General features: G+C 36.2%; 2 protein-coding genes across 9 annotated transcripts; both read left to right on the forward strand.

The window, feature by feature from the left end:
- Positions 1–3,490: 3,490 nt before the first annotated feature.
- ZCCHC4 (zinc finger CCHC-type containing 4) lies at positions 3,491–63,693 on the forward strand. Of its 6 annotated transcripts, XR_003566817.1 has the most exons (14): positions 3,500–3,641; positions 4,966–5,084; positions 7,368–7,450; positions 12,692–12,967; positions 13,747–13,827; positions 26,922–26,994; positions 32,782–32,932; positions 36,733–36,833; positions 51,566–51,687; positions 51,955–52,030; positions 52,741–52,792; positions 54,915–55,059; positions 60,208–60,291; positions 63,042–63,128. XR_003566817.1 is itself a non-coding variant. In XM_027836332.1 (13 exons), exons 1-13 carry the CDS (start codon positions 3,491–3,493, stop codon positions 63,172–63,174), a joined length of 1,563 nt encoding a protein of 520 aa, XP_027692133.1. In that variant the 3' UTR covers positions 63,175–63,693. The 6 variants fall into 6 exon arrangements, 5 of the variants coding, with proteins under 5 accessions (XP_027692133.1, XP_027692135.1, XP_027692138.1 ...); XM_027836332.1 differs by lacking the exon at positions 60,208–60,291 and having other exon boundaries at positions 3,491–3,641; positions 63,042–63,693; XM_027836334.1 differs by lacking the exon at positions 60,208–60,291 and having other exon boundaries at positions 3,494–3,560; positions 63,042–63,693.
- Positions 63,694–72,735: 9,042 nt separating this feature from the next.
- ANAPC4 (anaphase promoting complex subunit 4) lies at positions 72,736–116,903 on the forward strand. 3 transcript variants are annotated; one of them, XM_027836353.1, is made up of 30 exons: positions 72,736–72,814; positions 72,941–73,061; positions 76,991–77,096; positions 81,855–81,987; positions 83,374–83,448; positions 83,587–83,613; positions 83,702–83,746; positions 84,651–84,735; positions 85,587–85,697; positions 87,409–87,492; positions 88,164–88,250; positions 88,779–88,843; positions 88,990–89,032; positions 89,409–89,485; positions 90,154–90,254; positions 90,332–90,383; positions 92,848–92,903; positions 96,874–96,920; positions 101,474–101,530; positions 101,888–101,944; positions 102,396–102,489; positions 108,614–108,711; positions 110,143–110,204; positions 110,283–110,321; positions 110,421–110,522; positions 111,575–111,649; positions 113,279–113,452; positions 115,190–115,313; positions 115,646–115,760; positions 116,028–116,903. In XM_027836353.1, the coding sequence occupies exons 2-30, from the start codon at positions 72,954–72,956 to the stop codon at positions 116,033–116,035; spliced, it is 2,307 nt and encodes a 768-aa protein (XP_027692154.1). In that variant the 5' UTR covers positions 72,736–72,814; positions 72,941–72,953; the 3' UTR covers positions 116,036–116,903. The 3 variants fall into 3 exon arrangements, with proteins under 3 accessions (XP_027692154.1, XP_027692152.1, XP_027692153.1); XM_027836351.1 differs by lacking the exon at positions 116,028–116,903 and having other exon boundaries at positions 115,646–115,990; XM_027836352.1 differs by lacking the exons at positions 72,736–72,814; positions 116,028–116,903 and having other exon boundaries at positions 72,895–73,061; positions 115,646–115,990.
- Positions 116,904–144,179: the final 27,276 nt, after the last annotated feature.

Here is a 144,179-nt window from a genome sequence, read left to right on the forward strand (position 1 = left end):
GTAACTAAATATTTGTTGACTAGTTCCAAATTGCATTCTATAATTTATCCTCAGCAGGCACATATTTTCAAAGTTTTCAAATCCAATTACTAATATCTATAAAATTTAGGTCTATGCTTTGAACATGGAAGGTGCTTAGTATTAGTAAATTTAAGGAAGAAAAAGAAGGAAGGTAAGAACAAAGTAAAGACTTTTATTTAGTTATCTCATTATTTACAATCTTCAGAGTCCTGTATTTGGAGTCAGAATCTGGGTTCAAATCCTGGTTCTGCCATTTAACTTCCTATGTAAACTCTCTGAGCCTCAGTTTCCTCATCTGTAAAATGAAGATGTTGGACTAGATGATCTTTCTAGCCCCTTCCCTAGTTTTAAATCTATGATCCTGTGATCAGTTATCCAAGGTCTATTGTAGCTTTAAGATTCAGTGGTACCTTACACTAAGATCTAAAAAAAAAAATATTGCTTGAGATTTGAGTGGAGCTAATTGCAATGAGACTTTTAAAAGAGAGACTCATCTTCCTCTATTTGAAAATAACTGGTTTAAAAAATGCTTCTTGTGTGTCCTTGTTTGATAACCTCTTTACCCTGCATGACTCACATTTTATGCTTGTGGTCACCAAACTGAGTTGCTAACAACAGGCCACTTACCTCATCCTGATTTGCTTTTAACCTAGCCAAGGACTTTCTGTTTTCCTGAATCACCCTCCTAACATTTCATTTCCTTCTTCCCCATTGCAATCAATAGCTCTTTTAGAAGAAAATGAGCTCTATCTGGCATCAGCTCCTTTCCATTCACCTCGTAAGCTTTCCTTCTCTTTCCTCCTGATGATTAGCACCCACTCCTTTGGATTTCTACCCAGAAATTGGCAGACCCTACTGGAGATTACAACTTTTTTCTTAGACATTCCATTTATAGGATTTTACATTTTCAAAGTACTTTTCAATTACTATTAATTTTCATTCCTCATATTGAATCTTTGAAGTAGTGAAATATTGTAGACCTCTTGATAAGGAAAAAAAGCAGGAGTACAGTTCTTACATATTGCATTTTAAAGATATTTTTCACATATTTCTTCTCTATTAGATCATGGCTGTCACCCTGTCAGGGACCCTGTCTACTGTGTATTTTGTAGAATGTAGTCTCCTTACCAGCAGAGACTCCTTTTTATTTTCTCTTTATATCCCTGGTACCTATTACAATACCTTCACCGTACACAGAAAGTACTTAATGAAGGCTTAGGGATTTGACCAGATTTCACTGGTTCTGACAACTTACTTTGGTTCTGATTCTTGGGATCTTGTGCTATTTATTTCTCCTCTCCAAGCCTCAGTTTCCTCATGGGCAAATAGTACTTTTACTCTCTGCTTTGCAAGAGTGTTGTGAGGAAAGATTTTTCGTAAACCTTAAAGTGCTATATAAATAAGAATTGTAATCATTGTTTCTGTGGTTATTTCCCTCTGTGCCTCCTGTAGTACTTTAGAGGAATTTTCAGTAAATATTGGGCTAATTAGGAGATTTAATTAGATTGTGTCATAGAATTATAGTGTCAGGAAGTTACTTAAAGAATCTTTAGCCTGATCTTCTCATTGTATAGGTGAAGAAACTGAGGCCCAGATTTTTGGTTATATGACTAGTTAATGGCAAAGCTATTAGTAGAACCCAAGTCTTTTGACTCATTGGCCAGTAGTTTGTGCACTATAGAACATTGCTTTTGAGGCAAGGTTTAAAAATTACTTCACCTATGAAAATTAGTCCCAAGATACCGCTAACTTCACAAGCTTGCTGTATTTTCTCTACCAATGTGTACAAATATATAAGATTCTCATGTACCAGGGAAGAATCAGGATGACCTAAGTTTAAATCTGGCCTCAGCTATTTACTAGCTGTGTAACACCAGCCAAGTTAGTCAACTTCTTTCTGCCTTAGGTTCCACATCTATAAAATGGGGATAATAATAGCACCTATCTCCCAAGGTTGTTGTGAGAATAAAATGACATAATATTTGTAAAGTGTTTTGCAAACCTTAAAGTGTTTATAAATGCTTACTATTATTAATAGGCATAACTAATGAAATCAATTTTAATAAACAAATCACACTTTAACCTGTGCCTCTTGATTCCAATCTCTCCAATCATGCTTCATCTTCCTTGAGAAATCGGCCATGATCTTTATTCATGGCCCTTAGTTAACTAAAATATATCTAGGAAAGTTGAAATTTTAATTTTTTTTTCATGCTGGAAAACTAGATTTTTTTTTAAAAAATGTTTATTGTCATTTGTTTTTGTTAATTCTGAAAAGTTTTCTTCAATAATTTCCAGGACTTTAGTGTCCAGATTATTTAGTTTTTCTAAATTTTCTGGGATGTTAGCAATTTTATTGTTGTTATAGCTTGATCCACCCTCTACACCTGTCCTTTGTATATGTATGTTTTTCATTTCTTTCAATAAAGTATATTTGATAAACTCATTTTTTCAACTTTGTCTATGTTGTCTGCAGTTTTATTTTTCATGATAGCAAGTTTTTTGCTTCTAATTTTTTCAGTTATATTTTCCATGTTAGGCCTTAGAATAGAAGTGGAATCAGATTTGTTCTTTTTGGTCCCCAGAAGGACGAGCAATGAGTGGACATTACAAACGCAGATTTCATAATATCAGGATGAACTTTCTAACAATTAGAGCTATTCAAAGGTGAAACAGAGTATCTTGGGAGGTATTGGGTATTGCTTCACTGGAAATCGCAGGGTCATAGATTTAGAGCCAGAAGGGACCTCAATGGCCATCTGGTCCATATGCCTTATTTTACAGATGAGGGAATTGTGGCCCAGGAAGTAGAAGGAAGTTGCGGGAGGTCACATAGGTAGTAAGTTGCACAAGTGGAATTGGAACCCAAGTCCTCTGACTGCAGACTAGATGGCCAACTTTCAACTCTGAGATACTGTAATTCTTCAGTAGATTATACAAAGTATCAAAACCTCCATTAACTAGTTAGCATTTATAGGCTTTAAGGTTTGCAATGCACTTCACAAACATTATGTCATTTGATCCTCACAACAACACTGGGAGGTAGACGCTATTATTATCTCTATTTTACAGATGAGGCAACCATTGGTGAAGTGACTTTCCCAGGGTCACAGGGCCAGTGCGCTGAATGTGAACTCAGGTCTCCCTGTCTCCAGGTACAGTCCAGTGCTCTCTCCAACTGTCTCTGTCATACACTTTGCTGTAAAAATTAAGGATATTTAGGACACATCCCCAGAAATAGTGAAGTACTATATATTTACCTCCTTTTAAAAGGGGAGCCAGGAGCCTCATTATCTGCCCCTCCATTGCCACCCTAGGGGTAGGAGCGCGAGGACAGGAGCAGCCCTTGCGGCTGTCGTGACTCCTCCAGGGCCCGCGGGGGCGATGTTCAGCGGCCGGCGACGCTCTAGTCTACGCTTAGAGACACGTCGTCGTTGGCAGCTGAGGCTTTCGGGACCGTAGCGGAAAGATGGCTGCCCCCAGGAATGAGGAGGGAGCAACCATGGCGAGGGAGGAAGCGGCGGCCTCTGTGCAGGAGGGTGGGGAGCGGAGGAGGAGGTCAGGGGTGGAGGTGTTGGTTTCCCAAGACACCTCGGGCCCCCCTCCTCACTGTCCCCACGGTGGGTCCAGGAGCCGGTTCGGCTGGGCACGTGTAGCTCGTGGGGCGTGGAGGGGTCTGGGGTGTCGGGTTTGCCTTCATGGCCAGCCCCCCTCTTCTCTCTGTCTCGTCCCTTCGCTCGAGTGTAAGGACCTGAATGCGTAATAAGTGGACTACTTGGACAAGTCAGTTCACATTTATGGACCTCCGTTTCCTCATCAGTAAAATGAGGGGGTTGATTTCTAAGAAGGACCCTTTCCCCTTTCTATAAACCTTGACCTGTGAGCCCGCCTCTTCCCGATGCCTCTTAACTGGAACTGTTCACAGTTGCCCAAGGACAACGTCCCAGGGAAAGCTTCCAGACTCTGCGTTGTTTTTGGCAGGGATATTGGTGATTTAGAGTCCCTCTCAAGCATGGCTAGCATGACTTTGCAAGTAGTAGGCTTTCTGCTCATTCGTGGCAGAGCAAGCTGGATAGGAGAAGGGGGACTCGGTGCCGGTGACGTCCTTGAACTATTTGTCACCAACCCCACAGATTCCTGCTTGTGTTAGGCTACAGGAGAGAGCAGAGTGGGCCAGGGAGCAAGACAATGAGAAATCTTCCCTTTGTAGCTATTGTCTCATCCTGAGAATAGTTCACGGTTTTTTATGGTGTTATACAGCATAGTATACAAATGCTTCTCACAGTGCCAGCACTGATATGCTCAGAAACAGTCCTGGTGTGAGGGACTTGGAAGTCAGAATCAACTGAGGATGGGAGAATTGGGCTCACATCTGGCATTTAATAGCTATGTGAGCCTGGGTGAGTCACCTAAACTTTGAACATCAGATTTCTGGGCTGTAAAATAAGGATTATAATTGCACTATCTGGAAGGATGTTTTGAGGAAAGTGTTTTGTAAACCTTAAAGTGCTTTACAAAAGTGGGTTGTTGTCACCATTTTATAATAAAGAAGCTTCTTTCCACCTCAGTAAGCTTCCCAGAGTGGCATTCATTTCTAAATGAGTTCAATTTTCAAAAGTTGTTATGTTTAAATTATTCATGCCTGAAAGTTGTTCCATAGAAATCATAAATTAATCAAAATGATAGATTTAGCATGATAGGATTTAGTGTCTCCACTTTACAGGTGAGAAAACAGTGATCTGGGAAGGTTAAATATCTTACCCAAGGTCACATAGCAAAACTAGGATTTCAACCCACTGTATTAAATTCCCAATACTCTGCACTACTGCCTTTTTAACCAAAAACCCTAAAACTTTCACTGAAGTGAAAACTAGCAATTTAAATGGAGCTCTCGAAATTTTTCTTATTCATAAACTGATGATGCTGTTAATTTTTCTTCTCTAGGTCCTACTCTTCTGTTTGTAAAGGTAAACCAAGGTAAAGAAGAGGCTCGAAGATTTTATGCTTGCTCAGCTTGCAGAGATAGAAAAGACTGTAATTTCTTTCAGTGGGAAGATGAAAAGGTATGACAGTCTTTGGAGATATGTTTTTTTCATGTTTTCTGTTACGGCAAGATTGTGCCTATAGAGAAGAAGCTGTATAGCAGATAGAGTTCTGGACTTGCAGTCAGTAATACCTGGATTCAAGGCTGGTTTCTGAAACTTAATAGGTATATAATGTGACAGAGAGCCTGTCTGAGCCTTAGGCAGTTTTCTAAGACTCTTAAGTATAGGATCACAAAATCAGTTCCTAGACTGGGATTTCCTACACTGATGAAATCATGGGTCCTTGATGAATTGATATGTGATACAGTTGTACTGAGAATTCCTAAGAATAGCATATGTTTTGAATATGGATGTCATAAAGTGTTATCGTTGCAGGGAACCTTATGGATCATGTTTTTAAAGATGGGGAAACTTGTGACCAATAGGTATTAAGTGATTTGTTCAAAGTAACATAACTACTTAGTAATAGAGCTAAGATTAGAACTCAAGTCTCAGGTTCACAGTTTGGTGACATTTTCACTGTTCTGTGATTGAAATTAAGTATGAAAGATCATAGGATTTACAGCTGGGAAGGACTTTCAAGGTGATGTGATCCAGTTCATTCATTTTACAAATGTAGAATCCGAAGCTTAGAGGCTACAGTGATACTTGTAATACCTACATATTACAAGCTTATTGTGAATTTCAAATAAGATAACCTATGTAAAGTGGTTTGCAAATCTTAAAGCACTACATAAATGGTGGCTATTGTTATTATCGCCTAGGGCCGCACAGGTAATAAATAGAAAAACCAAGATCCAGATCCAGGTCTTATGATTCCACATCAAATACATCCCTTTCCATTATACCATGAACATGGTGACATAGCCTTTTATTGCTAGAGGCTAGAGTTAGTGAATTTTTATTATTGACAAAGATATTAATTACTGGTCAGTGAAATTGTCTTGAAAATCTAGATCTCTTTCCATCTTTTAATGCTTCAGTAAGATTTAAAATCCATAGAAAGATGATATAATATAGATATTTATGTAACTATATAAGATGATATGACACATATAATACATAAAATTATATCACAATACAAAATAACAAAAGCTTTTAATTATTATTTTTCTCTGTTTGGCTATATAAATTATATTTCCTTTCACCAAGATTCTGGCAAGCAGTCCTTCCTTGAAAAGTAAAACAGTTAACATGTACAAAATTAGGATTAAAATGAAGGCCTCCATCAATAGGATTCAGCCTTAAGGAATCAAAAACTCTTTCTCTTAAAAGAACATTTAAAATTGCAACAATATTAGAGTTAAGAAGAATCCACACCTTTTCAACTTGTCATATTTTTGTACACATAGAACTTGCTGGAGGCCTTCCTTTAGGTCTTTTTATGTTGTGTGAGTTCCAGTGTTAATACTGACTCTCCACATTTTACTGCCTTATTCTCCCCATGTGAATTTTAAGAATCATACATTTCCTGAATGTGGTCTTTTACAGTACTTCTTTCACATTTCGTTGTTGGAACTTTGATGCAGTCTATTTTTGCCCACTCATTTTCCCGTTGCCCTTTAGGTAATCCGTAACTTATTTTTTCAAGATTATAGTATTCCAAGCTACATCATTATTGGGACATCACAGTTGTTGAAAAAAGATAAGTTTTTGTGTTGGGGAGCAACTTAGGATCATTAAAAGCACATTTTAAATTTCCCTAGTGCCATCCAGCTGCTCTCTTTCTCCTGTTCAGTTCTAGGCCCAGCTCATTGTCTTTCTGCGGTGCCTGTCACAGATATATGTACTGATGTACTAACTCAGTAGACTGGCTACTATTTCCCCAAAGAGAAATTGAGGGCTGGTCATGACCATAGTCAACAAAAAACTCTACTTTCAGTCATGCTGAAAATGTCTTGTGATTAATTTCCTATGTTACGTTTCTGAATTTTGAATGATAAATTTTAGTTATATGAAGACTGAGATAATGGAAGGAATGTTTGTGGCATGGAAAACAATATAAAAATTCTAACACTTTTAAGGAAGATTTTTCAGCATTACTACTATAGAGCAAGTGAATCCCATTTACTGGTTTTCTCCAGTCAAACAAACATTCTTACATGAATTTTAGTGCTTTCAGAGGTTAAAAAAAAAGGCCTTCGTAAGTTTCTTACATTTCTTTTTGAAATGAATAGGCAATGCATTTTAACTGATTAAACTTTATGTTTCTTCCTGTAAAAAAAAAGTATGCCTACAGTTGTTTTAGAATAGTCGAATATTTGAGAATTTCTGTTTAAGTGATCTGTGCTCTTTTTTCAGTTGTCAGAAGCTAGACTTGCTGCCCGAGAAATTTACAACAGACGTTGCCAACCTCTCCTGTCCCACAAGCAGTACGTAGAAAGGTGCTGATATTGTATTTCTTTTAAATGTTACTTTAACTGTAATCTCTTCCCTTAAAATTAACTACCACTGTGACCAAACCTTTAAACAATACTAAAATATCATTTTTTCCCCCGGAGGCTAGGGAAGTGAAAGGACAGACCATGAGACTGTAAAATATTTTACTTCATGAATAGGAATGAATTAGTGTATTTTATTTGGGGCTAGGCAGGATAGGATTGAGCAGCTGGATGCCCTAATGAGTAGTATTGGGCCTGGAGTTAGAAAGACTCATCTTCCTGAGTTCAAATGTGACCTCAGACACTTCCCAGCTGTATGACCCTGGGCAAGTCCCTTAACCCTGTTGGCGTCAGTTTCTTTATCTATAAAATGAGCTGGAGAAGGAAATGGCAAACCACTCCAGTGTCTTTGCCAAGAAAACCCCAAATGGGGTCAGGAAGAGTCAGACATGACAAACAACAGTGAAGCAAGATAAGATTGAAAAGAGGTTAATGTTTAGTTAATAAAAATCTAGACAGTTTGGTTGTTTTTGTTCAGTGATGAGGGTCTTGGTCTACAGCTCGAGCTCTTAAATTTCTCTTCTCAGAGTGTGGTTGTTTGAGGAAAGAAAGGAATTACAGGAGATTCTTCATGTGAAGTGCTCTCCTGAGATGTGAAAGGTTGGATAGGAGAGGAGGGGAAGCAGGAGACCCCCAGAAGGGGAGGGTTTTGGCTGTTCACCCTTTGGCGGCGTTCTTCCTTCAGACTGGTTTTCAGCTTCTTTGGGATTGGTGGTGTCCGCAGCCTTTTACTTAAAATGCTTCTGTTGTCGGCTTTTTAACTAAACACTTGGGGTCCCACAATCTGGAGCCAGGATGGACCTCAGAGTGTCTCGTTCACCTCCCCTGTGACATCTGTGTTGAAACAGAAACATTTAGTGACTTGGTCCGGGTCACCCAGATAGTAAGGGAGAGAGTCAAGATTCCAGATCCTGGCTCTTCTGGCTACTTCTTGCTTGTCGCCCATTATGTGCTAGATGGAGTTTTGGTCCTCAGCTACGAGGTTGATGCCTGCAAAATCTTACAAACCAGTAGAGGAGACATTACACATACAAGGATAGTATAGTTGAGGGTAATATGTGATAAGCTCCACATGAATAATCAGTTAGCAAGCATTTATTAAATATCTAGTCCGTGCCAGACGCTGTACTAAGCACGTACAAAAAGGAGGGGGTGGGAATCAGAGAAGATTTTAAGGATGAAGTGTTATTTCATCTGACTCCAAAGGATTTAAGTTTTTTGACAATATAATTTCATTAATTTGGTTTCCATTAATTTGAAATTTGCTAATTTAGATATCTTATCACCAGAAGCTTGGCTGTCAGGTGATTGTTTTGATCAAAACAGTTCATGAAATTCTTTGCTGAGGTATGGAGGAGTTGTGATCTTCATAGGTTGGGGAGGTTCCCATGTCAGTGAAAGAAATCATGACTCTTTTTTAAGTATTGAAGGATTCAGATGTAGAATACATGATTTACTTTGAGTCAGGAGTTTGAAATAGTTTCTTCTAAAAAATTTCTGTCAAAAATTTTGGCTTTTTCTAAGACTTAAGAAATCAAGGATTCCTTTAGTGTGCCTTTGGCTTGCTTCCTTCCAGTAATTCATTTTTGTCTATATGTTATGCAACTTTAATGCTTATGATAACATCAATTATCACAATGGGGCTGTGATTTTGAATTGTAATTCTTTTTTTAAACTTATCTGTGCCTATTTGTGTATTTGTTTGCTTGAAAAGAATAAAAACCAAATTTCTTTTAAAAGATTCTATGAAGGAGAATGTTCTCTAAATCAAACTGGTCTTTCTACTCCTTCTTAGTTAAAGAGGTTTTGTTGTGCTTTGATTAAGTAATTTAGTTTTAAAATTATGGCAAAAAAAGAATGATGGTAGCTAAAAAGTTAAAACCAGGTGTTACCTAATTTGTGTTAGGGAAATGACAGTATTGCCCACCTCTCTGAGTTCCACCAAACAGAGTGATGATCATTCTTCTTACCTTTTGAACTCTTGGGATGAGTTCTTAGGTATAGTAAGTTAAACTGAGGTATTTATTTTTGTGGTTAAGCAACAGCTTTTCCTTTTAGTTTTCAGATTGCTTCTTGAAGGTATGCCATTACGCACTTAGCAAAGATGTTGACACACTCTCACTGTGACCTGTAGAGTCCTAGTAAGAACTTACTAATTTATATGCATCCAGACAGCTTTGTTTAGTTGATATTTCATTTGGTTGTTTTTTTTTTTTTATTGTTCATTTAAACTCGGATTTTCAAAGTCTGCTATTAGGGAAATACCATAAACATAATTTGTCTACTCCAGGAAAGGCAAATGGAACATCAAATGGAGATCAATAAAAATGACATTTCAAAATGCTAGCCTGCAATTTGTGAATCATGCTGAGCTGAGCAGCCGAATGAATGTTTCTTTTTTCCTTCCTAGGTATGTGTAGTAAATATGAATAAGGAAGGAAAATGGAATAATCAACACTTCTTCAAATCTTCACATTTTTCTAACCAAATTTTTAAAAACCTGTATCTGATTATCTTAATTTAGTGATTTATTTAAATGATTACATTATCTTGAGAGAAAGAAAGCATACACAAGAAATATCAATTAACAATCCCCCCCCAATAATAAAACTAGTGCCAATAGGAATAAATGAAGTTTATGCCAATAGGGATAAGTATTTTCTAAAAAAGCAAAATAAGACTCATATGCTATAAACTTGGAATAATATCAAAATAAAAACATTTTAAGGTAGCTAGTGATTTGAATACAGTTCCAGATTTTTTTTCAGCAGTCTCATGGTTTAGCAATGTGCTCTTTAAAGAAATGGTCATTGTATGTCCCTTACAGACTTTTAGTGTAAACATTGAAACTGAAGCTGTGTAAAGACTTGATCAGTTTTTTGCTTGGATAGAGACTTAGACAAAGCTTTTGGCCTTTTTATTGTAGGAAAATACCAGTGAGGAAAGTTCTTCTGCCTGTGCAGATCAGCAACTGTTTTGCAACATATGGTCTTAGTTATTTGGAACACTGCTGAGTGATTTGTCCAGGGTCCCACAGCCATATATATCAGAGGTGGGCTTGAACCTAGGTCTTCCTGACGCTGGCTAACTCTCAATGTAATATGCCAACACCCTCTCTAGAGGAAACAGATGGCTATTATTTAAGTAAAGGCAAGGACTCATTCTATAAACTATTACTAAAGATCACACAACTGAATTGAATTTGAATGATATACTCATATTCCTTGAAAATTAGATTAATTTTTGGTTATTCAGAATTTCTCTATAGATCTGTACATTTGTTCAAGCTTTGTAGGAAAGTCTAGCTCCTCATTCTACAGGTGAGGAGATTGAGGTTCAGAGAGGTCAAGTCCATGTATTTTGCCTAGAGTAGCACAGCTAAGTAAACATGTGAGGCAGGATTCAAACCTAGGTCTTCCTGACTCTAGCACTCTGCTATACCATGTTACCTCAGATAGCTAGCTCTTTCTGTCTGACCTGAGGAGGTCCTAGAATTCTCAGGTATCATGTAGACTGGTCTCATCTGTTGAACCTAAGGAAGGTCGTGGGAGAGCAATGTGGATTTTGTTTTGGTGGCTAGAAAATGGAACTCTTGAGTAGACTGTTCATCTTAAGACCTCTGATCAGTTCTAAGATTCCATTAGAAACCCCTTGAGGTGCTGTTTGAACAGAAGTGTAAAATTGTAATCTGCTATTGGTTCATTGAGTTCTCACTTCTCCCTTGCCTTTAATTACTTAGTGGCCCTTTTCCCTACTGCTGCTTTGATTCTGAATTACTGAAGTTTCTTCTGATATATAGATAAGGTCATCCAAAGGGCATTTCTAGAAACAGAAACATTTGTGTTATTGTCATGTCAAGCAGTGTGTTGTATTAGAAAAAGGTTATCAGATTTGCAGTCAATAAAAGTGGTTTTGAATCCAATTTCTTCTTTATCTGTTTGTAATATTGTTGTAAGGTGCTTTACCCATTGGGTCTCAGTTGCCTCAGAGTATTGAACTAGGCAATCTCCAAGCTTCAGCTCTGAATTTATAATTTTAAGTTTTTTTGACATCAGTGCTCCAAAGTACCTGTCAATGCCAAAGGTGGTTTGACATGAGACTTGGTGCTTAGATGAAATTTGAATTGATTATACTGACTTTATGTTTAGTTCATTGTGTACCTGGTGAAGTCTCAGTAGTTAGTTCCACTGAAATCATAAGAATTTACCCAAACTCTAGGGATCCATTGGAGGACCATTTGGATTTAGATTTAGATTTAGATATTTCTGACCATCTGCCCTAACCCTAGTGGATTTGCTCTCTCCCTCTCTTCTATTCCCATTGGTTAGTGAACCCTGAATTCAGGCACAAGTGCCTGGCCCATGGTGAGTGCCTCGTAATTGCATCTTCTTTCTTTCACTTCAAAACTGATGTCCATTGACAAGCATGAAAGCAATCTAAATTTTTTAAACACTTGACAGTGACTAGTTGTTTTTCCCTCGGCCAACTTCTACATGAGAACGGTAAATTATAAGGAATGTCAGTTTTGAAAGTGGATGTAAAAATGATTGGAAACATCTCATTTGGTCCATATGACAATTTCCTTAAAGAAAAAAAAAAGCATCATGTCAGCTCTTTCCAGGGGTAGACTTTGAACATGATCTGGATTATGAGCCATTTCTATCTTTTGGGACAAAGGGTTGGGGGACATAATCACCTTTTAATTGGGCTTCATCAATATTGCTGAGAATAGAATTCCTTTATAGCAAACATCTGTTCTTTAGAAGGTTATTATTCTTGCTAAGTATGCCTTAAGAGCATGAAGAATGACCTTAACTTTTCATTTTGTAGTGACTAACACACTGAGTAAGACTGTTTTAACATTTAAAGTCAGAAATACAGATTTGTTTAAGCATTATATTTGTAGTAGTGACCTGAGTTGGAGTTATATATTAAGTTCACATTTGAAATAGATATTAATCTTCACTCAGTGGCTAAATTGGAGCATCTTCATTCTTATGAAATTGCTGATTCTTTTCTACTTTGTAGTTACTTGACTAGGTATAAATTATAGCCAATATATTTTTCAAATAATTATTTGGGGTTTTAAGAAGTACTTTTTGAATATTAAAATATTAATAATCCAGTGTCTTCCATAGAAACTGACTTAAAATTTGTTCTGTCTTGTTGAATTGTGTATTGAAGGTATTGGAAGTTTATTGAGCTACCCTTATCTCAAAGGAAGTTTTGCCGAAGATGTCAACAGTTACTGTTACCAGATGATTGGGGAAAGCATTGTGATCACCAGGTACTTTGTGATATCTCCATTGCTCAGTTAAAGAGACCCAGTCAGCTCCTGTATCCATTGGAGAATAAGAAGACAAATGCTCAGTATTTGTTCACAGACAGAAGTTGCCAGTTCTTACTGGACCTAATTTCCACTCTTGGATTTAGGAAAGTGCTGTGTGTTGGAACACCAAGGTATGTTAATTTTTTAATAATTCCATCATCACTAGAAACAAATCTTTATGAAGTACATGACTTGCCACAGGGTATATGAGATATATAGCACAGTTCTTTTTTTTTTTTTTTTTTGGTGAGGCAGTTGATGTTAAGTGACTTGCCCAGGGTCACACAGCTAGGAAGTATTGGGTGTCTGAGGCCGTATTTGAACTCAGGTCCTCCTGATTCCAAGGCCATTGCTCTCACCACTGCGCCACCTATCTGCCCCTATAGCATAGCTCTTGATATGAAGTAGGTGGTAGCAATCTCTGTTGTTCCTTTTGGAGAAACATCTCTAGGCCAACAGGGTGGTAGATGCCAAACAGTTAATCATTTTGGAGATTTCATATATTCTGGTATGTTCTCTAACATAGCTATACTTGCCAAATGCAGATCAGGACATTGAGAGAAAGGAAAAGTATACTTAATGTTCATTTTTTATTTGTTTTTTTTTTTTTCCTCCCTCTCCTTGGAAAGGCTTATGTGTTCTTTCTTATTTATGAGATTTTTTTTGTCTCTGCTTGGCTTTTGCAGTTTCAGAGTTCTGTGTTTCAGATAAGGAAAGGCCACTATCTTTTAAACATTAACGAAACTGATAAGTTGATTTTGAAAAACCTGCCCAAATTCCATTGCTTATTTCATTGAAAGTTTTGTGGAACCGAGCTTTCAAACATTGGAAAAAATTGATCATTTCAGCTTTTTTTGCTGTCTGTGGTGTTGGTAATTTCTTACTAAATTGCTTTCATTAATTGCTTTAGGCTGCATGAGCTGATCAGATTGAAAGCATCAGGCGACAAGGAGTCTGACGTTAAAAGCCTTCTGCTGGATATTGATTTTAGGTAGGTTTACAAGACATAATATTTATTCTTTTTTTCCAGACATGTCCTAGTTTTTGCAATTTTCTTTATTTAGTTTTTTTATTATCTCTGTTTTCCCCTCTAGCTGGGTCTCAAAGGCAGTAGTTGTTTATAAGATAACTTTTTGTTTGTTGGACACAAAAACTCAATGCCTGTTCTGTTATATTTTGTATCTTGGGAGACAAAGTCTATTCCTGTGCTTTGCCTAATCTGCTTCCTACAAAACATAGTTTTGTCTTGTTTTTAAAGTTTGTTATATTTTGACTTCCTGTTGAGTGAAACTTCTCATTCATTTCATTCTGAAATGAGTGCTTGAGCTCCTTCTTACTTAGCGAAGAATTTGTAGAATTTTGCTTCATCACCAGATCTTCAAGTTATATCAAAACATAAATTTTTTGGTCCATTTCATCTGGAGAAGAGTTTATTTCTCTCCATTGGCTGCTTATTGGAGTGAAGGTGAAGACCAACTAGAGAATAATTGATTTACTATAATTTTGTTTGCTGGCTGTTGCAAACCTTTTTGTTTCTCCTTGAGTCTTCCGTGGCACTCCCTCCCCTCCCTCTCTGAGATGAGGACTTTTCTATGTACTTCACTGTAAATATTGAGCCCATTCTCTAAGTGTTCTCTTTTCTTCCCTTTTCATGTCATCATGCACACACCATCCTCCTCTATCTCCTCCTTCAGTAGAGGTGGCCCTCCTTCTTGCCCAAAGCCAATGCACACTTGATCCCATCTCCTTCTGTCTTCTGCCGCAGATTGCTCCCCCCATTCTCTCTATTTTTCAATCTCTTACTCTCTACTGACTCCTTCCCTGATGTTTATAGACCTGGCTACATGCCTCCGTCTTTAAAAAATTCTTGCTTGACCTGACCATCCCCACTAGCTATCATTCTATCTTTTCTCCTATTCTTGGCTAGACTCTTTTTTTTGAGAGGCAATTGGGGTTCAGTGACTTGCCCAAGGTCACACAGCTAGTGTCAAGTCTCTGAGGCCAGATTTGAACTCAGGTCCTCTTGACTCCAGGGCCAGTGCTCTATCCACTGTGCCACCTAGCTGCCGCTTGGCTAGGCTCTTGAGAAAGCTCTCTACGTGCAGTGCTCTTGTCTCACTTCTAAACCTGTGCAGTTTGCTTTCTGACCCACAACTGCTCTCTCTCCATAGTTATCACTCCTACATACTATCTCCACACTAAGTTTTCATGACGTCATTCTCTCCTGGTACTCCTTCTACCTATCTGACCATGCCTTCCCAGTCTCCTTTGCTAGATCTTCATCCAGGTCATGCCCACTAAATGCGTATATCCCCCAGAGTTTTATATTGGACTCTTCTCTTCTCCCTCTATCCTATTTCACTTAGTGATCTCAGCTCCCAAGGGTTCAATTATCATCTCTATGCAGCTGATTCTCAGATTAATGTATTCACTTCAGTCTCTCTTCTGAGTTACAGTCACCCATTTCCAGCTGCCTATTGAGCATCTTAAATTGGATGTTCTGTAGGCATTTCAAACTCAACAAGTTCAAAACCCACTGCATTGTCTTTCCCTTAAGTTCTTTCCTCTTCTCAACTTCTCTTGTACTGTTGAGGGCACCACCATCTTCTGAGGCTCAAAACCTCAGTGTCATTCTCAGCGTCTCACTTACACTCATCCCACGTATCCAATCTGTTGTCAAATCTTGTTTCTACCTTCCTGTTGTCTCTTGTATATCTCTCCCCTCACACAGTCACCACCTTGGTATGGGCCCTCATCACCTCTTATCTGTTTGAAAAGCTATTTCAACAGCTTGACCTTCCTGCTTCAAGTTCCTTTCCACCTCAATTTATTTTCTACTCAGCCCATGAAGTAATTTTCCTCAACTGTAGGTCTGACCCTGTTGCTTCTCTTTTCAGGGAACTCCAGGGCCTCCCTATTACCTCCAGGATAAAATGTGAAGTCATTTGTTTGGCATTTGAAGTCCTTAGCAACCTGATCCCTTGCTGACTGCAGTTTTCTTGTACTTCTCTCCGTGTGCGTGCTCTGTAATCCAGCCTTCTAAGTCTCCCTGCTAGTCCTCACACATGATGCTCCATCTCCCAACTTGGTGCCTTTGTACTGGCTACCCTTCATACCTGGAATATTCTCCTTCCTGTTCCCTGCCTCTTAGGGTCCCTGCTCCCTTCAAGGCTCGCCTGAAATCCCGCCTTTACAGGAGGACTTTCTCAGTCACCCCATACTGCTAGTGCCTTTGCTCTAGAATCACTTTCCATCTATGCTTGTATCTATCTTGTATGTAAATAGTTATTTACATACTATTCTCCCCCTCCCCCGTTATAACGTAAGCTTCTTAAGGGCAGGGGCTGTTTTTGCCTTTCTTTGTATGCTCAGCACTTAGCACAGTGCCTAGCATATTGTAAACGTTTAATAAATGTTCTTTCTCCCTTCCTCTCTATCCCTCTTCCTCTTCTTCTCCATCTCTCTCTCCCCCTCCCTCCTTCTCTCTCTTTCTTTTTCTCTATCTCTGTCTCTCCTTCCCAGTCCCTTCCTTCCTCTTTCCTTCTGTCCCTCCTTTTCTTCCTCACTGTCTTTCTGAGGGACTGGGCTTCAGGAGAGAGACAAGGGTTGGATATATAGACCTTGAAATCTTTTGCATAGAGATTATATTTGAACATACAGAATCTAGGAAGTTCTGACATGACGAACAAAAAATACAGTCCTTACCTCCAAGTACCTTACATCCTCATAGAAGAAGACACATAAAGGGATGCTGAAAAGTATGGGATACTCCATACTTGGAGGATAGCTGCATGTGGGAAAGGAAATTGAGAAGCCTGGAGAAGGAGGAGTAGAGCCAGGCATCAACTGAGCATGACCTGGGCTCCTCTTAAATGTGGAAGGCTCTCTGGGCCAAGGGTTCAGCAGTCAGAAGAGAGGACCTCAGGGAAATGAAGTGTGGGAGGCTCGATGAGGGAAGAGAAGGTTTGGAATAGCTTCCAATGGGGAATCAATTAGGGAGGATCGCCTTGCTGCAGTGTCTATCCCTGGAACGCACTCTTTTATCTGCTTATGCCTCAGAGAATCCCTGACTTTCTTCAAATTCAATTGAAGTGTCACTTCCGGTAAGCCTGTGCTGACCCTCCTAGTTGCTAGTGCCTTTGATCTCAAAATTCCTTGTATCTACTTCACATGTCTTGCATTTGTTTATGTGTGTGCATGACGTTTCCCCTCATTAAAATGGGTGCTCCTTCATGGCAAGGAATCATTTTATCTTTGTATATCCAGCCCCTGGCCCAGTGCCTTAATAAGTACTTTATTGTAAAGCTGTTAGTGGTCACTTCATAAATGCTCGTACAGGGAGGAGAAGGAGGCTGAGATGATGGAAATGATTTGCACCAGGTAGCACAGGCAGTCGGTGACAAAGCTGAGATCTGATCCTAGGTCTGTGGACTTCAGATCCAACATTCTTTGCCCTCTCTGGCATTGCCTCCCTGTCATGGAAAGAGCATGACATTCAGTCTGATTCTTGCCATGAGACCTTGCTCTGGGCCTTAGTTTCCTTATCTGTAAAAATCATCTCTTAGGCCCTTTCAGGTTCTAAGTCTGTGATCTTTTAGCTTTAATAACAGAGGCATGGTCAGAACTCAAGTGCCTCATTTCAACAATTTGGCTTCTGGGCTTCTGTAGTGTTGTAATGTTACAGATATTGCTAAGCAGAAGCATAGAAAATGTCGTTCAGCAAATGTCTGATCAGAAAAGGAAATGGGCTTATCTTGGAAAGAGAGTGAGGGATAACAGACCCATTTTGAGTGCTCCCCTGGTGCCCACATACTATGTAAACACTCAGAGAAAGATTTCCATCATATTGAGTGGATCCTTCCTACAAAAAATGTGAAGAGGAACACCCAGGATGTGGTTGAGTGCCTAGGTCGCAAGCCTCACTGTTGGAGGGAGCAACCTACATCAGCGAGATCTTTGATCACTTGGGTATCATTGAGTGATAGTGTACTGTGTTGTTTTTGTATCTGAATTTAAGTTGTACAGTGATTGTGATTTTACTTTAATGTTCTCAGCAACTATAGTAGCTTTCAATTTGGTCTATGCTGTGGTGTAGGTTGCAGAGTTCCAAAAGAAACCAGAGGGAATCCTAATGGCTTATGAGCATAAATAGTATCAAGCAACTTGTTCAAATTCTAAGGGCCTTTAATTTTGCCATGAGTCTGATTTCATTTTTTATTCAGAAGGGTGGCATTGACTTTTATATAATGTTGTGGATAGTGGATATTTCCTCTTTAATTCCCTGTTTTGTGATTTTTTTCTCTTTGAGAATGTAATCTAAACTTGGTTTTAACTCAGAAAGTGTTATTTATTAATTAAGAAATATTCCTTAAGATATTTCTCTAATGGGGGGCAGCTCGGTGGCACAGTGGATAGAACACTTGCCCTGGATTCAGGAGGACCTGAGTTCAAATCTGGCCTTAGACACATAACACTTACTAGCTGTGTGACCCTGGGCAAGTCACTTAACCCCATTGCCTAACCAAAAAAAAAAAAGAATGTTTGTAGAATGGTACCTCGTCCCAGGACCATTTCTATCAAAATTCTAGCCAAAAAAAAAAAAGAAAAGAAAAAAAAATATATTTCTCTAATGAATGTTTCTTTTAAAAGGAGATGGGGGGAGAGAGATGGTCAGATTGTTATAAATATATATTCATGTGTTAGGAACAAACAGATTCAGGTTTCATAAACTTTTCTATCTTCCCTAATTTTTCAGCCAATGAATGCTTTAATTCTGGAGAGATGTCATTTAAAATTTATGGCAGCCCCAATTAGTAGGAGCATATTTGTAGCCACAAATGAAATCAAACTATGGAGCAGTTTAACACTCTGTGATTTAGGTATATAGTCATGTATGACTTTGCACCAGATCCCACAGTGCCTGGGGATTGCATGAAGGATGAGGTCATTCCTAACATAGCTCTTCCACCAAAGCAGAGCTTAGCTCCAGTTCATCACTATGGCACAGAGGTGATGCTGGATCCTTGAAGGCCGTAAACTCTGGTAGGTTCTATCAAGATTGAAATTGTTTGAGTATGCCTGTCGTCCAAGGGTCAACTTGTCTAAATGCAAAAGAGGCTGATCACCAGGTTGGCAGCAAGGGCATGAATTTTTTGACCGCAGCCACTCTCAAAGACCATTTATGAGGGTTTGTGATTAGCATTGATGGAGGGAATGCCTAAAGCAACAAAATCACAGATCCTTGGAGTATTGATATACCTTGTGTGGTGTATCAATATACCACACAATTCTTTTGCTACTGCAAGTAGTTTGGTTTTGTGCTTTGTAGAAAGTAAACCCAAAGGCTGTTTAGACTGATTACAATTTCATTTTGGTCATATGGATATGGCATAAGGATTCTTTTTTGGGAAAAGAAGAGTTAATATTTGCTACAGGATAGATTCCTGCAAGCTTTAATTATAAATTTAGCTGAGAAGATATGAAACTGTATTTGGCAACCTATCATCTGAATATAGTTATTTTTGAAAAATGAATCTCTTAGGTTGATCTCATGAACTAATTTCATTCAGTTCTTGATTACATTTCCTGTGTATAGTACATGTTTCACATTTGGTAACTGACTCTTATTTAAAGAGAATGAATGGCCAAATTAAATGAATGTCCTTTTGAGTGGCTTTCTTGTGCATTCATCTCTGATTGGTTTTGTTTGCTTTATTCAGTGTAAAGTATAATTCTTTGTGGCCAATTTCATTTTAGGAGGGCATTGTTGAATGATTTTTCATAATTTAAAATATGAATAATTATGCCCACTTGTTTGTAACTTGATGAAAGCTTGGAACTGAAATCTTGGCTTCTTCTCTTCCACTGCTGCCTATAATATTTTGTCCAGGTGCCCTGTGGTACTATTTTTATTTGGTTCTTAATTTAAAAAAAAGATCAAATGGATGTTACTAAAAGAGGGTATTAATCTTTTTATGAGAGTGGGAAAAAAAAGATGAGGTGAGGTAATAGGAAAAGTTGCCTTTTTCTAGACTTTGAAAACAGAAGAAAACTATCAACTATAGGATAACCTTCTTTCCTGCTGCTTGTTTTATTTGCATATTACCTATTGGAAATAAATAGGTTAAAATTTAGTTAAATCATTATACTAACATCTTTGTTTATGAGATGCTCATTAACAGGGGCATTATATTTATTTCTTCATGTCCACTTAAACCATATTTTAAATATTTTCCTATTCTTTAGGCCCTTTGTTCATTTCATCAGTGTACAAACTTATTGTAGTCAGTAGATGTGTTAACATTGTATTCAGAAATATTGAGGGATATTATACAGAGAATGGTGACCAGCTCTTTTGGATCTCCATTGACTACAGAATGAGAGGAAGTGGATTTTAGCCACAGGAGGAAGAATATTGGTTAAACATAATGAAGAACTCTATAAGGATAATGGCATTAAATTAGCATGACTAGGAAGGACTAAGGTTGTCTAGTGTGAGACCCATTCACCAGTAGCAAAGCGGGATCAAAAGTTCTCATGGCATGATATCAACAATTTCTGGTTTTAAATCAAGTAAATGAGTCCTTCCTTTGATCTTTTCAAACTTTCCACCTGAGTCTTCCATTCAACAAGATGATTAGACGTTGAATATGATGATCTGATTACTGTAGAATTAGTATAGGATATGGATCATTCAGGTACAGCTTTTGAAGAAGGCTGCAAGATAGATCCAATGGCTTCCAGAAAGTTGTTTATAGAGATGTGTGTGTGTGTATATATATATATATACATATATATACACACACACACACACACACATATACATATATATATGTGATTCACTAATAATATGATTTGAGTAATTTATTAATACTGATTATTGTCAAAAATATGTTTTACTTGAGAATGGCAGCATGATGTAGTAGATAGAGGATTAGCATTGGAATTGGAAAAACCTAGATTTAAGTCTTGCTTCTGACATGTCCTCACTTTGTGAACATGGGAAGGTCACGTAACCCCTTAGTGCCCCAGGCAACTATAAGATTATAGTATATATTATAGAAAGTAGAATGACTCTCCATACTGAAATTCCTCGTTCTGGAATTCCATTCCTGAAACTCCTTTTTTCACAGATCTGAGGGAAAAAAAGTTGAACTTAAGAAACTATTTAGAATTTTAAAAAATTTCTTCAGTACTTCAATAATGCTGTGATTTTATCCTTTTGGGTACTCTTCCCAGTGGTGCATTTCACAATCCATCCATACTTTTTCATCTTGTGTACTTCTTTCCATATCCTTTCATAAATTTTTTATACAGGTTTTCCTCAGGCCACTGAAGGTCTTCCTTTTAACTATTAAAGGTCTTTTAATATTTCATTCCATTCGACATTAACAGTGTCAGACTTGAGTTGTCCATCAGTCTCATTACACGACTAACTCATCTCCTTTTCCAGTCATGTGTAAAATCATCCTCACAAATATCATATAATAATGAAAACAGATATATGGATCATTCATTGCTAATGTCCTCTTGTTCATTTTTTATAATAATATTATCCCAATCATTTGATGTATTCCTTTCTTTTGAGATACCTTGAAAAAATTGTTCCCTTGATGCTTTCAAAATCGTTATCTCTTGCATTAATCATTCTGACCTTTGTTTAGACAAGTTGCCCTTCCTTGCTTCATTTCTTTAATCGCCATTTCTACTTCTTCATATGGTATATATACACATATATGTGAACACACATGTATAAATGTATATGTTTACACACACATATATGACTTATGAATGACTGAGGCATTAGAGACCAAATAAGATGGTTTATATGCCATTGAGGATGAAATTGCTACAGAAATCCTGGAAGATCTGTTTTGTTTTGCATTGTTTGTTGTATTTTCAGTTTAATCTACCAATACTCTACATTCTGATTTAATTGGGTACTATGTCAACTTTCTGTAACCTTATTTTTCCCTTCATTGCTTTTAACTGTTCTGTGAGGCAATATTGCTAGTAACTCTCCACTTTCTAACAGTTTACAAATAAGTCTATATTCTAAGCTAGTATTTCCCTTGGCTGCAATGGTGTCCCTCTTTAGCAAGATGACTTAAACGTTTGTTGGCTTAGTTCCTGGGCCCCTTGTGGTAATAGTGACTATTTTACATTGGTTAAATGTCTATAATAAATGATAATCAATTGACGTAGTTTTCTTCAGCTATTTACTATTTTTCAGTCAATAGCTTATTTGAATAGGTCTGATTGAAGCTTTTATAATTGTATGTGGTGTCTTCATATCATCTTGGTCCTGGTATTGATTTTGTCCTCATCACTAGGTAGTCTGTGATCTGACTGCACACATAGAGCTGATTCAGAAATGAGTCCTTACTTTGTAACCAGTTGTTTCCTGTCTGTTGAATTATTTAGTTTCCATTTTTTAAAAGTGTTTGATGCTTTTTTCATGAGGCATCTTAATTCCTCTTCTTTAGGGAAGTGTTCATGATATGCAACTGTGAGGCTCCCAAGTACAAGCCTTTGGCCTTTATTTCTTAATTCTGAACAATTTTTTTTTTTTTTGCTGTCTTCCCTGTGCCCACCTTCATTCACATCATTGCGACCAAGTATCACAGTCTTTGGTGGCTTGGTTTGGAAGTTCTTGTCAAGTTCTTTATAGAATTTCTTCATCCTTTGCAGTAGATGATGGCACATAAGCTGCAATTATTTTCACAGAAGTCTTTTGGATTATGCCCATTATATATATATATACTGCATGGTGAGATGTCTCATGCAATGATGTGTTTTGATGCATGATGAGTCAGTTCTTCTGTTTGCCCCTTCAAGGAGACTCTGTCAGCTATATATTTCATCTAGATGTAGCTTCTTTATGTCTTCTGGCTTTATTCACAGAGAGAATGTCAGTGTTGAAGTGGTTCAGTTCCTCTAGCAGTATGTCACCTCTTTGGTTGTTGAACAAAGGTATCACATTTCAAGTACCAGGAGTTCAATGAATATTTATAAACAATGTAGAAACTATATGATTCTTTGGACTCCCTCCCCATCCCTGTGTCACTTTTCTACCACCCATTGCTGGAAGTGGAAGTTAGGAGGGGAGAGGGGGAGCTCTTAGATAGGCTTGAGGGACATTCATCACATAATGGCTAACCCACTAGTGATGAGTTTCTCTATTCTTAATTTGGATAGTCTTGGAAATCAGACACAGGCTGCCTTTTGGACTATACTTGAAGCATTTCCAGCTTGTTAGAACTTGCTTGAGTTTGTGTTTTAATGGCATAAATTTTGAGAACCTGAGGTCATCTTCACACCACTGTGAGGCCTTGTAGTGGGACTTTTGAGAGCTTAACAAAATTATCATTAAAATTGTAAAGTTCAAGTTAAGTAGTTGCTACAGGAATTAATTTGATAACCAAAAATCAACGTCAGCAAGTATTTGTTGAGCCTTTACTATGTGCCAAGCATTGTGTTATATGTTGGGAATAGCTGGGAATAAAGGTTTAAAAATGAAACAATATCTGCTCCTTAGAGCAGATATTCTATCTGGGAGACAACATATATAAGTATAGACCGAATAAATATAAAAATAAATACAGGGTAGTTAGTGAGGACACTAGCAAGTTGAGGAATCAGGAAATAGATTGTATAGAAGATGATGCCAGAGGATTCCATAAAGAATTCCTTATGAGGTTTCTCAAGGTGAAAATGAGGAAGGAAGGCATTCCAGGCATTCAGGATCACCAGTGCAAAGGCTTGGAAATAGGAGATTGAGTATTGGATGCAAGGAACAGATAGAAGGGCAGTTTGACTAGGTTGTATAGTCAAGTCAAGAAGCATTTATTATGCTTCTTGCTGATTATGTGCCAGGAATAGTGCTGTATGAGAAACAAAAGGAAGGGGATTGACTTATGAATCTGGAAAGGTAGGTTGGGGCCAAGTTGTAAAGAGCTTTAAATGTCAGAAGAGTCTAGAATCAAATAGGGAGTCACTGGGGTTAATTGAGTGAGGGGAGTGACATGTTTAGCTTTACTCTTAAGAAAAAAATCTCTTTAAGATAGAGAGCATTATAGAATGTAAAATGGATAATTTGGATTACATTAAATTAAAAAGATTTTGCACAGACAAAACCAATGTAGCCAAGATTAGGAGGAAAGCAGGAAGCTGGGTGGGGAAATTACAAGTTTCTCAATAAAGGCCTCATTTCCCACACATATAGGGAAACAAAGCCAAATTTCTAAGACTATAAGTTATTTCCCAATTGATAAGTAATTAAATGATATGAACAGGCAGTTTTCAGATGAAGAAATCAAAGCTATCTATAGCCATATGAAAAAATGCTCCATATCACTTTTGATTAGAGAAATGCAAATTGAAACAACTCTGAGATACCACCTCACACCCTATCAGATTGGTTAATATGACAGAAAAGGAAAATGATAAATATTGAAGGGGATGTGGGAAAATTGGGACACTAATGCACTGTTGGTGGAGTTGTGAACTGATCCAACCATTCTGGAGAGCAATTTGGAGCTATGCCCAAAGGGCTATAAAACTGTGCATACCCTTTGACCCAACAATACCACTACTAGATCTGTATCCCAAAGAGATTTTTAAAAAGGCGAGGTAGGGGTGGGAAGGACCTACCTGTACAAAATATAGCAGCTTTTTGTGGTGGCAAAGAATTGGAAATTGAGGGGATGCCCATCAATTAAAGAATGGCTGAACAAGTTGTAGTGTATGATTGTGATGGAATACTATTGTGCTATAAGAAATGATGATTTCACAAAAAAACCTGGAAAGATTTACATGAACTGATACCAAGTGAAGTGAGCAGAACCAGGAGAAGAGTTTATACAGTGACAGCAGTATTATACAGTGATCATTTGTGAATGAATTAACTATTCTTAGCAATACAAAAATCCAAGACAGTTCTGAAGGACTTAATGATAAAAAATGCTACCCACATCCAGAGAAAGAACTGATGGACTCTGAATGCAGATTTAGGAATACTATTTTTTACTTTTTTTCTTTTCTTTTTTTTTTCTTTTGGTCTGTGTTTTCTTTCACAACATGGCTAATAAGGGAATGTGTTTTGCATGACTACACATATATAACCTATATCAAATTGCTTGCCATTTCAGAGAAGGAGAGAGGGAGAGAATTTGGAACTCAAAATTTTTTTAAATGAATGTTAAAAATTGTTTTTACATGTAATTGGGGAAAAAATAAAATATTTAAAATAATGTGTGGAAAAAAAAGAAAAATCTCTTTAACAGCCATGTCAGTGATAGATTAGAAAGGTGAAAAACTTGAAATAATAGGTTTTTTCAAAATTTGCGAAACATTCAATGGAAGTAAATACCTTAAGTATTCCATCAGTAATGGAATTGTTTTCCAGGGAAAACAGTCAACACATTCAGCTTAAGGTTACTGAATAAAGTAAATGAGTTATCCTTCAAAACTTTAATACATCTGATTAAATTGTTTCGGTATGGTTAATCCCTCCATTAATGCATATTGCAACTTTTTTATTTTTGTTCATGTTTCTCCATATATAGCTAACCGAGTTTCCACCCAACATGGTCTAAGTCTGTTTACATTTCATAGGTCCCACTGGAACACCCAGCTGTCCATCAGAAGATGAACATCCCCTGTTTTTACAAGATGTCATCAGTTGCTTTTGCCTTCTGTCCAGTCCACTTTTTTTTATAATCCATTTCCTAGATTATATTTCATATGCCACTTCTTCAGTGTAGGTTATGCCTTGAAACATGTTGCTTATGTTCACCATCCATTTTTCTGTTATTGTTTGAGTCTTTTGCAAATTGATTCTTTGAAGATTGCAGCTTTCCACGATCTACAGCCACAACAGCATCACTGTCACTTGTGGGAGAATATTTATGTTAAAAAAAGAAACAAGTCTTTGTGCTCAGAAGCATCTTTGGATCGTTACTTTGCTCAGCTTCCCAAATTCAATCTAGCCCATTCTCCAGCTCCTTTTTAATTCTGCCCTTGTGCAGTACCCAGATATATTTTTTATTAATGGACTAATTTAGTGAACTAGCCATCTAACTATTTATTGTATCTGGGTGATAATCATATTTTATCCTTTTTAATTTTTCCTATATGGCTTGTTAGGCAGATTTCTTTTAAGGAGGCCCAGTAATGTGCTACACTCAGCACAGTATCTTCTGTAAATTGTAACCTCGCTATTCTGTTGGAAATCCCTCTTCTGTTGTGACCTTGTCCAAGATATCCTACTTGACACCTTTGGTGAGGGTATATCTCACTGTTTTATTCCTTATTTAACAATAATCAAAGGAATGTTAACCAGTTGTCCTTTTCTAAAAAAGTCTACTAATTATGCTTTCAAATAAATTAGAGGATTAACTGTTAGAAAGTAAAATAATCTAGTTAGAAAATACATTACTCTTTCTAGGTACTGATTGCATTGAATATAGTATGTACCAACTTTTTAATGTATTGATAGCTGTTAAATATAAGGCTGAGCTGATTAATATTGGAAAATAAAAATGTTGGTGTTGAATATTTATTTTTTCATTGTTAATCACAAATGAATATGAGTAACTGATGCTAATCAAATGTAGTGGTGCAGTGTTTTCTAAAGTTGCTAAATATGTATGATGTAAAAAAAAAATTCTATTTTTATTCATTATCATACCTTGACTTTAATTTGTATATAGGACCCAGATAATTTTTTATATTCCATCTACTTACTAGGCAGAAGGAATATTTTCATGCTCAGTTATTCTTTATCTTTGCCACTGCTTATACTTGGGTAAATTTTTTTGTCTATATGTATATAACAATGTACAGAAGGATATAATGACACAACATTTTCCATCTCTAGTTATTGTGAAAGTTAGTTTGATATTTGGAAAACACTTCGATTTCCTTAGATGAAAGAATGGTTGAGAATAATCAAATCCAGTCAAAGACCAAATGTATTTTGATACTGAAAATACCTATCACAGATCCGTTAAATTAATTGTTTGAAAACATTTGCTCTAAAATATTTGTCATTATTCAAATAACCTGACAAAAATTATTCTGTAGGTATTCACAATTTTATACAGAAGAGAGCTTCTGCCATTACAACATGTTTAATCATCATTTCTTTGATGGAAAGGTAAGAACCATGATTATTTTTTACTTGTAAATCCAACGTGGTGTTTGATAATTTGATAAAGTAAAACTTTTTAAAACCCAAATCCTGAGAGAATAGGATTTTTGGTTAACATTATTGGCTAACTAATTATGCCTAGAGTTGTAGGAAAACAAAATAAAACAAAAATTTTTCCTAAAAAAGTATGCTTTTGGCACTGCAAAATGAGATTCACACCCTTTTCGGAATAATAAAATTAAGGGTTTTTTTCCGCCCCCTCTCAGTTGAAAATGGGAATAAAAAAAAAGAGAGACAAACTTTGAATGAATGTGTTCGCCACCCCATGGTGAAATTTTAAAGCCACTTCATGTAACCACTTATACCAACATTTACCTTTTTAAAAAACTACAGGTCTGTGGGTTTTTTCCTCCAAAAGTAGTAGTGTGAGCAACAGATAAGCTAGATCTTTGCCTTACAGAGGTTGCATTTTCACAAAGATACACAGCTATATAATTGTATTTCCCCCTGATTACTAAATTGTATTGAATTGCAGTTTGAATAGTTATAAATCGAATAACTGAATTGTATTGAAAAGTAAGTTGAGTGCATTGGTGCCTCTATTGGTATTTTTTGGAAATCTCTTAATAACAGAATTTGGCAAAGCTATTTGAGGGGAACAGATGATACAAAGTAGTGAATTATAAAAAATAATATATATATATATTTGCTTTTGAAACTCTGTTGTAGAAAAACACTCAGTTACATGTGTAAATCAAAACATGGTATGTGTGCACATTCCTAAAGCCTCAGAGTCAGACTCTGTTTATGCATGACCTCTAATGCTTGTTGATAGGGGTCAGATAGGCATAAGCTATAGATAACCACAAATTTAATCTCCTTATGGATAACTGGAAAAGGTGACTGTAATTCTTAACCATTACCATCCAGAAAGTAGTCATCTATTGGCATAGTTAATCTTGATGGTCAAAAATACTTTTTGATTAAATTGTGCTGTTGGCTTATTGCGTGTAAATCCCTTAATTTCTCTGGGCTCCAGCAGTCTCCTCTATACAATGAACGTGTTAAATTATGAGATATCTTTTCCCGAGGTTCCACCCATCTCAGGCTCAATGTTGTCCTGTTCTACAGTCAGACTTTTTGTGGCTGTCCTATATTAACTTCCCTAAAATCTTGATTTTCTGTATTTTCAATTAACATCACCTCTCAGGAGAAACCAGTTCATTGCCTTTATTACTTTACCATATAATGTAGAACCTGTTTTATTCTATAACCTGTTTTAAGCTTTGAGGGGTAGCTCAGGTAGCCTTGAGTTTTAGTATTCCTATATTTGGTGAACAAACTGAATAAATCTTTGATGATTTAATGACTTTCTAGGGCAAGTGAACTATAAAGCCTTTTATTTCTGAAAGTTCTGTCATATCTTAAAATTCATTATTTTACCTTGGATCTCCTTTTAGAAAATATTTGTCTACCCTTTATTTTAGCCATGATGCCAGAAAAAAAAAATCTGCCTTGCTTACTTATTAATAAATAAGTCTGGGGGGCAGCTAGGTGGCGAAGTGGATTCAGAAGGACCTGAGTTCAAATATGGCCTCAGACACATAACATTTATTGGCCGTGTGACCCAGGGCAAGTCACTTAACCCCCATTGTGTGACAAATAAATAAACAAATAAGTCTGAGGTAGAGCAGTATCAGTAGTAGAAGAAGGGGCTCGGTAAGGTCCTTCAGGCACGTGATAGTATAGGGAGGGCGGGCAGGAGGGAGGCGGACAGACAGGAATGCACTTCAGACTGAATTAGACTTGCTCACATAGAACTAGAAGGGACCACAGTCCAACCCCCTCATTTTATAGATGAAGAAACTGAGGCCCAGGGAAATTAAGTGGCTTACTCAAAGTCACAAAAATATTAAGTGTCAGAGGCAGGATTTGAACCCAGGTCCTCTGACTCTAGAACTCATACTCTTTCCACCGTACTACAGTTCTTCCTCTCCATACTGGATGTACTTGTTTTCTACAGATGCTCAACAGCTGTATTCTAATTGAGCCTATCTGTTAAAAAATAATTATTTTTTCTTTCACAACATGACTAATATGGAAATATGTTTTGCATGACAGCATATGTATACCCTTTATCAAATTGCTTGCCTTTTCAATGGTGGCAGGGGGGGAGGTAGTGAATTTGGAATTCAAAATTGTAAGAAATGAAGGTAAAAAATTGTTTTTACATTTAATTGGGAAAAAATAAAATATTAAAATTTTTTAAAAAGAACTTTAAAAATTATTTTCTTGATTAAATGTCATTTACTTTTAACCATTTCTTTGGAAGCCATTGCGTTCTGACACTCCAGTAGTGGATCTTCCTTCTCTAATGACTTCCAACACACTATGTTATGTAGCTAGAACATTTATTAAATACTTACTTTGTGCTTGGCACTGTACTAAGTGCAAATAATATAAAGACAAGCAAGACAGCCCCTGCTCTCAAGGTGCTTAATGGGGGAAGACAACATGTAAAGGGGAGCAGTAAGAGTGATTGGGGCTGAGTCCCCTATTGGAGTCCAGAATCTTAAGGGCAAGGTTCTGGAGGGATGGGAGGGATGAGGATGGTGACTGGAGACTAGGTGACGCTAGGCTAAGAGGAGTAGCAGCCAGATTTCCTATTCCTTCCTGCTACTTCCAGACTATGTCTTTGACATCATCTTTAACTTGATGTTCACATGTTTCTAAATCCCAACACTATTATCTGCTGCCATTGATTTTTTGTGCTTCTACTTGAGCATTGCTGAAAACTACTCAAGAATGTCTCATAAGTATACTGACTGTATACTGACTGCAAATTTGTGATTTCTCATCTTTGCTGAGCACTCTCTGCTATTCAGTAATCCTTTTGTTTTTCCCTGATTGACTTTCTCTCACACTCCTTTCAGCAGCTATTCCAAATCTTCCCCTCTCTCCTCAAGCCACGTACATTATTACCATCCTCTTTCCTCTTAGCAGAGGACCTCATTTCCTAATTTCCTAAGAGAAAATCAAAGTCATCTGCCGTGGCTCTCTTTTCTCTTATACCACTGCTGAAAACCCCTTTACACCATTCCTCACACTTCACTTCTTTATTCCAGTCTCTGAGCAAGAGGTTATCCTTTACCTTGACAGGATTATACTTGTGTCATTAACCCCATCCCTTTCCATCCCTTCTGGGCCCTTTCCATTTGAACATTTGATCCCTCTCTCTTATTTAATTTATCTTAACTACTGATTTTTTTCCTTGTTGAGTACAAATATGTCCAAATCTTCTAAAATACCACCCTCTCATTTCATCATCCAGATCTTCCCTTTCATAACCCAACTCCTAGAAAAAGTTATCTGTATTTGCTGCCTCTACTCCTTCAGTTCCTACTTACTTCTCAACCTTTTGTGAACTGTTTCCTGACCCTCTCACTTTACTGAAACCACTTTCTCCAAGGTGAGACGAGCTGCCAAATCCAATGGCCTTTTCTCAGTCCTCATCCTACTTGACTTCTATATAGTTTTTAACACCAGCAGTCACCCTTTCTCCAGGGTATTTTCTCTTTCTTGTCTTTTGTGTGTCTTTCTCACTTGATTTTCCTCAGTCTCATTTGATGGATTACTATTCAGCTCCTCTTCCCAAGGCATAGATGTCACTCAAGGCTCTGTCCTGGACCTCTTCTCCTATACTTTCTTCTCCTAGGTTCAGGGTTCAGGGTTCAGGATGACTCCCAGATTTATATGTATACATCTGGTTGCTCTTCTAAATCCCAGTTCTACATCTCAGCTTCCTGCAGGATGTCACCTGGGTGACCCAGTTTCACATCAACACATCTAAAGCAGATTTCAGTATTTTTCTTGTGAACTTACTTCACTTCCAAATTTTCCTATATCTGTTGAAGGAGCTACCATATTTCCACTAACTCAGTTTTGCAACCATTGAGCTGCCCTTAACCCGTCACTCTTCTTACCCTGCCTTACGAGTTATCTGCCAGTTCTTATCAGTTTTGGCATTACATCATCTCTTGCATCTAGGCCATTCCCCTACTTATGGAGCCATTACAGAAGTTTAGGTCCTTATCAACTCCCACGTAAACTATTGTGATAGCCTCCTAATTTGTCTTCCTGATTCTAGTCTTTCCTCTCTCCAGTCTGTCTTCCATAAAGTTGGTAAATGAATATTCCTAAAGCACAAATCTGACAATGTCACTCACCTTCTCACAATATCTTCATTGTTTCTCTATTTCATCTGAACAAATTTTTCAGTATGGCATTTCAGTCTCTTCACTCTCTGACTTCTACCTACCTTTCTGGATTTGCTTCATATTATCTTCCTTCATGCCCTATATATTTGAACCAGATCGGCCAACTGGCTGTTCCTCAAGCTCAACATTCTCTCTTCTCTTCCTATGCCTTTGCACAGTCTATCTTTTGCTCTTGAATGTACTCTGTCGTCACCACAGACTCTTAGAATCCATAGATTCCTTGAAGAATGAGCTCAGGTGCTACTTTCTACTCGAGGGCTCTTTCCTGACCTCTCATTAACAACTGGTCAGTGCTCTTTTATCTCCTCCAGTTCTCATATTTATATATTTTTGTGCACATCCTTTCTCCTGAGTAGAACATGGACCCTTTCATTTTTTTCTTTATATCATCAGTGCTTATTATAGTGCTTTACACAAAGCAGGTACTTAAAAATGTTTATCAAATTGAATGTGGAATTTGAAAGGATTTCAGCATCATTATTTGTCCCTACTCCTTCATATAAGAAGACAAGCAGAAGAAATGAGTTAGCTGAACTGAATGGTAATTAACCCTTTTGATGAATGAATGAATAAACCAACCATTTTGTTCTATAGGAGTTCCATTTGGAAGCCTATAAAAACTCTTCTAGGGGGAAAAGAATATAGGTATTGAAATTTTTAAAAGTCTATCAAGTATTTCTTCTAAATTGAATCAAATGTAGAACAGGGAATATTTTATTATAAAGAAAATATACAAATATATTAAATTCTACAATCTGTTATTTTGTCTTAAAGTATAGCTTTACCTTCACAGAAAGCTTCTTAAAATGTGCTGTAAAGTCAGTAGCCTAGAAATGTTATAGCTTTATTTGTTTCCCAAAACAACTAATATATATATACATACACACATCATAGAGATTATGCCAGTAAGAGGGCTTCTAGGCAACATGTTGAGAAAATGATGTAACTATGTTTCTGGGACAATTTAATGGATAGAGAAATTTTGTAGATTATGTATTTTGCATATATGTTATGATGATTATGATGTATATGACATTGAAGTGTTCTAAATATAATAAAAGAAAGAACTAAAAAAGGAATAGGTATGATCTTGTGTTTGGCAAAATAGAGATGCTAGTTATAGGTGTTAAACTGAAATTATGGTGGTAGATGAGCTAGTATGAAAATGATAATACTTTTGGGATTCTATATGGGAAATAAATTTAATTTTTGAATGTTATTACTTAAAATATTTTGTACTCTGGCAGTTATGATAGTAGAGTATTCAACTATTGGAATTTAAAAATTCAAAACAAAACACCTGTTTGCCAAAAGAAGTCAAAGATAGTACCATATGGAGACTAAATAAGAAAATTTTTTTGCCCTCAAGGATAGTAGTGAAGCATACTGAGATGGCAATGTGGGTGTTTACTTTGATGACAAGGTAACTGAATTATTCTAGGCACATTCTTGTCCAAGTAAGATTAAGTACTCATTTGCGGTATGGATTTTTAAAATGAACCTGTGTCTTTTGTAGGCTGCTCTTGAAATTTGTAGAAAATTCTTAAAAGAAGATAAAGGTGTAGGACTCATTCTGGTGACAGATCCTCCTTTTGGGGGCTTGGTAGAATCACTGGCTGTTACCTTCAGGAAGTTTATGGATATGTGGAGAGAGGAACAAAGTCCAGGTATGTAATATGTACCAATTGCTGAGTAAATATGTAACTACTTCTGCTGTCATAAAGATAAATTTAGCCCAGTGAAATTACTTTAACAAACTAGGAATAATTTCTGAAGTTCTTACCTTACTTCTTACTTTCTGATGATGGTGTTGATTTGTCATGTGAATGTTTTGTATTTGTTTGTACTTTGATAATTCAGTGGCTCTGTGACCTCATCAGTATGTGTCAATACTCTCTCCAGTGGCAACTCAGTCATGCTTTTTGATTCTGTATGACTCATGGCCACGTCTCCTACACATTTGCTATAGGAGCTTTTCCCAACATGCTGAACCCTTCTTCTAGCACTCTCTCAACATTGTGTGCATACCAGTAAAGTATGTAGACTGACTACCAGTTACTCATTTTCACTACATACATTTCTTTTCCAATTATTCATTTCTAGGTGTCATCCTTTATGCTACTTTTCTTGCACAAATCTTCATTTATAATGTCTTATAGCTGAATAGCTAGTTGATTCATGCTGACCACATCCATCTTCATTGCTCTGTGAGAGGATCATCAACCTTAGCTCTTTGGAAATTGTGATAGTCCATGACTTAAAATCATGCAGGATCATCAGAAGAATTTTTTTTTTAAACAGGCCGTTATTTCAGGGGGAAATTTAGCTTCATTAATGGTACTACACAATTTCTCCAGTTCCTCTTAACCCACTCTTTTCTCCCTTTTCTTAGAACTGCCTAAAGCACTGAATGTTTCAATGTCTTGCCCAGTGTCACAAATCCAGTATGTGTCAGAGGCAAGACTTGAACCCAGATCTTTCTGGCTTTGAAGTTAACTCTATTCACTCTGCTACCCTGCCTGGATGAGATCCATAATCACTCAAAAAAAGTGTTATCCTAATCTTATTTAAAAACAGCTTGTGGGGGGCAGCTAGCTGGCACAGTGGATAGAGCACTGGCCCTGAAGTCAGGAGGACCTGAGTTCAAATCCAGCCTCAGATCAAACACTTGATATTTACTAACTGTGTGACCCTGGGCAAGTCACTTAACCCCAGTTGCCTAAAAACAAACAAACAAAAAAACAGCTTGTGGAATATTTTTGAGTGGAGGGGAGTTACCTTAGGAGCCTTAACATGGCTATCAAATGATTAGAGACCTGTAGATAGCCAGGCAAAGAAATAATTTACTGGTTGGATATTGTACGTGTATATCTATTCTCAATGGATTCCCAGAGGCTACTTAAACTGTGCCTTTGTTCATCATATCCCTTCCTAACTCCTCTAGGACCTTGATGTGGCAGGCATATACTTTCACAAATGTTCCTTCTCTGTTTATCAGATGCCTTTGACTCCATTCATTCTGTCTTTAGTTCCTTGTAATTTGACTTTTATCAGCAACACTGAACTTAAACTGTTCTTTCAAAAGTCATCGGAGACCTCTTGATCACCAGATCTGAAGGCCTTTTTTCCATTCCTCATCCTTCTTAGCCTCTCTACAGCAGTTGATCCTTTTGACAACTTCCTACTGGATACCCTTTGCTTTAGAGAAACCTTTCCTGAGTTTTTTCCTACTTCTCTCAAGTGCTTTCACAGGATTCTAATCCTCTCTCCTCAAGATTTTCTTTCTCTGCATCTTCTCCTTTGACAACTGTTTTCCCCCCAAACTTCATCTGTTATCTCAGTGCAAATGACTTACAATTCTATATCTCTAGTCCTGACTTCCTTCCCACATTCCAGACCCACAGTTTCAATTGACTCTAGGATATATTATCTATCCATTTATCTTCTACCTATCTATCCTGAATCTTCAATTAACATTTCAAATTCTACATGACTTGAATTTAGCTCATTATAATTCTCCCCATCCTTACTTCTTTTAACTTTACTATTTTTATCAGTGGTACCACCGATTCACTTTGGCTCCCAAGTTGAAAATATTGATGTTTTGTCTCTCCTGTCTTCCTTACCTGTGAAGTAAAATCCACACGACTTGACTACTTATCAGAGAATGAACAGGGAAGGATAACTTTGAGGTTGCAAATCTTTGAATGAAAGGATGGTCGTGCCACTGACAGAATTAAAGTTATTTGGAAAAGAGGTGGCATTCCTCTATGTAGCTGCAGCTTCGTTTATGTCCTTTGGTTTTATTTATAGTAAGAACATCAGTATTTATGTGGTTCATTTGTGTCAGTAGTATATTAACTAGTCAATGAACAAAGATGTCACTTTTACAGCATGAATTGTTAATTTTTGTTTGTAGATTGTGCTTTTTCATTCTTAGTTTCCTCTGCCCCCTTTTCCACCATTCTAACACTATCGCTGTGGAGACAGAGGTAGGTGCATAGGACTGAGATTCTTTTTTTATTTTTATCTATTTAATGGGTCATGGATAAAGAATCCGTCACTAAGCTGCCAACTTCACTATGATGAGCATCTCTTCAGTTAAGCTGGCCTCAGGCAGGAGATATATCATCTTTTGCTGATTATACTTAAAACTTTTCTGACTTGATAGAACCTTCCAGAATTTGTTTGAAAGTCATATTCTTCAAGAACTCAGGATGGCATCCATACCATGATGAGGGATTGAAGTAAGGTTTTCATGAAGGGTATTGATTTAAAAGTGTGTATATGAGAACCAATTAGAGTGTATTTGTGAAATACTTTGAAATCCTACGTGAAATGTTTTTTGAATCTTGTTGGTTGAAAGTCTGGTTTTTGTTTTAAAATTAGCATAAGTAAAGTGTTACTTTTAAAATGTAGACATGTGTTGTTAAATAATTGTATGCATTGTTCAAGAAAAATATCCATAATAATGTATATAAGTTAATTTAAACGTCTCTTTGATATTGGTTGTTGTTCATCTGATATAGTCTTATCAAAAGATGGCACATACTTGAAAGAAAAACATTTTTATTGGAAAAAAGTTTACCTTTCATTGCCTTCACATGAATCTCTTGCATTAATAACTAACAAATACATAAATTTATATCTGTTTTCATGATGGAGCAGCAATCTCCAAAACAAATTAAAATCACTTCTTTCAAATATTTATTTCCTGAAAATTAAATGTAAATTTTTGAATTGTGAAGAATATGCATTACAGTGATATCAAACCTATATATATTTGTAAAAATTGATCAAATCATCTTTTTGAACAGTGATTTAAATTTTCTTCTCTGATCATATTTTCCATATACTGTACTTTTCATAATGTGACTAAGCATCTCAAGTGATTTTCCTTTTAAAATATTTGTTGTATTTTCATAAAAAGCAACTCTGTTACACCAAGATCCTATTCATGCATTCTTTGCAACTGTATTTGGGTATAGGCCAAAACTCCCAGGTCAGTAAATGACAATGTAGTCTGTTTATGTGGGACTGTTTTGATCTTATTAAGAATCTATGTGACGGGGCAGCTAGGTGGTGCAGTGGATAGAGTGCCAGCCCTGAATTCAGGAAGACCTGAGTTCAAATCCGGCTTCAGACACTTAACACTAACTAGCTGTGTGACTCTGGGCAAGTCACTTAACCCCACTGCCTAACCCAAAAAAAAAGAGTCTGTGTGACTGCTGGTTGATGGATCCACTTCATCCCTCAAGTGTCTTCTCCAAGGTGACATGTTGGATCCTGTGTATCAAAACCATAGAACATCTGGCTGTTTTCATATCTTCTGTGCAGGACTTAGCACAGTGAACAGAACTTAGCACTGTGCCTGTCATATAGTAGATGATTAATAAATGTTTTTGTTTAATTGATTTGACTGACTGTTTTGCTCTTTAAAGTCCAGTTTTTTTCTTGTTGCTCTTAGATAATAATAGCAAGGAGCTACCATTATTTTGGATTTTCCCCTATTTTTTTGAATCTCGAATTCTTCAGTTTTTTCCAAGCTTCAGCATGCTGGATTACCAGGTACAGTAAAACCTATATTTCCTAATACAGTCAGAGAATTGGTATTCTGATAAAATAAATATTTGATTAATTGCAACCTACTATATATGTTATATACAGTTGCTGGTATGTTAAAATACTATACTTTGCTATAGTATACTGTTATTTGTTATGTTATCTTGTTTGTTATATAAATATAATGTGTTATGTACACATACACAATACCAAACTTACCGTGAACAAAATCTAATCTTTCTATAATGATCTAGAAATTACCTCAGGATTGTGTAATGCCACGTCATGTTCATGATGGAGTTCAATTATTATTGTATTGTACATGTGCAATGTTAATGGCAATTTCTGGTTGATAGGCTAGTCACCAAATAAATCTTTTATTTTGTCATTCCTGGCAGGTATTAAAGGATATGGGGGGGTATGTACAAGAACTATGACTTGTGTTAGAGAGATGACTCAGTGATATGAATGGTGGGGTGTTCATTCCTGTTCTAGAAAAGAATCAGTACCATAGTTTGCATTGCCCTACAGTGGACAATGGGAAAGAGATCCAGTGGGCTTACCTCTTGGGCTGTTGTGAACTCTCCAGACTAGCCTTGTTTCCTGCATCTCTGAATGAGGATGGCACATTCTGCTTAATTAACCTGCAAAGATTCCTACCTTGGGCTTCAGGGCATCTTGGCCTAATATTTCTAGGAGTCATGTGGTCTCAGTGGCAGATATTTCTTTTACTTAGAACTTCTTAACATCACATTTATTGTAAGATGCATCCAGAATCTTATTTTCTAGTTCTTCCTCTTTCAAAACTCATTTTCCTTTTTAGGCTGTTCTCTGAGTTCCTGTGTCTTTTTTGAGGTCTACCTACCACTTTTATCTCCTTCATAGAGCAGAGAGAGTCTTGACTATCCTACCCTCACTGAATGCTTAAGCTAGATTTGTGGTTACCTGGATCACATACTTGCCCAAATTCTATTTGATGCCTCATCATTCAGTTATTCCCAGTGATGGGGTGAACTCTCCTCACTTTCTTTTTAATTACATTCTTAAAGTGTGATATTTTAAATGTAACTGTGAAACACAATTCAAACAAAACTAAAAGGAAGTAGTCCGCCTATCCCACAATAATATTAACACAGCAAAACTGATTTTGTTCCTTTTTTCTAGTATATTATTAATTTAAAAAATTTTTACTCTTAAACCTCATTGTGACATACAGGAGACCTTGAGTTCGCAAGGACTATGCTATCAATCTATAAGCTCAGAGAGCTTCTACAAAGCTGGCAAGGCTTTGCATACAAGTTGATGCCAATTGTGTCTGTTGTCTGAGGATTGGTTTCTCTTTGCTAATAGCCCCAGAATACTACAAAGTCTCCTCAATGAAGTCCAGAAGTATCCTAAAGAAGAAGAAAGGGAGAGGAAGGAAGGGGGAGAGTTAGCAAGGAAGGAAAGAATAAACATTTATGAAGTACTTACTATACTCCAGGAACCATGCTAAGTGCTGGAGATGCAAATATAGCAAGATTTAGCCATCCACAACAGAAAAATGAAATATGTATAAAAAGTTCATATTGTCCATTTTGGGCCGTTAGCTAGCTAGACAGACAACCAAGTAAACTAGTCCAATGAGTGTGTGTTTGTGTTTGTGTGTGCATGTGCACACACATGCATGTTTGTATATGTGTTTGTGTGTATATATAAGCTATTATACACATACATCTTAGACGTCATCTGTAGTTGGGCAGTGAATTCGGCTCCTAATTGAATATGAGGAGCATGGTGAGACAGATTGCATTTGGGAAATTGTGCAAGTTTTTCCATGATCAACAAGCTGCTCATTTCTGCAAAAGCCCATCTTTTTTTAACATTATTATTTTCCCATTGATGCCATATGGCTGCAAATCATAAAATACCACATTCTCAGAAGAATCAAAATTGCAGATGACCCCAAAATAAACAAACCCTCTGACCCAGCAATTTCATTGATGAATATCTACCCTGAAAGTATTATCAAAGGGGGGAGAATGAGTTTTCTGTTTAAAGATTTATATAACAATATTCTATTTAATTGTACCAAAAAAAAAAAAAAAGCCAACTGGAGGCAACCTTAATGTCCAACAGGAGAAAAAAATTTAAATTGCAGCATATTAAAGCAGTGTTTTGCACGTAGCAAGTACTTAATAAATGTTTTGTGCATTTAATTATTCATATTAATATAATGGAATATTGTAATGCTAAATTTCAGCTATTAAAATTATTCTTATTCTTAGAATGAAAGGACAGAGTATCTTGATGGGAACATTAAAGAGAATCACTGATTATATTTTATACTTTGAAATTAACTAATTTAAAAGTAAATAGTTATCATGGAAATTTAGATAATTATGTCAATGTATGTTATTAAATTTTTAATAAAACATTTAGTTTAAAAAATTGTATGTGAATCAAAGGGCAGTTGTGGATTACTGAAAGCACTGTACAATTTTCCAAATGTAATCCAGCTTCCTCTCTTTCCTCTTCACTTCTTATGGTGAAAGGGCTATAAATTTAGGGGGCATATAAATTGCAATCATGTAAATAGTGAGTTTAATTTGATGTAAGTAATAGAATCATAAACAGAATTATAAACATTACATGTTGCTATAAATTGGAAATGGTTGATAGAAATAGAAAGTCTCTAAAAAACAACTTATTTCTGTGAACTTTGGGAAGTTTTATATTTTAATTTAATTGTTTTCATTTTGAATTGAGCAAACACCAAAAAAAGTAGACATCTCCTTTTATGTAGTAGAACTGAAAAAGAGTAATGTAAATGAAATGTCAGGTCTCTGTTTTTCATAACTTACCTTAAAAAAAGTATACAACCTGTAGCATTTTTCTGCTTTTCTCTAATTCTTTTTACTCTCTGTGTATTTTTAGAAGATGTACCTCAATGACCTTCTTTTCTTGGTGTTATTTTTCTTTCATTTTTTTTTTTGTTAGCCAATTACTATTCCCTTTTGTCTTCCTTCCACCACCTCCATCACCGACCCTGGTTGAGAAAAGGACAGGTAAAACTCTTGTAAAAAATACTTACAGTCAAGAAAAACAAGATCTCACATTGGCTATGTCTGAAAATGTTTTATTCTGCATCTTGAGATCATCATCTGTCTTCCTCTTAAGAGGTGTGTAGCATGCTCCATCATCAATCTTTTGGAATCATGGTCTATCATTGTATTAACCAAAGTTCTTAAGACTTTCAAGTTGTTTGTCTTTACAATGTTGTTGTTATTGTGTAAATTACTTTGCTTGTTATACTTACTTCACAGTCTCTCAGTTTATACAAGTCTTTCTCTGAAGGTTTTCCCTTTCATTTCTTTTGACCCAATAATATTCCACTATGCCCAAAGGACTATAAAACTGTGCATACCCTTTGATCCAGCTGTATCCCAAAGAGATCATTAAAAAGGGAAAAGGACTCACATGTACAAAAATATTTATAGCAGCTCTTTTTGTGGTGGCAAAGAATTGGAAATTGAAGGGATGCCCATTAATTGAGAAATGGCTGTACAAGTTGTGGTATATGAATGTAATGGAATGCTATTGTTCTGTAAGAAATGATGAGTAGGTGGACTTTAGAAAAATCTGGAAAGACTTACTTGAACTGATGCTGAGTGAAGTAAGTTGAAACAGAACATTGTACACGGTAACAGCAACATTGTGCAATGACCAACTTTGATAAACTTAGCTGTTTTTAGCAATGCAATAATCTAAGACAATTCGAAAGACTTATGATGGAAAATGCTGTCTACATTCAGAGAAAGAACTATGGAGTCTAAATGCAGTTTTCTCTCTTTTTTTTTTCTTTCTCATGGTTTTTCCCTTTTGTTCTGATTCTTCTTTCACAATATGACTGATGTGGAAATATGTTTAATGTGATTGTATATGTATAGCCTATATGAGATTGTATGCAGCCTGGGGAGGGAGGAGTGAAAGGAGGGAGAAAATTTAGAATTCAAAATCTTATAAAAGTCAAAGATGAAAACAAAATTAATTTAAAAAAAACAACAATAATAATTCATTACAGCCATATGCCATAATTTTTTTATTCCTTTCCCAATAGGCATTACCTTTGTTTCCAGTTCTTTGCTGCCATAAAAAGAGTGCATGCAAATATTTTTGTATATGTGGATCTTTTTACTCTTTCTTTGGGTTAAGGGCTTGCAATAGAATCACAGAGTAGCTTAGTAACTTTTTGGGCATAATTCCAAATTGTTTTTCTAGAAGATTGGACAAATTTATCTATTTTATTAGTTTTGCCCTATCCTCCTTAAAAAAAAATCTACTATTTTCATTTATCAAATGATTGGATTTTTTTTTTTTTTTGCTTTCCATTTTGTTAATCTCTTCTTTGATGTTCAGAATTTCTTCTTCAAGGTTTTGTTGGGGGTTTTTGATTAGTTGCTTTTCTCAGTTTTTTAGTTGTATACCCAGTTCACTGATTTGTTCTTTTATTGATGAAAATGGAGATATAAATTTTCCCATTTGGACTGCTTTAATTGCATCCCATAAATTTTGGTGTGTTGTTTACTTGTCATTTTCTTTGATGATTTTTTTTTGACTGACCAATTCTTTGGTATTATGTAATTTAGTCTCCAATTAATTTTTAATTCTTTCTCTAAAGGCCCTTTATTGAATGTTTTTATTACCTTTTGGTCTGTAAAGGATTTGTTTAGGATTTCTTTGGGATACTTTATGTCTCAGTATATGATTAATTTTTATAAAGGTGCAATGAATGGCTGAGAAATATGTAGAGTACTTTTTCTGTCCATTTGGTAATAGCAAGAGATCTATAATCTCTAATTGTTCTAAAAGTGCTATTCAAGTATTCTGGTCTTTAGTTTCTTTTTTGTTTATCTTTGTGTTAGATTGTCTAGGTGTGACAGGGGTATACTGAAGTCACCTTACTTGTATGGACTTACTGTCTCTTTCTTCCTAATTTGATTAACCTTTCTTTAAGTATTTAGATGCTATGCTCTTTTATTTATTTATTTTTTTTGGTGAGGCTATTGGGCTGGTGCTCTATCCATTATGCCACCTAGCTGCCCCTCTTTTATTTGTTTTCAATGGTACTTTTAAACATAATGTAGTTTTCCTGCATATCTCTTTTAATCATGTCTGTTTTTTACTATATTCTTGTCTGAAATCATGATTACTTCTAGTGCTTCTAAAAAAATTTATCTGAAGTATAATGAATTCTGCTCCAGCTCCTCATTTTAACTATATTGTTAATCTCTATGTTTCAAATATATTTCCTGTGAATGGCATATTGTAGGACATTGCTTTTGCATCGGTTTTGTTATCTTACATTTTTGGGGGTAACTTCATCCTATTCATATTCATAGTTGACTATTTCCTTCCAATCCTGTGGTCTTAAACTTTTTTGTCTTTGTAACCCATCATCTCTTTACAAAGAAGAAAGTGGTGAAGGAGGAATTTGCCTGATATTTGTGATCTATAAATGATGCTATCTGTTAATAAAAGATGCTATCTTATTTTTCCCATATCCCCATCACAGATTTTTACTCTTTTTTTCTTTCCTTTTAAGCTGCCTTTATGTCCCCACACCCCACCTGTACTCCTCCAATATTGGAATTTCTTTTGACTATGACTAAATTCCCTACCTAGTACTTCCTTTTAATACCCTCTTTCCCTGTGGCCACTTCTCACTTATTTTCTTCTTGAATTTAATGCATTTTTGCACACATTGTGTGTGTGAGAGAGATAGCGACAGAGAGACAGAGACAGAGAGTAGAGATGGTGACAGAGAAAAACAAAGAGGTGGAGGGAGTGGGAATGTATATGCTCAACTTTTTCTTTGTCCAGTTCAGATCAAAGTAAAAGATGTCTATTACCCCCACCCTTTCTCTAGGTTTATCTTTTCTTCATACCATGCACTCCTAATATAGAAAAAATCCCTTTTCTTCTTTTATTCCTCCCAAGTATAGCTTGTCAGGGTCTTTTTTCTAAGACAAAAACAAAGAAAGATGCATCAAACCAGAACAGAACAAAACCTCCCCCAGACCCTCTGCCTGTCTTATTTAGCTTTGTCTATGACTTTTTAAAAAAAAATTATTTATTTTTAATTTTTTTGAGTTCCAAATTTTCTTCTTCATATCTCCCCTCCCCCCAACGCAAGACAGTTTGTAATTTGATACAAGCCCTACATATACATTCATATTAAACCTATTTTCACATTAGTCATGTTGTAGAGAAGAATTAGAACTAATGGAAGAAACCATGAGAAAGAAGAAACAAACAAAAAAAGAAAAAAGAGAGAGCACAAATAATATACTTTGATCTGCATTCAGGCTCCATAGTTCTTTTTCTGGATGTGGACAGCATTTTCCATCATGAGTCTTTTGGAGCTGTCTTAGATCTTTGCATTGCTGAGAAGAGATAAGTCTCAAAGTTAGTCATCGCACAATGTGGGTGTTACTGTGTACAATGTTCTCCTAGTTCTGCCCACTTCACTCAGCATTAGTTCATATACGTCTTTGCAGGTTTTTCTGAAGTCCACCTGCTTATCATTTCTTATAGCACAATAGTATTCCATTACATTCATATACTGCAACTTGTTCAGCCATTCCCCAACTAATGGGCATCCCCTCAATTTCCAATTCATGTCTATGACTTTTGAAGACATTAGAGTTCTGAGATGATACTTCTTTTCCTCTGTTAGCAAGTAAACAATCTATCCTCCCATCATCCCTTTCAGTTAGTTATATATGTGTACCTTTCTGTGTTTGTGTTGGTTCTTGCATTTCCATTTCAAAGTGCCTACTTAGTTTTGAACCTTTGAACCTTGAAGCTTGGAAATCTATTTCATTAAAGGTTCATTTTTCCACTATAGGTTTATCCCATCTTGCCTGATAGGTTATTCTTGGTTGTCTTTTTCTTTTGTTTTTTAGAATATTTTTTTCCAAGTTCTCCTCTACATTATAGTAGCAGTTCTGTGATCCTGACTATGGCTCCTTGGTATTCAAACTCTTTTTTTGGGGGGGGGTGGGGAGAAGGGGTACTGCTTGCAGTATTTGTTTCTTTGACATGGAAGCTCTGAATTTTGGCTACGGGGTTCCAGGGAGTTTTCATTTTGAAATTTCTATTATAAGGTAATTGGAGGATACATTGTATTTTCACATTGCCTTCTGGTTCTTTCCTTTTTTTTTTTTTAAAGTTATTTTATTTTTTTTTTATTAACACTCATTTATTTTCTCTCCCTACCACCTTTCTTCCAATTTAAATGTAAAAAAAGAAAGAAAAACAGACTCTTATAACAAATATACAGTCTTGTAACAAATTTTCATTGTCTATGTCCAAAAACATAATGGCTCGTTCTAAATCTTGAATCTATCATGACTGTCAGGTGATGAGTAACAGATCATCATCATTCCTCTGGAAACATGATTGGTTATTGCATTGATCAGAGATCTAAAACCCTTAGAGCTGTTTGTCATTACAAAGTTGTTTTTATTGTATAAATTGTTCCCCTGGTTCTGCTCCCTTCATTCTTCATCACTTTAAACAAGTCTTTCCATCTTTCTCTGAGCCTATCTCTTTCTTCATTTCTTATTGCACAGTAATACTCTTATTTTATACATATACCCTGATTTGTTTAGCCATTCCCTAGTTGATTTGCCATAAGGTTTTAAGAGACCTGCAGTTTTCATGTATGTTTTTAGAAATATAGTACCTAAATTTGTTTTTTTTGTTTTGGCTATAATTTTTCAGATAGTTCAGTGATTCTTAGGTTATCTTTTCTTGGTCAGTTGTCTTATATTTTCTTCTGTTTTGATATTTCTTATTGTCTCACTGAATCATTTTCTATTTGGCTCATTCTCATGTTTAGAGAGTTCAATTGCTGGTTAAGATTAGGACAAACTCTGCACCCCTTCTCCTATATGGTATGGATAGGCTCCATTTGATTCTGAAACTGGGTTAAGATGAGGCTAGAATTTTTCAGGAATTGTCTTATCTTGTCACTTTCTCCTGTGGTTCAGGCCCAGGATGTCTGGGTTGGGTTGGGTTGGGATAGGGCTACTTGGATGCTAGCTTAGGAAAGGCCTGCCTGGATGTTAGGTCAGACTGGGGCTCTTTGGCCCTGTCTCTTGCTCACAAGGCTGCTTTTGACCTTTGCCTTCCACCTGCCTTGGCTCATGTCTGCTTAGGGCTTCTGCAGGATTCTGACCATCTTTTTATAGTCCTGTAATAGATAGAAGAGTTTATAACTGATTCTCTTTGGTTTTCTTTATCATTGTTAATTCTAGTGCATTTTTTTTTTAAGCAATTGGGGTTAAGTGACTTGTTCAAGGTCACACAACTAGTAAGTATCAAGTGTTTGGTCTGAGGCCAGATTTAAACTCAGGTCCTTCTGACTTCAGGCACGGTGCTCTATCCACTGCGCCACCTAGCTGCCCCTCTAGTGCATTTTTAGGCCTTTACTGGAATGTTTGTGGAAGTCTTAACATCATTCCATAATCCATAATCCTCTATCACAATACTTTGGGAAGACTCTAAGTCTTAGGTATTATAGAAAGAGATAGGGTTAAACTTTGATTTCAGTAAATCTAATTCAGAGTATTATTTCAATAAAAACATCTGAATAAAGGTAGAATTAAAAATTAAAAGTCAGAGATTTTAATGTTTTCATTCTCGAATAGAACTTCATCACCTTAATTGGTTCCACTGGGTAAAACTTTCTTTTTGTAAAAGCCTCTCATCATCACTGTAAGTGAAATATCAAGGAAAATGGAGGAAAAATGGCTTATCAGCATCACCAGTAGTGATATTCAATTTGTAAAATGGTGTCTGCTTTCCTGCCCTTCCATAGGAGGCTCATTTTTGTAGCTCAGGCTATGAAATATGGATGTATGTTAGAAGTACATTAATTTTCCCTAGCAGCATGCATTTTACATCCCATATGTTTATGGTTAATTAGTACAACAACACTACATTTAAAAATAATAATAATTGCAATTAGGTTATGCAAAACTCTGCAATCAACCACTTTCCAGACACATACATGCTTTGACTCCTTGGGTAACCATAAAGAAATTTTCCTCTTTTTTTCCCCTTTCTTCCATCTGCTTTCTTTTGTATTGCATGGAACTTGTCATATACTAGGAACTATTACCATTTTAAAATTTCATTTTCCAATGCTTCATAAGCTTTCAAAAACTTTATTAGGAAAACTATTTCTTTTTTTCTTTTTGATATGTGTATGTGTTCAAAACAATTTTGGGGTTTGAGATTAGTCAAGAGCTGTAGATCTCCTATAAACTTAAATACTTTTAAAAGGAAAATTATTTGGATTTTAAACTTTTTGGTTAAGTATGTGTATATTTTCAAGTAAAGTTCTTTAATTAAGTAAAATGTTTTTTGAGAGATAGTTATGTTTTTATGTTAGTCTCTAAGAGGTAAAATTAGTTGACCTTATTTAAAATATATGTTAATCTTTTGATGTTTGCTCTAAAAAAAAAAAAGAGGGGAAAATCTGCTCTCCTTATGTGATCAGATAGGGAACAGTTGTGATGCTTTTTACGTCTGTATTAAGCTGGCCTTGGTAGAATCACCCCTTCCCCCCTAACATTTTAATAAAGAGATGAAACATTTTGTAAGATCTTAGGATTTAGTGCTGATAGAGATCATAGGGATGATTTAATCCCAGTCTTTCATTTCAGGGATGGGGAAATTGAAGTTTAGAGAAGATAAATGACATTTTCTATAGTCCCGCACCTGTGACTCCAAATCCATTGTTCCCATTCCATCACGTTGCTTCAAAGTGATTTTAACCAATACCGTGGATATTACAGGTTTATCACTTTTCATTCAGTCATGGAAAATGTGGAAGGAGCAAGCTTGGAATCTTGTGTCAAACTGAAATAGATACATATAGCAAGTCCCTAAATTACAAATGGGTTGTTTTCCAAAATTTCATTTGTAGATCAGTTCTTAACTTAGAAGTACTTTTTCTTTACCCACAAGCCCAGCGTTGCATGTGTTTGTGAGTATGGGTATATGTGTATACATATGTGTATGTGTATATACACACATACATTTTTATGTATACTTATACATATTAATATAAATACATACCATGTCTACATGACATGTGTACATATATACATCTGTGTATGTGTCTATGTGTACAATATATACATATAAATACACATCTGCATGTACATACACACATTCCAAGACATGAAAGCAAAAATTGAATGTACCTAAAATTTGGCATTGATAGTATTATAGAACCTGACCACTGTTTAGAACAGTGTTTCTGTGGGAAAATGTATTCTCAGTTGAGACATGAGATACCAGCAAGACATCTCCCCCAGGAACATGGGCTAACTAGTTCCAGCCCTTTGGCAGTAGTTTCTGTGCTTTTAGATAGGAGCAGTGTGGTGGGAGTCAAGATTTGGGGGTATGTAGTGGGACATGTTTTAGAAAAGTAAGGATAGGGAAGGACTGTAGGTAATGGTGGGACAGGGAGTAGTAGTTATGAGGTGTGGCATAGAAAGGCAGGATATAGCCAGTATTGGATAGGGTTTTCCCTTCTCTCCTTCCCACTTGTAGACATTGATCCTGCCACAGTCCTTCTGGCAGTGTTTGAGGTGGAATGAGAAACAGAGGTGAAGTGTAGTTCTTTTCTCTTTTTCCCTAACTTTGGTCCTAGCATCTCAGATCCTCTTTCTAACTAAGTAGCGCTGGGGCAAGGTTAAAAGTGAAGTCACTTCAAATGAGCTTTGCCTTTCTATTATTTTTTCCTGGATTGTGAAATAGCTCCCTTATTTGTCTACTTCATGGTCCTTGGTTTTATATTTTTATGTTACTTCCCTGTGTATCTTTGATATCAAATCAGAGATATTTGGCACGAAGATGTTTCACCCAGTTAATAGTTTCTTTCTTTACCTAGCTGTGTTGATTTTTATTTGTGCAAAAGCCTTTCATTTATATGCAAGTTAAATTGTTAATTTTTATTGTTTGTATTTTCCTTGATCTTTTGTTAAGTTAAAAAAATTCTCCCCATAGTCATAGTAGTAAAAAGTAGCTGATCTTGTTCTTTTCTGTTTTCTTATGGCGGGAACTTATATATTTATACTCTATATCCCTTTTGATTTAGTCACATATAGTTGAAGTGCCTGGTCTGAACCTAATTTCTCCCAAATCGCTTTTCAATTTTCCCAGCAGTTTTTGTTAAGTAGAAAGTTATTCCCCAAATAGTTTATATTCTTGAGTTTGCTAAACATTGAGTTATTGAGTTCATTTGTTTCTGATTCTTGATTTTCTGATCTCTTGTATTGATCTACTTTTAATTTTTTAGACATTACCAGTTTTGATCATTATTGCTTTATAGTATAATTTGATTTTTGAAAGTGCTATTATCCCTTTATTCCCACTCCCCCACCCCCGTTATTTCCCTTGAGATTCTAGATCTTTGATTCTTCTGAAATAATTTTACTATTACTTATCCTAGCTGTATAAAGTACCCCTTTGGTAGTTTAGGATAGTACTCAATCTATAATTGAATTTAGGTTATATCATCATCACTACCCCCACCACCACCACCACCATCTTCAACATCATCATAACTAGCATTTGTATAGTGCTTTAAGTTTTACAAAATGCTTTACAAGGATCCAAATTATTAGCCTCATTACATATGAGGAAACTGAGGCAAACAGAGATTAAGTGACTTACTGGTTCACAACTAGTAGATGTCTAGTGCTAGATTTGAACACAGTTCTTCTTTACTCCAGGTCCAGCATTCTGTCTACTGTTCTACCTACTTGTATATATGATAATGATTTTTACATATTGAGATAGCCCAAGCATAAGTAATAGTAGTCCTTCAATTATTTGAGTTATTTCTTTAAAGAATGTTTTGTAATTGTTTCTACCTGAGTCTTGAGTATGCATTGGTTAATTGACTCCTAGATATTTTATACATTTTATACTTATTTTGAATGAAATTTCCCTTTCTAGTATTTCCTCTAAGATTTTGTTATTGCTGTACAGAAATGCTGTTGATTTTTGTGGATAGACTTTTGTATTCTGCTACTTTTTTGAAGGTATTAATGGTCTTTTTTAATTTCTTTGCTGATGCTTTGGTGTTTTCTGAATAAACTAACATGTCTGCAGATAGGGAGAATTTTATCTCCTTTTTGCCAAAGTGTTTGCTTTTATTTTATCTTGTTTTTATTGACATCGCTACAGTTCTGGAACCAGATCAAATAATAGTGGGGATAGAAGAGGCATCTCTATTTTTCCTCTTTATTTATTGAGAAAGAATTGTGACATATAAAAAGTTTAAGAAACATAGTTTCTGGGTAATTGCTCATTTTATCAATCATCCTAACATAAAATTAATAAAAGGGGTCAGTGACACTCTTGAATGCCAAAGACCCCTCATGGAACCCACTCAGTGCTTATATGCCCTTGGAAGAGTGGGTCTTCCTGAGAGTGGTAATCAACTCTGATTGGTTAACAATTAATGTGAAGAATAAATAATATTATAATGAGAGGTGGACCTATTCTAATGAGGAGCTGGGGGATATGAGTCTGATCACTAAGTCTTAGTCAAAGAGACTTATCTATGCCCATATTATCCCGCCTAGGGTAATCTAGACAAAAGGGAGAATCCACTTTTTCCCCTGACCTGAGTAAAACACAATGGACCAGAATTCATCAGTTCACCTAAACTAAAATTTCTTTATCTTTTGAACAGATCTGAGTTTTCCCTCTATCAGCCTTGCACTTCAAAGGTTGCCTGAATAACTTTAGGGGCTAACTTCTGAATAAGGAAGTAGAAAAGGGGAAAAACTTTAGTCCTAATTCAATAATTGGTTATTAATATAAGAGAGAAATAATAATTTCTCTCAATCTAGTTGCTTTACTTTTGCAAATAATACTAGCTTTGAGTTTTAGATAGATACTTTTTTTTTAAATAGCTCCTCTCTGCTTAATGCTTTTTAAAATTTTGCCATTAAAGAGTGTTGTACTTATGTTAAAGGCCTTTCTTGCATTTATTGACATAATCGTGTGGTTTTGGATATTTTGTTTTTAATATGATTACTTAGGGTAGTTGTTTTCTTAATGTTGACCCAAGAGGTGGTGTACTATAGTTGATAGAGAACTGGCTTCAAAGTTAGGATGATCTGGGTTCAAGTCTTGCCTCTGACGCATACTGTATTGACTGTATGTGACCCTGCGCAAGACACTTAATTTTGGGGGGGGGCAATTGGGGTTAAGTGACTTGCCCAGGGTCACACAGCTAGTAAGTATCAAGTGTTTGGTCTGAGGCTGGATTTGAACTCAGGTCCTCCTGACTTCAGGGCTGGTGCTCTATCCACTGCGCCACCTAGCTGCCCCAAGTCATTTAACTTTTAATGCAGCCAAGCAACCAGGCTGCAGAGATAGTGCTAATTGGTAGAGGAAGTTCCTTATGGGGAACTGCCTACCTTGATGAAATCATAGACTGACTTTAAAAAAAAGTCAGAACCATCCTTGAATCCCTGGTATAAATTAATCAACAGCATTAATTAAACGTTAACTATGTGCCAGGTACTGGGCTGAGCCTTGGGGAAACTGAAAAAAGACAAAAACAAATTTGTCTCTGCCCTCAAGGAGCTCACGTTCTGAAGGGGGAATCAACGTGCAGATAACTATATACATACAAGATTTATATGATGTACTTGGAAGGTAATTTCATAGGGAAAGCACTAGCAATGGGAGGGACAAGAAATCCAGCTTTTGTTCATAGTGAAATACACACCCATTCACACTCACACTCCTACACACATCTCACTATAGTCTTGAGGTCCATGAACTTGGATGGGAAAAAATTACATTTTTATTTTCACTAACATGGAACTGAAATTTACCATTTCTTTTAGTATTTAAAAAATATTATTCTGAAAAGAGATCCTTAGGCTTTACCAGATTGCTATCGGGGTCCATGATACACAAAAAAGGTTGAGAGCCCTTGCTGTAGTCTTTTTGCCAGGATTTTATGTGATCATTTTTACATTCATTAAAGTTATTGATCAGTAGTTTTCTTTCTTTGCTGTATCTTTTCCTGGTTTAGGTGTTAGAACCATATTTGTCTCATGAAAGGAATTTTGTAGGATGTTTTCTCTCTTGATCTATGAGATTAATTTGTATAGCGTCAAGTATTAATTCCTCTTTAAATATTTGATAAAATTCATCTGTTAACTTTCTCTGGACCAGGGTTTTTTTGGTTTTTGGGTTTTTTCTTCAATTGCAATGAAAAGATGGGATTTTCTGGGATTGGGACTCAGTTTTAAATTCTTATAAAATCTCAGCAAGCAGAAAAAAATTTCAAAACTTAAAATGTAAAAGGAGCAGCATTGGATTTGCATTCAGATGAACTCCCAGGTTCAAATCACAACTCTTCTGTTCATTATCTGTTGCTTTTGACAAGTCCCTTAACTTTTTTTATGTATAAAAAATAAATTTCACCATCTTCTAATGACAGTTCACTGCATTGTAGGCCTCCTTGTCACCAGATTAAAAATTAAACTGTTGCTTTTTTCATACTTATTTAACATCATGGCTTTTCTTAATTTGCTTTAATTTATAACTTATTATTAAATAGTTTTTACACTCATTTGTTGACTTTAATAACAATGTATGTTCTTTTATTTAAATAAATTCTTGTGCTTGCATTTTCAACTTTCTAGGTAGATTATGATAATCACGCACTTTATAAACATGGAAAAACAGGTCGAAAACAGTCTCCTGTGCGTATTTTCACCAATATTCCTCCCAACAAAATAATTCTTCCAGCAGAAGAAGGATACAGGTAAGGGTTCTAAGGAAACTCAAGTTTCCTTGAGCCATTACAATAAAATTACACATTCAAGATCAGTAAATATTTTTGGCAGCCTGCTCATTTATAATGGATTTGTCCTTTTAAACTTAAATTCCTTGTGCAATTTCATTTTTTAAATGAATTTGTAGATTACTCATTTGGTATGAGTAGTGTTTCATGTAATGCTATTCATGCACCCTATAAATACTCAATAAATATTTGTAACTGACTATCCAAATTAATTCTGTCTCTTTCTAGGTTTTGTGCTATTTGTCAGCGTTATGTTTCTTCAGAGAACCAACACTGTGAGATCTGCAATTCATGTACATCTAAGGTAAGATGTTTCATGTTGCTTAAATGTTTATTTGATATATGTGAGTATGTATAAATATATGTATATATATGCATAGACACTCGTGTGTGTATGTATGTATATGTATTTAAACGTGTGTGAAACATGTAAGATTTGATGTTTATTTATCTGAGAAGCTATTTTTTGTCATGTATCGTTTGAGGAAGGCAGTAGAATTTTACAGCACACCTAATAGCAATGACAGTACTGCAGAACTCAGTGTAGTACCATATTCAGAATGACTGATAGCTGATGATAATAATGACCATGCCTGTGTTCCAGTGAAATATTGTTTTCTTTAGGAAGTTAGCCTGATCCTTAAATTGGATCTTTAAAATAACAAGAAAAACTAGATTGTGTCATAAAAGCACAATAAGCACCTATCACCCTCTCCAAAATGAATAGTAACTTATTGGTAGACCCCACCCTTAGGAACTTACACTATTTAGTTAATATTCAGCCTTTAGGTTATATGTAACCAGCATAACATATACTTTATAAGGATATATATTCTTTTAATTGGTTCTGGATTCATCTGCAAACTTTTTTGGGGGAAAAATAAACTATAGAATGTTTAAATTTGTATACATAATATCCTCTCATTTGTGAGATTTATTTTGATATCCATTTGTAGAATTTGACATGCTGAACACCAACTAATAACATCCTTTTGAAAAAATTATTTTTGGTAGGATGGCAGGAGGTGGAAGCATTGCCTTCTTTGCAAAAAATGCGTCAAACCCTGTAAGTACTGGAGAATATTTTTTCTTTGAAAGATTATAATTATATTTAATTTGCTATTCTCTTAGTAGTAATAAAAATATTCACTTGAAAAAAATTAAAATTAAATAAATCAGCTTCTTTTGGTTGTCTCTAGAGTATGAAATTTTCTAATACTTTGTTTCTGTGGTAGAGACCGAGTATAATGAGCATTTTAGACTGAGTCCAAGATAAATCCCTTTTTTGAAGTACTTATTGAATTTTGAAAAATTAGGTTCCAATGTTTATCCAGTAAAGAATCTGATCCAAATATATTCATGTCTGTTTCGGTATATTGAAGCCGAATTTCAATGAAGCCCTTCTATTTGTGGGAGTTTGTAATTGAGAGCCACAAAAGACCTATTTTGTTGCCTCATTGCAGTCATTGGGTAGGTGATTCTGGTTTCTGAAAAAACTATGCCTTTGTTTTTTGTTTTTTGTTTTGTTTTTTTAAAGTGAGGCAATAGGAGATAAGTGACTTGCCCAGAGTCACACAGATAGGAAGTATTATGTGTTTGATGTGGGATTTGAACTCGGGTCCTCTTGACTCCACGCCAGTGCTCTATCCACTGCGCTGCCTAGTTGCTCCAAAAACTGTGCCTTTGGACCACAACATTTGGGAGGGTCTACTTAGCTGGAAATCTTTTTGGGGCAGGCGTAGCAATAGATTGCTATATGAAGACCAGTTTAACTGAGTACCAATGGGCTTATCATTAGGAGGTTTGACAGCAAAGTTGTATATTTTTTAGTGATATTGACCCATAATGAAATTCTTAAATTTAAAACAAAATAGCCATTTATAAATTTAGTTATATATAAGAACTTAATGGACTTGATGCATTTAAAATTTTAGTATGTTGCTTCATCTTGACAGTACATTGATTTTGTTTTATGGTGGGTTTGTGGAGGGAAGGGGAACCTTTGATTTCATCAGAGGAGATAACCTCTAGAATGAAAAATCTCCACTGTAGCTGATTGGCAACTTGTTTGAAACTTATGGTCTTAGAGATTTTGCTTGACAAACTGAGAGATTAAGTTACTTGCCCATAATTACATAGCTAGTATAAATTAGAAGCAGGACTTGAACCCAGGTTTTCCTGAATTAAAGATTGGCTCTGTGTCCACTATGCCATTTCTTATTATATTTCTTAATAGAAAAATAAGTAATTTAGGAGTTTGAAGACCTCTGTGTTGTTTGCCGTTATGGTGGAGAAAACCAAAGATATGGTTTCCTTTTTTTAGTTTTTTTTTAAATTTATTACTATTTTCTTTTTTTGTCATGAATTTAACAACTGTAAACATTTCAATATACAAAGAGCTGGAAAGAATATTGTATAGGAAACTGAACATCTATTCTGTACAGATTTTTTTAATAGAAGGAGATTATAATTATTATATGTCATACATAAATAATAATATATAACATATGTTATAAATAATATTCAAATGTATGATATAATAATTATAATTGACCTCTATCTATAATTTAACAAGGTAGTAAAAAGTTGTTCTCTATGTTTATGTCCCCTTCTCTTCCTTTTTTCTTCTGTGCATTAAAATATGCTTTCATGGTGCTATATTTTACACATCTGTAACTACCCACTAACCTCTTCCCATCAGATAGTAGTCATGTATGTATATGTGGTGTGTGTACATATATGTGTATCTATAGTGTGCGTGCATCTGCATATATACGTCTACCCATATGCACACACACACATACATACATACATATGTGTTTCATCTCCTGCATTTTACAAAGTCAACACAACTGATTATTTTCAATAGGACATTTGTTTTTATTTTCAATGGTAGTGATGTATTTGTTTTAGTTAACAGTCTTTTAATGTCCCTTATGACTAATGGTACTTTGGACGGAATATTGCTGGCTTGGTTAGAGCTACATACAGTATATGGTCACATAATATGATAAATCCAGTTTATCCACGTGGGATTCTAATTTATCACCTTAGCACTAATACTTTAAGTTAAGTGAATAAATGACCTGGTCATCACGTTACTTAAAGTAAGATATCTTAATGTCTGTTAAAATTCCACTGTGTATTAAATTAGAATTGTATTCTAAAATCTAATTTTTGTTTTGCAGCTTGGATTCACTGCAGCATTTGCAATTATTGTGCACTTCCAAATCATTCATGTGCAGGTGCTAAAGATGGTTGCTTTATATGTGGTGAAGCAGATCACAAACGTACTTTGTGTCCTCATTTCTCTACACCTAAAAGAGCTAACAAGTTAGTTGAATTATTTGAATTATTTTGTTTACTAGGGAAAAAAACCATGATATCCATACTTTTCTCAAGTAATTTTGTAAAATAGCCAAAAAATTATTCAGTGGTCAAGAAACTTAAACATGTTAAATCAACTGTTTCTATAATTATTTATGAGAAGATGCTAAATAGTTTTTCATATAATTTTATTATAATCGTTTACATAATAGGAAGATGGAAAATGTGGTTATGCCTTTGGCAAGCTTAAGAAAAAATTTTGCAGTATATATACTGATTTTTAAGTAAGTTTATTTTTATTCTTTCTATAGTTTTCCTTTTATTCCCCCCACATACCTCCCACCCCCATAAAATGCATCTCCTCTCTTCTCCCTAACCTTCATTTGCAAACAAGTTTTAACAGTGAGATATTATAGTAATGACAATAAGCTATTTAGAAAAAACCTTATTATTTCAGCTAAGTAGATGCTAAATCGACATCTTAGTTTCTGGAAACATGGAATGTTTTTAGACCTGAAGAAGACCTTAGAGGTCGTGTTATTCTCCCCTATTCAAGGTTTTTTTAAGATATAACAACAGAATTCAACTTGTTTGATTATTAATATCGAACAGAAAGATGTTTCTGTCTAAATATCTATGTTTCTGTTGAGGACAACACCATTCTCCCACATCCCAGCTGTGTAACCTCAATTTTATCCTCAGCTCCTCATTATCCTCCACCCCATATTTGCCAAATCTCAGTGGTTCTACCTCCATAACATCACTTGTACATGTCTGCTTACCTGTACTTACATATCCATCACCTTAATTTAAGACCTCCTTACCCCTCATCTGGACTTTCAGTGGCCTCCTAATTGGTCCCCCTACCTGAAGTCTATTCCCACTTCAATCTGTACTCCATCTAGCTGTCAGAATGATTTTCCTATGGATTTCTCATTACACATTACTCCCCTTCTCATAGTCTACAATTCGGCCAAACTGGCCTTATTTCTGTTTTTTTTACATGTTGCATTCATCCCATTTTTGTTCCTTTGCACTGGCCATTCCCCATACCTGGAATGCAATCTCTCATCATCTCTAGTTCATAAAATCCCTCACTTCCTTCAGTGTTCTACTGAAGTAGCACCTTCTACAGGAAACCTTTCTTGATCCTTAAACTTCCAGTGCCTGCCCTCCCTACCCACCTTGTAGTTATATTGTCCTTGTTTCGTTTTTATAGTCTCCCCTGATAGAATATAAGCTTCTTGAGAGCAGGGACTGTTTTATTTTTTGTTTTTGTATCTCCAGTGCTTAGATAGTACTTACCGTTTGGTAGATGTTTAATCAGTGCTTATTGATTTATTGATGTATCCTCACTAACCCTGAGTCCGAGTCAAAGAGGAATTCCCTGTACTTGGTAAAGTCCTCCAGATACTCCTGGTTTTAGTTGACACTGTATTGATTGTGTCAAATTCCTTTACATTGCAGATCCTCTTCCTAAATGAAATCCATAATCTAAAAGTGTTTGGCAAGATTTATCTCTATTGAAGTAGCTATATCTATATACATAGATATGTTTCTCTAGAGAGAGAGAGATATCCATCTATCTATTTATCTATCTCTTTCAAAGACACTGCCAATGTATCCTGAGTCAGGCCCAGAATTAAACAGGAGGAGAAAAGTATACTAGATTGCCATTGGGAAATTGCTACATTCTTTTAATGATCCCCTAATCTTCTCCCTGAAATAAAGGCCCATCTTTTTAACATTCGTATTTTTCTGATTTTGTTTCACGGCTGTGGGTCATTCAAGTTGAGCATCATCCAGAGGGCAGTGGAGAGGGACTTGGTAGGCATGAGCAGGCTGAACAACGCATTGTAAGCAAGGGTCATGGAGAAGAAGCAGTGTAAAGGATTTCATCACAAAAATGTGATGAAGCCAAAAAAGATGAGCAGGCTGCACCATAAGAGGGAAGAATCGGTGGACAGCCTGCATCAGGGTATCAGGAGAATTCAAGAAAAATCCCCCAGCATGTTGCTAGGTGGGAAGGGCCCTCCTGTGGGCAGATGATGGGAGGACGTGGAAGAGAGAGGTGTGGGATAGACGTGTGCACATCGGTTGCAATCTGTGTCATTCAAAGAATACTTACATAAGTGACATCATAGTTTCATTGAGGTACTGCAGTGTCTTTATGCTAACTAGTTCACAGGATTGTTACAAGGAAACTGCTTTGTATCCCTAAGAGCCTTCTATATACGTGACCTATTGTTATTTTTCTTCAGTTTTCTTCACATCCTCCATTACTAGTTCTCACTTCTCACTCATTTTAATCTTCCTTTCTGTTAAATCAACACAGAATCATAACTAAAGCTCGAAGGGATCCTTAGAGATCATCCAATCAAACTCCATCAATTTACAGATTAGTAAGTAAACTGAGACCCAGGAAGAATAAGTGACTTGCTCTTGTTGTACAGGTTACAGTAACTTCAAGATAACTGAACAGAATCACATTAGAGTAGTTTTCTTTGGACCTCATTAGGAATAAGATACACATTCTGTTGTTTGGATAATTTAAACAAAGTCCTGCTATGGCAGACTGTCTGGACTTTGCCTTTTGAGTTTTTTCCAACTCTGTGATTCTTTAAACAACAGGATGCCTGAAAATGTACTATATATATTAACAACAAATTTTCATTCTTTGTTGTTTCTCGTAAATCATTCTGTTTTCTCTGAATTTCCTCCCAGGTGGCCTGTTTGATGATAGTACATAGCACTTTAATTGAGGGACATCATTTAGTAACTCAGATTACTCAATTTTATTCATTGTTGGAGATTTCATCATCTCAGTATGATATAAAGAATTAGTCCTGTGGGAAGTGTTATGCTTGAATAAGTCTAAAATAGTACTTTATTTTTTTTCTCCCTAAAGATTCCTGCTTATGTTATTGTTCCTAATTAACCCTAAGTATTGCTTTCAGAGTATTTTAATTATAGTGAAATTACAATGCCTTGTTCATAGTAGGAGTTTAATATGTTTCTTGACTTGAATTTTATTGATTTCTAGGCTAAAATAGGAAGTGATTGTTTTTGAAATTTTTTTTAGAAGATTCTCTAATTCTAGCAAGAATTTTCATGCCCTTTTACTGTGAATATAAACTTATACTATTTTAAAAGCAAACATGTTTTTACAACTACTAATTTCTTTTGTGAAGAACTGGAATGAGACTGACTCCCCCTTGTGGTTGTCTATCCAATTTTTAAAATTTATCCAAAAAATCATAAAATTTGAGAGAGAAATATTGCATATGCATCGATTCATAGGATATGTGAAAAAGATTGGTTATATAAGTTTATTCATTTTCTTATTTTTCCATAATGTTTATGGGCTTTATTTCTGGAAAATCTTGGTTAATCACTGGTAAATTTATTGTTTGACGGCCATTTACTAGGTGTATTTTTAAAACAAAATTGAGTTGCTGTTTTTTTTCAGGGTATCACTGAGTTTGCTATACCATTTTTTTTCTTTTCTTTTGCTTGCTAAATCTTTACTTTTTAATTAGGAAATTTTCCCATATCTATTTTGTTTTAAAAAAAATTAAGCAAAACAGTGGTTACATAACTGGCACATAAAAACTTAAAGATTTTTTTTTCTCCTGAACTGTACTATGAAATGTAAATTTAGGGAAGTATAAAATAGAGTTGCTAAAACTCTGGGCTCATCAGAATTACAGATGACACTTAAGATGGGAGTGCTAGCTGTCACTCTAGATAAGTCAAGCTCTAAAAAAATTTTGACATACAAGCATTAGAGTGAATCTAATAAGATGAAATTCAAGAAGGGTAAATAGGAAGTCTCATACATGGGCACACACACAAAAATCAAATTAACAAGTACAAGATGGGTTAGATATGGTTAGACAGCAGTTTATCTGAAAAAAAAATTTCAATGCATGGTCAATTCAATATGAGTCACCAATATGACGTGGCAGCCAAAGTAGCTAATTGAATCTTAAGCTGCATTTTGGGGGGTGTAGCTTCTAGGGGTAAGGAGTGATAGGCTCCTTAAACTCTGTCCTTGTCTAATTTGTCTGGAGTATTGTATTCACTTCTGGGCATTACAGTTTAAGAAAGATATTCGTAAACTGGGGAGCATCTAGAAGAAGGCAACCAGGATGATGAAGGGCATTGAATCTGTGCCGTATGAGAATTGGTTGAAAGAACTGGAGTTTTTTTAGCCTGGAGAGAAGATGTAGGGGATCATGAAAGCTGTGTACAAGTGTTTGAAAGGCTGTCATGAGGAAGGATCAGATTTGTTCTCTTTAGCCCTAGAGGACCAACCAGGAGGAATGAGTGTAAATTGCAAAGAGGCAAAGTTAGGCTTCACGTGGAGACAGTCAGAGCTGTCCAGAAGTTAAGTGGCTTTCTTCCATGAGACATGGTGGGTCCCCCTTCTTGTAGGTCTTCAAGCAGAGACTAGATGGCTTCTTCAAATGAATGCTATGGGGGAAGATTCCTTGTGTGGGGTAGGGATTGGACAGGATGGCCACTGAAGTCCCTTCTCTCCCCCAAATTCTGTGATTCTGTGAAATGTAAACCCCCAAATATCCTTGAGACTTAGCAAATATTGGAACTGGAGCATAATCACAAACAAAATTGTTACCCACAGTCACTTGGACATAACATTGACCTGTAAAAGTTTAAGAAAAGCTAGTGTAGCCATGCAGAAGTTATACCCAGCATCATCTATTTATGGCAGCACACAGCAGCAACACGAAAACCAGCTGTGTTGTGCAATTTGACAGTGAATTTGACCCATTCTTCTTTTGAATAGATACATTCCCCATCTCAAACCCCCAACCATTAAACCCTCTCACATTGCCCACTAGCTTCAGGAACATTTATTAGAACAGCAATGTTTTTTAATAAATGTTCCTAGACCAAATACTTATAATTTCTCAACTAAAGGGAGTGAAAAGCTCTCAAAATATAAACACGTGTTGGAAGAAATTAAAACCACTTGGGAATAGGATGAAGTGTAAAACTCTGCTGTCATTTTGTCTGCAAGTGGAAATATCTTGAAGATATTTTCAGTGATCGTGAAGAAGATAAGCTTATATCCCAGTACATTTATCTGATTACAAAACATAATCATTTATCCACCTTTTTGAACATTAGACACAAAAGAACAGAAGATAGTAACCTGTCATAGGACTGCCTTTATTGGAACTCCTCAGATAAAGAATGAGAACGGCAACAATGGTAATAATAAAATATCTACTGACATATTGCTTTAAAATTCACAAAGCTTTTTGTTGTTGTTGTTGTTCAGTTACATCTGACTCTTCATGACGCCATTTTGGGTTTCCTTAGCAAAGATACTGAAGTGGTTTGCCATTTTCTTCTTCAGCTCATTTTACAGATGAGGAAACTGAGGCAAATAGGGTGAAGTGACTTGCTCAGAGTCACATAGCTACTAAGTGTCTGAGACTGGTTCTGAATTCAGGTCTTCTTGATTCCAAGCCTGGCACTCTATCCATTGCACCACCTAGCTGCCAGAAGCTTAATAGCATCTTATTTGAGCTTTACAACAAGCTTGTTATATAGGTACTCTGTAGTTATTATTCTTATTTTACACATGAAGAAACTGATACTCAGAGTTTAAGTGACTTGTTCATGATTACATAGCTAGTAAGTTTTGCAAGACAGAATTTGAATCAAAGTCTTTTTGACTCCAAGGCCAGCACTGTGTGTACCATGCAATGTAGCCAGGCCGTTGACACTTTACTTCTCCACATACTTTATTGTCCATGGCAATGACCACCCTAAAGGGGAAGAGCATGTTTTTAATATTGGAGTGCCAAATTCTCACCATTATTCCACTGCCATGCTTTTTGTCTGCCTCTAGTTAGTTCCAGGAGGTAGAGAATTAGCAAGTGAATGGGAGGAGGGCTGGCTGGGGTATAGAAATGTACTTGCTAGGCATTTTTGTTCTGTTTGGCTAGGTATTTTGAAGACATTTATCATATTTGGCTAGACTAGAAAATATTTAGGGCAGTTAGGTGGTGCTATGGATAGAATGCCAGGCCTGGAGTAAGTTCAAATCCAGCCTCAGACATATACTAGCTGTGTAACCCTAGACAAGTCACTTCACCCAGTTTGCCTCAGTTTTCTTATCAGTAAAATAGTTGGAAAAGAAAATGGCAAACCACTCCAGTATCTTTGCCAAGAAAACCCCAAATGGGGCCAGGTAGGTGGCACAGTGGGTAGAACATCGGCCCCAGAGTCAGGAGGACCTGAGGGACCCGAATTCACATCCGGCCTCACTAGCTGTGTAACTCTGGGCAAGTCACTTAACCCCATTGCCTAGCAAAAAAAAAAAAGAAAGAAAGAAAACCCCAAATGGGGGTCACAAAGAGTCAGACATGACTGAAATGAAGAAAATATTTTAGGATAAAAGTTTCTGAGCTTAAAAAGCTTTTGAATACAGTTACTTGTTTTTAAAAAGTTAGTAGAACATGGCAGCATAGCAATAAAAAGCCTCACTGCTTTCCTGGAGATCTGTAACACAGGCCAGCTGAGCAGAAAACATTAGCCTGCAGAATGTTTGGAGTTTTATTCCCCCTCAAGCAGTTTATAGCAGTGGTTTTCATTAGTATTTTCTTGAGGGTCATATTCAGATTTTGAGGATAGATAGAAGGTTCATTATCTATTTAGAATGAAATTTACAAAATTTTGCATTTGCTTAAAAAGATACTTATTTCTTTAGTAGTTTTAAAGTAAAAGATGGTATTGCCTTTCTATACTTTTTTTTCATTTTGTTCTCTTTTTTTCTCACTTACCTTCTATCACTGACCTAGACCCTTTCAATCAAAAGTGCGTAACTTCTAAAGAAGGATGGGAAAACCGCAGTGAGAAGATAAAGGAATCAGATACAAGCTGAGTTGGAGTAGCTGACAAGCTTGTGAAGTCTTTAAATACACTTGAGCCCTTGATGTAGGTGTTACCACCTTTGACACATCAAGAAAAAGCTTTGTCTTTGGTATCTTGGGACTTGCTGTGTTTTGTGAAAAGTGAATCCAATTCTTTTTATTATAGAATAACTATGGGAAGTGGACACTGCTGTCAGACTGTGCTCGTGACAAATTCATAAGCATATAAGTTTCTTCAAAAATATGATAAGCTACGAAATTATTTTGTTTGTGTGAAGTCTTTCTTAGCCACTAATTGGCTCATATCAATCAATCAAACATTTATTTAGTGCCTACTGTATGCCAGATACTATATAAAAAGAAGCAAAAGACAGTCCCTGTCCTCAAAGGGCTAACAATCTAATGTCAGTTTGGAGAACACTAGATCGAAAAGTTCAATGTTCTTTACTTTGGTTTCATACTCTTGTAGGGCAAGTTTCAAGTTAATCCTTCTTTAGGTCATTGGTATTCATTATTCATTGCTTTAAACTAACTGCAAGCTTCCAGGAGACAGTGACCATGTATTTTATGTATTCTGTGTAGCATTTGTCAGAGTTGTTGGATTTAATAAGGAATGGAAAATTAACTAGAGAGCTTATAAAATGGGCCCTTCAATTGTCATCCCCATCTGTTATGCTTTTGCATTTTTTTTTCACTCTGCTAACTTCCCAAGTCTTAGTCCTTTTTCTAGAAAATGTAATTCAAGGATTTGAAGATTGAAGTGCTGAGCTGAGCAGTATGGATGTTAAAAAATAGTTTTTCATTGGCCTGTCTGTTTAACTCTGTGCTGTTTGTCCTGCATAGACTGATCTGAATCACTAGTAACCATCTTTCAAAGAAATTTGTTTTCCTAAACAACGTTTTGCTTGCTCAGGCCTCTAACTCCTTGTTATTACTGTTAGATTTTTATGGGCATATATTATACAGTAAATTCTTTCAACTCTTATACTTGCTTATTTGGTTAGCTGGTTAATTGGATGGCAGTGTATTTGTAATTCACTGTGCTTTTTCTATAACATAATTTAACACCTTGTTTTGCAGGGCTGTCAGGAAACAGAAGCAAAAAAAAAGTAAGATGAAAATGGAGACCACTAAAGGACAATCTGTGAATCATGCAACTGTTACAAGGAAAAAGAAAAAGAAGAAAAGAGGACATCAATATCCTTGCTCCTAAATGTCCAGTGACCTGAGAATAAGATTTACAGCTTAACCTTTGGAACCATTTTCTGAAAGTGCTATACTGGACTTAAATTCTGTACTTTCAGAGATGTGCACCTTGAAAAACTTAATATTGTCAGGCAATGTGCTCTCTCTAATATAGGTGTTCTTAACCTTTTTCTGTGTCAGGGTCCCCTTTGGGGGGATTTTCAGAATGATGTCTGAATGCATAAAATAATCCATAAGGTATTAAAGAACCTGATTATATTTAAATATAGTTATCAATTTTTTTTTAATTTTTAAGTTCAGAGACCCCTGGTTATCTAGTAGATAAGGACCTGTTAGGAACCCAGATTCTTTCTTTGGTTGGGTTGTTCTTTTGGTCACTTTATTTCCAAAAATCTCAGTACTTAAAGTCCCTTTACTCTGTAAATGGGCATGATTAGCATTCCTATACAGAAGAATCTAGATAAGGATGAATGTGAAAGCCTGTAATGTTTTGTCTACAGTGACCATTAAAAGTGTAATAATGAGATTTTGAAATAGTGATGTCTATTTTTTTCCACAAATTTTGACCCAAAGCATTAAATAACAGCAACAATAGTAATGCATTTACAACTCCCTTAAAAAGTACAATGAGCATATATCATTGTTTTCAGATGGTATCTGATGACTCAGTATTTTGAAAGAATGCTCTTAAAATGTAAAGATTGAATAGTTACCTTATTAATATATCATTTTTAAGCAAAACTGTTTAGATGTTTGCTGATATTAGTATTGAAACATTTCTTTTTCCTTTTCAAACTTATACATAATGGTCCTACCAGCTGTCTTTCTCTATCCAAAAATAGTTTTCCTTACATTTTATTTCCTCTATATTTTATATTCTTGTGGAAATTCTGTGAGCTTACTTTGATGGCTATGCTTTTTTTTTTTTTTTGCAAGAACAGCTCCTTACCATGCCTTCACACACAGTGGAATTCTTATCCATGTCTCTCTAAAGTCTCTATAGAGGATCTTATCTATTGCACTGGACATCTTACTATAGTTCACTTAAAATTTTTTTAACTGTGAGTGCAAGCTACCCATCAACATGTTATTTCTCAGTTTCATTCATGACTAGCCCACTTCCTTTGCAGATTATTCACATCCATGGTATAATATCTCTTAACATAGTCAAATCTGTGCTTGAGGAAAATCATGGAGGATGGACTTGAGTTGGGAGAGGGGCAATTAGGAGGCCATTGCAACAGTACAGGGAAGAGATGATAATGTCCTTGAACTAAGGTATTGACTGTGTTAGTAGACATAGGGGTTAGATAATGCCAGAAATGCTGCTGAGGTAAAAGCAGCAAAATTTAGCAACTGATTGGATATGTGGGCTGAGGGAGACTTTATTAGGCTCCCTAGACAGAATGTGAACTCCTTGAAGCAGTTATTTTCATTTCTGTCTTTGTATCCCCAATCCCTTTTACAGTGCCTGATGTATAATGCAAATGTGTAATAAATGCTTGTTGAGAATAAATGAATGAATGAATTAAAAAACATTTATTAAGTGCTTACTAAGTGCCAAGCACTGTGACAAATCCTGGACATTGATAAAGAAAAAAATGAGAGCTTCTTAAGAAGTTCACACTAATTTGGGGAGGCAACACATAAAAAGACTTCAGCTGCAGGGTGGATGGAAAGACCTAGAACTCAGAAGATTTAGTGGAATGGGAAGAAGGCTAGTGTCACTGGATCAAAGAGTAGTTGTGGGGGAGGGGAGAGTAAGGTGTAAGAAGATTGGAAAGGTGGGGGGTTGGGGGAAGGTTTTGAAGGGCATTAAATGGCAAACAGAGGATTTCATATTTGATGCTGAAGTCTTCACTGGTGTGTCCTTAGGGTACATCAACATGTCAGATGGCAGTGGCCAGTAGCCAGAGGAGTAGAATGGCAAGGCTGGTGGCAAAGCCCAGAGTACTTTAGGATACAGTGTCAAGGCAGGTTAATACAAGTATTTGAAAGGATTTCACTTGAAACAGGGACTTGGCTTGTTCTGCTTGGCCATTAAAGAAGGAATTAGAGGCAATCAGTAGAAGTTACAGAGAGGCAGATTTAAGCTAAGAAAAAGGAAAAGAAAAGCATCCCAACAACTATAGCTGTCGAAAAGTTAAATGGACTACCTTGGATGGTACTGCCTCCCTCCCGAAGGAGTGCTGGTAAATGCTTCACAACTAACTGGCTCTCAAATAAAAAATGTATTCACAACACACTTTTAGTTTCATCTGTATTATTAACATTTTCTCCACTTTCTTAAATCTAAACCAACAAACCAGTAAATCAAGCCCTGATTTGTAGCATTTGCTGATTTCTGGGATGTTAATGCTCACTCTGAACACCTGCTTCCTCTTCCTTGGAGGTCTTCAGGCAAGAGATGGGATTACCCCTTTGCAGGCATGTTGGAGAGGGGCTTCTTTTCCAGGTATGTTTTTGGCTAGATAGCCAGGGAGGTTCCTTATAACTTGAAATTCTATGATTCTGTGAAAATTACACGAATTAAAATGTTGAAATGCTAACAACTTTAAATTTGAATGGTGAAGTTAATTCTCCTAGCAAGTACTTTAGAGAATGTAAAACAATGGTTCTCAAACTTTTTGCTCATGGTTCAGTATTCTTTGTAGTAAGGAACCACAGCACATTGAGCAGTTAAGTTGGTAACATTATGGGAGAATAAGGAGACTGGAGCATCTGCAGTTTTCCTTCAATAATAGCAGCTGTTTTTGTTGAGGTCTTTGGGAGTTCAAGGTCTGATGTGTTTTGAGATTAGTGTAATAGGCAAGTTTTGTTTGTTGTGTGAAAACTATTCTTATCATATGATGTATGCTGGATAAGTAAAATTTGTATTAAAATTATTTATGCTTTGCTTTTTAAATGACAAAATCAGCAACTTCACAGCACACCTAACATAACTCATGCACGGCACACCCTTTGAAAATCACTCATACAAAGGAAAACCAACTTCATTTTTTAAATGAGAGGTTTTTAATTGGTAAATCAGGACAGTTTAGGTTAAATCATGTAAGGTTCATTCACAAAAGCCACTGCAGAGACCAGAAGATAACTTATTCTTACTGTTTGAAGCCCTACAATTTAGGATTTGTGATCTGATACAGATTGTAGGAGATAACGGTAATGTAAACCAAGCAGATCAGATCTCAACATTTTGAAAGGTAAATTCAGTCCATTCATCTAGTCAGTAACAGTGATTCTTAAAACACCTTACTTTGTTGATGCTGATTGCTTAGTAATTTACAAAAAGCTTTTACTTTTCCATTGAGAAGGGAGTTGGAGGAAGAATAAGGATTAGAATAGAGTAGTGAAAAAGAAGTCAGGGCCATTGAAGCGTCTTTTAAGTAAAATGCGCAAGAGAGCAAAAGGAAGAACAGAAAGAATCACAAATAGGACAGTTGTGAAAGTTAGAGGTTAAATTTTTTATGTCATATATAATATGTATATTTTAAAAAAACAAGTTGTACATAATAGAGACCTGCAATTTCATTTACTAAGTCAGTCCATAAACACTACCTACTATGTGCCAGGCACCATGCTAAGCATTGGGGACACAAAAAGATGCAAGACAGCCTCTGCCCTTAGGGTACTCACAGTTTAATGGGGGAGACAACAAACAAGCCACGTGCAGGAAAAATAGGAAATAATTTTAAAAGAGAAGGCACTAGAATGCAGAGGTGTTAGGAAAAGTTTCCTGTGGCAAATGGGATTTTATTTGGCACTTCAAGGAAGTCAATGAAGCTATTAGGTGGAGATGAGGAGGGAAAGCATTCCAGGCATGAGGGGATAGTCAGAGAAAATGCCCAGGGTGCCAGATGTTTGTGGAACCAAAAGGCCAGTGGCACTGTATCAAAGAGTAGATGGTGGGGAGAAAGGTATAAGAAAATTGGAAAGGGGTGGGGGGGGGCAGTTTTGAAGGGCTTCAAATGCCAGAGGATTTTATATTTGATCCTGAAGGGAGCCCCTGGAGTTTATTGGGTAGAGGGTGGCATGATCAGACTTGCACTTTAGGAAAATCACTTTTTGGCAGCTGAATGCAGGGTGGACTGGCCTGAGGAGGCACTTGAGGCAGGAAGATCCAACAATGATATTTTAATAGTCCAGACGTGAGGTGATGAGGCCCTGCACTGGAGTGGTAGTAGCTTCAGAGAAGAGAAAGAGGCACATATCAGAGATGTTGCAGAGGGGAAATTGATAACCTTGGCAATTGGATTTAGAGAGTGGGAGATAGTGAGGAGTCTAGCTGGTGAGCCTGTGGAATTGGGAGGATGAAATTGCCCTTGACAGTGATAGAAAGGTTAGGAAGGTGGCAGGGTGTAGGGTTTAAGGGTAAAGATAACAAGTTCAGTTTTAGACGTGCTGGGTTTAAGATGTCTACTGGACATTCAGTTTGACATGTCTGAAGGGCAGTTGAAGATGTAAACTTGGAGATCAGCAGACAGGAGGTCAGCATATTAGGTGGATTTGAGAATCATCAACATAAAGATGATAATTAAATCTGTGGGAGATGATCAGGCCACCAAGAGAAGAGAGCTAAGGACAGAGCCTTTTGGGACACAGGGTCAGTGGGGGTGTGGTGACCTAGATGAGGACCTATATATATAAAAATGCCTGTTTTATTTGGTATAATTTAGTTCAATTAAGAGAGAATAAAATCTTTAGAAATAAATTTTAGCTATTGATTTTGTTTGTGCAAAACCTTTTCAATTTTGTGTAACCAAAATTGTTTATTTTCTTTCATGTTATCCTCACTGTCTCTTTTTTGGTCAAGAGTTCTGCCTTTATCCAAGGTTGTGAAAGGATCAGAAATTTTGACTCATCCAAGAAAATATATAATAATTGGCTGATCTGGAACTGAAAGCAGGGTCTTCTGACTACTATTCTAGTGCTCTTTCCATTATACACTTCCCACAATGGGAAACAGTCTGTATTTGTTGAGAAGCCAAATCACTGAATGGCCAAAAAAACCGAAACAAAACCCCAAAGGAAATGATTGAAATTTATGTGAATGTTCTTGCTCTCTTTTGTCCATCAACATTGGTAGTACTGTACAGGAAGGACTTTATAGAGCCTCCATAAATCTGGCAAAAAAAAAAAAAAAAAACTATAGGTAACAAGCCTGCTAATAATAATAGCTAGCATTTACATAGCACCTACTATATGCAAGCATTGTGCTATGTACTTTACAAATATTTTTTCATGTTATCTTCACAACTAGGTGTTATTATCCCAGTTTTACAGTTGAGGCAAATGGAGGTTAAATGACTTGCCTAAGATCCCACAGCTAGCAAGTGTCTGAAGCTGGATTTGAGCTCAGTTCTTCCTAACTCTAGCCCCAGCACTCTATCAGTTGTACCACCTACCTGCCCCTTATATGCATTGTTGTACATAGTAGTCCAATTTCCACTTTGGATAAATGTCCTACCCTTTTTGTTGGCCCTGCTAGTATTATTGACATTCATTAGCATAGTCATAGGCTTAGATTTCGCTCTAGAAGAGAGTTTAGAGGACATCTAGTCATAAATCATACACCTAGAGCTGGAATGGTAACTCAGAGGGCATCTTATATGTAGTCCCTTCATCTTACATAAAAGCAAAGTTGCCCAAGCTCCCCCAGAATGTAGAGTGGTAGCTCCGGGGTGTTCAGATCTAGATCTTCTGGCACCCAATCTGGAGCTAGTCTACTGCATAAGGGAAACCACGTGGCTTCCCTCAAACATGGTCAGTTTAATCTGGACACTGCTTGAATACCAATGGAACATACAGGCACTCTGGGTACATGACCCGCCCTGATAGCATTTTTTACACCACTTCTCCCAAGTAATTCCCATTTGCAGCCTTCTCACATCCAGCATGTGTTTCTCCATTGCTCTTTGGGTGACTTCTGTCTTTAATTCTTCAGATGCTGCATCATTTGCAGCCTTATAACGTAACTAGAAAAATTGTGGTGTTAAACAATTGGGTCCTGATTTCAGGGAAAAGCTTCTACTTTGCCAATTTTGTTCTGTCTGGAGGCTTTCTTGTACTGCCCTTTGGGATCCTGAATGTCTTTCAGACTACATTAAGGGTCAGTGGAGGGAAGAGAATAAGCATTTATATAGATAATACCTACTACATGCCAGGCACAGTGCTAAGTGCTTTTACAAATATTTATTTGATCCTCACAACCTTAGTGGTAGGACAGATACATCATGCTTGTGTGATGCTGAGCAAATCGCTCATCCTCTTAGTGCCCCAAGCAACTTTCTGTGACTAAAATGTCTTAAAGAGTTAGCTGCAGCTCTACATTGGTAGATAGAATTTCCTGACGGGAGTTCCTTACGCTAATGAAATCACAATTCTAGACCAAAGATAGATTGTTGCTCAGTTGTGTTAGACTCTTTGTGACCCCATTTGGGGTTTTCTTGGCAAAGATGCTGGAGGGGTTTGCCATTTCCTTCTCCAGTTCATTTTACAGATGAGGAAACTAAGACAAACAAGGTTAAGTGACTTGCCCAGGGTCACACAGCTAGAAGTATCTGAGGCAAGATTTGAACTCAAGAAGATGAGTCTTCCTGACTCCAGGCCCAGCACTCTATCCATTGCACTCTAGTCTAGATAGATAGACCCACAGATAAAATAAAGCTATCAAGGTTTTTACAAATGTCATTGTGAGGGCCTCTCTTTTATATCCAGGGAGCCTGACTCCATTCTATTGTTACGAGAGAAATGTCTCCTCTGAGTTCATGGGGTAAGTTACTGGTGCTGAAATAAATTTACCATAACGCAGAAATTATAAAGGTAAAAACCATGTTTTATTACTTTTAAGCACAGGTTCAGGACTTTAAAAAAATAACCCTGAACAAAAATTAGGACACTAACGAGGCTTTTTATAGACAAAGTTACATTAGAGAGATAGAGAAGTAATTCTTTTACATATAGCAATTTCATACATCCTCTTAACACACACGTATATATACATACATATATATGCATATATATATATATATATATATACACACACACACATATATTCATAATCCCAAGCTTCATGCAGGATCATAAAACTTAAACTTAGTTAAGCAGAATTATATTCTCATACATGGCTTAAGGAAACAAATCTAGTTAAACAGACTCTATAGGTAAACTAAGGTTACACATTAAACTACATTTAGAGGGTTGAGTGAGCTGATTGGGAAGGGAGATTTACATGCCTATGGTCAAGTGAATTCTCCCTCAAATCAGGTAAGTCAAATTACTTGGCAGAAGGCTTGACTCTCTTTTTGGCTTCTTCTCTGAGGAATCTTTCAAGCTTCAGGTAAAATTTCACATTTTATGGGATAGGTTTCAGCCTGCTCAATAACCTAACTAGGAGAAACAGTCCTGACCCTCCTCCCCCCCAAAAAAATTAATAAAAGGAAATAAAAAATTTTTAAATTCTCATAAAACTATGCACAGATGCCTCCCATCTCAGTACTCAACCAGTTTAACCCTTTGACTACCAAAACAAATACTAAGAATAAAACTGAAATTAAAGAGGTAACTTTTATTCACAGTTCTTGTTGCTGATATGAACTATTTTTCCCCAGTGCAACAACTCCAGCATTGTCATGTAAATAGTCCTAGAAGCCTCACAGCTCCTCTTGATTGTTCAATTTGGGGAAAGCTGATTGATTCTGAGGTAACTACAAAACTTTCTGCTTCCCTCCTGCAAGAAACCTCACTCATCCCGGCAAGTCTTCCCTAATGTGCTTTGTATTGTTTATCACCTCAAAATAGTAAAGTAAGTTTCGGCCCCAACTCCCTGCTTCCCCTTTTGGAAGTAATTCAAGTCTCTCTTGGGGGTGAGGGGCAGAAGAGGAGAGAGATGTCTATCTGTCTTGCCTCCCTTCAAAACACAGGGCACCCTCATGGCACATATGCTCTCACTACACTTGTTTCTATATTGCCTTAGTGAAATTTATTGTTCATGTGCCTAATCCAATTAAGCCTTTTGGTAAAGTCCACATTTCTTCAATAGAAAGAACATTTTCTTGACTCAGGGGTTCTTAAACTGGGGTCATTGATAGACCTCCCCCACCAAGAATCCATAGATAGATTTCAAGGAGTCCCTGAAATTGCATGGGGGAAAATTACACCTTTTTTTCCCCCCGATATATTTGGTCTCCTTTATATTTTATGTATTTTATGTATTTAAAAACCTTATTCTATGAGGGGTCCACAGATTTTACCAAACTACCAAAGGCTTTCATGACACAAAAAAAGGTTAAGAACTCCTGCACTAGAATAACTTCATATGCCTAATCCCCCTACTCTCCTTTGGTAGTTAACAAAAGGAATCTACTTTGGTAGTGTAGTAGCTAACTAGTTGTATGGAATTTCCAAAAGGAATATCTTGTCAGCTCATATACTCTGATTATTATTTTGGAAAAAGCACATCTTTCAGCAGATTTTTAGGTAGTTAATAGTTCTCAACACTTTGTGAGTTTGACATGCAAAGCATTTAACATTTAAGATTGTGAATGGTGGCATCATTCATTCATTCAATAAACATTTATTAAGTATCTACTATGTGCCAGGCACTGTGCTAAGCACTGGGGACACAAAAAGAGGCAAAAGAAAGTCTCTGCCCTCAAGGAGCTTACAAGTAATGAGGGAGACAATATGCAAACACGTATATACAGAGCAAACTATATTCCGTGGCAACTGGAAAATAATTAACGGAGGGAAGGTACCGGTTGGGGAAGCCTTCTTGTAGGAGGTGGCATTTTAGTTGGGACTTAAAGGAAGCCAGGGCGGTCAGTAGTGGAGGAGAGAACAGAAAGCATTCCAGGCCTAAGAATGGGATTTTAGGAAAACCAGGCCTTCATTTTTAAGTGATTGAGTGATCTACAGTCACCCTTTTAGAAAATATGGGACTGCCTGCCTTATGCTGAACCCCCATTTAAAATACTGGTTTTGCAGTCTGCCCTTTTCAGTACAAATGGAAAGAAGGCCTGGTCAAAGCTGTTTCAGTTTTTGAAAAAACAGCTATGAAACTATAAAAACGTCCCTGCAGTTTGAATCCTGATTAGAAGGAATCCAAAGCTGATCATTGCGTCACCAGGTGGGAGGGTGCAAATAATAAAATAGCAGGAATGATTTTCTAAAGCACCTGGAGCTCATGAATTTAAAAAAAATTTTTATTAACTATTTCAATATAATTGGTTTTCTTTGGAAATATATGATATTTCACTTATTTTATGCACAATGCACCGTTTTTCACCATTGCAATGTTTGTAAAAATGAGTCCTCTGGCCACCAGTGGAGGTGTTTTGTTTGCTGTTTGACTGTAAGCTCCAGGAGGGTAAGAATCGAACCTCCTCTAAGGTGAGCTCAGCACTGGCTGGTGAGAGCAATAGAGCTGAACTCTATCCAAGTATCCACCACCTCCCCGAAGGGGGCCACAGCGTCATCCTAGATCGGGCGCGCGCGCGGGGGGAACCTGGCGGGCGCGTGCCCGGCACCGGCAGGAAGTCCCGACCCCGGAAGTGCCTCTCACTGCTCGCCGGCAGCCGCGGCTAGCTCGGCCCGGGAGCACGGGATACGAGTCCCTGTTTCGCGCCACAGCGAAGTGAACCTACCCGGTAATGCGGCTGCGCGGGAGGCGAGGGGCGGGGCCGGGAGACGGCTGCCGGGAGTCTGGAGGGTCCGGGTGGGCGGGAGAAGTGGCAGCCGGGGTCCAGTTTGAAGAGGGGTATTTGTCATTGCAGGACCACCCCCACGATGCCGGCCTTCCGACAGGTGGGAGAGAAGCAGCTGCCCCAGGAGATCATTTTCATGGCCTGGTCTCCCAAGAGGGACCTCATTGCCTTAGCCAACAAAGTGGGGGAGGTAAGTGAAAGAGGGAGGGGTGCTCCACCCCTCCCCCCCACCCCCACAGCGCCTCGGCCACTTCGCCTCCCTGGGCCTCAGTTTCCCCCTCCAGCTCCAAGTCTGTTACGATGCCCCAGAGCCCCTCTCTGGGGAAGGGGCTGCGCTAGGTTCTGGGAGGAGCACAAAAGAAGAATATCATTAACTCATGGATATCGTTGTAACACTTTTTCCTTAAAATAATCCAGTGAAGAAGCTTTTGAAAAACTTAACAAAAATAAACATTGATGTAGAAGACAAAAGTTCTCTCTTTTTCTTTAGAAATCGAATTTGCTTTAATTTTTTTCTATTTAAGAATTCTATCATACAGAAACAGTTAATAACAGTCGTATATTAAAATGGAGAAACAGTAAGTACTGATATGGAAGAAGCAAGCAAGGTGTGCCACCACTGGCCTGATGATTGTGCTAGTTTGGTTTCCCATGCAAGTTAAAATATTTTCCAAAAATGCAGTAATATATAGAAAAGTAGCACATTACACTTTTATCCATTGTCTGTTCTTTAAAATATCTACATGAAAAGACAAAGGAAAGGCAAAAAAAAAACAACAAGCAAACCCTTTTACTATGCAAAGCATGGATTTAAAAGATTGTGTTATCTGCATTGTAGATGAGGAAACTGAGGCTCAGTCAGCAAGCTTCTGTGAAGTGCTTCAAACATTGTACTAAGTACTGGGGACACAGAGAAAGGTAAAAAACAGTCCCTACTTTGCCTCAAACAAGTGAAGTGATTTACCCAATGTATGTAGCAAGTATTTGGCAGAATTGTAATTAGATTCCAGGTGCAAAACGTTCTGGGTTTTTTTGGTTTTCGAGGATGATGCTGGAACAGGGAAGAGAGTTAGATGGAGAACCTGGGCATTAATGAATTTTTAGGTGTTCAGTTGGTAAATAAAGATGCAGGGGAAGGGCAAGTGAAAGCATGGGATTCCTATGGAAAATTTGAGTAAGTAATTTTGTTGGCCTATAGAATATCCCACTGGATTTATAGTAAAAAAAAAAATTTGCTTGGGTTTGTATCTCCATTCAATAAACACTTACTACCTATGTGATTTTGAACAAGTCTTCTCACCTCTCGGTGTCTCAGTCTGCTCACTCTCCTGTCTTCATGCCTTTGCAGTAGCTATCCCCCAGACCTGGAATGCACTTCCTTCTCTTTTCTGCCTCTTGGAGTCTCTGTGTTGCTTCAAGATTCAGTTCAAGTGCTTCTTCTACGTGAAGCTTTTTTTTAATCCTCTCGGATGCTAGTGCCAACTTGTATTCATCTTCCATGTGTTATGTATATATTTATATGTGTACGTTTTGTCTCCCTCATTTAAATGTAAGCTCTTTGAGGGCTGGGACTAAAGTTCCACTTTTGTTTTTATTTCTTCAGTGTGTAGCTCAATGTCTGTGCACAATGCTTAATAAACGCTTCTTGAGTGATGGCTTTAGATCTTATGAGCCTATGAATATGTGAAGGGGAGTAGTGAGACGTGAGTCTGGAAAGGTAGGCTACTTGTAGTGAGAACTACGGAGGATCTTGGACTTTTTTGGACCTTTGATTTCATCTGTGTAAGGAAATTTTCCTCCACCAGTACCGATGGGCTGAGAGGTTAATCGTGGTTATGCATGTGTCAGAGATAGTAATTGAACCAGAATGTTTTTGACTCAGTAGGGCAACTTTGGAGAGTTTTCTAGGGTGATGGGACAGAGTGAAAGGAGGAGACAAATGCTAGAGGCACCGAAGAACACTTAAATATTTATGTCATATACATGTAAGCTGCTTGAGCATAGAGATAATTTTATTCTTTATATTTGTACCCCCAGCACCTAGCATAGTGGCTCGCACATAGTAGTAAATGCTTATTGATTGTTTTTTTAGCATACTGGATGTCTAGAGACATTTCGAACTCAACACATACAAAACTCATTCCCTTTTCCCCCAAACCTATCCTTCTTCCTAACTTCTTAAGTTTCTGTCAAAGGCATCACCATTCTTTCAGTATCCCAGGTTTGCAACCTTCCTTCGTAACCTTGCCCCAATCTGTCTTTTCAACCACATTGTACTTTACTTCCCCTCCACCCTCTGGGATCTAGCCAAACTGACCTCTTTGTTCTTTACGCATGATACTGCATATCCCATCTCCATACCTTTGCACTAGCTGTCCCCAGTGACTGTAATGCACTTCTTCCTCATCTCCACCTCATAGAATCCCTCTCTTTCTTAAAAAATGCAGTTTAAACACCACTTTTGACATGATTTCTCAACAGCTAATGCCATTCCTCTCAAACAACCTTGTAGTTAATTACTTTCTATTTATTCTTTTTTATACTTAAAAAATGTTTCTCAGATTATAAGTGCCTTAGGAGAAGGAATTTTATTGTGTTGTTTTTTTTTATTGTGTTTGCATCCCTAGTACCATTCCTAGTCTATAGTATGCTTAATAAATGCTTGTTGATCGATTGATTGTTACTTGTTAGGATCCTAGTATCCTATGCCCTAGTTCTTAAATGATCAACTTTTGGAGGCTAACATTAAATTATAAATATCTTCCTTTAGATTGAACCTAATTAGTAGGAGCCTAAATTTGATCATTGTATCCTCAAGCTTGGGAGAAGCAGTTAATAAAAGAGCAATGATCAGATTTTCTTGAGTGGGGGTTGTTAACCTTGGCTCAATGAACTTTAAAAAAATTTTGATAACTACATTTCATTATAATTGGTTTCCTTTGTAATCTTATGTATTTTATTCATCTAAAAACATTATTCTAAGAAGGTTCCATAGGTTTCATCAGACTGCCAAATAGGTCCTTGACACAAACCTGATTAAGAATGGCTATTGTAGTGTAACCATACTCAAGGATGAGTCTAGTGTTGTCAGGTTTTCCCAAAATGCACTGATTTTCCTGTCATAAAATAATTTGGATTACTAATATTTATTTCGACAAAAGCTCTTATCTGAAGTGCTGCCAGAATTAAGATTTATTGGAACAGGTGTTTGAGGAAAACAATGTACTGTGTCTACCTCAAACTAAGCCATCTGCTGCCAACCTCCTTTTATAACAACTGAAATTGTCTTTTTTTTAATTTTGCAGGGTGTTTTTTAATTTTTAAAAAATTCTTGATGCACTAATATTTCTTCAAGAAGTCTCATTTTGTTAATCTGTCACCAACAAAGCCACCTTATGTTGTTTATATATTGAAGCATATGTAATTATTCTGCATACTAAAACCACTAAAAAACTTTAAATTTCAATTCTGCTAGATGTAGTGTTAATTGTCATGGACTGAAAAGAGGAATATTTATATTCCTTTGCATACCCAGTGCTAATATTGAAACACATGTACATTTATGATATTAATTGTTGCCCTTCTATTGACAAAAAAAGGTTAGATAATTTACTAGGTGCATAATTAAATTAGATTTTCTCTTTTCTTCAGTTTTTTAAAATATATTTTTACAGTTCTTTCAGACAGTACTATCTGTGAACAGCTAGTTGATGACTTAGGAAATAGGAACTTTAATCTTTATAACTGGCTTGCTTTAAGACTCAGCTTAAGTTCCATTCTTTGCAGCAAACCTTTCCTAGTCCCCTCTTGCTACAACTACTTTCTCTTTGAGATAACCTTCTCTCTGCTCTGTATATATTTTGCATGTATATAGCTACTAACATATTACTCTCCCATTGGAATGTGAGCTTCTTGAGGTCAGGAGCAGTGTTTTTGCCTTTCTTCCTATCCCTGACCCTAATCACAGTACCTGGCAGATAGTAAGCATTTAAAAAATGCTTAGTGACTGAGTTTATTTTTTTTTATTATTATTAAAAAATTATCTATTTTAAGAATCTGTTTTATACATGTAAAATAGGAAACTTTAAAAAAAAATCTGACATTTTGTCTGTTTCTCAGGTTTTACTTCATCGACTAGCAAACTTTCAGCGGGTTTGGAGTTTGCCACCAAATGAAAATACTGGAAAAGAAGTGACATCTTTGGCTTGGAGACCAGATGGAAAAAGTAATGATAGTACTATTGTAAAAATTTTTATTATCACAGAAGGGAGTTTTGGCAGAAACCTTGTTCCGAGAAAGAATTTTATGCCCATACTATGTGCTAGAGTTCTTAAATATTACTTATTTCATTCTTTTTAAAAAGCTCTCAATTTCATACAACTCCAAGTGAAATTTTAATGATTTCTTTCTGCAAAGATATTGCTTAAATGAAGTATTATTGAACATATACAAATGTTTTCTTTACCTTTTCCACTTGGCCTTGCAGTTTCTTGTATTTAGCTTGTTTGCTTGACATTTCCCTAGCCTAGTTCTTTTGGACTTTATGGCATTTAGGAGTTATGTGGCACGTAAGTCTCTATATCTTTGTAAGTACATTCAGCTCACCTGTTTCCTTCTATTTCTTTATTCCACAAAAAAAATCCACCAGGTAGCCCTGGGTTTTTGAAGGCTGTGTCACTAAAGCACTTGCTTTGGCTGGTTCTGCCAAATTGGAAAAATTTCATATATGTCCCTAGAGATAATGTTATCTGCTGTTGGAGAACCCAGAGAAGATCATTGGCTACAGGATAGCCATTGCGTGATGAAGTATTTGTCCACAGTAATTCTGTGAAGAACTTGACAGCATCCTCCAAACCAGGTCAACATTTACTTTGGTATTTGATGACTTCAGTTTGGAGGTGGGCACAGGGAAGATCTTGAAAATTGTAAAATGATGTTTGTGAAACAGTTTCTGATGTGGGGCTCATTTCTGAGTTAGCTACCTATGTATAGTCGGGTCTTGGATTGCTTAGCATAAAGATCCAATTACCAAATCTGGAGAAAAGATGAAAATGTGAAGGAGACAATGTATATAATTGTAGCAGCTCCAACTTGACTTATTTAAGCCATTGACTTTGAAAAATGGGAAGTGGACAAAAGTAAAGATTGTTTTCTTGCCGCTGTTTTTTAGATACGTTTGACTGTTATAAAATAATTGCCACATTGGAGAAGCCAAAAGAGCATAGAAATCAACAAACACTTGATCTCATTGCTTAGTAAGAGATGGCAGACAAGGGCGATTGTGGTTTAGAATATAACCTCATTTACAGAAAACTGTATGGAAGAATGAAAGAAGATTACAAGCAATATTGGGTCACAAAATAATGAAAGGCAGTGGAAGAGGAGAAAAATCCTGCTGAAAGCTGATAATCAGTTAAGCCAAATTATGAGAGCATTCATAAATGAAAGCGGGAGACCTCAAATACATGAAAAGTGACTCTGTATCTATAGAAATCTGTTCTTATAATTAATCTGACAGTGGAACCACCACATTTGGATACCCTTTCCCCTCCTTCCCCCCATGACCAACAGGATACAGGGAGTAGTGGCAAGAGTTGGGAAGAGCAAATTGTGCCTGTTGAAGTGAGTCTGTGCAGTGGGAATCTGGTGGAACTGCCCCAGTTTTCACAAAAAAAACTTGGGTCACTTCTCCATAAATCACAAAGAGATTTTCTAAAAGACTGAAAAAGATCTGATAGTATTTTAACAAAAAATGCAATTGAGAAGACATCAGTAATTATTTATCTGCTTACACTTTTTCATGTCCAAAAAATATGAGAATGGTACAGGCATTAATTAAATGTAGAATAATGGCAACGGGCATCTCTATAGGGCTTTATTCTGTCACTTGGTGAACACAGCAGCCCAGTGGGGTAAGTTCTGCAGGTATTACTGCTTTGTTTCATAGATGGTGAAGCTGCGTCTCAGGTTCAGGGTCACACACATAGGCCATGTCAAAAGTAGAATTCAAACTTTTCAAGTCTTTTCTGACTCTGAGTCTGGCACTTTTTCTTTTGTACTCTGTAGCAACTCCAGGAGCTTCCTGTTGCTTCTTAGATTAAGTGTAAACTCCTCTGTTTGCTTTTAAGGCCCTATACAACCTGGCCCCCAACTTATCTTTCCAGTCTCAATGGATATTATTCCCCTTCCTGCACTCCATGATCCAGCCAGATTGGCCTTTTCTTTGTTCCTCACACATGATACTCTGATCTCCTTTCTTGGTGCCTTTGGAGTGGCCATCCTAGAAGCCTGTTATGCACTTCCCCCCTTACCTCTTCTTCAAAGAGTCCCTTTTTTCTTTTAAGATGCAACCAAGATCTCTTCTGCATGTAGCCTTTCCCTGTCCTTCAACTACTCGTGTCCTCTCTCCCAAACAACCTTGTATTTAATTACTTTGTATATATGCACTTTATGTGTTTTATATTTATATAGCTGCTTATTTTCTTTGCTGTGAGGATGTAAGCTCCTTATGAGTAGAGATTAGGTTTTTTTTGTACTTGTGTCGCCATTGCCTGATGAGTGGTGCCTGACACATAGTAGACACCTAATAAATATTTGTTGATTGAGTATTATGAATGAATGAATGAATGAATGAATGTGTATGGGCAAAATACAGCCTCAAAGCCTCTTCCCTTCACCTCCCTCTTATGTATGTGTTAAGATGGTAAAGCTACTAAAAGCTTCTTTGATAGATAAAACCACAATGATAATTTGTTCAACAGGTTTTTTTTTTTAATATATTTAGGAAGGCATAAAGTGTGTGTGTATGTGTGTGTGAGAGAGAGAGAGAGAGACAGACAGAGAGAGAGAGAGATTAAAAATCCAAGTGGATGGGATATTTCCTTTTTCATTCCATATAGGTATTGAGGTTCTGCAGTTGCTTGTCTGTCAGTCTGCTGATTGTTTTGAGCACTGAATAGTACTGCAGGACTTCACCAGTGAGATCCACAACTACTCAAATGAAATTAGCCTAAAAAACCATATTGGGAAAAAAAGCAATTGAAGAATAATATGGAAAATTATGACATGCAGCAGCCCCTTGATTTAGTCCATTGGTACATATATCCTGAAAAAGCAATTCAGATAGACTGTGAATTGGTCCCATGATTAAATAAGATGAGAGTGAACTGAATAGCATTTGGGAAATTGCATAGGACTTCTAATAATCACATGGATATTACCAAAACAAATCTTCCAGTTTTTTCTAGTGCTGTTATATGACTACAAATCCTGTAATACAGTAGTCTTATAAGAATTAAAGCTGAGGGTAACCAAAAGAGTAAAATGGAAAGACATATCATGGGCACAAGTTTACTGCAGTCTGTTTATTACCAGCAGTGATTTACATGGGAGAAGTTCTATAAAGAATGTCATTAAGGACATTTGTGACCAGAGAAGGTTCGTTTGTCGTATACTGAGAACTAATAGTAACATGGTCTGGAGGTTTTCATGAAATTCACAAAACATTAAGAGATCTAGAAGTATGTTGGAGAGATTCTCTGGAAGATTCATGTAAGGTATTAATGAGAATCACACAGGATGAAAAGGCATGGATAAGTGATAGAGTAGCCACACTGATGAGAACAGATACATTGAAACACCAAAGAATATCCCTAATTTTTATAGTTGATAAAAATTAACCATCATTAATAGAATTTAATATGTTAGTGGTTAGGGTTCTTCCTTGTCCCCTTGCACATATAATTTGAGGGATTTTGTTCAGCTGCATTTTATTTGTACAGTGTGCTTGTCTTGAGAAAGAACCATAGTGAAATTGACATGTACTGTTAAATCAAAAAGTTTTATTAATCAGTAAATGAGTATCAAATATCTGCTGTGTACCTGGCATTGTACCAAGTGCTAGGGAAACAAAGGCTTATGAAAGATCACACAGTAAGTGTTGGTTAAATAGTGAGCAATAGGTTATCACTAAAAAATTTAAATATAAGTGTCTCTGTCAAATAAAGACTATTTGAGAGTTATTTCAAGTAGTATTTTTTTAGGAAGGAGAGGCAGGAATTTACAAGGGCCTTGTACAGATTTGTACATTAGTTAATGCTGGATGATATTATCTGAGTCCATATTTGAAATTCAGAGAAATAATTTGATGTATTAAAAATATTTTTTAGTGACCCATTCAGAGACTCCGCACTGTAAAATTTAATTGTCGTCAAAGAGGAATATACTTCTGATTCCCATGTTTGCATTTGGTAAAGAAATATAAAGGGTAGAAAAAGTGTTAAAAACTAGACAGATCAAATTATTTCTTCTAGGCTTGTTTATAGATTCCACTGTATCTTGGTGATAAAGAGAAGTCATATAGCAATATATTATTGTTGTTTATCTGTTAAATGCATTGTGCCAGATGACACACATGGTTTTTAATCTAGGAACTTCTACTATGTCAGATGTTTAATACTTGGATCTCAAGTGAAAGTTTCAGATATATAAGTATATACAAATATATACGTTATGTTAATGCTACATATGAAAATGTAATAGGTTCACTTTTAAGCTTAAGTTATAAAAATCCTTTATGGACTTTTTTTTTTTGGTCTTTAAAAATTTCTTGGGACAGCTGGGTGGTGCGGTGGCCTTGGAGTCAGGAAGACCTGGGTTCAAATCCAGTCTCAGACACATGACACTTACTAGTTGTGTGACCCTGGGCAAGTCACTTAACCATGACTGCCTCACCAAAAAGTGGAAAAAAAAAACAAATTTCTCAAGAGTTTAACATTGCATTAATATTATCATAAGGTAGAATTCTTAATTCTAACAATAGTTGTGAAGATTTATTTTCAATAGATCAAATTAAACAGTAGCAAATTAAAAACATTAACTATTCAGGATTTTTGAGCCAGAATTCACTTTACTAGTTTGTTTTTTGATATGGTTACATTTTTCTGTGTGAATCACCTAATATTTGATTGCCTTTTCCTTGTAGTTTTGGCCTTTGGTCTTGCTGACACCAAGAAAGTTATTTTATGTGATGTTGAAAAGCCTGAAAGCTTGCACTCTTTTTCTGTGGATACGCCTATTACTTACATGCATTGGATGGAAGTAACTGCAGAAAGCAGGTAGGTCAAGAAATTTTAAAATTTGCATTAATATAAATTCAAAATACATGTCAACGGTAACTTTAAATGTAATTTAGGAGTACCTGTGGGGCCATCTTTCTCCCTAACTTTACCAAAATAGGTTGCCTTTTTTTTATAATACTCCACTAAATTCTTTTCTTTTGTTAAGCAACAATGTCTCAAGAACTGTGTATATGCATGTGTGTGTGTATATATTACATATATACATATGTATAAAATCTGATCATCTCTACATCATGAAAGAAATTAAAATTACTTTTTTGTTGTTTTTTTTTGTTTTTTGTTTTTTTTTTGGCTAGGCAATGGGGTTAAGTGACTTGCTCAGGGTCACGCAGCTAGTAAGTGTTATTTGTCTGAGGCCGAATTTGAACTCAGGTTCTCCTGAATCCAGGGCCTGTGCTCTATCCACTGTGCCACCTAGCTGCCCCAGAATTACTTTTAAAAATGCAATACAAGCTATTCTTGTCAAGTAATTCTTATAAATTCTTATTTCTAAATAATTAGGAGTTTATTGTGATTCATTGATTTTTAGGAATTTTTTTAAAAAGCATTACTTCATTAGTGATGATTCATATACCAGTTTACAAATATTATGCTGAGGATCCAAAGGCTTTCAGGACTACTTTTGTGTTAAATGTGGAATTACTTGTCAAGTCATTAAATTGGAAGTTTGTGTGTAAACCACAGAACTGACCACTAAGGCAGCATAATTATAGCAGTGTACTTTAAAACAAATCTTGCTACTTAGAGCTATGATATGAACTCTTGGATGAACGTTTAGAATTCCTAAACCATAATTCCACATCCTTAATAGCAATTTTATGATCCTAGATAAATCATTTACTTCTATTTTTTAATTTATAAAATGGATACATTTTTCCCTTGCAAGACTAAAGCTTTTTGTGAATAAGGACAATTCTTAATATATTTTTTGTTATATTAAATTATCCCTTCTCATGGAAATTGCTGTATAGGTGTTATAAAACTTGTTGCTTAACCATACTTATTTTACCTAAATCTTTGTGTTAGGTTGATTTTGCCCAAATCAATCTTACGGTGATTTTTTTTCATAACATAAATAGTAGCTATAGATGTTTAGAGCTTGGGTAATATTTCATTTTTGCTGCACAGCATTTATTTTGAGCTGAGTGCTGAGAAAATTACATGCTTCTCAATGGATAAAAGATATGAATATTTTATTCTTAATTTATACCAAAGATGATGGCAAGATTTTTATTTTAAGTGCAACACCTGACTGCTGTTAACTTTGTGCATTTCTTTCTTTGAAAGATTAAAATATTTTTAAATTATTAAAAAAAGTCACATCTTTAGTGTTTTAGAACATTCTTTTTTTTTTTCCTCTAGTGTTTTAACATCCTTTTATAATGCTGAGGATGAGTCAAATCTCCTCCTGCCTAAACTACCTGCCTTGCCAAAAAAGTAAGTATCAAAGCTGGATAGCTTTGTAAGTAGTTGTAATTTTCTTATTTGAAATTTGTTATTAACTATGTTATGAAAATATCTTGTTTTAGTTTTTTGTTTAAGGTATTAATTTTCTCCATTTATATTCTTATTTAGCTATAGCACTACTGCAAAAATTTTTAGGTAAGAAAAGTTCTTTGGTATTTTTTCAAGTAAGAGAATTATTGTTTAGTGTGAAAATTGAGTTGTAACAATTATTTTCATATTTCAGTGAAGAAAAATCAGATGAAATTATGAAGCTCTTGGGTGATGTCAGGTAAATTTTCTTGGAAATACCTGTGGTGGCAAGTATGGGTTTCTTAAATTATTCTTAATTTGAAGAGAAAGTTTTAAATGGACAAATCTTATGTGTTTGTGCAATTGTTTTGCTCACATTAAGCATTCTTTTACTATCTGTCATTTAACTTGATTTTATTCTATGGCCTTTCATTTTGTCAATTTTAAAAATAGTTTTAGAAGTTGGTAACATCCCTTTCCTATTTTCTTCAAGAGAAAAAATTTTAATGGAGTAAAGAAGTCAAAAATGATATTTTATCTTTGAACTTTAGAGCTGGTAGTTGCATCGCATTTTTAAAATCTTCAGGACCCGCAAATATACTTACTGTCGAGATGGAGGCAGCATATGGAATATAGAGGAAAGAGCTAGGGACATGGTATGGACAAATCAGCCAGCCTTTCTAAACCGCTGTTTACTTATCTGTAAAAAGCGGAGATAACAATAGTAGTGGTAACTACCTTGCAGGCTTGTTCCGAGAATCCAAAGAGCTAATGTATGCAAAGTGCTTTGTAAATCTTAAAATGTGAGTGTCAGTGTCATTTTAGTAGAATTGTGATGATACTAGCCACAAATAGGAAAAAATCCTGTATTGGGGTTTTAATGATAATTTTTACTGTTTTTATTTGCCTACAACCTGATTTCTTCCAGGTAGCAGGCCTTGCTAATTTGCACAGTAGAATTTTTCTACTACTTTTGAAACGACTAGGCATGTTTAGCTGAATTTGACCAATAAATCAGTAGACTCGTTTTGGTTTATCAGTTTCCACTGCAGGAGAGCCTTAATATGTAGATTATAAAGGAGTAGTCATTTAGGGCTGAGTTTTAGAACTTGATTATTTCTATTGTTGATTGGTCCTCAGCTTGTTGCCTTACTTTTAATTAGGCTTAATGCTCTTGTCCTTGGAGGAAACTCTGGGTTCATTGAGATCTATGCTTATGGAATGTACAAAATTGCTACTGTTACAGGGGTAAGTTTTCCTTTTATATTTTCCCTACAATTTCTTTTTAAATGTAGCAGCTAATTGGTTTATGAGAGAAGATTCAAACACTAACTTTTCTCATTTCCAGTGATTGAAATTACTATTCCTTAATGTATATTTTTTTCTGAAAGGAATGATAAATATTTTCTTATAATCTTATAAATTAATTAAATTTGGAAGTTAGGGATTTCACTTATAATTCATACAAAGTGTAAAAGTAAGAGATGGTACCCATAAAGAGCAAGAGCTATTAGTTGCTAATGGAATTAAAGGAAACCTAAAAAAAAAAAATTGATATGCTTGTTGCTTTATGAACTCACTTTTTTTTTTTTGCCAGTCTATAGAGAATAAAAGCTAGAATTTGTGGTTAAAATATAACTAAGCTAAATTAATCAAAACTAGTTTTCTTTTGCTCCCTACCACCGGAGCTAAATGCTTAGAACTGAACTTGCTCCCTACGAAGTTCAGGGCTCTTCCTGTACCTCCTGGGGAGAGGGGGAAGAATTGGTGAAGGTTGAGATGCTGATTTCTGATACTAAAACTATTCAGTTGTGGTAACCAAAGGGGAGGGGAGAGAGAAGAAACAGAGTGAGATCATTTCCTTGAATTGAGTCTGTAAACGCCAGGTAGGTTTAACACCCCTAATATCCGTAACAGAGGGAAGACAAGAGCCTGAACAATGGAAATTTAGGTCACCTGAGCTGTTCTGTTTTCTAGGTTTTTCATAGGTTTTTGCCTCATGTATTATACACAAAGATAAAGTAATGCATTAATATTAAAATGTCATTTGAGTAAAATGAACAAATAAAATTTATGACTGGAATCTTTTACCTTTTCAGGTTTCTGGTTCATGTCTTGGCTTATGCTTATCAAGTGACTTGAAATCATTATCAGTTATAACAGAGATAGGAGATTCTACCAGTATTATATCAGAAATTTCATATTTTCAGGTGAGTAAAACTGAACTTCAGAGCAGTGTGAAATGCACCCTATTTCTTGTAGACAGAGTATTCATACCTGCTGATTCCAATGGCTAAGGACCATTTTGATGATCTATAGCATAATAATATTAATAGCTGAGAGTTATAGAGCTCTTTGAGTTGCAAAGTTCTTTGCATATATTATTGTATTTGAGATTTACATGACTCTGAGATAGGTATCAAAGGTGGTATCATCATCTCCATTTTACAGATGAGGAACTTGAGGTTCAGAGAAAAATGGCTTGTCCATAGTCACACAGTAAAAACAATTTCTCCACACCCATAGTCTGTCAGAGACAGAATCTGAATCCAGAATTTCTTTCCTGATGATGAAATTGGCACATGTCCACTATACCATGCTTCCATTTCTTTCATTCAAGAAACATTAGCACTTCTTTAGAATTCCCACATCTTTTGTAGGTAAAATACCGTTATGGGAATTGTCCTTTCAACAGAGGAACCATATTTTAGAATTGGTTCTTTGTCCTAGTGTATGGCCCATAGAAATAATAGCATTGTTAATCTGGTTATGATGAATTCTACATATACCAAATAATGTTATATTTTGAGTTTTTACTGTGGTAACTGTGTCATAGAAATACTCAGTAATTTAAAAACTGAGACAAACAGAAAACAACAAAAGCTTTATTACTATTTATTTGCTTTGTAGGGGTGGGTAAGATAACTAATGCCTGCATTAGTTAAATGCCTAGTATGTGCCAGGCACTGTGCTAAGTGCTTTACAAATATCTCATTTGATAGGATAGGAGAACTGAGGTATGACAAAGCAGAATTATTTATATTTCAGAAATCCTACCATTAACTAGAAATTTCCTTTCCTCAAATGTGGAACCACCTAATCAGATGCCCACATAAACTCTCAAACTACCCACAAAAACAAAACCCTTGAAAAGATCCAGTGAGTGGCACATCTGCCTAACACCTTCCTTCTCCACTTCAGTTCAGCAGACATAATAATAAATACCTGTTGTGTAGAACAGTGTGCTGTAAGCTGGAGAAGACAGAAACATTAGATGAAACACAATACTTGCTTTCGTGGAGCTTACAATTAGAAATGTATTATGGTATATTAAAAAAGTGCTATGTGTGGTAAGAGATGTGTATTTTGATGACTTCTCTATGTGTTTTTTAAATGACCATCTGTGTGAATTTGTAATCTCTTTTAGATAACTATTTCCAATAATCTTCTGAAATAGGTTGTTAACAATTATTTTAATTTTGTAAATAAGAATTGTGATCCAGAGGGGTTGACTACTTGCCCAGAAGTTAGATTAGAAAACTCTTAAGATTTGCATTGCTTTGCTCAGTACTGAAATACTGTGTTTTTAAAGCCACCATGCTGTTTAAATTGTTTCCAAAACATTCTTTTCTAGATTGACAAAATCATTGAATTTTACAACTAGAAAGGGATTTTATATGATGAGTGTTGAGTGTGTATTACTTAAAGTTAGCAAATACCACTCACCTGTTGATACTTTAAAAAATTCTGTGAGATTTGAAGTAGGGAATTTTGGACACTAAATGGTGCATTAAATGGTCTGTATTTCTTACAGTATTCTGTATCTTCCTGGACGCATCTTTTGATAGTGATTTAGCTTTAAATAAAGTTAAAAAGTAAGTATCTGATTTTCACTGCAATTTCTTCTGTTGTGCTTTACAGCTTGATACTAGCCTATTGTCTACTTACTTACCTGAAGTTACTCGGATGGCCAGAAAGTTTACTCATATTTCAACTCTTTTGCAGGTATTTATTTCAAGCTTGTTTTATGCAACTCTTAAGTTGTTGATTTCTTCATTTCTTTATGTACCAAGTGCATAAACTTTCACTTCTTAAAGTTCTTCAACACTATGGTAACTTACGTTAGGGTCACTTTTTATCAGTCTAAGGAATAGAAAATTTATTGATGCTTTTTAAAAAAATAATTGAACATTTTTGATGACAGTTCAAATATTACTTTAAGAATTTTTAAAGTTTAATTTGGAAAACATAGGATGTTGTAAACAATACAACATCTAAATCTAATCTACTTGTAAATGACTGCACTTTTAGAGGTCAGTATCTAATCTAAAGTTCTGTTTTAAAACTGATAATTTATACCAACCTACATGATTTGACCAAACATTCATTTTGGCAATTAGTATAATCTGAAATATGCTTGTAGAAAATTTTAAATATGGTATTTCAGTAGAAGGTTTATCCATACCTTTAATAGAACAGTCTTTGAAATATATCTTGACACTGGCTACTATTATTTATGTTTTTATCTTTTTTCTATGAGGCTCAAAGCTAAATTCACTAGAAGATAAATTTCAAATTATTATGAGTCATAACAATAAAAATACATATTTGTAATTAACATCTTAGGTTAAAATATTTTTGATTGCTTTAATTGTTTTTGCCCTTTTCATTAATAGTATATAAGGTTATCATTGACATGCATGTGTGAAGCCTGGGAAGAAATATTGATGCAGATGGATTCTCGTCTTACCAAATTTGTACAGGTATTATTACTGGAGCCCCCAATTGAAAAGTTAAAGGATGCATTAAATTCCTTACTTATTTTTAGCTTGTGTCTCAGGCATTTAAGAAAACCCATAAATAGAGCAATATTAGCTTGAGAATAGTAATTTTTCAGTTTGATCTAGCTTCTCAAGTAACTTAAAAATAAGAGAATAGATTACCCTTTAAGATGTCATTCATGCTTTCCATTTTGAAATGATTGGCTTATTTGTTGTGAGGATGATGTGATCATCTGAGGAAAGTTGGTAGAGAGGATTATTGGATAGGGATTAGGATGACAGACCAGGTAGTAATATAAAATAGGAAAACAACTTGGAGGAGTAAATGTTTTAATAACTAATTAATTTTCTCTTAGTTACTGATATGTAGTGACCAACTTAAATATCAGTTTTTAGGGAAGGCTTAATGATGATGTAGAAATTGTATTCTCTGAATAAATGTTTACAATCCTAAATATTTAATTTCTTAGTAAATTAAAAATAATTATCACAATAATATTTGACCACTAGGAAAAGAACACAACAACTTCAGTGCAGGATGAATTCATGCAGCTGCTATTATGGGGGAAAGCAAGGTAATTGGATAATATTTAGTTTGTACTTTAAATATATGCTATTCTTTCATGAAGTTTGTGTACCTTGAGTTTCAAAAATGTAAAGGAGAAAAAGTTTTTAAATAGAGAAAAATTATTAAAATTCTGTTTTTTGTTTCTAATTTTAGCCTTGAACTTCAATCCCTCTTAATGAACCAGTTAACAGTAAAGGTATAGTTAATAATACAGTATATGTGTTTGTATTTTGAGATGGCAGTGAATTTCGAAGAATAGGGATTGGACCTGTGCTTTCATTGGTATAGGGAACTTCCAGATGAGGAGGTACCGCTGTCGTTTAACACCTTACATGCATAGTCTCAGTGTTATCTGGAACTGTGAGAGGTTTTGTGGTTTGCCAGAGGTCACAGAGGCAGTTTATATGTCAGAGGTGGGACTTGAACCCAGATCTTCTGGGCTTTAAGGCCAGCACTTTATCCATTATGCCATACTGCCTCTTGTGAATGTAAAACACAAATTTTATTGCTTCCTTTAAAGGGGTATATTGTCTGTCAGATGCATGCTAAATTATTTCTCTTTTCTTAATTAGGGCTTAAAAAAGCTTGGCCAGTCTATAGAGTCTTCATACTCCAGTATACAAAAATTGGTCATAAGTCACTTGCAGAGGTATGATTATTTGGAATACTGTAGCTCTGTAGCTGTTGAAATTGACTTAACTAGAAGCTTGTAGTGGTTTTTCACCTAGTGACTACTATGCCTTACCTGTGGCTCCAAACTTTCACATCTTTTTGAGCTGGTCATCTTGGTTAATCAGTTATTGAATTGGATATAAGAGTACAATTTAAAGAGCCAATTGCTGAGCCATCTGTCACCTCTAGACTGTTTTCTCCACCACATGTAGATTGACTCTTTTTTTCCCCACCTGTTTTTAATAGATTTAGAAATGGGCTTGTTACTCTGCCTTGAGGAAGTGAAATAAATCAGAAAGTAATGTTGAGTTTAAGATTTGAAGTATACTGAAAACCTACATGTGATCTTAGTGGTTTTGGCCTTTAAATTTTAGACTTAAGCATAATAAGATTGTTTTATAATATCAGGATGAACTATTTAATGTAATTTGAATTGCATTTTAATTTCATCCCTCAGGAGGCATGAGGACAGACTGATACATTCAAGTTCTTGGGGGTATCTTAGACAATACCACCCAAATTAAACTTATTGTCAGTTTCTAGTCTGAAAAATCATAAATTTTTAGGCTGCGTGTTTAGTAGCCATGATGATGGTAGGTAATGATGGGAATAATTGAGAAATTATGTTTTCTTTTACTTTGGTAGTGGCTCTGAGGCTTTATTGTACCATTTGAGTGAATTGAAAGGAATGGCTTCTTGGAAACAAAAATATGAACCTCTTGGTCTGGATGCCGCTGGAATTGAAGGTAGTCAGTTTATTTCTCAGTAGGTTACATTAAAATTGTTTTTGCTTATAAGTAAAATCTTGTCTTTTTTTCCATAGATGCTATTACTTCTGTGGGTTCTTTCATATTGAAGGCAAATGAACTTCTTCAGTAAGTATCAGAAATGTACGATGGTTTTTGTTTTTCCTCCTAATAATACAGTTTAAATAATAAGATCTTAATCTAATTTATTTTTTGAGGAAGAGAAAAAAATAAGAAAGCCAAAGGAAAAAAATGAATCTTTTCGAAAAGTGGAGAAATTTTAACAGCCTAAGCGCAAATGCCTTTCTTAGTCAGTCGGTAAATATTAATTGAATGAAGATAATTTTGCCAACTTTTACATTTTAAATCCTCTTTTCTCTGAGGTAATTACAGCATAGTACTTTTATTCCATTTTACAGATGAGGCAATAAAAGTTAAATAGCTCAAAGTCATTTAGCCAAAGCTGCTAAATACTATATCTTATGCCTATACTGTTTAGATACAGTATCTAGTTGAAGAGGAAGAGATGCAATGAAACTTCAAATATTGATTAACTATATTAAAAGTGGGGAAAAAATCTTGGCATATCTGTTGAATGCAAACTCAATATAAGTCAACAGTGTGACGTTGCTGAAAAAATAACTAATGTAAATTTGGGTTTCATTAATTCATTTGTTAATTATCTACTACATGTGAGTATAGTAGTGGTATGGTGTAGAGCAAAAATGTTAGGCTTGGATTCTGCAAGACCTCAATTAAAATCCTTTTGCCACTTTCTAAATGTGTCACAGTGAGCAAGTCATTCAAGTTTTTTCCCTTAGGCAAGTTCCTGGGACTTATGTTTTACTACCTGTGTGGTCTTGAACAAATCATTTAACCTCTCCGAGCCTCATTGTTCTCATATGTAAAATGAGTGAGGTTGGGTGGGGTGACCTTTCATATCTCTTACAGCTCTAAAACTGATTTAAAACTTACTAAGTAACATACAGGTGAGTAAGGGAGTTCCCCACACTGGTGAAATCATGTTCATATAGCTTATTTTGTATGTGCCAATGTAATGCACATAGTAGAATTATAATGACTAGAACAGAAAGTGATCGTTCTACTCTATTGTATGCTGATCCAATTACATCTTGAATATTGTGTTCAGTTCTGGGTGCTGCATTTAAAGCCAGTGAATATTGGAGCATGTCTAGATCGGTAGTCAGAATGGTGAAAGGAGTAATTTGTCATGAATAGTTGAAACAAAGGGGGGGTATTTTTGTGAAAGTTTTTTAGTGAAACCTTGGAAGAACACTATAGCTATCTTTAGTTGAAGAGCTGTCATCTGAAAAGTTGGGATTCAATTTTTTCTGTGTAATTCCAGAGAGTAGAGGTGAGATCAATGGGTAGAAATTACAGGGAGAGATTCAGCTCAAGGCTTGTCATGGAATGTGCAATCTCTTGAAGTGGTGATTCTCCATTCCTGGAGATGTTAGGCAGAGGCCAGATAACCACATGTCAGTGCTGTAGCACAATACCTTGCACCTGGTAAATGCTTCATAAGAGTTTGTTGAATTAAATAAATAGGATTCTTGAGTGGGGTGGAAGATTAGGCTTAGATTACTTCCAACATGTCTTCCAATTCTTGGGGCTATGGTGTTTTAGTCTGACATTCCTGAACTCTATAAAAGTGATAAGAATTTGTTTTTCTTTGAAATAGTAGTGTTGTGATCATGTTGATGCTGATAGATGTTGGCCAGGAACCTAAAATAAATCACCTAATAATTTCTTACTTCAGATTTCTTACTATATACAATAATAAGGTCAGTGATACTGACCTAATCTCCCTAAGAGTGTTATTCGATATAATGTTTGCAAAGGATTTTGAGATTTGGAGAGGATAAGTATATTATAAGAGTCATGTTTTTTACTTTGAATAATGATCTTAACATTTATAAGCTTAAATGACTCCTACTTCTATGTCCAGAAAGGGATTTAAGCAAAATGAAAATTGCTTTATAGAACTTATTTTTGGTTTAAATCTGTATATAACAGAGGGAAATTCACTTTTTGTAATCCTGTTACTACCTGTGAAGATCAGAAATTATGTACTAAAAATAATGTCTTTTGAGAACACAGGAATTGCCACAGTAGAAATTCCACAGTAATGATTTTCTCTTGGTGTTGATGTTTTTTCTTTATACTGACAAATGAGTGTATTTTTGTATTGTGAGGATAATGCTGAAAACGATTTTTCTGATTTCCTTTATTTGCAAAGTTAGAAAAGGATTTCACACTTTACTGGATGCTTGGAAAGAATGTTCTATTTTGTGGCAAGTTTTCTCAGAATGAAGTAGAATCTGAGTTATTTGCCTTGATGTCAAAATGGAAGTGAATTTGCTCTTTTGGAATATAATTTCTGGATTTGTTAAGTTTATGAATTTTGTCCTTAAAGCCCTAATTGTCATGTAGTTAAGATGAAATATAGCAATGAGAGTTTATGCACATTAAATTTTAAACATAAATTCTACTTCACTGTAAGTAAAAAAATAAGTAGAACCAACTACCCAAAATAAATTTATTACGAATCCTTTCTATTCTGTTTGTTTAGAGTTATAGATAGCAGTATGAAAAACTTCAAAGCATTTTTCCGGTGGCTGTATGTAGGTAAGATTATTTGACTATTTCTTTCTGCTTGTTTTAATTCTTTCAGTTCTTGATGTGTAGGGGTAATAACTTAATTCTAGAGTCACTCTACTAAAATAATTGTATTTTTTCAAGTGAGAGTAAGTAATAAATGATAATAAACACTCTTCTATATAACTTTAACTTATATTTTAAAAAATCTCTTTTCTCTGTACTCTCACATTTATTACACATCACTCATTTTGACACTTTACCTTATCACAAGTTCAAACCAAAGAGAACACACAAGTTTCTTCATAACAGTTCCATATGTTTATGTAATCACGTGCAAATAATACATATGCTTACGTCATGTATTAGTGTCTTGTATTTAAAAAAAAAAAAACAACCTCTTCTTTTTTATGTATGGTTGTCTTATTTTTGTTTCCATTTTCTCTGCCAGGGAGAATGATATTTAGATAGGAATGAACAGGACAAAAATGGCTAATAGAGATAAGTAAGGAAAACAACCAGCTGCCCTGCGTGAGCTAGTCATCAGATCCAGATGAACTCTTTCCTGGAATACCGAAAACTGGGAGATTTGATTGCTGAGTTACTGTCATTGGTATTTGAAAGATAATTGAGAACGGAGAGGTGCTACTGGATTGAAGAAGGATGAATTTGTTTGAATTTTCTAAAGAAGGAAGAGAATGAAGCCTGCAAACTATAGACTAGTGAGCTTGACTTGGAGTCTAGTAAAAGGTAATCTCAGAAAGCCTCAAGAGTAGATATGACAGGCTAAGTTCATTTTCTTTGTTTTTTGACAGAGCTACTAGACTGGCAGGTCAGGGGAATGCTGTAGGTAGTTACCTGGACAAGAGAGATGTGAGAAAAATACAGTGATGTATTTTGGTGGATTCAGAGCTAGTTGAATGGCAAGACCCAAAGTGCCCAGTGTCAGCTAGACTCTGGTTGCATTTGTGCTTCGTAAGTTGTGCATGGCCCCCTTTTTTAGTGAACATGTTTGTGAGCTACTTAGGGAAAAGTGTAAGTGAAGTCTTTATCAGCTTACTAGGAGGGATAAGTAACTTATTGGATAATAGTTTCAGGATCCAAAAACATACTGACAGACTAGAATATTGGGCCAGATTTATTAAGGTAAAATTTAATGAGCATAGATGTAAAATCTTATGTACTTCAGTTCAATAAAATTAGCTTCATAAGTACTATATAGAGAAGGCATGGCTAGATAAGCAGTTCATTTGAAAGTGCCTTGGGGGTTTTATTGTAAGTTTGCTATGAGTCAGTGGTGTGATTTGTAAGTCCCAAAAGTTAATGTAATTGTAGACTACATTAGGGGACAGATCAACCACATTTAGAGTATTCTGTTCCTTTTGGGTGGTACCTTTTAGGAAAGACTGTGATCATCTGAACAGGATACACTGGCAAGCATAAAGGTGAAGAGCCTCAAGTTTGTATTGTATGAAAGTTGGTTGAAGGAATGAGGAAATGCTTAGCCTAGAGAAGAGATGACTTGGGAGATACAAGAATTTTCTTCACATCTTTAATGTCATGTTCAAGAAGGATTAGACTGGCGATGGGTAGAAGTTGCAAAAAAGTGAATTTAGGCTTGCAATAGCAAGAAAAAACTTTGTGACTTCCTCAAAGTAGAACGGGCTCCTTTAGGATATGATAGATTCCCACTTACTGGAGAGAGGCAGAGCAGAGGCTAGATCACTACTTGTCAAGGGATCTGTAGAGGGGTTTCTTATTTGGGTGTAGGTTGGATGAATAGAGCCCTTGAATCCCTTCCAACTCTGAGATTCTGGGTATATTAGCTGTTTGCTGTTAAAATCCTAAAATACGAAAAGAAAGATTAATAACTTTATGTGCAGCAATGTTCAAAACTTTCATTTCTAGTGGAGCCCCAAACCCAAAACGATAGTATTTTGACTTTTTACCTGACAGCTTTGCTTTGTTCCCAAAACAGATATTAGCCCTTTAGCACCATTTATGTCCTACTGTGAAGCTTACTGGTTGATTCCATCTAGTCCTAGAAGGGAACTATATTCTCAGTGCTGTGTCTACATTACATATAGTACTTTAAAGTTTGTAGAGAGCTTTGTATCGTTTTAGCTTCACAACAGCCTTATGAGGTAGGTGCTGTCATTATCCTCATTTTACAGATGAGGAAACTGAGGCTTAGATCAGTGAAGTAACTTGCCCAGGTCACTAACCATAGTGGGAAGCCAGAGGGTCTTTACTGGAATTCCTATATAATAATACTGGATGTTTATATAGCACTTGAAAGCTTGCAGAATTCTTCACATACATGATCTCATTTAAGCCTTAGAACAATGCTTTGAGGTAGGTACTCTGTTATTATCCCTCTTTTATAAATGAGGAAACTCAGGCATGAAAAGGTTAAGAGCCTTGTTCAGCTGGCAAGCATCCGAGGCAGGCTTCTAACTCTGATTTTCCTGATTCCAAAATCATCACTATCCTACTTTACAGAGATGTATTTTGTACATTTGTAGGGGGGGCATACCTCTGATTTTATTTTTATGGGGGTACTCTCAGAGTAGAGACTACTTTTGGCAGTGTAGGTTGGCATTCTATTTGTAACTTGTCTTAGAGTGTTGCCTGGGGAATACTGAGAGTTAAGTGACTCACCCATGTTACATAGCCAGTGTATGTCAGAGGGATCATTTAAATTCATCTTTTCCTGACTCCAATACTGGCATCTAGCCACTATACCACACTACAGTGACTGCATTTTACAATAGTAACTGGCTGTTTCTTCCCCTGAATTCCTGCTGTGTTGCCGTGTTGTACCATGAAGGTGAGCCTGGGTTCTGGAGTGTTGTGCCAGCTGTGCAAGCTGGAAAGGCTTTAATGGTAAGCCCAGCAATAGACTTGGTCTTTTGACTAAGGATTACCCTAGTTAATCATGAAGGGGCTTAGAACTTAAAGTTTGACCACTAAATGATGAATATTGCTTGGTTGCTGCAACTCTCAAATACTATTTACTAAAGTATAGGAGTTCACAACCTTTGTTGGTTGAGGAATTACACTTTTATTAAATCAAAGATCATTGAAGTAACAGTTTTTTGTATTTTTTCTTCATTGCAAGTCTTAGTTGTAACCAAAAGAATAACAGAAACCAGTTTCTGATGAATCTTCATCGTCGTTTCATATGGGGAAAGAGAATGAACAAGAGGTTAAGAGGCTTAGGTCCTATTCAGTCTCTGCCACCAATTTGTAGTTTGACATTAGGCTAGTCACTTAGTTTTCTAATCTGTGAAATGAAGAAATTGAAGCAGATTATTTCTTAAGTCCCATCCAACATTTAGAAGCCTTAAATAATGATTTGTAATAATCATTGTGTTGGGCATTGTGGGTGTAAAGAGTCAGTGACATAAACAACTCTTAAAATATTTATTACATTTAAGTGAAGCGTTTATATATAATAGTGCAAATGTTTTTGGTGATGGATTGAAAAATTTGAAAAAATTAAATGTCCTACAGAGAACAATGCTTTATGGTGAAAGTGTGATAGTTAGATTAAGATTCTCTAGCCACGAGGAAGAAACTGTTATAAAAATAGATATTGTCATCATCATCACAGAAGCTAACATAGTGCTTTAAGGTACAGCACTTCACATGTATTATTTCATTTGAACACAGGAAGACAGAATTCAGAATGGAAAAATAGATGAAAAGTCAGTGATGTTTGTGTGAATGGAACAAAAGGATTGAACAGAATAAAGAAAGAGTAGGTCAGGGCATCTTTGAACCAGGGATGAAGAACTTAATCCTAATTTATAGTGTCTAGTCCTAGAAGGAAAGCATTTCTTCCTGAGATATGAACATTAGATACTCTGTGCTAGAAGGTACAATTTTGAAAGAAGAAATTTGTTCTATGAAAGAAAAGGTATACACTAAATTTCTTCTTATTAGTAAATGTTTTTGTAGTTTTCATTGAAAGATAATTTTAACTTTATCTTTCCAGCAATGTTGAGAATGTCAGAAGACCATGTGCTTCCAGAACTGAACAAGGTAGTATGTTTTCCCAGTGCAAGTAATTGCAAGGATTTAGAAAGCCCAGCTCCCCTGGCAATCCAAGCAATATTACATAATCAATCTAGAAATTCAGTAATTGTCAGATATTTATTTCATAGCAAACATTGTATAAATACATTATTAAAACTTTATCTAAAAGAAAATTCCTGCAAGATTTATATTCTACCCCATAGAGATGTAAGATTGATATGGTTTGTCATACTAACTCCTGTTTGCAAAGTGTGTTATAATCATTGAATTCTAACCATTTATGCTTTAGTAATTCAAAGGATCCATGATCCAGTCATTGTATTATACTCCTTTCTATAGTGCTCATCACAACCCATTCATTCCTTTTTAATCTCCTGTGTTTTTTGTTTGTTTGTTTGTTTTTGGGTGAGGCAATCAGGGTTAAGTGACTTGCCCAGGGTCACACACAGCTAGTGAATGTTATGTGTCTGAGGCCGGATTTGAACTCAGGTCCTCCTGACTCCAGGGCCACTGCGCCACCTAACTGCCCCTCATGCATTCCTTCCATGAATCCTCCGTGGAGAATCTACCCAGCACACTGGAAGCCTAGCACTTGAGACGTCCATCTGTTATCCTTTTCTTTTACTGTATGACTGATCCTTTCTTTTTTCTGATTGCACATTTTCTGAGTGATATATTTAACACTACTTGTTGCATGTAAGTCATCATTGGCAATATGCATTGGCAGTATGCCTGCATATATCTCTGTTTTTCCTTTGAGTCACCAGCAATTTTGATTCTTCAGAAATTGTAGGATTCTCTTGCCATAGTCTTGTAGCATCACTGGCAGAGCATTGGTGTTTTTAATAATTGCATTTTGTGTTAGGAGCAGCCTGAACTCTTTGAAGACTTTTTATTAGTCAGTAAACATCTCTTAAGTACCTGCTGTGTGCCAAATCCTGTGCTAAGCACTTCACAGTTTTCCAAATATAATCCAGTTTACTTTTTTTCTTCAGTTCTCTGCCCTGAACATTCATTGGCTGTCTGTAGTGCTTGTCTAAGGTATGTGTACTGTTGTGTTATTTCATTGGGCTGCCAATTGTGCTGCTTGCCATAATCTCACCTGTAGGCATTTTTAGTCATTTGGTTTTCTCTTTGTGGATTGTCAGGCTTATCTCTTTAGAGTAGTTGTGGATCTTCTTGAGGAAGCTTCTTAATATAATTATTTTGTGGACTGATGCAATCAGCACAATATCATCTGGAGTATGTCCTGATCTCTAGGGAATACCCCTCCCCTTTGGACTCTAGGATACCCTTTGGTGATGGTAGATACCTTTGATGAGCATATATCTTCGTTCTGTACCTCATTTGGTATTAATCAGAGGAACTCTAGATAAAGTTATCTCTTTTGTTGTTTCTCAGTGAATTTTGTGTGATCTTAACATGCATAGGATGCACTTTGTTGGAAGAGAACATTTAAATCTTCATTTTGTGCTACTGAATTTGTTTTTTTAATCAGCAAACAGGAGGATCTTATAATCTCTATAATTTTTAATCAATTAGATCAATGAAGTATAGTTTGCTGTAGAAAGTTTTGTGAAAATTTGACTATTCCACTCATTTTCCTCAAATGTATTCTCCATCCTTATGTGGATCACTCTTATAAAGATTAGAAATGAAAAAGTAGTTATTTGGCTCAATAAAAATAATGATAGTAATTGTAGTTGTTGTTGTTGTAATAGGAGTTGTAGCTGAAATCTATAATTCTTGATGTTCTCTTGATCACCTTTTTTTGGTAATAAGACCATATGTATTTTTCCTAATCATTTGGCATCTTCCCCTTTTTAGTTGGTGCAGTGCAAAAAAGCACTAGATTGGGAGCCAGAGGATCAGAGTTTGAATTCCAGCTTAGCCACTTGATACCTGTGTAACCTTGGACAAGTCACAATCTCTCTGTGTCTCAGCCTTCCCATCTGCAAAATAAGAGATTTGGACTAGTTAATCTTCAGTTCATTGATTGAAAAGTACATTGGAACCTAGCCATTAATTATAGCATCTTTTGTATTTAAGGAAAAGGAAACAACAAAATTGTGGCGGAGCTGGAATTTAAACTAACTAGGCCCTCTGACTTCCAAGATCCTCTAGTTCTAAATTTATGGACCTATGAGTTTGAGAATCAATCCCTTAACACTGTATAAGATCCAGCACAGACCTCTATTGTATCTGCTTTGTTTAGCCCAACTAGACAACTTTGTTTTCTTTTTCTTTTTCTTTTTAAATTTATTTATTTATTTTTAGTTTTCAACATCCACTTCCATAAGCGTTTTAGTTTTAAATTTTCTCTGCCTCCCTTCCCCAATCTGATAGGCTCTACATATACATTCTTATTAAACATTTTCACATTAGTCATGTTGTAAAGAAGAATTAGAACCAATAGGAGGAACCACAGGAAAGAGGAAACAAAAGAAAACGGAATTAAAAAAAAAGAGCAAATAGTATGCTTTGATCTCCATTCAAACTCCATAGTTCTTTCTCTGGATGTGGATAGCATTTTCCATCACGAGACTTTTGGAAGTGTGTTAGATCCTTGCATTGCTGAGAAGAGCTGAGTCTATCAAAGTTAGTCATTGCACAATGCGGCTATTAATGTGTACAATGTTCTCCTGGTTCTGTTCACTTCACTCAGCATCAGTCCATACAAGTCTTTCCAGGTTTTTCTGAAGTCCGCCTGCTTAACATTTCTTATAGCATAATAGTATTCCATTACATTCATATACCACAGCTTGTTCAACCGTTCACCAGTTGATGGACATGCCTTCAATTTCCAATTCTTAGTCACCACAAAAAGAGTTGCTATCAATATTTTTGTACATGTGGGTCCTTTTTTCATTTGTACGATCTCTTTGGGATATAGCCATAGAAGTGGTATTGCTGGGTCAAAGAGTATGCACATTTTAATAGCCCTTTGGGTATAGTTCCAAATTGTTCTCCAGAATGGTTGGATCAGTTTGCTTTGTTTTCTTTTGTGCCTTTTCTGTTTATTGACGTAATACAGTGGGGGTTATGATGTTAAGGTCCAAATGTCAGTTCCACTGTCATTGAAGATGAAAATAGCTTGTTATGGTAGTGCTGACGTATCTTTTCCTTTTTATGTTTCTTTGTTGTTCTTCCAGTTTTACCTATAAAAGTTCTTAATAGTCTGTTTTGGTTGGAGCTTATGCTAAGCTTTCTGTAGACTAATTTTCCCTTCAATAGCTCTTTTTTTCATTTGGGAGGGAATGTTGCTCATAATTTTATGCTCTTTAACATTTTTGAAATAAGTTTATATTCCATATTGGCATTTCTTTTGTCTACCATACTACTTGGCTTAGAAAGGAGATCACATGCTTGCTGGCTTAGGCATTTTCTTGGCTCTTTGACCAAGTTATTGCATTTGCCTAGACTTCAGTAGAAAATAAAAATCCCTCTCAATTTATTTTTCTTTATTGATTTCCAATTTTTCATTATCAGGTTAAGTTAGAATGTTTTTGTCTTCTCCTCTTTATCCTTGTAGTTTGGTTTTGATTTTGACCTTTGCTCTAATGAATCAATGGTGTCACTATATGCAGAACAAGTATCTGTACGGTTTTCCTTTTATCTTTTTGAAGTCTGTTTTCCTTTGTGACTTCTCTTGATGATAGAGGGATTAAATACTTTAATTAATGCAATACAAGTTTGGTTCCTGGTGATGAAAATTTTTGCTTCTAATTCTGAGGACTGTGAAACATTTAAATGGCTTGGCAGATGTGACAGTGAAATCTCCTTCCCCTTGGTATCTTAAAAAGTAGTGACTGGATTAGGTATTGTCTAGCCTGGAGCCAGGTGGACTAAATCAGCTTTAATTGAACAAACTCAATCTCTCTAATGCTCTACGCTCTGTATATCTTGTGTAGGATTGTTTTCAGTCTGAGTAATCAATCAGTCAACGAGCATTTATTAAATACTTACTATACACCAGATGGGTCACCAGTTTTCAGTTCTGTTCCATGTAATAGCCTCAGAGAACCCCACTTGGGTTAAAGAAGGTCACCCAATCACTGCTGTTATCATGGCCTCTAAAAGATGAAAAGTGAAACCGGAGTCAAGTTGTTTGAAGGTGCCATACTTCATCAGAAAATAGGGTGAGAGAGAGAGTGTCAGGGAAACCAATAACGCTGTAGTGAACAGTCCTGAGCTGTCTTTTGGAGGTGGAGCTGGCTCACTCTTGATCCTGAGAGCCGCCCTCAAAGACCTCTTAAGTATATAAGAAATTTAAGAGCTGTTTGCTTGGTTGAGTCAAGGAGGAAGTAGGCTTTTCGTTTCTTAGTACATGCCTCTCCAAGCCTCTTACAGCCCTATGAATTCGTGATCTTATAACTGTATGACCTTTAAATGTTGGAGCTTAATCTGGAAAAAAACAATTTATATGAGTTTCTGTATCATTCATTAAGTGACAAAATGATGCTTTTTTGTTGTTTTAACGTTTCTTTTATTTGAGAAGTTTTGTTTGATATAGATGTTTTATTCTTAAGAACATTTTGTTCTTTTTCTTTTTTTGGCAGATGACTCAAAAAGATATCACATTTGTTGCTGATTTTCTTACTGAGCATTTCAATGAGGTAGGGACCAGAATTTTTTGGAATATTGTCTTTCTTCTGAGAACCAAAGTGGTGACCGTATTTAATTAGAAAGATGTAATAACAATTATTCTAGTTTAATAAAAGCATGAATCAATTTTAAAATAACTGAAAACTGACATCATCACAGGTCCATTTGACTATTAAGTAAATCAGTGAACAGTAACGCTTGTTTCTCACACATCTGACCTTTAAATAAGCTGATTTGAACTGTATTTGATCTCATGTTTGATAATGAAAAATGCACATGCTATATTATAAAACTATGACTGATAATTTACTTTTAAGTAAATGAGATAGACTTTGTATTGAGTCATGTAATCTATTTGTTTTCTCTAGGCTCCAGAGCTTTATAATCGAAAAGGAAAGTACTTCAATGTAGAAAGAGTTGGCCAGGTAAAATTTTTATTGAACTTGGTTATCATGCTACTTCTCTAATAAAATAAATATTTATGGTATTATTCTTAATTGACACTTATTGAGGGGTGACAGTACGCTGGATCCACAATAGATAATGATCATTTGTAAACAATTGTGAAACAATTATGTAACTAATAACATGATTAAAATTTATTTCCTAGAAATAGAGCGTTTCAAATTTAAACTCTTAAGTCTCTTTTTTACAGAGACTATAGAGTGCAATAATCTCTATTTGCTTAGTAATTTTATACATGGTATGGTTTGGTCACTGATTTTGTATGGCTAATGGTAATGAATCACTTCCAGGGGATCTAAAAGTGAGGTGGATGATCCTCTATATGTGAATAACATTAAATAGAAGCACTTCCTATTCTTTGACAAAATGTCTTGGTTTCTTGAGTTTAAGTTCTAAATAATTTATTTCTAGTATTTGAAAGATGAAGATGATGATCTTGTGTCACCACCTAATATCGAGGGAAACCAATGGTATGATTTTCTTCAGAGTAGCACTCACCTTAAAGGTATTTAATGATACTGTTAGTACAATAGTCTTTGGCCACATTTAAATCTATATAAGCCCAATTAAATAATCAACAGGTATTTAATGAGCACCTGTTATAGCCCTGTCCAATCTCCTTTGAAGCCAGTAATTCCTTTTGTGTTCATCTCAGTTGTATGAAGAAATAGAGCAAGTAAGAATCAAATGAGAGATCTGTCTAGATAACATTAAATTGTGTATATCTCCAGGCAGTCAGTCAGTCAGTAGGCATTTATTAAAGACCTTTTATATGCTAGACACCATACTAGGCACAAAGGATATAAGTACAAAAAATGAAGAAAGGAATTTCCTTGAAAACTGAATGATCACAGATCCATTTGACTACTGAGTAAATCAGTGAATAGTTTGGTTGCTGGTTCATCATACATCAGACCTTTAAGTTACCTGATTTGAGCTGTATTTTGTAACTCATGTTCTGTAATAGAAAATACACATGCTATATTGTATTCTAGTAGGGGAAACAACAAATTTTCTTTTAATACACACTCATCCATCCACCCCACCCCCACACACATATATGTACATCCATATATGTGAAGTTGAATAAATACAAATATATACAAAATAGTTCAATACAGGGTAGTTTGGGAGAGAAGCCACTAGCAGTTAGGGAGATGAGGAAAGACAGTGAAAAAGATGGTGCTTGAGCTACATCTTAAATGAAGAGAGAGACTTTCTGGGGTAGAGTTGAGGCATGGGAGCTAGCTAGTGCAAAGGCACACAGAGGCAGGAGGTGTGATGGCCCATATGAAGAACATAGACAAGGTCAGTGTGGCTGGATCATGGCAGGAGGGGGGAGAGAGGGACATTGGGGCCGGTTTGTGAAGAACTTTAAAAGCTAAACTGAAGAGTTTATATTTGATCCTAGAGGCAATGGGAAGCCATCAGCCTTGCTTGAGTAGAGTTGTTGCATGGTCATATTGTGCTTAAGGAAAATTTCTTTGGCAGAAGTATTATTGGATGGCCTGGAGTAGTAAGAGACTTGAAGCAGGGAGCTCAGTTAAGAGACTATTTCAGGAGCAACTAGGTGGTAACTAGGTGGCACAGTAGATAGAGCACCGGCCCTGGAGTCAGGAGGACCTGAGTTCAAATCTGGCCTCAGATGTATGATACTTACTAGCTGTGTGACCCTAGGCAAATCATTTAACCCCAATTGCCTCACCAAAAAAAAAAAAAAGAGAGAGACTATTTCAGTTATCTAGTTGAGAAATGGTGAGGCCCCAAACTAAGGTGGTAGCTGTGTGAGGAGAAAAGGGGTCAGTCAGTAAACATTTATTAAGCACCTAATATATGCTAGGCACTGTGCTAAGCATTGGGGATACATAAAAAGACAAAAGAGAGTCCTTGTCCTCAAGGAGCTCATACTCAATGGGGGAGACAAGCAAACAAATATGTACAAACAAGCTGTGTACAGGATAAATAAGAAATAAGTGAGAGAGAAGGTGCTAGAATTAAGAGGGTTTGGGAAAGGCTTCCTAGAGAAGAAGAGATTTTATTTGGCACTTGAATCAAGTTAGGTAAACCAGGAGGTAGTGATGAGACGGGGAAGCATTCTGGGCATGAGTCAGCCAGAAAAAATGCCCAAAGCTGGAATGTCTTATTCATGGAACAGCAAGCAATCCAGTGTCACTTCATTGAAGACTACTGGGTGGTAAGTAAGGTGTAAGATGACTGAAAAGGTAGGAAGGAGCTGGATTATGAAGGGCTTTGAAGGTCATAGAATTTTGTATTTGATCCTGGAATTTATTGGAGGAGGAGGAGGCATATGGTATGGTTGAAACTGCACTTTAGGAAAATCACTTTGGTGGTTTAATGGAGAATGGATTGGAATGGGAAGGGGCTTGAGGCAGGCTATTGCAGTAATCTAGGCATGAGATGATAAGGGTCTGCATTAGATTAGTGGCAATGTAAGAAGAGGAGAGAAAGGGACAAATTTGGGAGATGTTGCAAAGGTGAAATCAACAGGCTTTGACAACAGGTTGGATGTGGGTATGTATGTGAGATAGTGAGGGGTTGAGAATGACTGCTAGGTTGTGAGCCTGAGAGACCTGGAGGATTGTGTTGCCTTCTGCCATAACAGGGAAAGTAGGAGGTAGGGAACGGTTTAGGGGAAAGTTCTATTTTGAGTTCTGTTTTAGACATGTTAAATTTAAAAAGTCTATTGGACATCCAGTTTGAGATGTCTGAAAGAGTGGGAAAGGCAAGAATAGAGGTTAGAGAGGTTGGGGCAGGATAGGTACATTTGGGAATCATCAGCATAGAGATGTTAATTAAATCCATGGGAGCAGATGAGATCACCAAGTGAAGTAGTATAGAGGGAGAAGAGAATAGGACCCATGATAGAACCCTGAGGTTCACCTACATTTACAGTGCATGATGTAAATGGAGATTAAGCAAAGGATATTGAGAAGGAGCAGTCAGATAGCAGCAGAACCAGGAGAGAGTGGTATCCCTAAAACCTGGAGAGAAGAGAGTGTCAAAGAGCATTTGATCAACAGTATCAAAGGTTGCAGAGAGGTCAAGGAGAATAAGGATTGAGAAAAGGTCATTGGATTTGACTACTAAGAGAGATCACTGATAGCTTTGGAACTACCATTGATAGTTTGGAGAGAACAATTTCTTTTTGTTTTTTAATTTTTTATTAATTTGTTTTGATTTATCAACAATCACGTCCATATGCTTTTGAGTTTAAAATTTTTCTCCCCCTTCCTCCCCACCACCCTCCCCAAGATGATATAGGCTATACATATACATTTCTATTAAACATATTTTCACATTAGTGATGCTGTAAGTAAAAGTCAGAACCAATAGGAGGAACCACCAGAAAGAGGAAACAAAACTCAACAGAAAAGAAAAAAAATAGGATTTCAAATTCCATAGTTCTTTCTTTGGATGTGGATAGCATTTTCCATCACGAGGCCTTTGGAGATGTCTTAGATCCTTGTATTGCTGGGAAGGGTTAAGTTTATCAATATTAGTCTTCGTACAACGTGGCTATTATTGTGTACAATGTTCTTTTGGTTCTGCTCACTTCACTCACAAGTCTTTCAGGTTTTTCTGAAGTCAGCCTGTTCATCATTTCTTATAGCACAATAGTATTCCATTACATTCATATACCACAACTTGCTTAGCCATTCCCCAGTTGATGGGCATCCTCTCAATTTCCAATTCTTTGCCACCACAAAAAGAGCTGCTATGGATATTTTTGTACATGTGGGTCCTTTTCCCATTTGTATGATCTCTTTGGGATATAGCTCTTGAAGTGCTATTGCTGGGTCAAAGGGTATGCACATTTTTATAGCCCTTGGAGAGAACAGTTTCTGTGGAATGTTAATATCTGAAGCCAGATTGTAAGGGATTAAGAAGAGAGTGAAAGGAGAGAAAGTGGAGGCAACTGCTGTTGACAGCCTTTCAAGTAGTTTAACTGCAAAAAGCAGAAGAGATAATAGGATGCTTGCAGGGATTGCAAGGATTCAGAAGACATGGGCATATCTGTAGGCAGTAGAGAATGAACCAATAGTGAGGGAGAAATTGAAAATAAGTGAGAGTGGAGATGACAGAGGGGACAGTCTGTTGAAGGACATGGGGTGAAATGGAATTGCTTGAACAAGTGGTAAGGAGGAAGGCCACTTCATCATGTGAGACAGGGATGAAGAAGGAGATAGTGGCAGAAGACACCAAAGTGATAGGAGATGAGGAAGATGGAGTTCACAACAAATGGCTTCAATTTTTTTCTGTAAAATATGAGCCAAGGTTCTTAGCCAAGAGAGTTGGGGGAGGGGAGCCATGAGATGTTTGAGGAGGGATGAAACAGTTTGAAAGAGTCACTGTGGAGAATGGGGTAATGAGTTGATAAGGGAAGCATAGAAGAATTGCCTAGCAGTAGTGAGGGCCCAGTCAAGATTGTGTAATAAACTGGGAGTGGATCCAGTCAGAGTGGTTGAATGATTTTCTCCACCTTTATTCAGCAGCAGAGACAGCAAATGGTGGGAGTAGTCCAAAGGTGAGCTTTTACGCAGGACATATTTGGTAAAATAAGGGGGCTCGGGATTCAAGAAACAGTGTAAAGTTGAACTGGTTCGCCAAGAGGTCAACATGGAGAGAAAAAGAAAGAATGGCTCGTGTAGGGGAGATGGCCTGGAAGAGGATTGAGGGGTCAAGATATTGAGGATGATGGTGAGGATGGGGAGTAGAATTTGGTAAAGAGAGGCAGAGGGAGAGGTGAAAAGTCAATGGATTATAGATGGATAAGGAGATTTCAGAGTTCTTGAATGTGGAGGTGATACATTTGTAAGTGTTGGCAAGATCAAGGGTATGACCATTTTTGTGTTTGGCTGAGTTGGGTTAGAGGACTAGGTCTTCGGAAGCAAGAAGGGGTAGAGATGTTGTGAAGGTAGAAATGGGAAAATCTGGCAACTGATTGAATGTGTGAAGTGAGGTAGAGTTATGAGACAAGGATAATGTTGAGTTTATTAACTTGGAAGACTGGAAGAATGGTGATGCATTAAACAGAAATAAGAAAGTTTGGAAGAGAGAAGGGTTTAGTTTTGGACGTTGAATTTAAGATGTTGAAAGGGCATGTAATTTGAAAAATGGCCAAAGGTCAGTTGTTGTTATAAGACTAAAGCTCAGGGGAGAGACTCAGGTTGGTTATATACAATTGTGAGTCATCTTCATTGAAAAGATAGTTAAACCCTAGTAGCTGATGAGGTGTCCAAGGGAATAGAGAGGGAAGAAGGCCCAGGACAGAACCTTCAGTTACACCCCTCGCTGGAATGTGATACGAATGGTGAGCTAATAAAGGACAAGGAGAAGCTGTTGAACAGGTAGCAGGGATGCTCCTCGAGAGTAGTGTCACAAAACCCCAGAGAGGAAAGATTTTTGTGGGGGAGAGGTGGCCAACAGTATGAAATGTAGCAGATTGAGAAAAGACCATCAGATTTAGCAATTAGGAGATCATCGATAACTTTGCACAGAACAGATTCAGTTGAATGATGAGATCAGAAGCTAAATTGCAAAGGGTTGAGGTGCAATTGAGAGTGAAGGAAGTAGAGGCAGGGAGAATAGACAGCTTTTTTAAGGAGTTTGGCTAAGAATGAAAGGAGAGATATAGGATGATAGCTTGAGGGAATGCTGTGCTTTATTGAAGGTGTATTTTCAGGATGGTGGTGACTTGGACATATTTGATTATTTATTCCCTAGGATCCTAGTGTTATGCTAGAAGAATGTTGCTTGACTATGCCTTTTTATCCTCCACACAAACTGGCATTTCTGGGAATAAATCTATAACTAAAATTCAGGTTTTTTTTCATTCAATGAACATTCAAGACACTACTAGGGATACAGAAAAAAAATTTTAAATGACAGAATACCTGCTCTCAAGGAACTTATGGTCTAGTGGGATGGGAGAAATGATAATATGTGTCCATATTAGTATAACTTTTTAAATTATGAGATTATCATGATTTTTTCCCTTAATATAAGACTTGTGAGAGCAGTGATTCACTCTTTTCTATACATATTGTGAGAAATAGTATGACATAGTAGATAGAGTCTTGAAGTCAGGAAGACATGAGTTCATGTTTCACCTCTGACAGAACTAGCTGATTGAGCCTGGGCAATGACTTAACCTCTCAGTGCTTCAGGCAACTCTCTAGCTAAAGTAGAGAAGGTGCCTATCTACTTTGGTAGAGAGTATTTCCTCACCTGGGAGTTCCCTGTAACAATGAAATCAGAGATCCAGTCCCTATCCCTATATATCATAGCACTTATGAGTTTTTTGTATGTTAACGTAAAATGTTCCACATAGTTGAATTTTCTAGCTTATGGTGACCCTCCTGACAAAACTTAAAAACAAATTTATCCAGTACTTTTGGAATTTTTTAAAAAATGTATTCAATAAAATATACCGAGTAAGCAATTAAATACTTGTTGACTGATTGAATATATTTAGTTTGTGTGAGACATATTGAAATACCTAAACTGAATTCTGTAATGATAGTATGGGACTGTTGGTTGTACCTCCTTAATGGTTGATACTTTCTTCTAATCTTTTTTTGTATTAAATCATAACTTTTTGTTTACAGAAAGTCCTTTGCTGTTTCCCTATTATCCTGAAAAATCATTGCATTTCGTGAAAAGACAGATGGAAAGCATTATCGATCATTGTTTACAAAAACCAGCAGTAAGTTTCAAATAATATTCAAAGTAGGTTGGAGCCAGGTTATGGAAGACTTTAAATTTTAAGAGGAGTTTTAATTTTATTTGATAGACAATTAGGAGGCACTGATGATTTTTAAGTGAGGAAGTGGACTTATGCATAGGAACATTCTTTTGACAGTGTCAGGAAGGATAGTTCAGTACCATGAATATCTGTATGTCTTACTTATAAATGATTAATTATTGTTGTGGTCATTTAAAAATTGGGTAGGAAAATTAGGAATAGTCTTAAAAGCATTGGAGTATTTTAGTCACTGAACAAACTCATTATGAACAGTAGTAGCATAAAGAGTTTTGGTTAGTACCGCTCAAGCCGTAGTTTTTGTTTCAAGGGATGGCTAATGGATGGTGTGAGCTTAGAGCAGGCAGATTTCTTCTGTTGAGTTTTGCTCCTCTGCTACACTCATTGAAGTTACTTGAGAAAAGAGATATGGTCTTCAGAAGCAATGTGATGATGTTTATTGAAAAGAGTGCTGGATTTGGAATCAGAAGATTTGGGTTTGAGTCCCTGGCCCTAACTCTTATTAGTTACATGGCAGTGGACAGAGAAGTTACTTCACCTCTGAGTCTCACTTCCAATTCAATAAACGTCTTTTGAGCACTTTGTGTAAGCAACACATTGGGCCCTTAGGGACTGGAGACATGAAGAAGAAAGACAACATAGTCTCTGGGAGTTTGACATCTAGTACAGTAGAAGAGATTTGTATATGGTGGATTCACTTTAACAAGTTAGAATATAATTTAAATGAGTAGGAAAGTTTCTCAAATTATTGAAGAAGGAAGGAATTACTTTTAGATGAGAAGAATTAAGAAAGCTTGATGGAAGGAGTAGTATTGCAGTTAGTCCTTTAATTCTACAGGCAAGAGATGAAGGGGATCACATGCAAATGCTTGTAGGCTGGATGCCACAGATTGAGAAATAGTGAGTAGCCTACTTTGACTGAAAAGGTTTAAAGTATAGTCGAAAAGGTAGGTTTGGCTACATTGTGATAGTCCTTAAATGCCAGGTCAAGAAGTCTATGTTCTATTGAGTCAACAGTGGGAAACTTAGGAACTTTAGAGCAAGGAAATAAGATGTGTGCCTTAGGAGCATTATTTAGGGTGCACTTTGGAAAAGGGGGAGGTTAAAAACTGGAAGATTGGGTGAAGAGTTAAAGAAGTTTTGAAGAAAGGTAGTGAATATGACTGATACTTTATTTTTCATACTTCATGAGAGTCTTATGAAGAAAGCACTTTGTAAAGTGTTGTATAAACAAAGACTTATTATTAGATAATTTTATACAGCAACCAGACTGTAACTATCCATCATTTTTTATTGTTTGATGTTTTTCTTAGAACACCTACATATGTCTCAAGAAACATGTTCTATTCAATTTTAAAATATTCATTTTTATAGGATGTTATTGGAAAATCAGTGAATCAGGCTGTCTGTATTCCCTTATACAAAGCTGCTAAAAGGTATTTTTCTCTACATTTTCACTGTATAATTCAGCAGCAAATTTGGAATTTGCTGACTTATTTTTTCTTTTGTTTCAGTGAGGACTCTACATCTAGATTGTTCAAATTGCCCTTCCTGTAAGCCTTTGTTTGTTTTATCTTTCAGAGTTTCTCTTAGTAGAAGTTACTAAATTCCATTTTAAAACTTATTTTACTTTTCTTTGTTTTTTTTTTCAGCTGGAATGACAAATCTTCAAATCTCCATTACGTACTCTTTACTATGTCAGGTAGTTCAGCTTCTAAAATTTACATTTTGAGGAGACATACCGACATATCAAGGTTAGTATTAAGTTAAAATGAAAAAATAATATGATATGCATAGCCTTATTCCTCAAACTGATAGAGTTTTTCCTCCCTGTCTCTTTATATTCTTAATTGAATATAGGTTTTGCTACTAATTAACTGTATCACCTTGAACAAATTACTTCATCTCTTTGGGTCTCAGTTTCATCATCTGTAAAATGAAAGGTTTGGATTAGATAATCTCCAGTTCTGCAATTCTTTAGTGTATTGGAAAATACATTGGAATCCATTCTTTAAGTGTAACCTCCCCTGCAGTAAGGGGAGACAAAACAATCCCAGAATCAACTATTGTATTACATATTTCTTCTGAACTCCCTGAGAAGCAACAGAGTTTGGTTATTTGTTGCCTCAGGGAGAGATCTTAGATTCTGTGATCTATACCATTGAACTATATCATTGAATCTAAGGCCTTCATTTCATGAATGAGAACTGAGGGTTCAACTCTTGAAAGGGATAAGTGACTTGACCATCATCACAAACCAATTAGTGGCAGAGCTAGGAAGAGAGCCTCGATTTCCTTAGTATATCTGATTCTCTTTTTACTATAATACTTTCTATATAACACTATAATACTTTCACTTCAGCTTTCAGACTTGCCTTTTAGTAAAAAAGGAGCAGCATGCCCCACTCCCACACTGATAATAGCTTCTTTTGTTGTGCTGAGGCCGGGGATTCCAGGGACTCTCAATTCCTTTTAAAAATGGTGGGGTTTATGCCTGAGTTTAAAGGAAATCTCATGAGGCTAAGATGAGCCTGATAAGAAAAGAAAAAAATCCTTCTTAATTCACTCATGACATAATGTTCTTAGGAGTTATAAAATATTGATGGTAGGTTCTATTTATCCTGATGCTTTAATTCAACTAATATGTTTTCTGCAGGGATAGTTAAATTTATATTTCTTTAGGGAGAATATATTATGTAAGTAATGTACTGAATTTTCCAGTCAGGTCCTTGAAAAAGCTTTTATAGTATTGAATTATCCAGATTGTCCCACAGAATATTCTGACTTTTTTCTTCCTTTCTCCAAGGTCTGTCAATAATGGACTACTTGCTGTTGAATTTGGAAATTTCTTGAATACAACAAATGAAAGCTTCGAAAATAGGTATATCTTGAGCTTTGTCTAGAGAACACACAATTAATTAGTAGTAGTCATTTACTTGGGGCATATTTTACTCTCCAAAACTAATATTTCACGTATATTTCAATTAAGCAAAGTTGAACTTAAGGAATATCAGTCATATTATAATGCTTCTAATATGTGCTATATGGAAAAAAATTCTTTACGTTTTGTTTTGTCCACGGGAGAATGGTTTAATCTGTAGTTGAACTAATTATGCTGTGGTAGAATGTTTCATAAGGATAGTGATGGGGCCTAGACCTGTGATTTCATTAAAGGAAACTTACAAATGAGAAAACTCTAGCAGTGCCAGTTGGTACCTTCTTTGCAACTTATTCTTAGGGAGTTGCCCAGGGCTCTGAGACCAAAGTCTTCCTAACTCTGAGGCTGGCTCTCCATCTGTTGTCCATGCTGCGTCTCAACATATTTGATAAGGTGTTTCGTAATTAGGACATTTAAGCTTTGCGGGCCAAGGAGGCAGTTTTGCCCTGGGGGTTAAAGAGACAGATAGTATGGATATTGAAAGTTCTGATTTTGGCTATACCAGATTTACTCTGTAACTAATTCAAGATATACTGTAGATCTCTCTCATTACTGTGCCTACTTTTTCTTATGTACATGATTTGGATAAAAAATAACTCATCTTCCAGAATTATTTTGAGAGTTAGCTGATAAAAGTGAGTAAAGTAATGTAGAAAAGCTAAATTTTTTAAATCTTTCAAAAAATATTCTCTGGAGCAGCTAGGTGGTACAGTGGATAGAGCTCTGGCCATGGAGTCAGGAGGATCTGAGTACAAATCCAGCCTGAGACACTTGACACTAGCTGTGTGACCCTGGGCAAGTCACTTAACCCCTATTGCCTCGCCAGAAAAAGAACAAAAAAAAAACCCAAAAAAACCCCATTCTTTTATTGTCCGTCTTTAAAAAAGGAAGCATTACTTTTTGGCAAAGGCTTTTGAATTGTCTATCTTTCTGCATGAAATCTCACTTCTACCTCCCTGTTGACTTGTTTGAGTGAAGTTGAATTGCCTTTGAAACTAGGAATCGGGGCCGCTAGGTATCACAGTGGATAGAGCACCAGCCCTGGAGTCAGGAGGACCTGAGTTCAAATCCAGTCTCAGACCAGACACTTGACACTTACTAGCTGTGTGACCCTAGGCAAGTCACTTAAACCCAGTTGCCTCACCAAAACAAAAAACAAATAAACAAAAAACCTAGGAATTACCTTGGTGCCAGTCAGCTCAGTTTCCTATAAGGCATACTTTACACTGAGTTCTCTGGGGCTCTCCATAGAATAGGTGACTGAATAGAGTAAGGGTCTAAGTCTGAATAGTGATCTCAAGCAGGTTCTGTTACCATGAACAAATTGTCTCTGTACTCTTGGTTTCATGAATGTGTCATCAAAAATCTTGTTAGACCTATCTGTCATTAGTTAGAGAACAGCAGGTCAGTAGGAATTTAAAAGAAAATAAAATGAATCCAAGTATAATGAATCTTGAAATATATTCTCAACTAAGATGTGACTTGATCTTTTTCCCCCTCAGTGCCTATGCTTAAAGTGATCACTCAGTTAATGGATGATCTCTAAATATAATAAATTCCTTTTTACTCCAGCTCCTACAGCTGTCTTGATGCACATTTTTATGATGATGAAACAATAACAGTGGTTCTTAAGGAGAATGAAGAACAAGAAGGCAAAGAAAGAGTTTTGGCTCAGTTACCATTGTCTTTAGTATATACTAAAGAAGATACTCCAGAGAAGGAATTCAGTGGCACAACTTGTAAAAGGTACAGGAAAACTGACAATGTTACTTCTCTCAGCTGATAGTTGAATGTATTTTTACAATGGAGAATGTAGAGTCAGTAATTTAGGGTATAGTTGATAAGTGTAGTGTAATATTGGGTAACTGAAAAGCAGGGAATTCCCATCTATTCTTTTACCTTCTGAAACAGAGGAGAAATTAGTAGAACATGGTGAGATGTACTTGGGTGGGTTAAAGTGATTTCCTCAAATACACATCCCAAGAGAGCCATGGAAGGGGGCAGCTAGGTGGCGCAGTAGATAGAACACCAGCCCTGAAGTCAGGAGGACCTGAGTTCAAATCTGGCCTCAGACCAAACACTTGACAATTACTAGCTGTGTGACTCTGGGCAAGTCACTTAACCCCAGTTGCCTAAAAAAAACCAAAACAAAACAAAAAAACAAAAACAAGAGAGCCGTGGAACAGCATTACCACAGATTTAATGAGAGGCTGGTTATTCTAAATTTGACTATATTCCTGCCTCTAGAATTTACCTTTTGGAACAAAGAGGTCGTCTTTCAAAATGGGATGCCAAGTACACGATAGAGTAGAGGTAACTCCCACTTTGTACTCTTTTGCTCACTGTGATACAAGCCACACCCACTCATCCTAAGGGTCATAAAAAACATAAGTTGCTACCTTCAAAAAAACAAAAAAAGCCTTGGACGACTGAGGCTTGAACAACCAGATTTTTCCTTCTTTTAAAACTTCATTAGCTAAGTTAATATTACAGGTATTTTGCCTGTTTGAAATTGCAGCATTATGAAGAGTAAAACTAGGATAAGTTGGTATTGGAAATAGAGAATAGTGGAAAAACCAGAAAATATTTGGAGAGATTACATAGGTGTTGGTGATTGTTTAGTCAAAGATGATTTCCTAGGCTAATTTTTGCTTTAGCCAGGTCAGAGACCTGGATTTGAATCTTACCTTTAATGCTCACTAATTGTGAGACCTTGAGCAAGCCTTTAGCTTCCCTGGGCCTCAGTTTTCTCATCTGTAAAATGAGGGGACTGAACTAGATTAATTTTGGGGTCTTTTCCATCTCTAGATCTATGATCTTGTGCTAAAATTGTAGAATTTTTTCTTAGTTTCTCAAGAGAAACATTCTAGGTGAATTTGGACAGAAGTTAAAGGTGCAGGTTTAACTCTCTGCCTCTTTTTTTATTATTATTAATTCATTTATTTTTAGTTTTCAACAATCACTTCCTTAAGCTTTTGAGTTTTAAATTTTTCTCCCTCTCCCTCCCCAAGATGGCATGCAATCTGATACAGGTTCCACATATACATTCCTATTAAGCATATTTTCACATTAGTCATGTTGTAAAGAAGAATTAGAACCAATAGGAGGAACCACAAGAAAGAAGAAACAAAACAAAACAGAAGGAAAAAAAAAAGAGCAAATAGTATGCTTCAATATGCATTCAGACTCCATAGTTCTTCCCCTGGATGGATTTTCCATCACGAGACTTTTGGAGATGTGTTAGATCACTGCATTGCTAAGAAGAGGTAAGTCTATCAAAGCCACACGATGTGGCTGTTACTGTGTACAACGTTCTCCTGGTTCTGCTCACTTCCCTCAGCATCAGTCCATACAAGTCTTTCCAGGTTTTTCTGAAGTCCGTCTGCTCATCATTTCTTACAGCACAATAGTATTATCCCCTTCTTCCTCCAACAAATGAGGAAATGCAATAATTTTATTTATTATGGTTTTTACTCTGTGTAGGCTAGATGAACAGAGTGATATTGTACCTACACATACTGTCTTCCTGGAGAGTCAATGGAGAATACTGGAGAACATGAAAGCACAATATGTTGCTGTGAATGGTTTTCGGAAAGTCTCTTGTGTAGTAAGTATTTAAATTTTAACCGGATTTTAAAAATTGATTATGGCATGTTTCATGAATTCTTTGGATTCTTTGCTATTTAGTTTTGTGTTTGGAGAGTATTAAATTAAAACCTTATACTCTGCATTTTTATAATCCACATACTCCATTTATACATTGGTGGGCTAAAATTTAGTGATTTTGGTATAAATTGAGATAAATGAGTTATTTTCCTTTTCAGAAAAAACCACTTTTCAGTTTCTGCTTCCATTTTATCGGGCTGCTCAAAGGTATTGATTTAAAATTTTTTAATATTTTAAATATCTTTAAAACGGAATACTTTTGTATTTCTTTAGTTAAGCTCAAATCTCCGTCACGTTAGAGTATTTGAAATGGATGTAGAAGATGATGGGGAGGCAGAAGAGGAGGATGAAGAAGAGGAGGAGGAATCTTCGTCCCATCTTGTTCCTGGTGAGCAGGAAGAATTAATTCAGTCTTCAGATAACCAAGAAAATGTTGGCAATGGATCTGCTGGTCTGGTGGATGCTGTGGAAGAGCATGAATCTAACCTAGATTCATAGTCTGGGCTGCAATTATTTTATATGTTCTCATTATGTTAGTAAGGAGGTGGACTAAGAGTTTTTTAGAACACCTGAATTTTTCTTTGTACCAAAGAAATAAATAGTAAATTATCTTGTGAACAATGCATATTTTCTTTAAATCTGTTTCATCTTCCAGAAATATAACCATTGGAAGGACATTTCCCTTTGCTGGTGTTTCTTTTAAAACTGCCTGAAGAACTGTAGTTTTTAAAGCAAACATAAATTGAATTTGAGGAAGAGAATTCAGTCTTTTCTGCTTCTCAAAAAGTAAGTGGCAGGACTTATTCTTGTTAGCACAAAGAGTTTACATTTAAACAGTTGTCATTTGTTATTGAAGGAGGCTATTCAGCTTCTTTAGTATTAAACAAATTTTAATCAGCAATATGTAATACTCTTTTTATTCCATTTCTTCTTTGTAAGACCCCTGAATGCTTTGTATTTGTTATTTTTATATTTTCATTCTCAGTTTAAAACTCTGAATGCCTGCAGTGCTAATTTTGTAAACTGTGAAAAGATTGATGTTGTCCTTATCAATTAAATAGCAAAAATACTATTTGTCCCTAAATTATTAACTTTCCTCATTCTGTTATTGTACTTGAGCTTTTGATTCTTTCAATCAACAATATTGACAGCTAGAGCTATTGGGTATTAAGGACATGTAGCAGACATCTGCACAATTTTACTCCTTGGGAACATTAGGAGTAATAGGTTCAACTAAATATAATTTAGCGTTCGTGTTAATGAACTCCTGTGCACTGTTGATTTCTTAATGTTCTTTCCCAATTAATGGGTATTATTCCTGTGCAACTGTCAAATAGCTTTCACCTTTTACCTCAGTCCTCGCTGTAGCGTGTTGGTCCATACATAAATCAGTTTATAAAGACTTAGGATTTCTTCAGGCTGGAAAATGCAACCAAACGAATGGTCATGTGTAAGACTATTATGTGGTTTGTCTGTTGTTTAATATATTGTTTCTTTCCTTACACACTACGAATAAATTGGTCAGAATGTGTCTGTTGGTCCCTGCTTTGGAGGAGTGAGTGAAACTGAAGAGAATTGTCTTTGTGATAGACCTGAAACTGCAGAACTAAGTTCTTCTGGACTATGACAGACAGTCTAGCACAACATAGCATGCCTTCCACACAGAGGATATTCATATATTTATTGATTAATTCATAGTTAATGAGTATTTAGGTCATAGTGCAACACTTTTTTAGTTATAAAATAGGATGAGATATTTGGAAGAAGTATGGCATACACACACACACACACACACACACACATAGTTATAAAATAGGATGAGATATTTGGAAGAAGTATGGCATACACACACACACAGATATGATGGAGCTAGCTCATCCTGGCTTGTGAGAGCTGATGGTTCCAGTTTTAGTATGAGCATTTCTGCCTGGGGAATCAACCATTGCTGCAAATCAGGGCTTGATTTATTGTTTTGTTGATTATCTAGATTTAAGAAAGTGATGGAGAAAATGTTAATAATGCAGATTAAACTTGAAAGTATCTCATATGTACATTTGTTTTGTTTGTTTCTAGAGAATAGAATATTAAACATTTACCTGCACATCCCTGGTTTTATGTGTTGAAAATATTTTTTGATGGTCAAGCAGTATCAGGGCACAAAATTGGGGGAAAAAAAAACATTTCCAGGTTTGAGGGCAAGTTAGAATGAATTTTGAGATCTTAAGGAGTTATTGAACTCTAAAGTGCTGTAATTCTCTGTTCATTTGATAACTGCGCTGCTGGGTACAGAGTTTTGATTCATATAGTTTATTTGAAAATGTTCTGAACTGGAAAAAAGTTGACATTAAGCCACCTAAATTCCTTGCTTTTAAGATGAACCTATAAAACAGAATGAAATGATGTGACTGTAATTACTTAAATACTGAAGATGGGACAAACGAATGGGGTCAAAATATGGCTGTGATCATTTTCAGCTTGGAGCTTTGTTCTTTCCCCTTGATTTCTTATATCACCATAGAAATTTCTTCTTGAAATTGGTTAAAGTATGAGTCATATCTAGTTTAAAATAGGATTGTTTTCATGAAAAATTTGAATTTATAGGTTATGTTGAAGATAGAGGGGGATAAAGATTGTGATCTAAATCTTATTTTACAAACATGAATAGAAAATTGTGTTTCCCTTTTTTTAGTGTTTTTATACATCTTCTATAATTACCAACTTTGACAAAAACTTTGTTTTTAGTATTCCAAAGTCTTTTGGCCATTATCAAAGTTTATAAGCATATACTCATAAGCTTCTGCTAAATTTGGTTTTGGGGTGCATAGGACTCCAGGAGATAGGAATTTTAGTCAAATCCTATTATTACTAAATGTTAGTTAAGTCATAACTTTTTTACTGTTTACTTTTACTGTTTTTCCATGCATAAGACATCTTTTGTGTTTTATTTGTAATAGGAAAAATAGCATTTAAAAACTTGTAGCATTCTTGCTACAAGTTCAGGGAAGTATATAAAGTGGTGTCTCTTTAAACGTTTATTTTTTTAGGGGCAGCTAGGTGGCGCAGTGGATAGAGCACTAGCCCTGAAGTCAGGAGGACCTGAGTTCAAATGCGGCCTCCGACCAAACACTTGACACTTACTAGCTGTGTGACCCAGGACGCATCACTTAACCCCAACTGCCTAAAAAAATAAATAAATAAAAAATAAAAGGTTTTTTTTTTAACTGTATCATTGAATTTACCTCTTAGTTAAAGTTAAAGAGTTAGGATTACATTACTTTTATTTAAATGGCTTTCTTGCCAACTAAATATGATGACACCTTAACTACAGTACTTCGAAATTTCTATGATTTCATCAATGTGTAGTTTTGACACTGACACAGATCACAACCTCACCATGCCACCAAAAGTGCTAGACTCGGAAGCAGGAGAATGGAATTCTGCACAGCTTCAACACTTAACTGTAACTATGGAAGGGAGGTAGGGAATAAGCACTTTTATAGTGCTTGCTATGTGCTGGGCACTGTGCTAAGCACTTGACCAATTTATCTCACTTGATCCTCACAGTAACTTCAGGAGGCAGGTGCTATTATTACTCTCATTTTACAGTTGAGGAAACTGATGCAAACAGAGGGTAAGTGCCTTACCTGGAGTCACACAGCTAGTGTCTGAGACCAGATTTGAACCCATTCTGACTCCAGACCCAACACTTTTACCCTCTGTACCACATAGCTGGGCAAGTTAGTTTATTTCAGTATATTTTTCCTTAATTTAAAATGGGAATAATATCTATCTAACAGGATTGTTAAAGCTCAAATGAGATAATGTATGTAAAGTGCTTTGTCAACTATAGATTAGTGTTGGATTTTTTTTATACCATTCCAGGAGTTGCTGTGGCTGCATTTATGCAGTTTGTTACCACTGATGACTGACCTTCTTGCGTCAATCTCTGAATTTAGCTAGGTTGGTTCTCTGATGCCAGTCATTATTGACAACTGTACCCAAAGGCTTTATAAGTAGATAGTAGTTTAGGCTCCATCGGCATAACCTTTGGATACCCTGGGTCTCATCTGTCTTTTAAAGAGCAATCAGAGTTGGACTTTGGTAGGGGGTGACTAACAGCCCTTAAAATCCTAAAGCTGTATATTTTGTTTTCTTTAAAAGTGCTTATTTTATATCCTCCAAAAAACCTTAATTATCCTCTTTCTTCAGAACATTTAACATTTACAGTGGTGAAGAGAACTACTGATTGAAAAAAGAATTACAATAGAACATTGAGTTTATGAGGCTGTAAAATTGGAATGTTTATATACCTGTATCTGCTATGTAAGGATTAAAAGTCAATTAGTATATTCACATTGTTGATAGAAGTCCAGCTAGTAGACATGTGCTGAAGATTTATTTGTATTGGGATCTTGTACCTAGAGCCCCAAGTTGTTTGATTTCAGCAAGAATAAACCAGATTCCTTTCAGTCTGTGCTATCTTTATGACAACTATCTATAGACTACATTTAGTAAAAGCACATTTAACTAGCTTATCGGTTTTAGTTCTCACTAGAATTGATCACAGGGAGATAGTACTTGGGATTACATTAAGTCAAGGACATTACATCTTATAATAAAAGAGCACAATATAAATTAGCAAAATGGGTAGTAGTTTAATTCTTAGGATCAATGTATAATTCAAAAATTCTAATACACTTTTGTCTTTAAGAGTTAAAGAATTAAAGAGTATGAATTTTAATAAAAGGTAATTAATGTTTTATTCACTGAATGAACAACCTTTCACTTGTTACCCTTCTGATCTCTAAGCAAAAGCTGTTGCTGGAAATCAAATAAAACTAAAAATGTTGGTCAGTATTCAAGTGTAAGTACAGAAACTATACTCCTAGATTTATTGAAAATTGATTTTTTTCATGAACATGGCCCTGACTGGTGTGTTTAATTACACATGCAAAATACTCTCAGTTCTATAAATCTGTTTACACAATGGTGTTCTTAATTGTGCCCTGACTCCCTTTATGAACTCTGGCATTTGGAAATTGATCCCTCAAGGCCATGTTTCAGCCCAGTGACAATTATGTTCTGGCTGAGTTGTAGATGAATGAAACAGTTGGGTGTATATGGGCAAGGCTTATAAGCCATTAAGGCTAGTAAGTGACGCTTTTACCCTGGTGTGTGCAGTGAGACTGAATTTACAACATTCTAAGACATGAAGCGTAATATTATGGTTACCGCTGTATGGGTGATAAATCTGTCCCATGCCATGACTACAAATGAAGCTTTTGTTTACTGCACCAATGGGGAAATTATGGGAAAGTGTTAAGATGGGAAAGTGTGCTGTTTGTATGGTAACTTTCAAAGAGGTCACAATGCTTATATAGAGTTCTGATTATATCCTAAAGTATTCTTATGATTTATATTGTTCAAATAGAGACACTGAAGCACATAGACTTTCTCACGATAATAGTGTCAGAGTCTATTCAGTTGAATTGACCTCATAGCCATATGCTATTAGATTATTGCTTCTGAACTTCTTTTGGTATGTTGATGTCTCAAATTGATTTTTGTTGACTCGGCAGCTCTGTATTTAGTACCCACTTCATGTAGGGCACTGTCCTAGGTGATATATTCCAAGGGGGATACAAAACAGTAGGATCTGTGGGCAGTCTGCTGCATAGAAATACATAAAACACTTTTAAGATTCAAGACCATGTTTCAGACCTGTTCTCAAGGATCTTGCCAGAAATGGATTTTCTTAACCTAGAACGTGACATTTAAAAAAAATTTTGATAACTCTTTCACTATACTTGATTTCCTTTGTAATCCTACGTATTTTGACTTACATATTTAAAAACACTATTCTGAGGAGGCCATGGTCTTCACCAGATTGCTAAAGGGGGTGCATGGCACAAAAAAGTTGAAAACAATGTATTAGAAAAAAGTGAACAAAAACCTTAGGCATTTACAACCTAGATTACCCATATAACATACAACAACTTGAACCAATTAGGATTCTAGATGACTGAATGGGTCACATTTTTCTGGGCCTTGTTTCCTCATCTGTAAAGTGAGGGAGGTTGGACAGTATGGTATCATCAGCCTCTTTCAGCCCTATCATTCTTATTCTTTGAAATGTAAAGAAAATACTACTTTATACTTTAACATATATGTTAAGATCAATTATTATTACACAATAAATTTTAGGATGCTAATTTTATGAAGGGTGGCGAGAGGTAAGATTGTATTTGCTGTTTATTCATCAACCATTTATTAAGTGCCTACTTTGCTATGAAGTACAAAGTTACTGAGATGCTAGTAGAGGTAGATAAGTCATTAAGGCACGATCCTTGCCCACAGGAAGCTTACAGGGTAGCAGACTTTTACCAATACATCATGCTACTTTAGTAGAGAGTTTTTGCCTTAGGTCCTGCTCCTGCGCAGTATTTGGAAAGCTGCCGTACTTATGCACGGCCCAGTTAGATATGAAGTTGACTATTCTTTTTCAGAGATAAAAGGTCAACAAATTCTATAGAGAAAAGTTTCATCTCATGCTGTTGTTGTATTTTAGTTGATACAGTTTTAACTACTCCACTTGATTATGAGAGAAAATAATAGGTGATGTATTTGATTGAAGGATTGCAATTAAGTGAAATGAAATGACTACTACAGTTGTAGGTATAACACTAATCCTATGTCTAGAGTTCAAATACGTGCTAAATAGCAATGGCGAATTAATAAAGTACAAATGTCATTGAGCTGCATAATAAACAAAAACAGGCAGTGAAGCAAGTCTAGTGTGGTAAGGAATTGCTTTCTTTTGGGTATAGGGGTAGCAGACAAATTGCATGCAATGAGAAATTAAGGATTGAACTTCTTTGGACTTTGCATTGGAATTTTAGGTTGTGTTATAAAGAATTTGAGTCATCTCTAAGTTAGAGGGCCTCATTTATGAAGAAAATATTAGCCAAATCACAAACAGTGCCTTAGATAAAATGGCCCAACTTGAATCTTGTTAGAATGCTGACTGTTGAGCTGAAAGGTGTACAAAAGTCCCATTTTAAGTGAGAATCCACACAAATGATCCATCTCCAGGGATAGAAATAGGGCTCCACCTTGTAGTATGATTGTAGCAGTGCACCTGAAAGGCCCAAAAGCTCCTTTAGCAATCTTCAGAACATTCTTGTTAGGTAATTATGTTTCCTTCTGTTTTTGGTTCTAGAGATAGAGGCCAGCATCCTAGAGTTATTTAAGATTAGGAAGTCTCTTGGAACAATTTAGTAGTATTTTTTTAAAATTAACAAGCATTTATTTTCTCCCCTCCTATCATTTCCTTGAAAAAAACAAACTCCAAAACCCTCATGTAATAAATATGCATAGTTAGTCAAAACATGTCTATATATTAGCCATGTCTAAAAATATATCTTATTTTGCTTACTGAATCCATCACCTCTGTCAGGAGGTAGATAACATTCTTCATTATTGGTACTCTGGAGTCACGGTTGGTTTTTGCATTGATCAGAGTTATTACATCCATCAAAGCTGAAGAAGTGCTACTCTTAGCAGTCACTGAAACCTTGTAAAGCAAGAAGGAATTTCTATATGAACACCCAGAAAAATGCATTGAACCTTTAATCATGCATAATACTGCATTGGGCACTATTCAAAGCAGGTTCTGTGTTTCATGTTATATATATACATATGTATGTGTATATTTACGTTTATGTATGTGTATAGGTACTATGTTTCATATACATATGAAGCATAGAACCTGCTTTGAATAGTGATATGTGCATAGTAATACCATTACAGCAAAATAAAAAGAGTAAAGCAAATGTGTAAACATGGACAGAGTCGTGTTTATATATAGGTCAAATTGAAATGGAAATCCAAATTTAATTTCAGTTCCAATTTAATTTCAGGTCTTGAATCTATGTCCCAGTTGCTTTTGTGGAATATAGATTGATCATTGAAGCTCTGGGAAAACTGCTATTATCTTTAACCCTATTTCCAGAGGTAACTGAGCCCTATTTAAGGTATTTTGAACAGATAGGGTTATTTTTTTTTCATAAAGAAATTACTGTCTACCAAGGGGGAACAAGACAAATATTTTTGCATTTAAAGGTATGGATTGATATTATGTTTACATCTGCCCCCTTTGCCAACTTGTCAAGGACATTTTACATTTAATGAGCTTGCTATAGCAGCACTTTCAGGGAAGACAGAAAGCATGTATTCTTGGTTCAAAATGAATGTGGTGGTCAAGCAAACATTTGCAGTTTCCATTGGTGACAGGTACTATAAATAATAACGTGGTTGTACGATGTGATTTTGACCAGTAATATATAAGATTAGCCAATTAATTTGATGATAGGGAATATAACACTAGGTACTAAGAAATTAAGCCTCATCAAAGTAGCTCAAAGCACTGAGGTATGAGATAATGATTATCTCATTTATTGTTACAACGTGCTGTGAGGGAGTGGGATCATAGGGATGAAGTATTATAATTCAATTTTATAGAAAGTGAAGGCTGGAGAGGTAAATATTAAACCCAGAACCCAGCTTTTAAAATTTCATTCTAGCACTTTTCCCACTAGGCTTTATTTCTCTTAGGTCATTGAATTCTGTTGCATCATCAATCTCTGAAGTTCCATGTTTGATACTATAACCCACTGGAGCATAGTTAATATTCATTTTAATGTAATCTTACTGATAGGCAATAGACAGTAACACAAAGAGTCATAGATCATAGACTTTGATCTACAAGGAACCTTTGAGGTCGTCTGGTCCAAAATCTTCACTTTATAGATGGGGAAACTGAGGCACAAAGAGGATAAGTGAATTGCCCAATACTAAAGACAGACTGATGGAAAATTTGGTCATTACTATGTGTTGAATAATCCTTTTGGCTTTCTAGATATTGTTATTATCCTTATTGGAGAAGGAAATGGTAAACCATTCCAGTATCTTTGCCAAGAAAACCCCAAATGGGCTCACAAAGAGTCAGACACAACTGAAAAACAAATAAACAACAACAATCCTTCCCCTTTACTTCACAGACCTTGATATTTAACCTGAGGTCTGCTGTCTTTTCACAAACCTCCATAATTGGACTTCTTAAATGAAGCCTTTATACTAGTCTACAGTTCTGCCCAGAAAACATTTTCAGAAACACAGTGTTCCCAAGTCAGAAGGGAGCCTTGCCAAATGCAGCCCAAACCAGATTAAAATATAATTAGCACATACTTAACAAAATAAAAATACAACAAAACATAGATATTAAAATTTAAAACTAAGTCAACATGGTGCCTGCAGGCTATGGTTTAGTGGCCCTGGTTTAAATTTGAGTTTGGTACCATTGCTTTGGAATTCTGCTTTTTGTTCTTGAACTACCTGCCAGGTTTATCTCCTGGGACCTGCAACTCTGTAAACTCAATGAAAACTTGCAGGTATAGGATAATAACCATGTAATAATGCACCAGTGTAATGAATGTTCAGCTGACTTCTAATGTGTTGCAGAGTCATCCAGTAGTAGTTACAGGCATACCCATACATTCTTCCCAAGTAGACTTGATGTATTTCATGTTACCTGGAAAACAGGAAATCTAGGTGAAGAAAGAGTCTAAAGTTCCATTTAAAGATGCCCTGATGATAGGTGAATGAATGCAGAACCTAAGTTCTCTTAATGCCCTATAATTGCCCTCGCTCTGCCCCCACACTCCATGGTGGCCAATGTGCCCAGCTGAGGGAAGGCTAGTTGGACATGTCCTATAGAATTCATGGGACTGGTTTATTGATGGGATCCATTTTTCAGAGAGATGATTATTGGTATTAGTGTAAGTTACACCTACTTGGCTGCTTTCAAATGAGCATTTCTTACCTCTCTCCTACCTTCCATTTGTTGATAAAGTGCCTGCTGGAAGAGAACCATGCCTCTGCTTTTAGTTTTTCTAGCTTTTGCTTAGAAAACCAGTCTCATTCTTTTTTACTCAAAGAAGCCCTTGGCAAAAAATAATAGATGATCTTTCTGTGAGGTTTTAAGGTTTGCACAGCCCTTTATATCTCACTGGTACCCTACTTCCATTTGGTTTTGAAACTGAAGAAGTAGAAATAAAATGACTTACCCACAATCACACATCTGGAGGCTGGATTTGAACTTAAGTCCTCTTCTCCAAGGTCAGCACTCTGTTTGAAACACTCCATATTGCCATTTCCTCCTCTGTTTCACATAACTTCTCTTCCAGTGCTGTTTCCATTGGGCTCTGAGGGGAGGTGGTGGTGGAGTAAGCCATTGTGGTTTGACAAGCCTGGCACCTGCCAGCTCCCTTCTCTGCCTCAGAGTGCCTTGCTGCTTCAGCTTGCTGCTGTAGTAGTACCTTAAGGAGTGAGTGACTTTTCCATCTGGCTTGCCCCTGAAACCTTTTGTTTCCCGCATTAGAATGTGAGCTTCAGGGCAGTAATCATCTTACTTTCTCTTTGTATCCCCAGCACTTAACACAGTGCTTTTCACAATAAATGATTAATAAATGACTTTTTTTTTTTCATTCATGCATGTTAACTCCCAGCCAAACTGGAATTAGTTATTAGGTTTTCCCTGTTCTCATCCTTCACTCTGCTGCCTCATATTCAAGCAGGGAAACCAGTCATCTCCTCATCCCTAGAACATACTCCTTTCTCTCTCCTGTTGAAATCCTCTCCTAAGTCAATCAATAAATTTGTATTAAGTGACTTCTGTGTGCCAAGCATTGTGTTCAGTGCTGAGGATACAAAGAAAGGTAGTATCTTCTGCCTTCAAGGAGCTCACAATCTAATGGATGGGAAAAATAACACTGAAGAAGCTGACAAAGGCAGGGGGAAGGGTACCTGGTATGTGTGTGTGGTGGGATGGTGGTGCTGATGGTGAGGAACATGATGAAATCTTGCAGCTGTGTATGAGTTACAGTACTGATTTCATGTTGCAGGAGGATGAGTTTCTGGAGATCATGAAGTCCAGGAAAGCAGCTGTTAGGAAATTGTAAGGTCAATGCCTTGTTTGTCCTCCTTAAATGGAGGATCTGGGAGGAATTCTCCAATCAATTTCTGCCTTCCAACTTCTCCAACCAGAAGGAGAGAGGAACTCTAAGGGCAGGAGATGCTGAGGAGGTGTGAGTTTCAAAGATGATTTCATTTTGCAGAATGACAATTTTCTGGAGACCATGAAGTCTAAGAGAACAGCCAGGTGAGAGACAGGAAAAAAATGGCACCAGTCACGGCCAAAATTGCTGACTTAGTTATTAGAGAGAAAGGTCCTAGAAAGGTCCTTTTTCTGTACTCTGGGAAGTTGTAAGACTATGAATCAATAATTTTCTTTCTATAGCTATGAGCTCCCAGTCAGGAAATTGCATAGTAAAATATACCAGAGTTGTAAAATCTGTTTCTCTTTTAGTCACTCTCCTATTGTCTCTCTCTCTGCTGCAGTTGCAGTGACACACAGTCTAGCAGTGCAATAGTTAAACCATGTTCATCATGATAACTACCATAAAATGCAAGCAAGCACAAGGGTGAATAAGCTTTTATGAAAGATGTAATTTTCAGGAAACATATGTATTTTTTCTTTTCTGGAAAGGAAAGGAGATGAAAAAAGAAGAAGATAAATTCAAGAGGGATCACCACTTATGGTCTATGGTCATAGAGAGGGCAATTTTCAGGGGCACATTTTCATCCTGATGCTTCTCATCCGTTTTCTTGCAAGCGTAGCTCCAATTCTAGAGTCCAGTACAGAGGAACTCAAACTGTTAATGTGCCCTCCACAGTTCCTGTGCTTTCAGTCTCCAGTGGTTTGTAGTTATGGAAGTTCACAGGCTGGTTTCTCCTCTACATACCTGGCTATTGGTTCAGGTGCTCTCAAGTCACCCATTTTTTTTTAATATATTCACTTTTATTTTATTTTCCAAACTCTCTCTGTCTTCCCCACTCTCCCCCACCTGTCAAGAAGGCAAGAAAAACAAAACCCATCACAAATTTGCATAGTCATGCAAAACAAATGTCCACATTAGCAATGTTCCCAAAAATAAAAAAAGAAAAGAAAAGAGATAGAAACATCTTTAAATTGCACTCTGAATTCATCTGCTCCCTCTCTCTAGAGGTGGATAGCAAGCTCCGTCATGAATCCTTTGGAAATGTGGTTTGTGTTATGTTGTTAAGAGTTACTAAGTCTTTCAAAGTTCACACTTTTGCCATTATTGTATAAATTGTTCTACTAGGTTCTACTCACTTAACTTTGAATCAGTTCATACAAATCTACAAATCTTCCCAGACTTTTTTGAAATCCTTTTCTTTCTCATTTCTTACACAACGACAATACTCCATCACATGCATGTGCTAAGATTTTTGCCCCAGTTTCTTGCTTTTCTTCTACTTTTAGCTGCATGGGTTTCGTTTGTGCAAAAACTTTTAAGTTTTATGTAATCAAAGTTGTCCATCTACCATCTGCGAACCTCTCTATTTCTTGTTTGGTCATAAACTCTTTCCCTGTCCATAAGTCTGACAGGTAATTTCTTCCATATTCCACTAATTTCTTTGTAGTGTATTTTATGTCTAAATCATGCATGTATTTGGAGTTTATCTTGGCATATAATGTGAGATGTTGGTCTATGCCTGGTTTCTGCCAGACTTTTCAAAATTTCCCAATAGTTTTTGTTGAATAGTGAGTGCTTGCCCCAATAGGTGGGATCTTTGGGTTTATCAATCACTAGGTTACTGTGCTCATTTATTTCTGAATATTGTGTGCCTAATCTGTTCCACTAATAAACCTCTCTGTTTCTTACTCAGTACCAAATTGTTTTGATGATTACAGCTTTGAATTACAATTTGTAGTACTGTTAGGCCCCCTGCCTTCCCATTTTTTTCATTGTTTTTTTTTTTATATTCTTGGCCTTTTATTTTTTCAGATGAATTTTGTTATTTTTTCCAGGTTTATAAAATAATTCTTTGGTAGTTTGATTAGTATGGCACTAAATAAGTAAGTTAACTTAGGTAGTATTATAATTTTAATTACATTGGTTGAGTCACCTATTCTTTCTTCTAATTAATTAATTAATTTTTAGCTTTCAACATTCACTTCCATAAGATTTTGAGTTCTAAATTTTCTCTCCCTCCTTTCCCTCTCCCCTCCCCAAGATGCTGTGCAATCTGATATAGGCTGTACATATACATCATATTAAACATTTTCACATTAGTCACATTGCAAAGAAGGATTAGAACCAATGAGAGGAACCACAAGAAAGAAGAAACAAATGAACAAAAAAAAAAAAAAGAGAGAGAGAGCCAATAGTATACTTCGATCTGCATTCAGACTCCATGGTTCTTTTTCTGGATGTGGACAGCATTTTCCATTATGAGGAGTTGTCTTAGATCATTACACTGCTGAAAAGAGCTAAGTCTATCAAAGCTGGTCGTTGCACAATGTTGCTGTTACTGCATACAATCCTCTATTTCAACTTACTTCACTCAGCATCAGTTCATGTAAGTCTTTCCAGGTTTTTCTGAAGTTCACCTGCTTGTCCTTTCTTACAGAACAATAGTATTCCATTACATTCACATGCCACAACTTGTTCAGCCATTCCTCAACTGATAGACATCCTGTCAATTTCCAATTCTTGGCCACCACAAAAATCAATAGCTGCTGCTATCAATATTTTTGTACATGTAGGTCATTTCCCCATTTTTATGATCTCTTTGGGATACAGATCTAGCAGTGGTATTACTGGATCAAAGGGTATGCACAATTTCATAGCCCTTTGGGCATAGTTCCAAATTGCTCTCCAGAATGGTTAGATCAGTTCATAACTCTCCCAACAATGCCTTAGTGTTCCAATTTTCCCACATCTTCTCCAACATTTATAATTTTCCTGTTTTGTCATGTTATGAACCAACTATTCTTACACAACTTCTATTCTCATACAGTTCATTGGAATGGGGAGGCTATCTTGTCAAAGTTGAACCCTTTTGGGCCAGGGCAATTCCCAGCTGGGTTGAGACTAGAAATGCTAGATGACTTGTACTCTCACCAGCAGGCATCCATTTCCAGACCTGATCTCTGACAAAACCAAGGGCCACTATTCATGTCCTGCTCATCCAATAGAAAGTTAAATTCTTGAGGGTGAGGATTGTTTTGGCTTTTGTCTTTGTATTTCCTACAGTTAGCATAGTACATTGTATGTGTGTATACATATATATACACACGTGTGTGTATATAGGCATACTTTGTCTTAATTGTGTTTTGCAGATATTGTATTTTTTACAAATTGAGAGTTTGTGTAACCCTGTGTCAAGCAGGTATATCACTGCCATTTTTCCAGAAGCAGGTACTCACATCATGTTTCAGTGTCACATTTTGGTAATTATGACAATAAAACTTTTTCATTATTAATTATATCTGTTATGTTGATCTGTGATCAGTGATCTTTGATTTTACTATTGTAATTGTTTTGGGTTGCCACAAACTGTTCCCATGTCAACTTAATTGACAAATGTTAACTGTTTTGGCTGCTGTGTTCCATATCTCTCTCTCTCCTTGGTCCTTCCTATTCCCTGAGATACAATTATATTGAAATTAGGCAAATTAATAACCCTACAATGGCCTAAGAGTTTAAGAGAAAGGAGGAGCCAGTTGATGCAGCATACTTGATTATTGTCTTATTTTAAGAAATTGCTACAGCTTTACCAGCTTTCAAATTGGATCAGTCAACAACAGCCATCAACAGCAAGGCAAGACCCTCCATCAGCAAAACTATTATGACTCACTGAAGGCTCAGATGATGATTAGCATTTTTAGCAATAAAGTATTTCTTAGATTAAGGTATGTACATTGTTTTTTAAGACATAATACTACTGCATACTTAATAGACTATGATATAGTATAAACATAACTTTTATATGCACTGGGAAACCAAAAAATTCATGTGACTCACTTTATTACAATATTGGGTTTATTGCAGCTTTCTGAAACTGAACCTGCAATATCTCCAAGGTATGCCTGTATAGTAAGCATTTAATACATTTGCTATTGAAGAATAAATGTCCCTATGTTAGCTTCCACTTCTCCAAATCACCTCTTGAAAAATGATTAGCAAGGTGAACTAGTGACTGGATTTTGCAATTTAGTATATATTTACTACATTCTTACTAGGTGCATCAGCTTGGTTGATCTCTCTCTCTCTCTCTCTCTCTCTCTCTCTGTCTCTCTCTCTCTGTCTCTCTCTCTTTCTCTCTCTCTCTCTCCTGTCTGCCCATCAATAAATCTCCTGGCTTCTTCTAGCCAAAATAGGTCTAGAAAGTTTTGTTCTTGCTTGAATGTTATCAGTCCTGAAGTGTCAGAGGCTAAAGTTTCTCAGGTAGACAAGCCATTCAAGGAAGAGTTCAAGTGATAGCTTGCTCAGGAGGCAGCAGACACCTGCCTCTTTATCTGGCTTTTAACTAATTTTTATAGGACTTATAAGTACAGCTGTCCTTTGGGTTGAAAAGTGATACTGCTGGCAGCAATCATTATCTGTGTATTCAGGTGTGACCAAAAAGACCAGTGCAAGAACATAGTCCCTTCTATTGTGCTATAAGAAATGATGAACAGGCTGACTTCAGAAAAACCTGGAAAGACTTGTATGGTCTGATGCTGAGTGAAGTGAGCAGAACCAAGAGAATGTTGTACACAATAACAGCCATGTTGTGCGAGGACTAATATTGATAAACTTAACCCTTCCTGGCAATACAAGGATCTAAGACAGACCTTGTGATGGAAAATGCTGTCCATACCCAAAGAAAGAACTATGGAAGCTGAATTGCTAATTTTTTCTCTTCTGTTGAGTTTTGTTTCCTCTTTCTGATGGTTCCTCCTATTGGTTTTAATTTCTACTTACAACATCACTAATGTGAAAATATGTTTAATATGAATGTAAATGTATAGCTTGTATCAGATTATGCGCTGTCTTGGGGAGGGTGGTAGGGAGGAAGGGGGAGAAAAAATTTTAAACTCAAAAGCATATGGAAGTGATTATTGATAAATCAAAATAAATTAATTAAAAAAAAAAAAGAATCCAGACCAGCAAAAAAAAAAAAAAGAACCTAGTCCTTTCACGTACAGTCTGGTCATTGACTCCTGCTGGCACACCATTACTGATCCTTGCATGCTGAAACAGCTAGTCAGTTACTGCTTTCCTTTCCTTTTTTTTTTTTAAATGCTTTAGTGGTTTTTTTTCTTTCTTTCTTTCTTTTATTTACACCATTGTTACTTCCCAAACACTCCCTACTCCCCAGTAGATCTTACCTATAAGAAATATAGTCAAGCAAAACAAATCAAGACATTGGCCAGGTCTGGAAACGACGGCCTCATTCTGTACCATCTCTCTACCAAGAGAGATGCTTTAACACTATTCCTCTGAAGTTACCCGTACACAATGAATTGGCCAGAATTCTGCAGTGTTTCTACATTGTTTTCCTTCTACATTGTTATGGTCTTTGTGTAGATTGTTCTCCTGGGTCTACTTGTTTTGATATACACACATTCATTCATCTAAGTTTTCTCAAATGTCTGTGAAGTCTTCATATTTGTCATTTTTATGGCATAAAAATAGTCCATCAATTCATATACCACAATTTATTCAGCCATTCTCCAATCAATGGATGTCCATTTTCCTTCTAATCATTTGCTACTATAAAGTGTGGTTATAAATATTTTTGTACATGTGAGATCATTCCCTCTGTCTTTGACATTCTTAGAGTATATTTCTAGCGTAAGCTTCAAACACTTTTAAAATTATCCCCCACCTTTTCTTTTTTCCTTCTCTAACCTTTTTTTCTTTAAAATAATGCTTTATTTTTCCCCTAATTACATGTTAAAACATTCTCTAATTCTTTTTAAAAAATTATCTATGCAATATGTTCCATTCTCCTCCAATTTCCTTGTATATGGTGAGATTGCCACTTTGTATTTCTTTCTCTATATAGGGCCTCTTCATGCCAACTAGAGAAATCACTGTGCAATTATAGAACTAGATTCTCTATTCTCCTCCCCCAAACTCCACCTCCAAACTTATCCAAATTGCCACAAATTGATAGCAGGAACCTCAGGGAAGAAACTGAAATCTGGGAACTTTGGAGACAGGACAAGCAGGTCAGAGAAAGGAGGGAAGGATAAATACAGCTGGATTTGGAGTTAAAGGACCTGGGCTCAAATTTTGTTACTACCTGAGTGACCTTGGGCAAATTATCTCATCTCTTTGGGCCTCGGTTTCCTCATTAGAAAGTGAGGCATTTGTACTAGATTCCTTTTACTCTCCATTCCAGTTCTGAAACTTGTGAAATAAGTCCACTCATGGCATTTTTATATACTATCTTGTATTAGTAGGAAGGCAGCATGGTAGATTGCTGGCTTTGGAGCCATGAAGTCCTAGATTCAAGTCATACTTTTGACCCAAAATGACTGTGTGACATTGGGCTAAACATTTATTCTCTCAGTTCTCTAGACAACTTTCTAAAATTACAAAGAGCAAACTTGCATTGTTAGGAAAGAGTTTCCTCATAGGGCAGCCTTCTATACCAGTGAAATCAAAGATCTACTTCCTATCTCTAGCCTCTGTCTTTTTTTTCCCCAATTTTAAAATATTTTTATTTTGAGTTTTGAGTTCCAAATTCTATCCGTCCCTCTCTCCCTCTCCTCCCCCTTCCCTGAGATGGTAAGCAATCAGATATAGCTTATATATGTGCAATTATATAAAACATTTCCATATTAGTCATTTTTTACAAGAAGACTGAATAAAAGAAAAAAAATACAAAGTGAAAAATAGCATGCTTCAGTCTGTATTCAATTAATATCAGTTCTTTCTCTGGAGGTGGATAATATGCTTCATCATTAGTCCTTTGGGATTGTCTTGGGTCATTGTATTGCTGAGAATACCCAAGTCATTCACAGTTCTTCATCGAACAATATTGCTGTTAGTGTGTACAATGATATCCTGGTTCTGTTCATTTCACTGTGCATCAGTCCATATAAGTCATTCCAGGTTTTTCTGAAGCCATCCTGCTTGTCATTTCTTATAGCACAAAAATATTCCATTATAATCATATACCACAGCTTGTTTAGTCATTCCCCAATTGATGGGCATCCCTTTGATTTCCAATCTTAGCCACCACAAAAAGAGCTGCTATAAATATTTTTGTACAAATAGGTCCTTTCCCTCTTTTTTTGGATATCTTTGGGATATAGACCTAGCAGTGGTATTGCTGGATCAAAGGGTATGCACAGTTTTATAGCCCTTTGGGCATAGTTCCAAATTGCTCTCCAGAGTGCTTGGATTAGTTCACAGTTTTCTCACATCCCCTCCAATATCCAACATTTTCCTTTTTTGTCATTTTAGCTATACTGATAGGTGTGAGGTGGTTCTTTAGAGTTGTTTTAATTTGCATTTCTCTGATCAATAGTGATTTGGAACATTTTTTCATATGACTATAGATAGCTTTGATTTCTTTAAAAAGTGCCTGTTCATGTCCTTTGAACATTTATCACTTGGGGAATGACTTGTATTTTTATATATTTGACTCAGTTCTCTATCTATTTGAGAAATGAGGCATCTATCAGAGATGCTTGTTGCAAAATTTCCCCCTAGTTTTCTTCTTTTCATATAATTTTGGTTGCATTGTTTTTGTTTGTGCAAAAACTTTTTAATTTTATACAATCAAAATGATTTATTTTACATATCTTGGTATATGTGAGATGCTGGTCTATACCTAGTTTTTGCCATACTGTTTTCCAGTTTTTCCAGCAATTTTTGTCAAATAATGAGTTCTTGTTCCAAAAGCTTAGATCTTTGGGTTTTATTATATACTAGATTACTATGGTCATTTACTATAATGTAATCTGTACCTAATCTCTTCCACTGATCCACCACTCTCTTTCTTAGCCAGTATCAGATTGTTTTGGTAATTGCCATTTTATAATACAGTTTGTTATCTGGTATGGCTAGACAACCTTTTTTAATTTTTTCATTGATTCCCTTGATATCCTTGAGCTTTTGTTTTTCTAGATGAATTTTATTATTTTTTTCTAGCTCTTGCAAATAATTTTTGATAGTTTGATTGGTATGGCACTGAATAAATACATTAATTTAGGTAGAATTGTAATTTTTACTATATTGGCTCAGCGTAGCCTTGAGCAATTAACAGTTTTCTAATTTTTTAGGTCTGATTTTATTTGTGAGAAGTGTTTTATAGTTATGTTCATATAGTGCCTGGGTTTGTCTTAATAGGTAGACTCCAAAGTATCTTATATTGTCTACAGTTATTTTAAATGGAATTTCTCTTTCTATCTCTTGCTGCTGGACTTTGTTGGTAATATATAGAAATGCTGATGATTTATGTGGGTTTATTTTGTATCCTGCAACTTTGCTAAAGTTGTTAATAATTTCAAATAGTTTTTTAGTTAATTCTTTAGGATTTTCTAAGTTTAACATTTTAGCCTGTATCTTGTATTATATTCTTTTTGTGAACTTGACTTTTTCCTCCGTGTGGATTTTAAGCATTTTGATATGAAGGAAGGAAGTATTTCTTAAGTTCCTACTTTATGCCAGACACTGTGCCACAAACATTGTGTTATAGTGTTCTGTCCTCCACAGTGTCTTGCACATAGCAGGTGTTCAATAAGCATTCTTCAAATTAATAACATGGAAGTACATGTTTGGGTTAGTTTTTTCTTAAACTTTAGTTTAAGTTACTATGGGATTGAAGAGTGCTGGTCAAAGATTTTGGTGGATTTATAATGCCTGAAGTGATTTGTTGAGTTATAATTTATGTCTGTTTAGGTTTAAGTGTGACTACAGGATCCCTGTCATTTCTTGCAACTCTGAGCTTCTGGGAGTTCATGATCATTTTCCTATCTGATCATCACTGCTCTGCTGATTATCTGTTGAATCTGTTGAAGCGTTCTTCCACAGTCTGGCCGCAATTGACTTACCAGCCTTATTTCCAGGTATTCTCAGTTGCTCTTTTGACATTCTCTCTAGTGTACTATTCTATTCACAGTTTTCCAATCTCTTCTTGCCATCTCTCGTTCCCAAGCCTTTGTGTATAGCACCCAACATGTATCATCTCCTAGTCAGTAGAACCTGAGTTCAAATTTGGCTGCAGACACATCTTAGCTATGTGACCCTGGGCAAGTCACTTAGCGCAATGCCTGGCACATAATAGGCATTATGTGAATATGCTTGTCCTCTCCCTTCATACTTGGAATAATAATAATAACAAAAATAATAATGATGGCTAGCATTTGCTTAGTATTTTAAAGATTACACAATTTTTGCATACATTTTTATCTTCACAACAACCTACCCTGTGAAGTAGATGCTATAATCATCCCCACTTTATAGATAGGAAACTGAGGCTGAGAGTTTCAGTCACTTGTCCAGCCACACTAGCAAGTACATGAGACAAGATTTATACTCAGGCTTTCCTCAGTCCAAGTCCAGCGATCTATTACTATGCCAGCTGGGGAGGATGATTTTTCTCCTCTCCACCTGCTACTCCCCTTCTGCTCACTCCCTGTCAAAACTCCATCTCCCCCTTGAACCATCCTATCTCTTTTCCACAGCTTCTCAGATGAAGGTGATTTATCCTTTTGTGCATCAATCAGGCCACTCTACTTGGACTTACTCATTTTCTAACTTGTATTATAGTTATATGAGCACTCCTTTTACTCCCCATCCTGAATGAAAAGTTCCTTGCTAGAAAAGGATTATATTGTTTTTCCTCATTGTATCCCCAGCACTTACCCTAGTTCCTTGCAGATAGGAGGTTCATAATAAATGTTGATCGAATTGAATTGAGTCAGCTTGTTGCTGTCCCACCTACAGATTAGTCCTATTCACTTGCCCCCTTTCCAAAGGAACGGCTTAAAAGCCTCACTTGTTGCTCTTAATTTTTTCAGAAAGGAATGCCAACATGATGGTGTGGGGCACAGGCACTATAACTTGAAAAATGATCTATTTAATTTTGGAGGCTCCGATAGGGCAAAAAAAAAGAAGAGGAAGACGACAAAGAAGGTTGAACAGTCGACTTCAGCAATCCAATTTACTGATAGTAATGTTGCCAACCTCTAAGGGGAAATCCAACTTATGCAATTTTGAGATGATAAGAAAGCACTATCTCCATTTTTCTTGGGAAGGAGTGTGTATAATGGAGATGATCCAGGGAATTTCCAAAGCAAAGGGCCCAACCCTTCTAGTTAACTTGGTCTGACCCAAAGCCCAAACCTGCACCATCTAATTACATTTCTCTGTGGAGCTATGGCCTACATGATGATGATTTAGGCTGATCCTGGCTTGCCAACTAAGCATATTTTAAGCCTAGGAAACTTTTCGAGTAGCTGGTGATGATTTCTGCCTCCAGCTTGTCAAAGTCCCAGCAGCACCTCCTGCCTTGAGGTCCAAGGGAAAATGCCTGGGGATCGGGAGCTACTTAGACTTCCTGACACATTAGCAAATCATGGTATTTAGAGCTAGAATTGACCTAGTTCAATTTTTTCATTTTACAGATGAGAAAACTGAGGCCCAGAAAATCAGCATGACTTATTCAAGGTCACCCAGGTTGTAAATATCACACCAGATTTTTGAACCCAGGTCTTCTGATTTTGGATCCAGGTATATTTTCCCAGTAGAGTATGTGCAGACAAGGCTCAGCTGTTGCCTAGAAATGTAGCTCTTGTAAATCTAAATGACTTTTTATACATTTATACCAACCATTCTTTAAGGCTTCCGGTTTTAAAAACTTGTTATACGTGACTCTTCCTTTCTTTTAAATCCCTTCATTTCAGGCTGACTTCAAGTTCCATCATTTATTCCTTTGAAATGCTCTCAGATTCACTTTTTCTATCCATTCATTTTCTCTGAAAGCAATTTTTTCATCACTTTATGCTTAGCTTACTGAAACAGCTTCCAGTAGGTCTCCAAGGGAGACTTCTTTCAGTGTTTCCCTTCTCTGGTCCACTCTACATGTATGCTATAATCAGATTCATCACTCTAAAACATCACTTTTGTCATATTACTTCCCTGCTCATGTTGCATCAAATATTTATCTTCCTGGCTTTTAAGTCCTTACCCTTGCCTAGCTAGTATTTAATTAATACTACTTCCCAACACAGAGAAACAGTGCAGCCCAGTGGGGTGAAAGCTTCATTTGTAGGGTCAGGAGAACCTAGTTTCAAATCCTACTGTGTAATTTGCTATGTGACCATGGCCAAGTCATATAAGAGACTCAGGCAGCTCTGTAAGACTCCTTGCCTTAATGATTTCCCAATATATTCTCTGCTCTAGCTTGATATTATTGTCCCCACAGACTCCTTTACATAGCTTGGACTAAGGTTGAACATAGTGTTTCCAATGGGGAAATCCAATTGCAAGCTTGTTGTTTGCCATGCCCAACAAGCTCAAATGAGATTGCTCTCTGGGTGATTATAGAGATGGTACTATCCTTGCCTATATGGACTGAGTATCTTTCTGAAAATGAAGGATAGTTCTTTGGCTCATAAGAATGACCTGACTAATTAATTAACTAGGCAACTGTGATTTCAGTGGAAATAGCACTTGACTTTGAAGTGAGAAACCAAGTTCCTGTCTTGGCTTTGCCAATTATTAACAGTGTGACTGGTTAAATCACAGTGAGTCTAGTTATTGTGTGAAAATTAGGATCATAACATTAGTACCATCTACCTCACAGGGTTCTTAGGAGGACAAAGTGAGATAATGTATGTAAAATGCTTCATAAAACTTAGAGGGCTACAGTGATATCAGCTATAATTTTTATTGAGCACCTAATCTGTGTCCAACATACGTCTGTCATACTCCCTACCCTTAAGAATCTTGTAATCTAACTGAGAAGATAAGACAAGGACCCATGAGCCAGTTAATTCAATTTTAAAACCAGAAGGGAACTTAGAGAGGTCTAGGCCAAGCCTTTCATTTTACAAGTAAGGAAACTGAAGCATAGAGAAGGTAAAATAACTTTTTAAGATTGCATTAGCATCCAGATCTCCTGACAATTGTTCTTTATTTTCCCTACCCTACCCCGTATTTCATCAAATCTGAACTATGTGATATTTACTTTAAAGGCAAAAAGAGTTCATTAATGGGAGATACCTGTGGGCAGCAGTAGTTACAGGTGTTTTCAGGGAGTTAGACCCTGAATTAAGGCTTGCAGGCTGAGTGGGATTTAGATAAGTGAAAGGAGGAAGGATGGATACTATATAGAGACGGAATATCTTGAGTAAAGCATTTATTGCAAGGGAGATAGGAAAGGTCTGAGAATCCTGTCTGCTAGGAACAGTCCATCTCTAGAGAAAAAGATCTTAGTGGAAGTTCTCAAAAATAGAAAAACTCTCTCTTGATGAGAGTAGTAGATCAGAGGTCCTGTTGGAGAAAGAGGAATTGTTCAAGAACTTTCAAAGCTGTTCCAACCTTGGCTTTCTGTGAACACCATTGTTGGGCACTTATGAGCCTTGATGTATCAGTAAAGGGTTATTACATGATTTTTCCAGACATTCTCCAGTAGATGGACACCCCCTTAGTTTCCAGCTCTTTAATAAAAAGGGCTGTTATAGGACAGCTAGGTGACGCAATGAATAGAGCACTGACCCTGGAGTCAGGAGGACCTGAGTTCAAATCTGGCCTGAGACACACAACACTCACTAGCTGTGTGACTCTGGGCAAGTCACTTAACCCCAATTCCCTCACAATTCTCATATAACAATGGCGCTGTTATAAATGTTTTTGCACAGGTGGGTTGATCTTTTAGGGGTAGACATCTAATAGTGGCATCTATGGAGCAAAAGGTATTTGCACAGTTTAGTGACTTTGGGAGCATAGTTCGAAATTGTGAAATGTGATTCTAACAGTGTCTTCTGAGGATACCTTTTAGCTAACTTCTGCTCTCTCTAATTTGGCACTTGAAATCTCAAAATTTTGCCATTTGTCACAATACTCTTGTCCTGTCCAAAGCTTTAGGATGGTTTTATCAGGTAAAATCCCAAATTTGGAAATGCAGATATTTTCTGAGTTTCCTCATCTGTAAAATGGAGGTGATAATGGCTATCTCATGCTATGAGAACCAAATGAGATAGATGACTCATGAGCTCTTGTCTTACCTCCCCAGCTAGATTACAAGATCCTGAAGGCATGTATCTCTTTTTTTTTTATTAATTGATTTTGATTTATTAGCAATCATTTCCATAAACTTTTGAGTTTTAAATTTTTCTCCCTCTTCCCTCCCCCCCCAAGACAGCTCGCAATCTCATATAGGCTATACATATACATTCCTAAGCATATTTTTGCATTAGTGATATTGTAAGGAAGAATTAGAGCCAATAGGAAGAACCAGCAGAAAGAGGAAACAAAAGAAAACAGAAGGAAAAAATAGCAAATAGTATGCTTCGATTTGCATTCAAACTCCATAGTTCTTTCTTTGGATGTGGATAGCATTTTCCATCATGAGACCTTTGGAGATGTCTTAGATCCTTGCATTGCTGAATAGGGCTAAGTCTAACAGTTTAGTTATTGCACAATGTGACTGTTCCTGTGTACAACATTCTTCTGGTTCTGCTCACTTCACTCAGCGTCAGTCCATACAAGTCTTTCCAGGTTTTTCTGAAGTCTGCCTGCTCATCATTTCTTTTAGCACAATAGTATTCCATTACATTCATATACCACAACTTGTTCAACCATTTCCCAATTGATGGGCATTCCCTCAATTTCTAATTCTTTCAGGCATGTATCTCTTAAAGTACATAGTGTTAGACACAGAGTTAACACATGCAAATATAAGGTGATTTCACAATAAAAAGTAAAACCCAAATGTAGAGTTAAGATATCCTCTGATGAACAGGTCAAAATAAGCAGGGGGAATGGTATGAGAAATGTATGATCAGAAAACAAGATGGACCAGTTATGTAGTGAGAGTGAGGGGTAACCCTAGCATACTCTTAGTACCTTATTGTTATCACCAAATTGCTGTTTATCTATCTGGCAAATTTGTGGGAGGACATGAATGAAAGCTATGAATGAAAGGGAGGTGGCATAGTTGGGTTATGATAAGCAGCACTGGAGCAAAGACCCGCACTGAATATTGGGGTATTAGCCTATTAGTGTTTGACATATGCTGTGGACTAGTGTGGGAAGAGGGAGTATTAGTGGTAGGAACTCTCATGGGGTGACGGGGGGAGCAATACTGACAAAGAGAAAAGTGGTAAGAAAGTAGTCCAGGCAGATTTATGAGAGACTTCAATTGATGCTGACTGGAGAATCCACCAAAAAAAAAAAAAGAGAGAGAGAGAGAGACAGAGAGACAGAAAGAGGAAAAAAAGAGAAATTTACATGATAATTTTGTTGTGTATTTGAAAGGAACAACAAGTTGTGCTTAGTAGATTTGCAGTTTCATGTGCAATCATCTTTTTTATTGTACTGTGTTATGGAAATGCTTATTTTATTCAATAAATATGTATTAATGTAATAAAAAATAAAGGGGAAAAAATTAAAAAAAGATAATCACTGTGGAAGAACAGAAGATGTAAAGAAGATACGGAAATCTTTGTTTTTGTGGCTACATTCCTCAGACATCATCTTTCTTAACCTTTCTGTAACCTGGACACTGTTGATCACCGTCACCTCCTGGATATTCTTTGGTCTCTGGGTTTTCATGGTCTTGATCTCTCCTGGTTCTCTTCCTATATATCTCCTTCTCAGTCTCCTTTGCTGATTGTTTTGTTGTTGTTCAGTAGTTTCAGTTGTGTCCACCTCTACTCCATTTTCTTGGCAAAGATACTGGAGTGGTTTGCCATTTCCTTTTCCAGCTCATTTTATAGATGAGGAAACTGAGTCAAACGGGGTTAAGTAACTTGCCCAGGGTCACACAGCTAATAAGTAATCTGAGGCCAGATTTGGACTCAGGAGGTTGAGTCTTCCTTACTGCAGGCCCAGCACTCTATCCATTGAGCCACTAGCTGCCACCTTCATCTAAATCATAACTGTGAGTAACCCCCAAGACTGTTCTTTTCCTTCTAGTCCAGGGGTTCATAACCTTTTTTGAAAAAATAAGTTTTTATTGCTGTCTTTGGTTTTTTACATCATTCATAGTTTTCACAGTATCATTCTTCATTACCTCTCCCAGAGAGCCATCCCATTTAACAAATAATATATATTTTTTAAGATGAGAAAAAAATCATAAATGATCAATACATTTAAAAAGTCTGAAAATGTGCACTGTGTAATATTTGTGGACCTCTGATCTCCAGTTAGGGGGGCTGAGAAGAATGTCATCTCATTTCTCTTCTTTTGAGCCGTGTAGCCATACTTGTTTTTCGTGATTTTTCAGCATTCACTTTCCTTCTGTTTACATTGGTTTTTTTTTTTGTTTACACGGTTGCAGTCATTGTGTACGTTGTTTTTCGTTTTCTTCAGGCTGCTCTCTTCAATCAGCATCAGTTCATACAGATCTTTCCATGCTGCTCTGTGTGTATCACATCTGTATTTTCTTAGATCACAGTAATATTGTCTTATTTCATGTACCATAATTGATTTAGCATTCCTTGATCAGTGGAATCTACTTTGTTTCCAATTTTTTGTTATCACTTATAGTGCTACAACAAATATTTTGGTGAATATGTGTACTTTCTCCTTATCAATACCTCCTAGGTGTATAAGCCTAATAGTGGAATCCCTGTGTGAAAGGGTATGAACATTTTAGTCTATGTTTGCATCATTCTAGTTTGCTTTCCAGTGATTCTACAGATTCACAGCTCTACCAATAATGCATTAATGTTCCTATCTTCCCACAACTCCTCCAACAATGACTATTCCCATCTTTTTTTTTTCTCTTGCTCTTAGTGATTTGGAGCATTCTTTCATATGGTTGTTTATAGTTGGTAATTCTTTTGAGAACTGTTTTCATAACCTTAGACCACTTTATCTATCTATTGTTTATATATCTTGGACACCAAATGTTTATCAGAGAAATTTGATGCAAAGATTTTTTCCTATTTGACTCATCACTTCCATTCTTATCCTAGTTACTTTACTGTTATTTGTGCAGGAGTTTTTCAATTTCATGTAATCAAAATTATCTACTTTGTCTTTTGTAACTGCCTTTATCTCTTGTTTAGGTAAGAATACATCTCCTATCCCATAGCTGTGGAAGGTGTTTGATATTTAGCTTCTATTTTTTAGGTATGATCTTTAAAATTAAAGTCTCGTATCCATTTAGAATGGCATAAGGTGATGGTCTAAACCTAATTTCTGCCAAACTGTTTTCCAGTTTCCCTCATGGTTTGTTTTTTTTTTTTCAAACGGGGAGCTCTTTTTTTGTTTTCTGATTTATTGAACAATGGGTTATTGAGTTCCAGGGCTTCTAGTTCTTCCCTGCTTAGGAGAAGTAGAATTGTCCCATTATCTACTTCTCTATTTTATAACTAATGCCAAATCATTTTGATGTCTACTGCTTTTATAATATAGTTCAAGGTCTGGAAGTGTTATTTCTCCACCTCTAGCAGACTTTGATCTCCTTCCCTCTGGGGGGAGAAATTTGGGAGCCCTTTTGGAGCACCATAACCTATATCCCATGGACACTTCTTGAAGCCTCCAATGGTTATAAAGGTGTTCTTTTGCTGCAGGAACCTACTGAGAGAACCTGCCTGGTTCCTGGAGCCCACCAGGTAAGCATGGCAGTTCTGGATGGGTTGGTAACCCGTACTACTGGCACTGTCCTAAGGGTTGAAAGTGACTGGGAGGTCACCGAATCCCTATTAGAAGAAGAGGTTAGAAGTAGCTCCCTGCCTCTGGCACTCAGCAGCCTAGAGAAAAAGAGCCTCTTTCTCACTTCAGCCTTGCTCATCTTCACCTCCCCTTTATTGTTATTGTTCAAGTCTAGTCTCAGATCACAGACTTGACATTTACTAGCTGTGTGACCCAGGGCAAGTCACTTAACCCCAATTGCCTCGCTAAAAAGAAAAAATAATACATATATATTTATTTACCTCTGTTTTGCTTTAATAAAGTCAACTTGAAAAGTTTTTAAATAACTTTGCTTATCAGCAGAGTAAACATAAACTGAAGCAAAGATGGATCCAGTGGAAAATTAATAGTGTGTTTTTTGATTTTTGTTTCAAAAAGTTTTAATTTTTTTATTTTAATTTTTAAAATTGTTTTTAAGTAATTTTAAATGTTCTACAGATAAAAATCCTCCATTCAATCCTCAGTCTTCTCCATGCCTTATCTCTCCCCACCCCACTGTATGTATCTTGTATTAACACAATTATTTGCATATTATCTCTGCCATTAAAACATAGGTTCTTTAAGATCTGGAACTGTTTCTGCCTTTCTTTGTATCTTCAGTATTCCTGAAATATAGTAAATGCTTAATAAATACTTGTTGAGTAATTGCGTGATAGGTTGAATAAGGCCGAAGAGGTCACTGGCAAAATAGTTTATAGTAGTTTATAGTAGTACATGCACAGACTAGCAGGAGCTTTTAATTAGGGTCATCAGTAAAGAGTCATGATAATTAGGTTCCAAGAAGGATGAATCTTGCAGGGTCTGACCTGCATATGTATAATAACATACATATGAAAATAAAATCATAACCCCACCTCCATTGGAGACCACCTCTCCTTCCCTTCTAATAATTCCTCAAGGGATACATAGGGGATGCCAGGTCATTGGGTAAGGACAAATGAAAAGCTAAATGTGAACCATATTGACCTGATGCCATACTTTTGTATCCAGTCACAGTATACAGAATTCTA

The sequence above is a fragment of the Vombatus ursinus genome, unplaced genomic scaffold, assembly GCF_900497805.2.
Source record: "Vombatus ursinus unplaced genomic scaffold, bare-nosed wombat genome assembly UNPS02014818.1, whole genome shotgun sequence".
NCBI classification, from domain to species: domain Eukaryota; kingdom Metazoa; phylum Chordata; class Mammalia; order Diprotodontia; family Vombatidae; genus Vombatus; species Vombatus ursinus.

What these genes read in the sequence shown, in the direction of transcription:
- ZCCHC4 (XM_027836332.1), top strand. Translation starts at nt 3,491, where the DNA reads ATGGCTGCCCCCAGGAATGAGGAGGGAGCAACCATGGCGAGGGAGGAA. An exon ending in GAGAGAGGAACAAAGTCCAG is followed by an intron (nt 32,933 to 36,732) that starts GTATGTAATATG and finishes TGTTGCTCTTAG; the next exon opens with ATAATAATAGCAAGGAGCTA. An exon ending in GCAATTCATGTACATCTAAG is followed by an intron (nt 52,031 to 52,740) that starts GTAAGATGTTTC and finishes TATTTTTGGTAG; the next exon opens with GATGGCAGGAGGTGGAAGCA.
- ANAPC4 (XM_027836351.1), top strand. Translation starts at nt 72,954, where the DNA reads ATGCCGGCCTTCCGACAGGTGGGAGAGAAGCAGCTGCCCCAGGAGATC. An exon ending in GAGTAGCACTCACCTTAAAG is followed by an intron (nt 102,490 to 108,613) that starts GTATTTAATGAT and finishes TTTTGTTTACAG; the next exon opens with AAAGTCCTTTGCTGTTTCCC. An exon ending in AGTGGCACAACTTGTAAAAG is followed by an intron (nt 113,453 to 115,189) that starts GTACAGGAAAAC and finishes TACTCTGTGTAG; the next exon opens with GCTAGATGAACAGAGTGATA.